Source organism: Strongylocentrotus purpuratus, unplaced genomic scaffold, assembly GCF_000002235.5.
Source record: "Strongylocentrotus purpuratus isolate Spur 01 unplaced genomic scaffold, Spur_5.0 spur5_scaffold_12, whole genome shotgun sequence".
In the NCBI taxonomy this organism is placed as follows: domain Eukaryota; kingdom Metazoa; phylum Echinodermata; class Echinoidea; order Camarodonta; family Strongylocentrotidae; genus Strongylocentrotus; species Strongylocentrotus purpuratus.
Window position 1 is genome coordinate 15,580,618 of NW_022145597.1, and position 144,179 is coordinate 15,724,796.

General features: G+C 37.2%; 3 protein-coding genes and 2 long non-coding RNA genes across 9 annotated transcripts; 1 reads left to right on the top strand and 4 right to left on the bottom strand.

Moving 5' to 3' along the window:
* Positions 1 to 32,644: 32,644 nt before the first annotated feature.
* On the bottom strand, positions 32,645 to 40,368 carry LOC115922650. Its single transcript, XR_004063528.1, has 3 exons — positions 40,228 to 40,368; positions 33,528 to 33,652; positions 32,645 to 33,010 (listed from the first exon to the last, which is right to left on the bottom strand). It is a non-coding gene; the product is annotated as an uncharacterized LOC115922650 (long non-coding RNA).
* LOC115922648 lies at positions 36,283 to 39,864 on the bottom strand. The gene is made up of 3 exons (XR_004063527.1): positions 39,510 to 39,864; positions 37,194 to 37,455; positions 36,283 to 36,866 (listed from the first exon to the last, which is right to left on the bottom strand). It is a non-coding gene; the product is annotated as an uncharacterized LOC115922648 (long non-coding RNA).
* Positions 40,369 to 70,121: 29,753 nt separating the features above from the next.
* On the bottom strand, positions 70,122 to 75,370 carry LOC590327 (RING-box protein 2). Its single transcript, XM_030981922.1, has 3 exons — positions 74,967 to 75,370; positions 72,460 to 72,507; positions 70,122 to 71,423 (listed from the first exon to the last, which is right to left on the bottom strand). The coding sequence occupies exons 1-3, from the start codon at positions 75,196 to 75,198 to the stop codon at positions 71,305 to 71,307; spliced, it is 399 nt and encodes a 132-aa protein (XP_030837782.1). The 5' UTR covers positions 75,199 to 75,370; the 3' UTR covers positions 70,122 to 71,304.
* Positions 75,371 to 75,578: 208 nt separating this feature from the next.
* LOC590350 (nucleoside diphosphate kinase 7) lies at positions 75,579 to 85,622 on the top strand. The gene is made up of 9 exons (XM_030981923.1): positions 75,579 to 75,711; positions 77,703 to 77,819; positions 78,160 to 78,326; positions 79,358 to 79,398; positions 81,430 to 81,550; positions 82,326 to 82,480; positions 83,040 to 83,192; positions 84,234 to 84,367; positions 85,152 to 85,622. The coding sequence occupies exons 1-9, from the start codon at positions 75,709 to 75,711 to the stop codon at positions 85,401 to 85,403; spliced, it is 1,143 nt and encodes a 380-aa protein (XP_030837783.1). The 5' UTR covers positions 75,579 to 75,708; the 3' UTR covers positions 85,404 to 85,622.
* Positions 85,623 to 88,311: 2,689 nt separating this feature from the next.
* LOC579951 lies at positions 88,312 to 131,099 on the bottom strand. Of its 5 annotated transcripts, XM_030981924.1 has the most exons (21): positions 130,733 to 131,095; positions 124,262 to 125,920; positions 122,591 to 122,717; positions 114,757 to 114,861; positions 111,530 to 111,730; positions 108,540 to 108,691; positions 107,497 to 107,710; positions 105,398 to 105,465; positions 104,746 to 104,928; positions 104,176 to 104,391; positions 102,517 to 102,696; positions 101,175 to 101,279; positions 100,070 to 100,327; positions 99,367 to 99,501; positions 97,758 to 97,844; positions 96,840 to 96,924; positions 95,961 to 96,122; positions 94,943 to 94,990; positions 93,059 to 93,142; positions 92,252 to 92,427; positions 88,312 to 92,024 (listed from the first exon to the last, which is right to left on the bottom strand). In XM_030981924.1, exons 1-20 carry the CDS (start codon positions 130,796 to 130,798, stop codon positions 92,252 to 92,254), a joined length of 4,311 nt encoding a protein of 1,436 aa, XP_030837784.1. In that variant the 5' UTR covers positions 130,799 to 131,095; the 3' UTR covers positions 88,312 to 92,024. The 5 variants fall into 5 exon arrangements, with proteins under 5 accessions (XP_030837784.1, XP_011671598.2, XP_030837787.1 ...); XM_011673296.2 differs by having other exon boundaries at positions 88,312 to 92,427; XM_030981927.1 differs by lacking the exon at positions 104,746 to 104,928 and having other exon boundaries at positions 88,312 to 92,427; positions 130,733 to 131,099.
* Between the last annotated feature and the right edge of the window lie 13,080 nt (positions 131,100 to 144,179).

The following is a 144,179-nucleotide window of genomic DNA, read 5'->3' on the forward strand; positions in this document are numbered from 1 at the left end:
ACAAAGAACATGACTGTAAACGGAAGGGATAATTAATACAATATGCCGAGGACTGCTTTAGTACATTTTGAAACCAAAATTGGATGTAGTACTTTTTGGAACCTAAAATTTTGCATACTGTATGCAAATTACAATGCAAAACTTGAAACTCAGTTGAAAGGATATAGTACCTTTTGGAACCTAACTGATTTTTAAATGCCATTTTTTCCTCTTTTTTGAGGGAAAATAAAGCTTTTTGGAAGTGTCAGTGTATGAGGCTAATGGAAATGTGTACACTAATGCACAAAAAACAATTTCGATAAAAATGGATGTAGTACCGTTTGGAATCGAGCTCTTCAATTTTGACAGAGGGTTTCCAGGATGACACCTTATGGACAGTCACAAATTAATGAGTCAAGGTAATCATGATTATAGAATATTGTGATCAGGCATTAGGCCATACACACAGCTAAAATTCATCGTATCTAGAGATGATTAGTATAAACGTGTTTAACTCAACAATTTTAAACATGTTTATAGAAAATTTTCCCTGTGTGATCATCGTTTATACGATGTTGGGATACATACGAAGTCGCGATTCATACGACCCTAAAAGCAGGCTGTAGATACGAAGTTCGTATCTAGAGAGCTTGACATTTTGTGTGTGAAAGGTTATTCGCGTTTAAATGTGTTTCAGACGTGTTTAAAATGGATGGAGCGTGCGCTTTGATTGATATGACATGACCTTCAATGCGCAATGGCACTACTGCGCATTTTACGAGCAGTAGTTAATCACGAAACGATTAACGATCGCACCGAAATGTCTGTGTGTGAATGATGTCGTATGTTCAGGTGATTAGTTTAGAGCCCTTTAAACTAATGTTTAAACATGTTTATAGCATTTTGGCTGTATGTGAAAAGGCTGCAAGTTAAATTGACTCCTAGTATCCAATCCAGGGCATCATTTCACAAAACAGTCATAAGTATAAGTTCACTGATATCCCATTAGAGCACGTGCAATAAAGTTAGCACGCGTTTTGATGGGGTGTCGGTGAACGTGTACTTATGACGGTTTTGTGAAACGCTGCCAAGATTTTTCGAAAATGAGGGGGGGGGGAATGAAACAGACCATTAATAATGATAAAAAGTGGGTAAACTAGTCTGATCATCTCCTTAATTCTCTCAACTATATCATTGTAATTTAATTTATTTGAAGTGAATTTAAATCGTCACAAAACAATGAATCGGCTCTATATACCATTCCAAGCATTTAAAGAAAAGGTTGAGTTCTGGGAAGAGGTAAAAAAATTATTTGTGAGCGTTATCATTGATATTATGCAAGGGTGGAAGAACATCAGATTAAACATGTTCCCTGAAAAGCATGGCTCTTCAAATGCCTTCATATTCTAAATATGACATGAAACATCGTTAACATCCGGGGTAGGAATTTTTCGCCTTGTGTGTTCGTGTAGTCCCATATACATCATTCTGTGTACAGTGCTTTTTACTTTGCCAAGATTTGGCCAAATTTCTTATCATTTTGATGATTCCAGAACCTTGCAATACACACGAATACTTATATACTAGATGATCAACCTTTTCTGATAGATTCCACACCGTTTCTTTCACAATGCAATCACATGACCAGAACTCAACTTTATCTTTAAGTGTTAACAGATTTTAAAAGCCTGTTTTATCTCTTATTTTCATGGAAAAACGGTTGGGGAAATTTAAAGACGGTTGGGATAATTAACTTTTAGAGGGTGTCGTTGAAGACGCCTTCAAAGAAAACCATAAATATTTTTTGTGGTTTGAGAACTTTTTTCAAGAGGTTGTGCATGTTTGAGGGTTAGTATGGTAAAAGAAATATAACTGTAACATTTCATACAAAAAATACGCAGCCTTTTTATCAACCTTCAAATATGTTATCGAGTCACTTTAACTCATATCCTTGTTGGAGTCCTCCTCGACCCCAAATTTATAGGGGTCTGCAGCACAACGTTTATGAGAAATATTAAAGAAGAATAAAACCCTCATTATGAAGAAGAAAATTCAAGCGTCACATAAATCAAGGGGCATTTGGTGCCATAAATTTACCAACAACTGTCATCATAAATAAAATCATTTCAAAACATTTATTTTTATCATAACACCATCTTCATCTTCCTATTGAATTCCCCCGCTTTTTCTCGTTTTTCATCCTGACACTACTATAATTGTTCCGTGATATCTGAGTTTACGATTCATCAGGATGACATCTAAAAATCCTCGTTTTGATATTGTGTGGTAAACCGCGGCCATTTTTTAATAGTTTTTTGTGTGTGCGCGTGTCGTTTGTTTGGTTGGTTTTGGGATTTTGGTTGTTTTGTTTTGGTTTGGTGTATGTTTTTTTATGGCACAATATTGTAATACGCTTTACATTTCTGTATCGCATTACATAATCTCAGTGAACATCCGGTTGACCATCGTTGCGCATGCTCAGTTGCACGGTTAAAAACAAACGCTGCGGTTAACCTCTTCATATCTGAACGAGCCATTTGAGACAAAAGAAAAATCATCTGTGTGCCCATGCCTTGAGCCGTAATGCATGGCCGTCCAGAGGATTTTTTAATGTTGGGGACCGGGATAAAATGCAATAAATTATTGAAACTTTATTGCATTTTCTGGGGTTTCTTTTATTTATGGAAACTGCCCCCTACCCTAGCCCCCGCTGCGTAAAGTCATGGTTCAGTGACAAAGCAATGGCCTCGTAACTGTGAGGCTCCAGGATCAAAACCGTGTCGATGTGCTACATTAGTGCCCTTTTGTGGGGCATTAATCTTCATTACTGTCATTTATGACTTGAGAGCGTAGGTCCCCTAGTTGATACGCATAGTAGCATACACATGCTTTAGCAGTCACGCAAAACACACATTGGCAAATTATGATTCAATAAAATCTGAGAATGTATACTATTATCTAGATCTATTATTTTTAAATTATTTTTAAAATAATTCCATAAATTGGGGTAAAACAAAAATATTCCAACTATATGAGCGACAGTGTAGAATACATGTGCGACTTACCAATCATGGTAATCAAGTTTATTTTACGCTATCGAGACCTAATGTTAATTTCATAGGGTGTCTGATCGCGCATCACTCGAGTTTTAGTGCTAAAATCCTTCCGATTGAGATTGCACGCATATACGTTAAATGCCAAAACCGGTCAATAGTCTTTTAAAAAGTGCCCTAGGGCGTTTTTCAAAAGACTATTGACCGGTTTTGGCATTTTACGTTTCTTTACGGGAATGGCTAAAATCACGACTCCAATTTCGACCAATCAGATGGCTGTATTTCTAAAGTGAGGTATATAATAAAAACTAATGGCGGCTGTAGATGAGCCGCCATTATAAGATTCAAAAGCATTCAAGGATTGTATTCGGATTCATTTAAGGATTGTACCGGTACCCTTTTAACTAGTTTTATATTCCCAAAGAACTAATCTTCCTCACAAAGACGATTCCGATCATCGATTTACATTTGGCACATGATTTACTGGTGGAAACCTCGTGCATTGACAGAAAATTCTCCAAATCAAATTTATCAGGATTAGAGTATCAGATTATTTAAGAGTCAAAGGATGTTTTTAATCTTTAAGTTAACAACCGCAGATCCAATATGTAATTTTTATCAGAGCGAATTCGTAGTCACATCAAATTTCGTTGACCCAAATAGTTTCATTCAGAATGACGTTATCAGCGACCCGTTTCACAAAGCCTTTTTTTACAATGAAAAATGACATATGAACTTCTGTCGATAACCAATCAGAAGCAAGGATTTTAGTAGCTTTAAAAAAAAGTTGTCATTTGTCACTGATGACAAGTGTTGTGAAACGTTCCCCTAGTATTTCAGACCAGTGAGATGAGCGGCAGTAATCCAGTAATGGTCCCTTTGGGAGCGCGGCATTGAGAAGGGTTCAAAGGACCCTGATCCATATTTTGCTCATTATTGTCTTACCTCCTTGTTCAGACTGATTTTCTTCTTCTTCTTTAATCAATCATGGTCATCTTCCTTGAAGTGAAAGCCCATCATCCTTTAATGTTTGAGAGAAGACATGCAGCCCAGGTCATCAAAGAGAGCAGAATTTAGGAGCCACGTTGATCACGAATAGAATAGATGAGTCACGTCGTTTAAAGAGTTTGTTCATCTCATCTCATCTTCTTATCATAGAAAAGAAATTTGTAAACGAAATGTAACTCAAGGTTCCCTTTTGGGCCCACTTCTTTTTATGTTATACATCAATGATTTCCCACTAAAAGCCATTTGTAAGCCCTTTTGTTCTGAGGGAAGTTATAAACTAGTATTGTCTTTTAAATTCCGTTGGGCTTTCACCTTTTCATTTGTTTGACCAAAATGCAAATGGGACATATCACCATTAAGGTGATGAATTTAGGAGCTACATTTATCACTGATAGCATAAATTAATCACGTAGTTTGGAGGGTTTTTTCTTCTCTTTAACCAATTAAACAAGCTCATCTTTTTATCATTGAATCAAGAATGACTAATCTAATAGTAAAAACTAAACATAGGCTGTTTATTTTATATTAATCAATAGCAATCGTTATCTTATTTCATATATCATAAGTTCGTTCGCGAAATTCTAGATTTTGTTACTCATATCAATTGACAACACGGCTTGCAAAGTTTGATCGTTATAGATCACATGTAATTAACCTGCTAAATTCCTCTGTAATTACCGCATCGTTTTGTAATGGCTCATGCCTGGTAAAGAAACAACAGTTAAAGGGAAATCCAACTCAAATAGACAACTACTCTGAAAGAAGCAGAACAGTCAGAGAAGCAAACTGATGGAAGTTTCAATTAAATCTGACTAAAAATATAAGAAAGTTTTAAATTTTGAAAGTCCTAATCACTATATGTATGGGCACTTAAAATTGGCTGAAGAGGTAATGTCAATTTGATGTAGTGCCGGACTACTTCCCATCTGTTCAAACATATAAAATGACTTTAAGCATTTTTTTTGTGTAATTCATTGCTTAGGAGGGTCTATTCTTTTAGAGGACCTATAATGATATGCTATCTATGATATATTTTGAGTAGTGCCCCAAGGGAGAAGGATCTTACAATAAAAGCAGAAATTAATGATATTTTTTACACGGCTAATGGGAGAGTTATCCAAGTCCTACGTCACAATCCACTGACCTAACTACCAACGTGAGATTCGCATGGACTTGGTGATCTCATAACATTGAGAAGGGTTCAAAGGACCCTGATCCATATTTTGCTCATTATGGTCTTACCTCCTTGTTCAGACTGATTTTCTTCTTCTTCTTTAATCAATCATGGTCATCTTCCTTGAAGTGAAAGCCCATCATCCTTTGATGTTTGAGAGAAGACATGCAGCCCAGGTCATCAAAGAGAGCAGAATTTAGGAGCCACGTTGATCACGAATAGAATAGATGAGTCACGTCGTTTAGAGAGTTAGTTCATCTCATCTCATCTTCTTATCATAGAAAAGAAATTTGTAAACGAAATGTAACTCAAGGTTCCCTTTTGGGCCCACTTCTTTTTATGTTATACATCAATGATTTCCCACTAAAAGCCATTTTTAAGCCCTTTTGTTCTGAGGGAAGTTATAAACTTGTATTGTCTTTTAAATTCCGTTGGGATTTCACCTTTTCATTTGTTTGACCAAAATGCAAATGGGACATACTACCATTAAGGAGGTGAATTTAGGAGCTACATTTATCACTGATAGCATAAATTAATCACGTAGTTTGGAGGGTTTTTTCTTGTCTTTAACCAATTAAACAAGCTCATATTTTTATCATTGAATCAAGAATGACTAATCTAATAGTAAAAACTAAACATAGGCTGTTTATTTTATATTAATCAATCGCAATCGTTATCTTATTTCACATATCATAAGTTCGTTCGCGAAATTCTAGATTGTGTTACTCATATCAATTGACAACACGGCTTGCAAAGTTTGATCGTTATAGATCACATGTAATTAACCTGCTAAATTCCTCTGTAATTACCGCATCGTTTTGTAATGGCTTATGCCTGGTAAAGAAACAACAGTTAAAGGGAAATCCAACTCAAATAGACAACTACTCTAAAAGAAAGCAGAACACTCAAAGAAGCAAACTGATGAAAGTATATCTGACTAAATATAAGAAAGTTTTAAATTTTGAAAGTTCTTATCACTATATGTATGGGCACTTCAAATTGGCTGAAGAGGTAATGTCAATGTGATGTAGTGCCGGACTACTTCCCATCTGTTCAAACATGACTTTAAGCATTTTTTTTGTGTAATTCATTGCTCAGGAGGGTCTATTCTTTTAGAGGACATATAATGATATGCTTTCTATAATATATTTTGAGTAGTGCCCCAAGGGAGAAGGATCTTACAATAAAAACAGAAATTAATGATATTTTTACACGGCTAATGGGAGAGTTATCCAAGTCCTACGTCACAATCCACTGACCTAACTACCAACTTGAGATTCGCATGGACTTGGTTTTTTTTTTTTTTGAAATAAATCTTTATTCAGGTAAAATCATGGATAACATCATAGTACATAAATATTCATAACAAATCACTGAATCACATGTCTAAATGAGGTCAAATCAAATTATATTTCTATTTACTTAATAGCAGATTTTAAATTAGTTATAGTTTCCTTCCACTTAATAATATTCAGATTCGTTGTTTTAGTTCTGTTTTCCTCAACTTCTGTTTTGTATTCTAACATAAACATGGACTTGGTGATCTCATAACATTTATAACTTCTAAACTATTGGTCCGATTCATTTTTAAAGTTTTGCCATTTTGTTTTCTGTTATTTTTCTGCTTTCATACAACTTATTACAAGGGTTGGATTGCCATTTAATGAAGTTTTAAAAAAACGTGGGTGAATCGATACAAGTCTGCTCGGTTACGTGTTTCATTAATTTATTGATTCGGACAAGGATCGGAAAGGTAACAAGGGCATCGGAAACTGTCAAAAGTACAAGGTCACCAAAATCCTTTGAAACGCTTGTTAGTTGGAACACACGTTTTCCAAAGGGATGCTAGCGACGCCTAGAAGCATGAGAATACATTGACGATGCCCACCGTTAACTATACCATCCCCATGTGATCCGATTTTCAAAGAAAATGGCAAGTACATGTTTGTTTGTTCGTTTGTTCATTTTTATTTCCGTCATATAGAAATAACATACCATGAAAAGAAAATTCACCAAAAAACAAAATGTATAAACCTATACTTTCGCATACAACGGGGTACTCTTTCAACACCCGGTGGAAAGCGGTAAAAGTTGATTAATGTCTTGCCAACCTACGTTGGTGCCGGGCTGGGATTCGAACCCTCAACCCTTGTATTGAGAGTCATGTGAAAGATCCACTATACCAGTACAATTCCTTATTGTGGGGTGGGTTTTAGATACCCAAGACATTGCAAGAGGAGGTCAATTGAAATATAACTTGCCCGTCATGGACGGTACTTCAGTTTATGAAATGTCTTGACAGAACCCATCTGATTGACAACACGGCCTGCAAAGTCTAATCGTTATAGATCACATCAAATTAACCTTGTTAATTCCTCTGTAATTACCGCATCGTTTTGTAATGGCTTATGCCTGGTAAAGAAATAACAATTGATGAAGGAAATTGCCTTGAGATGGAGATGTTTGGAGTCGCGACGATCTCTTGTCGTCACTAATCTTGACAAGGACAGTTTTGTGAAACACTGGGCGAACAAATCGAGCGACATTGTCGAGAACGACCTCCAGCGGCATAACATCACACACGGATGTCTAAATAGTATACAAAGCATCTTTAAGCTGGTGTACAATCTCAGAAGAAGAACAAATCAAATCGAAAGACCCTTGTAAAATATAGGGTCACGTCGTTCTCCTTGTACGATATCGTTTGGTATTCTATCCATGATTTCCTGTGAATTGTAATATAGATATTATCTTCATATGGCGGCGCATCATTCGCAGCGCTCCGCTTATGTTTGAAGACAAATATTGATGATAGAATACATAATTTGGGTTTTCTATTGTACGCAGAAACCTAAACTTTGTATTGTTTCATCAATATTCCACTTCAAACACATTTGTTTCAAAAATCCTGGCAGAAATATGTCTCAAATGACATCCACTTTGACATTATGATACAATTAAAGTGAAATTTTTCCATCAAATTTCTGGGGCTCCTAAAACTGAGAAGGGCTTTAATATATTATGTAGGCCAACTTAAGTTGGAATTGATGTGTTTTTTTCCCTCTTCAATCATTTCTCAACATGAAAGCCCTGTCAACATAATATGCCATAATGTAGGTTTACCCTTCTAGTTTTTCTAGTTCGAATATTTATTCCAAATTTTGGTTGTCAATCTTCATTTTAGACATTTTAAAGGGATCCGGTAACTTTGTCTCAGATTCTGAAACAAAATTCTGGATTTAGCTCATGATGCAATGATAATTATAAACTTTTAGGTCAGTCAGGAACCCCATGACTTTTACAAGCCGATCGCCTGTCTGATTATCAAGATATTCATGATTGGAATTATACCCGGGAATTATACATTTTGAAAACCGTTCGCCTGACGGTTTTCATAACACTACAGTCTTTTGGGGGAAAACGAGTATGGTAAAACCGGTCACTCAAAGATTTTTCACTTTTTGGGGGCACTTCTTGATCATTTTGAAGCGCAATTTTTGTAGGGCTTTAATATTACACCATATCACAGACACTGGTAACACGTAGGGCCGTGTATCTCAGATTTAACATTGTTAAACGATCCCTTTAAGTATGGACATTCCTCATTTTTGTTATTTTGTATGCATGTAAGGATCATGACATTACGACAACTGTATATATCTCATTTATATCCCCAGTAAAAAATGATAAATCAGGTAATTTATAATGCAACTTTTAGATATACAGCGTAATAAAATACAATATAATTTATTACTGTAAAAATGCCAAATCAGTCATTGGGTGAACATTATTGTTGAAATAAAGCCATGAACTGAAATGGGACATCTTTGAGTAGATCCCATACAATTTTTGTTTTTCAAACCTCCAATAAATAAATCATCATAACTATGTACAATCGTACGGTAGGGTAGTGATTTGACATTTTCTTTCAATGTCGCTTTTCAATTCACTTAAATGAGTTTGAAAACTCGAGTTTGGTTTGTGATATCTCTCGTGCTTTATGTACTATTATCTTAAAACTATTCTAATCATTTATCATTTCAAATGTACCATATTGATAATGACTATGTGATTTGGAGGTACAACTGTACTTGTTTATTCATTTTAATTGCTTACTCATTATTTATTTCAAATCTGTAACCAGAGTTACAAAAATATATATCTATGTTTACTAATTAATGTACAATAAAAAAAATATATTAAAAAATAGAACGTTAACAATATTCTTTAAAAAACAGACAATGATTACTAAAAAAAATGTTATAAAATGAAACAAATAAGCAACTGCTTTCCCGTGCTTTTTGTCCCTGTTGATGAAAGAATTTATCTCGCCTCTAGGAAATACGGTCCCCATGTGTGTTACAATAAACCTTTGCTTGAAAAAAACAACATTCCAAAATTCATTTTTGAACTTGTCTACTCTTAAGAAAAAAGAGAGAGAGAAAGTTGTTAGGTTGTATATATTGGAAAGTTGTTGGAATGTTTGGCATGCCAGCCACCTGGGATTCGTTTCTCAAAGCCTTTTCTCAATGAAAAACGACAAAAATCAGTAATAAATCTGCTGATAACCAATCAGAAGCAAGTATTTCACTAGCTAATAAAAAAACTGTCAATTTATCACTGATGACAAGTTTCGTGAAACGCACCCCTGATCTCAAGTAATAAATCACAAATATAAGACGTTTGTTACGACTATATAACTTGACCTTTCATCTGTTTATATAAGACTTGGCATTCTGGGAGGAGAGTAGGAGGTTATAATAATAATAATAGTTTTAATTTATAGCGCCTTTTCGTTGGATACAAAGTGCTTCGAGATGCTATCCCTAGGTCAGCGTACGACTGGTAGTAAGTTTATACACGTTACCAAACAGTCACAGTGTGACCTGAATGGATGTATTCATTACTTGTTGTTAGGTAGATTGACAAGCATTATGGCTTGCCCTACCTAACAACACGAAATATATGCAATGCGCATTCTCACTATCGAAATACATGTACAATTATTCGTAGCAGGTGAATGAAATAGCTTGTAACGAGGCATTGAACAAAGATTTGAGCATGAAATCTATTACGAAAATGGCCTATTACATTACAAAAAAACTCTCCTCGTTAGGTTTTTCTTTTGATACTACAACTTCAAAAATCAACCTCAAGCTAATATCTTGATACAATAACGTTGGGTTACAATGATGTATTGTGCGTGCGTATATATGCCTGGTGAAAGGAGGTAATGTATGAAATGAATTTGATAAAAACTCGTTTACCTTCACACAAAACGTCTATTCAAACCAAAGTTTCATATGTATGGAAAAAAGCTAGCAGCATCCCAGTGGATCAATAAACAATTTATTACAGAGAATCAAATACGTCAGTCTGATGCAATGATATACCAATACATCATAGCAGGAGTTTGCATAAATCTTAACAATCTGACAGTGCAGAAAATCTATGCTGACATTCAATTGAACTGCCATCGTAAACGGTTTATCACGTTCCATCGGGTATTCACGTCTTCGGGAAGCACGGTCTGTTGGGAATAACCAAGCCCGAATTCAAGAATGGTCGGGGGTAACGCTTGTGAAATACACCCCTTTTATCGCATAAGTGTCTGGTCCAGGTCACATTTCCCGCGATCTAAAATATCTACGGCCAATAGCAATTATAGGACCGCCGCATCCTTCCCACGGTCACATACCGTAACGGTCACATATGTTAGGGTAGCCGCATGGCGTATTTTGAATTTTTCGAAGCAGAAAATCTGTGACTGCCGTACGGCCTTTGAAGTGATGACGCACGGTCGCCGTAGGTTTTTGACAAATACTAAGGCAGACGCAAGGTAGCCGTAAGGTGCCCGCAAGGCAGCTGAACCATACGGTAACTGTGCGGCCAGACTCGATGCTACCACTTCACCCCTGGAGTATATAAAACGCAAGGTTACAGTACGCCCGACGTACGGTCGCCGTGGAAACGCTCTACGGCATTACGGCGTGTCTAATCGCTACAGCGAACCTATAAATGAAAACAGTTATATCTCCGCGTTGTTATCCCACGGCGACCCGTACGGCCTGACAAGATAGGGATACGCAGATTCTCTGCGGCCGCCGCAAGTATCTCTCGATTTTGGGGGCGTACGGCCGCCTTATCCTAGCCGTATAGAGCAAATGTGACCTAGGCATTACAAACAACAGGAAATCTACGAAAAAACACGACTCGACCCAATACCTTTCATTACAAAATAAATCATCACAAGAGTTCGTAAAAAAAAAAAGGCGAGCAGTGTATCCCTCGTCCCTGTCTGATTGTATAGGCATGTTTTCACAAATGTAGGTCTACTGTTAAAAAAGTAGCCTTATCTCAATTAGGATCATCTACGAAAGAAAGGCGACTATTTGCATTCGGGACCTGGGGATTGAACCGCGAGCCATGTCATTCAAGTTCCGGTGACGTATCCACTAGGCCATGACACGTGCAGGTCTGCGAACATAAATTCCTGAATGGTATCGAACTCTAAACATTTTTGATCAAGTGCCAAGTAAATGCAGCAGGTTGTGATGCGACACAAGGACAACTAGTGTCAATATTGAATACATTTCACCGGAAATGTTAGACTACATTCCGCCCAGTTATAAACCGTGGAACACCGGAAATGAAATGCAATTCCAGCCTCATTACAATCTGTATAAGGTTAATTCGACACTGATACAAGTTGGTTTTAATAGAAGCAGAAAAATGAGAAAAATAGGTCTTTGAAAGTTTGAGCAAAAAAAAAAACGATTTAAATAAGTAAGATATGGTTTATTGAAGGTGCGATCAATCAAGCACAAATTAGCAACTCTGTGTCGTATATTGCGAGCTTTCCCCCCCCCCCCCCCCACCCCCTCTCTCTCTCTCTCTCTCTCTCTCTCTTTCTCTCCCTCACTCTCCTCTCCTCTCTCTTTCTCCCCTCTCTCGATCTCTCTCTCCCTCCCTCCCTGTCACGATCACAATGTTCATATAACAACCTTGGCATCAGAAAGTACAGCGAACATTCATGTGCGCGTGACAGAATCCGGAGATCATGATGAAATCCACCTATAGTTTGAAGGATTAACAGGCTTCATTCAAGAAAAAGGGAAATTGTCCAGTTGATGATGACGGAAACTAGTTTATCGTGGCTTCAATCAAACGATATTTACATTGAATATACAAGATTAAAAATAAAATTGTTTTAAGCATATTTTCCTTTAGAAAATGTTCAATCACACATTCACTTTAAGTATAACTATAATAAACAACGCCTGTTTGAAACACAATTATCCGTCATAGAAAACTGTGAAGATGAAATTTACGAAATTTTCTGTACAGAGCAAATCTGAGAGGAGCTCGTTAAATACGTCAGAGTGTTGCCAAGTTTGTGCTCCAATGATGAACACTTCAATAATTAATAACTTTCCTATTTTTAATTGGATATTGCTCACATTTTTACTTAATTTCTTTCTCTCATTGTTCTGTTTCTATGTAAAACTAAAATAGTATTAGAATGGACTTCCCCTTTTCGTTCCCGCGAACTCGTTTGGCAGGGATTAGTTTTGGGGAAAAGATAATCATTTTTTCTGGCACAGTTAATTGAGGGAGCTAGTGAGCAATCATAACAGTTAGTTCGATCAGAGATAGAAGCAGGATACACTCTCTATAATGGGATTTTTAAAGGGACAAGTGAACTTCATACATGGGCTGACTTCAAATCGTCGGGTCATCGCATCGGGTCGAGTGCCGCGTTATATACCCGACCTTCTGTGAAAACATGCCCCTTTATTCCCGAAATGTCGGGGGTAATGTTTGTGAAATAAACTTCTCTCAACTACAAACGATCTGGTTTAAATTTCCCGACACTTTATGAAAAATCTACGGCAAATCTACGAAAGGTCGCGTGATCTTCCGCTTTCGTCTCACGAGAGGTCGTGTAACGCGACCACCCGACCGGACGCGATGATCCGATGATTCGAAGTAAGCCACATAATTATGTGTGTTTTGGTTCGGTTTTGATATGATTAGTTTATTTCAGTTTGATTCCTTTTTTTTTTTTTCTTTCTTTCGCATGTTCACATTTTGTTTCACTACAGAGGGTGGTCAAATAGCATGCTTCTTTCTCTCTTTATGTTCATTAATTTCAATCCTTCTCTCTCTCCTGCCCCCCCCCCCTCTTCTCTCTCTCTCTCTCTCTCTCTCTCTTTCTCTCCCACTCTCTCCCCTCCTCTCTCTCTCTCTCTCTATCTCCCCCTCCATGTCACGATCACAATGTTCATTCAAGCTTGGCATTAGAAAGTACAGCGAACTTGCATGTGCGCATGGCAGAATCCGGAGATCATTATGAAATCCACCTGCAGTTTGAATACTTAACAGGATTTGTTCAGGTAATAGGGAAAATGTCTAGTTGGTGTTGACGGAAAAAAGCCCATCGCGGCTTCAATCAAACGATATTTACACTGAACGTTCGAGATTACAAATATGATGATACTTTCAAAATGATTTAATGATAACAATAACAATAACAAAATTCTACATTTTTATAGCACACATATCGACCAATGTCAGTGCTTGTGGGAATCGTTCCTACCGGCATCCATTTAACACCTGGATGGAGAGTGCCGAATATAGATCAATGCCTTGACAAAGGACACTAGTGCCGCATCTAGATTAGAACCCAAGACCTTCGCATCTCTAACGATGTCCTTATTTTTTGCTCGCTCGGTTCGCTCGCTCACAAGAATTAGAAAGAAATATACCCGTAGGTGTGTACATGGCACATTTCGAGATGCTCAATAAATATTCTGTGACGAATTTGGGATGGATTGACGCGAAACCGTTTTTTTTTTTCTGACAAGGGTCCGTGACTGGAAAAAATGGTCGAAAGACGTTAAACTAAAAGACAGTTTCTTTTGAATATTTTTGAAATGCAGTTTTATTATCACTAGATCCTATTAAAGATTAGGCTTAAAGTGTTAATGTATTTTTGGTAGTGATCTACAAAAAGCGAGACGCCAAGCCACCAATAAGATTGAACGATTAGATTTGGATGACTGGTAGCTATTAATGTGTGACATAAGCACATTAAAAGGTAGGAATCGCTTGAATAGCAAAATGTTTAATGATTACTAAAGCATGATCACAATTTGTATCTAAGACACATGCATGAATGGACTCCATAATACTTTGGCAGTGTTGAAGGACTAACATTTTGACAGCTATGAAAGTATTTCAAACTTTTAGGCCTAGAATGTGTGTTAACAATATATACAACTATATAAAACAAAAGAACTCCGAAAAGGCCTGAACAATTAGAAATGGAAAATTTCAAAAGTTTAGAAGTGGCATCGAAAAGCCATTCATTAAAGACATATTGATTCATTTCGCTGAATACGCTTATCATGTTCCAGGATTGAGAGATAAAATAATTACCGTTTTGAAATTGCACAATATCACCAAATGCAATCAGCCCTTTCGCTCCGCGTGTTCACTTTCTCTTCCCGTCTCTCTCTCTCTCTCTCTCTCTCTATCTCTCTCAATAACAGTACTAATTGGACATTTACGGGATCGCCATACAGATCGTTCGCCGATGAATATCCGGTTTACTTCGAATCCAATTTCCAAACGGTTAATGCATTCTTTTCTTGTTTTAATCATGTTCATCCTGGGAGATAATCGTGATAATAGGCGCCATGAACTAGGGGATTGGCGCCTAAACAAAGTACAATCACCCTAACACCACACCAGCATATGACTAAAAGTAATACGCGGTTTTTAAAAAAATGCCTGCTCGCACAAATATGAGAGATATTATTGCAAACTTTGGAGAATGTCATGCAACCTTTCCAACTGCATAATACTGGTAATATTTTACATGATCGTTCCCCAAAACTGCGCAAAGCGTTTCAAAAAGAAAAGCTGAGACACACACAAAACCTTATGTACTCAAACTGTCGGTTCTTATATTTGTGAGGCGTAAATAAGCGGTATTTTTAGCGATGCAAGCCCAGGAGCACTCTCTTTCCCGAGGCACTGATGTGGATATTAGTGACTTTTAGATTTGCACTACGACATAGTGGACTGCTACGTGTGACGTCCTTTTAAGGCGCTTAAAAGGACGTCACACGTAGCAGTCCACGATGTCGACGTGTAAATCTAGTCCCTAATATAGTCGAGAAAGGTTCTATGGTCAAGAGGTTTGCATAATGACTACAGATAGGGTTCAAACCGAGGTAGGTGTAAGTTTTGTTAGGACTGCAGGGAAGCATTTCATGTACATTGCTTCTCTCTACACAGGAGTATAAATGGGTATGTATTCTTAGCAGGGTGGGGTACATTGTCTGGGCGTTGTGGCGTGCGCCTGTAATCCAGCAAACAATAGAAGTTACAAACTGATTCAGCCGAAGACGCAGGTTCGAAACTGAGTCACGTCTTTCGGATGGTGACGTGAAAGGTCGGTCCCCAGACGTAAATATCTGATATGATACACATCTGTACAAACTAATTACACGTGCACACACATGCAGAATATGGGAAACATTGTCTGCGCGTCTGGCATCACTATGGTCATGTTAATCATTCGATTAATGTGGCAGCAACTACCTGGAATGTTTCCCAGAATCAGAATAGCGAACATGACAGCTTTTCACAAGATCGTCAAGTTCACGCTCGTCTTCTCCAACGACCCATTGAAATGTGTTCATTAAAGGAAAATCCAGCCACTATAATCAGTTAATTTGCATGAGCGCAGAAAATATTAGACAAACAGAATGGCGAAAGTGTGAACAAAAACCCCGTACAAGTTACGAATGTTCACTAAAGCTATGTGAATCCCACATTGGCAATTTTGTTAGTGAATTGTGACTTAGTCGTGGAAAACTCTCCCGTTTGTCATGTACAAAAGTATCATTAGCTTATATTTTTCTACCAAGTGCCTTATTTCTTCATTGGGGCACTACTCAACTTTTATTATGGATACCGATTATTACAGGTCTTCTAAAAAGAATGTAGCCCATTGTATCTGGAGCACGATTTATATCCAAGTTATATTGTTCCCTCATTATCTCCCTGTCCCAATTCTCTCTCTCTCTCTCTCTCTCTCTCACTCTCTGTCACACACACACACACTCTCTCTCTCTCTCTCTCTCTATTCTCTCTCTATCTATCTCTTTCGCTCTCTCTCTCTCTCTCTCTCTCTCTCTCACTCTTTAAATCCCCTTTCTCTCCCTCTCTTTAAACTCCCCTTTCTCTGTCTCTCTCTCTCTCTGTTTTTGTTTCATAAACATACTGAATGATTCAGCAGGAAGAATACATACGTGTTCGAATTACCCAGTTTAACAATTAAAAAAACACATCTTTCCCGATGAAGGTTCAAGGTTCAACGATAAAGCTCATTGGCTGGTTAATGTTCTATGGCGTAGAGCTAGTTTAGAAATCACACGACACAAAAGGTATTGGGTATAATAAATATTACTTGTACTGTTAAAGGTATTACAAAGTTTTGGGAAATTTTGAAAAATGGGTGGATAGTGTTCTTTACAATTTTGATATATTTGGATGCCTCTGGGGATGAATTAAAAGGACTAGAAATTTTAGCCCCTAAAACACTTCTGCTTTCGAGAAAAATTAAATATAAAGATTTACCGGTGCTCCCGGTAAATTTTGAAAATTTTCAAATAGCTCCTACGGCCGTACAATGGTAGCTGTGACCATGAAAATCTCAGAATATGTAGTTGTGGTATATAATTTCCGAACGGGAATAGCTAATCGGTCGATTTTAGTCAAGAAACATTGTTTTACAGCTTAATGAATATTTGACCTTGAGAGGGAGCTATACAACATAAAGTGTTTATTATTTACAATTTCATAACTTAAGAGTCGATTTCGACCGCGACAACGATCAGTGAATATTGTAGGATCGCATATGCTTCCAATATGTTCATTTGAACCAAATTCACGACCCCATACCAAAACTTTGTATTACCTTTAACTGGTATTGGACCTTGCAGAATAATGACTTGTCTTTTTTTCGCTTGAGTAAGAGCGGACCAATTCATATCCAAGTTATGTCTAGACGCCAATGTTTAACATTCTCGGTGGGGAGCCATCCTTGTAGTTGTCAGTATAATTTCGTGTCTGAATCATAGACGCCGGAAGTGGGGGAGAGGGGCAAAGTGGAGTGATGCCTCCCAGAAATTTTCATGGAGAAGCAAAGTCGATTTTTTTTTTCCTGACCGTCCCCCCCCCTCCCCCATATCCCCCCCCCCCCCCCCCGCCAGGGAACCCCTGGTAAGAAACACACTTAAATGTAATTATTTTGCATAACAACGATGTACAATAAGCTTTCGAGTGCTCTAAAATTAAACATTTCAGCTTCCAATTAACAAAAGTTTCTCGCCTCAGTCGCTACGCTCCCTCAAATAAAATAATGATAACGAATGTTAAATTTGAAAGGGGACATTTTGTTGGCTTCATGGTTTAGGGATATCATGTGAAAGTAGTAGTAAGCGTAGCTACATTTCATAGCTTAATCTATAGAAAATGCATTCGAGATGGGGCCCCAGAGTTTTTACCACCCATCCCCCCCCCCCCCCCCCCCTCAAAAAAAAGACAGACAGATAGAAATGAAAGGAAAAAAGCTGGAACAATTCCGGCGCACCTGCATGGTCTGAATTTCGATTTGTAAGTTCACAAGGTAGTCAATCCGAAGTCTGACTGGTTTTTACCTGATTAGTTTCCCTTTATCTTGAATTGGAGCAACATTAGTATAAATAATACCTGTTCGTGCAATTTAGCTCTATTCATGATGGGTATATCATGGTAAGAATAAAAAGGCAAGCCTTCATGATTTGATTGTGTAGAGACATGCACGGCTGAACATTCCTTTCAAATCTATGATTTTGCTTCAATACAGCTGTACAAAAATGAAAATTAAATGTAAACACGGGATGATCACACGTGAGTAAAGTCTATATGCAGTAGAGAGTTCAAATGGGCTGCGGCGGATATGGGGTTCTCGGGTCCGGGGCAAGAGTCTGAAAGTTTCGGACAATTAAGCATCGGGGAAAAACAAGGTAACTACAATCATGTTCAAGTGCCTATTTGGCCTTAATGTCCTATTGTGTTCAGTATCCATGCTCTCTATACGCATTTAAATATGCAAGATGTGCTTTGACCGGGGGCACGTGGCCCCATGACCTCCCCCCCCCCCCCCCCCCCCCCCCCCCCCCCCCCCCCCTCCTCCCGCCTCCCCCGATCCCGAATCAGCTGCTACTGGGCATGGCAAGTCAGACGTGGTGGTGTTTGAAATGAAAAGCAAATATTCACGAATAAAGAAGAAGAAAAAAAAAGGCCAGCAGACACCTTAAGACAGACTTGGATAAATAAAGGAGAGATAGTGAAAAGGTGAAGGAGGTAAAAATGAGTGACTTGCTCGGCTAATTTGTGAGTAAGACAAACAGACTCTGACGGAGACGGGGTAATAGAGATATTTTTGCTAGAAGGGAATGGGAAGAGGCAAAGAGGAGGTGCAGTGGAATGAGGAAGAGAAGGAGAAGAAGAAGAAGAGGTAGAGAAAGCAGAAGAAGAAGAAGAAGAAGAAGAAGAAGAAGAAGAAGAAGAAGAAGAAGAAGAAAAAGAAAAAGAAAAAGACGAAAAAGAAGAAGAAGAAGAAGGAGAAGAAGAAGAAGAAGAAGAAGAAGAAGAAGGATAAGAAGAAGAAGAAGAGAAGAAGAAAAAGATGAGTAGGAGAAGAAGAAGAAGAAGAAGAAGAAGAAGAAAGAAAGAAAGAGTTGCAATAAAGAAAGAAGACGAAGAAGACGAAGAAGACGAAGAAGACGAACATATTAAACGAGATGAACGAGTCTCATACAAGGAGAAAAGAGAGGAAAGGGAAAATAGGCGGGGTGAACAACCCGTCTACTAATTTATTCAAATATATGCATGTTTCTCTCCCGAGTCCGTGATTATCAACTATTTGATTCAAAATAGCATCTGTATTGATGTAATTCAATTCTCTTCTTCTTCTTCTTCTTCTTCTTCTTTCTTCTTCTTCTTCTTCTTCTTCTTCTTCTTCTTCTTTCTTCTTCTTCTTCTTCTTCTTCTTCTTCTTCTTCTTCTTCTTCTTCTTCTTCTTCTTCTTCTTCTTCTTCTTCTTCTTCTTCTTCTTCTTTCTTCTTCTTCTTCTTCTTCTTCTTCAAGATAATCTGCCTCCTTCAATACTGAACATTCTTGCAGATGCCGTATACTCGGCCTGATTGGCTTACATTATACGTTGCTTTGTCGGACAAGCCTCTGGCAAACTTTTCAATCGTCAAAGAAAGTTTCGTTCAAAATAGGTTGTATGAAATTAGTAAACTGTTTAAGATGCAGCTACCATAAATTTTGTTTAATGGGGTTAGGGGTCAGATACCTGTACTTCCTGTTCGTTCTCCTCAGCGGTGTTGACGATGTCCTCCTTGGCGATGCCCTCTTCGGCAACATTCTCTCTGGTTGTGTTCTCAATGTCAATATCATCCTTGACCTTGGTGACACCCTCTTTGACCCTTCCCTTGAGTTCCATATGAGATACCGTAGTAAACAAATCCGTCATCGTGAAAGTATTCAAGTATTCAATTTTATTTCACATCTCTTTAAAACACATCAAACAAATCATTATAAATTAAAACAATATAAATATAAAAACATTCATTGACATGGTACTGTGAAAAGGGGAAGAAGGGTGGTGGATGTGAGGGATCAACAAAGGCCATTGGCCTGCCAAGGTTGATCCCCTATATTACCCCCCTTCAAGAGAAATACATTATACAAAATATAAAAAAATAAGAACAATCAAACAAACAGATACTATAACATAGCATAATCACATAAAAACACAACATAACTATTAACATAAATCACATAAAAGGCAATAAGATCAAATAAAACTACTCACAATTAAGAAGATAACATTTGTATTTTTTCCTGAATGTAAGAACAGTGGATATTTCTTTTAATACGTTTGGTAACTCATTCCAAAGCTGTAGGCCTTTAAAACTTACTGTGGTTCTTGAATAAATGGATATTCCCAAATCCACAACTTCGAAACCAGGGGCGTATATAGATTCCCAGGGCACTGTATGAACTATGATTATGCACCAACACAAGGTCGTTTATATGTAGTCAGTAGTCTCAGAAAAGTGATCGATTAAACACACTTCAAACATCCTGGACGGATTGAACAAGGTGCCCCACATTCCCATTGACTTTGACAGAGTCATAATGTAGGCTAACCTCTATGAATCTTCAAAGACCAAGTTGTATTCAAACGTTCATGACCTCGATGTCTGTATCGATGAGGTCAAAAAACGTAAATTGCATGGGACTGAAGAGAGCTCGACAGAGCTTCATTTATTTTCTCTTAGTAAAACCAGGGATATGTGAGTTTAATATCCCTGGTAAAACCCACTGTCAACAACTGCGTGACCGTGATCACTCAGCTGTGATACGCATCTATACAATAAAGGCATCAATAATCGGTGTTTCCATCACTATTTATCCGATTGTATATTCAAAGTTGTCAAAATAGAGCTTGGTTGTTGACCTAGACGAGTTAATATGATAATGCTGAGATTTATCGTGTAAAGTAGAATCAAAATCTTACTACATGCAGGGGCGTACGCAGGGGGTGGGGGTTTGGGGGTTCAAACCCCCCCCCCCCCCCCCCTTTGGTTTTTTTTTTTTAATTTTTTTTTTAGTTATTAAAAAAAAAAAAAAAAAAAAAAATTATACCCACGGCTAACGTAAAAAAGTGTCCGCTTACCCCCCCCCCCCCCCCTTGAAAAAATCCTGCGTACGCCCCTGACTACATGCATAACGTTTTCCGACCCAAAAGGGTTGGTGACCATTCGTAAACCTACTTCTCAATGTTACGTACACAAACGACTTCGATAGAGGGAAATGGTATTATTGACTGCTATGATGGGCATCGCTGTTTATTTAGGTTCAAGGGAACGTTACATCCTGTTATGACCCCGAGGCGCGCCGCCGTCCCCGAGAGCCAGTATAGAAACAAGCAGCTATGATTCAATTTTAAAGCAGTCCATATATCTTTTATATACCGAATTCACAAACAAATCTACACAAAATTCTTACCTTATCCTTTTCTTGAGTAAAGACTGGTTAAAACGTCACAGAAAATCTGTAATACTGTCTGTAAATCTTCGCTGGGAAGTTGCCTGAATGTTACGATCATTCGGGAAACGCAGACAAAAAACAAAGAAACTTTTTACACGTAAACAAATGGGGATCTCAGCAAAATGTATTCATGCGGCCCGTTACATGCAACGGGCATCCTAAAAAAAAACTATTGACCGGTAGGCGGGCATGCAGGCATCTTTTAAAAAAACTATTGTCCGATAGGCGGGCATGGCTAAAATCACGACTCCCATTTCGACCAATCAGATCACTAGATTTATTCAACATACTAAAGAGAGGTTTGTAATGTCACTTATTTGTAAATCGGTGCCTCAAGTGCCAACATTTTAGCTGAAATTGTTCCTTTTGGTGTAGAAAACCCCGCTATGAACTATACAGTGAAATATGGTATAATTTAAGACTCACAGAAGAACACAGGGGCCGCCCAAAAGGGCCCAAAGGACTAGCAAGGCTAGAAAAACAAGAGGACTGCTTTAAATTATTTTCCGGGGTAACAGGGTCACACTAAATCTTTATTTCGGTATCAATATACAATGATACATCGTGAGTATGAGGCTTTGATAACCAATACGTCTCACAGTGGTGGATCTAGGAAAAATCGTGTATTAAGCTGATTAGAATATCACAATGTATGCTATATGATGTGTTAAACACATTGAAGAAATGTGTGGATATCAAATTATACTCCATGGGCATCTACACGCCTTACATCACAATGCTTAAGGTCCATTTTCTTGATTAAATCGTAAATATGGACCCATCGATGGACACATTGTCTCGCTAAAGCTATGGTCACAAATCAGAGCAGCGACCGACCGATCAGTAGCCTGCTCGGTCGGTGCCCGGGCGGCAACCACCCAGGCACCGAGCGTATTTTGGGCGGCGAGTGAAAAATGAGCAGGCGCCGCCCAAATTTTAACTCCGCGCTAAAACTTCAGCGGCGACCGAGCGATGCCCTAAAAACGAGCGGTGCCTGGGCGGCCGCCGCTCGGTGGCCGGCCGGGCAGCCGCCGGGCAGAATTGGTTAAAAACTCGCCGCTCGGCCGCCAAGCAGGCTACTTTTGGGTAATGTGACCATAGCATTAGATAACGTATAGATTATTAATAGTAGTGCATGTTTCATTGATTTCATATTTAAAAAAGTATGTATAAACAACTTAATTTCGAAAGTCCAATTTTCCTGGCGAAATTCTGAATGCTAAAATCAATGTTTGAGAACACTTCGCTGGAGTATAAAATATTTCGCAGAACAGTCTCATGTGTTGCTTTATGTGTGCTTCGAATAATAAAAAAACCTGAACGAACAATATTTTTAAAAAAACTTGATAAGGTACTTATGAACAAGGCTTTCAGTGGTATGTATTCAATGAACACCTGGGCCTCGTTAAAAAAATATATTTTTGTCTCGATAAAACCATAGAAATCATGTAGAACAAGGCAGACACCTAATGTTTCCCTTTTAAGAGTGATTTGTTGTAGTTGTTATCATGGGTGTCGATCCCGGGGGGATGGGGGATATATCCCCCCCCCCCCCCCAATATTTCAGGTGGGGGGGTGCCTGTACAATCACCCCCCCCCCCCCAATAATTTACCATCAAAAAAAAAAATGAAGAGAAAAATTAATGATGATAGCCCGATGAGAGTAGTCAATAGTTATTACTCGCAAGATGACCATCAATATACACATTTTGCTATCTCATTTTCATAATACATATGTAAATGAGACAACCGTATATGAGACAAGAATGTAATTGTCGCTCATACGGCTTCATCAGGAATTGATGATTTATTCAATTTATTCAATCAACAGCATTATAGAAATGCAGTGCGTCAAATGCAAAGCCGCAGTGTTAAAGAGCAACGAGCTAATGTTAAGCACGAAGCGCAAAAGTGCAAAAAAGAAGTAGAGAGTGGGAGAGAGAGATAATGAGAGACAGAGAGGATACAGGCGCGTAGCCAGGGGGCGTTAAGGGCAGTCGCCCCCCCCCCCCCAAAAAAAAAAAAAAAAAACCGCCGGCCAAAAAAGAGAGAGAGAGAGAAAGAAAGAGAACGTAGGAAGAAAAAAGATTAAGAGTCGAGAAAGGTACAACGAATCGTCATCTTTCTCTAATAATGTAATGAAACGTCAAAGCTTCTGCGCTTCGCGCGGGAGGGGGGGGGGGGGACTGAATTCAGACAAGGATTAAGAGTGGAGAATGGTAGAACGAATGGTCTTCTTTCTTTAGTAATTTAATGAAACGTCAAAAGAAACTGAATTTTTGACTAGGATTAAGAGTCGAGAATGGTACAACGAATCGTCTTCTTTCTTTAATAACTTAATGAAACGTCAAAAGAAACTGAATTTAGACAAGGGTTAATAGTCGAGAACGGTACAACGAATCGTCTTCTTTCCCTAATAATTTATTCGCGCGGGAGGGGGGGGGGGGAAACTGAATTCAGACAAGGATTAAAAGTCGAGAATGGTACAACGAATCGTGTTCTTTCTTTATCAATTTAATGAATTGTCAGAGCTTCCGCGCTACGCGCGTAGGAAGGGAAACTTCATTCAAACAAGGATTAAGAGTCGAGAATGGTACAATGAATCGTCTTCTTTCTCTAATAATTTAATGAAACATCAAAGCTTCCGCGCTTCGCGTGGGACGGGGAATCCCCTCCCTGCAGCCACCCCCCTAGGGAGCGCGCTTCGCGTGCTTACTACCGCCCCCTAACATAAAATCCTTGCTACGCGCTTGAGAGGATAATAACCCAAGTTGCAAGCCCATGTGGGACCCACATGGTTCCCATATTCTCTGAAATGTTACCTTTTTGAGGGTGACTTGAAAAAGTTAATAACTTGTAAGGGAGGGGGTGCAACTTGCCACACGCTTCTACCTCTTGGTTGCTTTGATCCATTGACGAAAATATTTTGGCACCTTTCATCACCCCCCCCCCCCCCCCCCCCAACCACGGATACAAATCGTCACCGTTGGTTGTTATTCATGTAGTACTGCGGAATTCGCATAGAAAAATAGGTGAAAATCCCCTGTTGGAGGAGCAGTCTCTTTTGTACATAATAACTAATATATAATAATAAAAAAGGGGACAAGGTCGTGAAGGGCAAACTGAACACCTCGGTTGCTTTCTTTTCTCCGCACGGTCGCCCGTGTGCACATTTTTTGTTTGGTGCATAACACATTAGGCACTATTGACAGTTCATTCTTTGTTGTGTTTTTGCCAAATTACCCATTTTCGATCTCGAATAACTCCACGTCAATCCTATTAACACCTGTATAAATTTTGCAGTGGTAACAGTTCAATAATAACCTTGACATGCGTTTGGCATATAATACATTGATGCCATGGTAAATATGTACACTGTCTGTAGCAGATCGAGATTGTTTGTGTGGCATGAAAAGAATCAAGGCATGATGATATAGACAGTGACGGACTGAGTGGTGCAGGAGGAAGGAAATGTGGGGGTTGGGGTTAGAGCGGGAGGTCGGGGCGGTCTCAACATTTCACCATTTGCTCATATTTTTTTCTTCACAAAACAAAAGGCACCGTCGACGGAAGGGGCTCTTTGTGCAACACAAAGATTTTGTCAAAGCACCCTTTTTCGGTCTTGATATATAGCTCCACGTTAATTTAAAGTTATTCAGTTTGTGCCGCCAAGGGGCGAATGCTTGCAAACAGTTTTCATCTTCGCAAATAGAACTTTTTGCGAATTTATTTTTCCGCAAATAGTTGCAAGCGTTTGGTAAACAGTCGTAAGCCTTTGCAAACGGCTGTAAGACGGTGTCGCTGAAGTTCTTTTTGATTCGCCAATGCTACCGACCACATTATCATATGGTTCCTAATTATAAAATCGACCCATTGAGTACCAGGAGTTAGCAAAAGGTCCCATACATTCACAAATAGTGGCAAAGGATGTGCAAAAAGTTGTTAATCTTGGCAAAATCGGTCACTAATATTTGCTTACAGTCGCTCATAGTCGCAAACTGCCTTTCGCAAACACTTTCGCAAAATTCGCTCAAATGTGGTTGTCGCTAAACATCCCTGATTTTCGCCAACATTCGTCAGAAAAGTTGGCGGATCCAAAATCGAAAAGTTCGAAAGCATCTCAGTGAGATATAGAGGGTGACAGATTCAGTGGGCCACGGGAGGAAGAGGAGGGGTTAGTGTTGCTTGTTTAGGTTTTGTATGTATTATTATTTTGTTTGCAGGTCTTCTAATGTAACGCAGGCGCGGATCCAGGATTTCTTAGGGGAGGGGGCCCAACCTTTTTTTTTGCTCCCGAAAATTTGAAAATCGCGCCGGCCGAAAAGGGGGGGGGGGAAGTGAGCACTTTTTTTTTTTTTCTTTTTTTGGCCCTCATGCACCCCCCCCCCCCTTGGGCGAGGTAAAATCATGTATTTTTACACGTTTTTTTTCCCGGGGGGGGCGGGCCTACCGGGTCCCCATCCCCCTAGATCCGCCATTGACAGCCCGTGCCCCTCGCCCCACCCGCCATAGAATCCAGTTGCTGCCATTGATAATCCACCCCCCCCCCCCCCCCTCCAATTTGTGATATGACCGCCTGTGTGACCTATAGAAGGCAGGCCATTCAATGTCATCCAGATTTAAGTTCTTTGATTCGCATGGAAACCGTTTGTGTAAAGATTAATTTGTTGATGACTAATTTCAGGGTAACATTGAGCTCTGCATACCTATGCCAATTTACTTGAGCTCAGCATAATAGAAGCGATCGAACTGGGCAAATGCGGTGCTGATCACAAGTTTGTTCATGATGCTGGCTCTGAACTTAAAGGCCCACTGCACTACTTGTAGCTAATTGCGCCCTCTATATAACAAACAATGCCTAATCGGTGACCATTGGTCCCCCATGATCCTCTTTTTCTTATGTTAACTGAGAGCTGAGTTAATGAGATAACCACCTGTCCAGTGACCTTGCAGGGCAGTCAAATCCCTCCTGCAAACTACGGCAGATAAGCTTTAAACCATTTGTAACTGTGAGCCAAGAGATTTATGCCACTTTTAAAGGTATTTATCACGAATATTACGCCCATGTCGTTCTTTAAAATCAAAAAATAAAATAAATACAATCAAATAAAAAACTAGGCGGGTCTATTCAGAGAAAAGACATTCCTTATCTATTTTTTAAATAATAATAATGGTAAGATGTGTACATGTAGTTCAGACACCTGAAACTAAAAGTTAAATATAATAAATTTTATCAGTGAAAGGTCCCGGGGGTTCGAAGTCAAGTTCATTACCAAGTTCCTCGGATAGTACTTGAAGCCGCCATTGGTTCCCTGGTTGTTTACTTCTAATGACTTACCTATGCTTTTTTTTTTTTTTTTTTTTTTCACCCTCTCAAACAACAATATAATACTGTTAATACTTTATTACTGTTTTGGTGGCAGCACCAATAAAGCCTTTGGCTTTTCTAGCTGTCTCCACATTCATATATATTTTTGTTGTTGTATTTGTATTGTAAATGTTTCTCTTTAATATGTACGCTATGTTTTGTATTTTATATGTTTGTTATGATGTTTTTATGATGAATGAAATAAAGTTCAATTCAATTCAATTCATGCTTTCTCAGCTGTAGGTTAAAATAAACCACTTATTTTTAAACCATCATCGACTAAAAGAGCATTTCAAATTTGCAAACATTTTAACAATGGCTCTGCCCCACACGTCCCTAGATTTATGTGACATATTCATGACGCTGTTAAATTTACATTAAAATGGATGAATCTTAGCACTCGCATATTATTCTATAGTAACAAAAAATGAGCTTGAGAAACAATTCTTCAGGTTACGTTCTGAAAAAAAGTATCCACTTTAGAGGGTGTATTCTTGTCATTTCTACGCCACTTTGAAATCTTTGATCAAACTTGCATAAAGGACACTTAAAGGCATCGTTTAACAATGTTAAATATGAGATGCATGACCATATGTGTTCTCAGTGTCTGTGATATGGTGTAATATTGAAGCCCTAAAACAAATTGCGCTTCAAAATGATCATGAAGTGCCTTAAAAAAGTAAAAAAATCTTTGAGTGACCGGTTTTACCATACTCATTTCCCCAATAGACTGTAGAAATTTCGATTTCCAGTCATAAATATCTTGATAATCAGACAGGCGATCGGCTTGTAAAAGTCATGGGGTTCCTGAATAAACTAAAGTTCTAAATCTAGGAATTTCTTTCAGAATCTCAGACAAAGATACACAATCCCTTTAATAGCCCAGGAAAAACCAAACTACTGGTAGGCGCGGAGCAAAGATGGGATGTTCCCTAATTGTCCAGGGTTATAAAGACAAACTCCCTTATCTCCAATTATATCCAACTTCAGTCTAATATGAACACAAAATATAGAAGTTCATTGGTAGACACCCTTTAAAGCTTATCTGCCGTAGTTTACCAGAGGGATTAGACCGCTCTGCAAGGTCACTGGACAGGTGGTTATCTCATCAACTCAGCTCTCAGTTAGCATAAGAAAAAGAGGATCATGGGGGACTAATGGTCACCGATTAGGCATTGTTTGTTATATAGAGGGCGCAAGTAGCTACCAGTAGTGCAGTTGGCCTTTAAAAAGATGTCATAAATCTTTCGAAGCCCCGATATCGCCTTGGATGCGGATTTGAACTGTTTGGGGTGATTTGTCATTGAGCAGGGTGCCAAGTTTTCCCGCCTGTCAGGGTCTTTTGAAGAGCAAACAGCAGTGGAATTCAGCCGTAAACTTATCTCACCACAAATCTCAGAAGAAAAAAAAGCTCTCCTTCAACTTCAAGGATGTGTTCAATGATCCAATGCTCGTAAATGCCGGTATGTAGATGATCCTTCAAAAGAATAATCCTCAGCCGTCACGCATTTTATGACTTTCTTGATTAATTCATATCGTCTTTCTCACCACAACCAGAACCATTAGAAGGGAAAAAAATGCTCTCCTTCAAGGCATTGTTAAATGAAGCAATGCGCATGAATGCCGTTATAAAGATGAACCCTCAAAAGAATAATCCGCAGTTGTCACATTTTATGATTTTCCTGATTAATTCAAAACTTTTTTCAGACTGCACTTCCCCCTAATAAAGGAACAACATTCTATACGAACCGCAATCCAAATAGCCACAAGGCAGGGGCATACAAGCTCCTTTTGAGAAGGCTAATTTCGATTGAACATGTGATTACTTATTTGTCATTAAATATTGGCCTATATTTTTAAGTCAACACTTATATAATTATATACCCTTTAGAAAAAAGAGGAACATTAAAGGTAATACGTAGTTTTGGAAATTTTGAAAATTGGCCTGGATAGTGATTCTTTACCATTTTGATATATTGGGATGCCCCTGTGGATGTAGTATAAGCACTAGAAATTTGGCCCCTAAAACAATTCTGCTTTCGAGAAAAATTGAATATAAAAATTTAACGGTGCTCCCGGTAAAAGTTGATAAATACATTATAGCGCCTACGGCCTTACAATAGCAGCTGCGACCATGAAAATCTCAGAATATGTAGCTGTCATATATGATTTCCAAACGGGAACAGCTAATTGGTCAATTTTAGTCAAGAAACATTGTTTTATAGCTTGATTAATATCTTGACCTATCTTGAGTTTATTATTTACAATTTCATAACTTTAGACTCGATTTCAACCGCGACAACGATCACTGAATATTGTAGGATCGCATAATTATGCTTCCAATATGTTCATTTGAACCAAATTCATGACCCCATACCAGAACTTTGTATTACCTTTAACGTGAATACAGATATATGGAATGTTCAGAATGATGGGGAAATGACGATGAAGGGATATTGTTAGATTATCACAATGGTTTGGATTCCTAGCATGCTCTAGAAATCTTGTATTTACTTGATAATCATGATCGTTTTTCACCTCCTTCTGTGATAAATCCTTATTGTGGGAAAGGAAAAGAATTGATGTCGAGCCCTGTTCGGGCCTGTTGGAGACTCCACAGCTACTGCATTGAATTTCTTCGTCTGATTTCTTTTCGATCAACGGTCCATTGACTTCATTTAAATTGATTTGTATGGGTGTATTGAAACCAATGGCTTCTCTATGGCATGTGTGTGTGCGTGTGTTCAGGATATATGTTTTGGTGGGGTTTTTTTTCTACAATTTAGTTTTTTTTAATGATTCCAAAAGAATACAAATCAATCCTAGAAAAACACTTGTTTTTTATCTTGACATGATTCAATACATTTTCAATACATAGATTGTACGATTGATGAAAAAAAATGAAATCAGTTATAACATAAAACAAGTAACCCCATCCAACCAAACACCCTCCTACCCCATACCCCCCCCCCCCCCCCCACAATGCGACACACGACACACCGTCACACACAAACATGCCCACCACCCGACCACACTTCCACACACATACCACACACTGTTCCCAGCCTCCTCAGAATGCCCCAAATTGGTAAAGATGGAAACATGAGACCATTACCGGTTGATTAATGTTCTTATTTTTGTTTGTTTTACATATTACTGCCAAGAAAGCATGTGGGCCAGGGAGGAACCAAAGTGCGCCAAAACTAATTTTGGGTGATTTATTTTTTTCAATTTTTTTCTTGCCCAGTAATACATAGAGGAATACCTCAGTGAAATATTTCATTTTCTGTATGCACAATAAGGGTATAAATTTACTACTTCAAACAGCAAAATCCTACATATTCACAGTTTTAGTGCAAAAGTGACTTATTTTATAAATCTTTCAATTGAACATAAAGTTTTTAAGTTATTGATATGAAATTTCTCTCACATCATTCCTGATACTTCATTTCGTTGAATGAATGGGTTAAAATTAATAGAAACACAATATTCATGATATATTATAGGGTAATTCACTGAAAAATGGACTAATCATCCATGTTTTTTATAAATCCAGAAGAAATGTTTAGATCTCCGCGGTGTACCGCTTAAATTTTAATACCACCATTTTTTTTTATGTCTAAGCTTCACGTTGATACCAAATTTGGCTGCCCGATCTTGCCCGTTGTTATGTTAGAGCCGATTTCCCTTGCCACATTGCCCCGAAAAATGTGGGTTTTTGGGGTCCGCGGCTGAATCATGAAGGATTCGTGATCACGGCGCGAGGGGGCGCGTGACACTTGTTCTCAGGGGGGTTCAACTCCGCTTCTGCATCCGTCTAGCCATGGGGAAATTTTGGAGGGTCAAAAGTGCACACTGCTTCCACTTTTCATGTATTAGCCTATGAAGACGACAAATGTTTAGTGCACCAGCGAAATGGGGATTTTGGACTGCGCGCAGCGCGTAAAATATGTAAATTAAAATTTGGAATATTCATGAGCTCATTTCCACTTATTAGCATATTATCGTAATGAAAAAAGGCAATGCGCATGCGTTACTCTCGACAGAATCCTTGGGCCGAATAAATGTAGAACAAAGGTCAGAGTTGGGGAGGTGTGTGTGTTGGGGGGGGGGGGGGGGGGGTGGGGGGGGGGTAAATAAACTTTTAAATGGTTGACTTAGTTGGGGCCACAAACTTCACTGTCACCAGGATGGAAAGTACATTTTTTTAAATTCAGTTCAGTTAAAAGGCAAAAATAATGACCCCATTTCACTGTGGTACCTCAATTCATGTTTTACCTCTTTTTTGTTTTGTTCGTTTATTAACTTAAATATTTTTTTAATCAGAAAAATTGCACTGATCATTTAGCCCACTCAACAAGTGATATATTCATATTTTTAGTGTCCAAATAATGAATCATTCTCACCTCGACTTCAATGATCTTCATATTGTGCCCCATATCCCCAATGAAATTTCTATATTGTCTCGTTCTTTTCATTCTTGCATTCGTCGCCACTGATTTTTTTAAAATTTGCCCCCCCCCCCCCTCCCCCCCATCAGTAACATTTTCAATACAGGGACCCCTTCCAATATTGACATTTCCATAGGCTCTATTGCCCTCCCTCCCCCATCCACACCCCAATTACCTATGCTTTCATCATTTTGGCATTGACCTATTCTTTATTTAACCCCCCCCCCCCCCTCATCTTTATTGTAAACCATTTTTTATACTATATTTATACATTAGTCTTGCCCACTCTCTTGTTACATTTCCGCTTTCTCTCTCATTAGGAAAGATGGTTAAATCTATCTCGCTGATGCCAGATATAAACAAACATCAAAAGGTCGAACACCATACTCAATTCTACACAAGACTGCATCAGCCCCCATCTCACCTCAGTCATAGAGCATCATCATTACAGAGTGCCTACATCATCATAATCACCAGCATCATCACATATATTTCACAAAATAAGAAAATGAAAAGAACAGAATTAAGTAGTATTAACTAATTTATTAACATCTATGAACTCATTTATCAACATATTTTGTTTCTATAAAGATCTTTTTGAATCCAACATGACATCAACAAAAGGATGACAAAAGGATGGGGGAGGGGGGGGGGGGTGCTGTCTCTTGAATTCAAATTTTTCAGTTGTAAACGTTTACTGTAGATTTTGAGGAAAAAAATTCAATAATATCAACATGCTATTTTATTATGTAAAGCACAGGTATATACTGAGTTTTATGAGTACTTTATCTTACATTTGACATTATTGTTGTTTTTACTACTACCTGTATTATCATTATTATTACTGCTATTATCATGATCATTGTCATTATTGTTACTATTTGTAATATTGTTATTATTATTAATGTTATTAATTATATTACTACAGTATTACTATTGAACTACATCATTTTATTCCCCCCCTTCAATTTACTATCCAGTTCAGCATCCCTAATATATTTGTCAGAACTTGACTTAAGATTAAATATCAAACAACTATGTTACATGTACACGCATTTAAAAGAACAAATGATTACTTTCATGACCCTCGATATACCTTCTTCTTCTTCTTCTGGTAATCTTCAAAAGGCGTTGTAGCCTATCACGGAGATGAATTAATACTAAAGATTACAAGTGGTGTGAGGAAGATAGATTGTTTCTAAGTGGGATAAATGGGATAAGGAGAGTAGATGCCTCAGAAGTAGTCCCTGGCAGTTCTCTGGACTGTCAGCATGCACTATATTTGCTGGAAGTAAGTTCCATTAACTTTGGGACAGAGTGTTGGGCACATACAAACTTTTCTGTACTAGTTTGGTCAGGGGGATTAGACCACCCTGCAAGGTCACTTACAGGTGGTTATCTCATCAAATCAGCTCTCAATTAATATAAGAAGAAGAGGATCATGGGGGACCAACAGGCACCGATTAGGCATTGTTTGCTATATAGAGGGCACAAGTAGCTATAAGTAGTACAGTGGGAAAATTTTCAAGGGAGAGCGGAGAGACCATTGACTATCTTGTGCACCATTCCCAGTCCTCTTGCAGGGTGCCTTGTAGTTGTAGATATAGTAGGCAACTAAAGGTGCTGATCATCTCAGTCAAACTGCTGCTTCTCTTGTGGTCCCCATTGTGAAGTAGCGTCCTGGACATCTGAGATGTTGTAGGGATCCCAGACACCGGAGCAGTTCTCAAGATGAGGGTGGACTAGGGACTTGTACAAAAGAAGCCTGGGTATCAAACCTTCTGCAAGGGACAACCTGCATAATAAAAACAAAAAGAGAGGAGAAATCAAATAAGATTAAAACTGCTGCATTATATTGGATTTTCAAAAATAGATCTAGTACCTCCCCACTTTTTTTAGGTCTTGCATTTAAATTTATTAAAAAATGATAAACTTATGTCTATCTGATAGGGCCTTTTTTGAAAAGAAGAGTAAAGGTTTAGATGTATTTCCAATTATTTTAAAAGTAATTTCCAATTTATTTTAAGTTATTATTTGCTAGACTTTTGTGAACAAAAGTTTGTTAGATATAATGTAATATTTAGGGGAAAATGCCTCTGAGTACGTCTTTTAATATGCTGAGAGAATAAACTGTAGCAACACCATAGTTTGTCACCTAAATAAAAAGCTAGAGAATAAATGAGAATTACAAGATATAATGCAACACAAGATGACAGTTCCCCAAATCTTTGTATATAGTCCAAGTCGAGTGCGGTGTTCGCATGGGCTTAGATTATACAGCCTGAATATTTTCGAACTTCATACAAACATACCTTGCCAGAGTTCAACTTAGGTGTCCTGTTCCTGATTAAATCTACACCATAACATTTGATGATCAGGTCCTGGTGCTCTTTGTTGCACTTCTGTGATCATTATCTGCTTCTTTGTTCCATAGGATCTACAATTTAAAGAAAAAATAAACTTAGTAAGGTTCCTGCTAATATCAAATGCATTAGTTATCAGTTTATAACTTTGTTCATGTCCTTTAATAGAGAAAGAAATATCCATATCATATGTAGGGTTGGATCCAGAATTCTCACCAACATAAAACTAAAAGGGGTGGCATAAAATCTAGACTCTAGATCTAGATCTAGACCCGTCCCTATGCCACATCTGAAAAAGGGGGCACAGAATGATTGTGCACCCCCCCCCCCCCCCCCCCTCTCCATAACTTCCACATCATTTATTTGATCCACCTACACCAGGCATTTAGTCTTTCTTTATTAGAATGCATTAGGCCTAGAATCTAGCCCTAGATCTAGGCCTATACTAGATGTGGGGTTAAATGCTGTTTATATTTAAGTGCTAGATCTAGACTAGTCTAGATCTAGACCTAGGCTCTGCTCACTGCTTAGGCTCTGCTTAGCCCGAATGTTTCTGGTCTCTTTCGTTCGTTAGCCTCTGATTTGGGTAGGGTCGGCTGAAGAGAGGAGCCGACCCTACCCAAATCAGAGGCTAACGAACAAAAGAGACAGAAAATTCAGGCCAGACTATGCTATGAATACTAGCCTAGCCCTAGGCTTTACAGTAACACACTGTAAGTTATAGCCGCGCCAGCTCAGGAAACGCAGTCGCTTCTTGGTGGAGTGTTACAGCCGGCTAGAACCGGCGGATTGAAGATCATAAGAGACACATAGGCCCGAATTCACAAAGGAGGTTTAGATTTAACCCAGGCTAAATCTAACCCTGGGTTATTTAGCCCAGGCTAAATCTAACCCACGGTTTAAACCTCGCTCGGTATTCACAAAGCGTGGGTTAAATAACCCATGGTCTAAATCTAACCCACGGTTTAACCCACGGTTTAAGCATGCCTAAGAGAGCAAAAAAATAAACTGAGCATGCGCAGAATTGAAGCATTGAACTGAGCATGCGCGCTCAGAACACTTGGTTACTCCACCTAGTTCACCGTCGTCTGCTAAGTCCAGATTCAGTTGTATTTGGGCTATTACTCTTCGCCTACAAGTAGAGACTGAAAACCGACCGATTCTAAGTTGAGATAAGACTTTAAACCACTATTCACATACTAAAACAGTTCTCTGACAGATGTCCTCAAAATATTACCGAATTTCGCATAAATTACCTCAATAATTCCTCACTCTCGTTGTTAATTTATGGCCTATAATCGTCCGACATAAATATGATCAGCTGGGCATCACAACACACTAAACATCGACAGTTTTCGTGGAAGAGTCCACAAAAAACTTCTGTAAACGATCCTTATACCAGAGTGAAAATTTTCTATGATGTAGTGTTCATTTTAGAGCTATATGATCACATTTTCGTTGATTGTTATGATGATTTTAGAGAGTAGGTCACACTTTAGTTTAGCAATTAATCAATCCGAAGTAAGAGTAGACTCGTGTTATATATAGCGTAGACTCCGTAGAGGCAGCGAAAACGATCGATGACGTTTAGTCCAGAATGTGTTGATGATGTAGAAAGAAAGGGCTGAAAGGTTATACGATAAATACTATCTGATAGAAAATACTGGCATTAATGCATGAAATGCATAGATGTATTGAGAAAAAAAACGGGCTTACTGGTCATATAAAATAGGACAGCAAAAACAAGGCAGTCTTGACATGTGATAAAAAATTATTAGGCCTAATTCGGGGGGGGGGGGGGGACATCAATTGTTTTCTTAGGGGATGGTTTGTTTTTTTAGGGGGGGGGTTAATGTTGTTCTTAATTTTTCATAGGGGGGAGGGGGCATTAATTGTTTTCTTAGGGGGTGGGGGTAATTTTGTTTTTAATTTTTCTTAGGGGGGAGGGGGCATTAATTGTTTTTTTAGGGGGGGGGCATTAATTTTTTCTGAATTTGTTTATTTGCTGTTACAGTATTAATTCTTTTCTTAGGGGGGCGTTCATTTTTTTTTTCTTAATTTTTCTGCTTTATTGAATTTCTCAAGGGAATAGTGATTTAAACAAAAAGAAAAGAACTTTTTTGTAAATTTCGTCTCTATTTCTCACTCTTTCACCTTCCTTGTTTTTGTTTGTTGTCTCTCTTTTTTCACCAGCTCTCCACCCCACCTCTCTCAAATATCTTTTCATTTCGTTAGAACTCCATTTTTTTAAATCCCTCTCGTACCCCTTTTCTTTCTCTTTTCTCTCCACCTCTCTCTCTCACACATACCCTTTCTCCTTCTTTCTTCATCTCTCTCTTTATCTTTTGCTCTCTCTCTCTCCTCTCTCTTAATGTTGTACTGCACAGGTGTTTGGATTTAGCGAAACATACCGAATCCATTTTAATTCATGGTGTGTACTGGGTAATTATAAGTAATAGATAACAGCAAATGGTATATTAATAATTAAACAAGATAAACAAAGTAGGTCATTCCCTTGTAAAACGTTTACCTCCTAACTTAATGATTTCACGAGAAAAACCACACGATCAAACAAGAGAAATTTATATTTAAATATTGACGATTTAATATGGATAATCAAAACAAGTATTCAAGGTTATTGATGAAGGAAATGTTGAAGTCGATGATGATGTCAGTGATGATAATGATGACAGCAATCATGTTGTCGGTGGCGATGGTGATGAAGCAGTCAAATAACGATTTCAGTGATGATGTTGATGATGATGAAGATGATGACGATTTCCCTTTCAAAGTGGTTGGTACTTTTTGCAAAAATGTTTTTTGGAGGAACTATATCAACCATTAGATTTCAAATCATCCGGTCTAATTGTTTCAGACCACAGTACTGCATGGGTGTACGTTTCGTTCAGAGAAACTAAAGGGTGAACCAATTCCATATCGGTCATTTAATTAATTGGATTAAAAGTAAATGGGGAGCATCTCCAAAAAAAGGGAAAATTTTCATTTCATTAATAGAGTATCTGTTCTTCCTATTAATAAAATACAGGGCTTGATCTCCACCAGGACTCTTGATGTAGACATGAGTCCTATCAATTGCACCTAGAAAACCTGGCAACCTGCAGTATTGGTAGAACTGCTGCTGTGTTGCTTCTACTTCTTCTCTTGATGTTGGGAACTTCATGAATTGTTTCTTTCTTCTTGCAAACGCTTCTGACACGTCTTTGATGACTCTGCATACAGAAGACTGTGAAAGTTGTGCCTCATCACCATGCATCTTTTGGAATGACCCTGTAAAAAAAAAAATCCTTTTAGTGAAATATCAACTAGTACAATTTCTTACAAGTTACATGGCCAGATCAAATTCTCAAACTGAGAAATGTTTAATGTCCTTAAAATTGTAGAATAGATTTTTTATTAAATCAGGGCTGTCAACCCTCTTGCATTTAGAGGGAGTCTCAGGCCACCACGCCCTTCCTCCCGCTTTGATGTAGAATCTCCCGATTTATGAAAAAACCTCCCGCAAAACATGGTAACCGCAATTTTACCCTTTTACTTTTTCGCTCAGCCCAAATTAAATAGAAATTTACTAAATACTAAATAAGGTAAATTACTCACCAACAGCATAGAATCGAAGTGCTGTCACTACCTGTATAGGTATTGGGTCGTTTCTGTCTGTCGTCCTCCTCAGCTCTTCATCCACCAAGTTGATGAGGTAGAGCGCTGTCTCTTTGGAAAACCAGTACCTGGTCCAAAATGACTCATCATCATACACTTCAAAAGGGTTCATGGGTCACGAAGGCCTCTCTGAGGTCTGCCTATCAACTCTCTGTTCCGATCAAGCTGGCGGAGATGGTGAATATATTCAGCCATGCTGTCTCTGTCACAACAAAATAGAAAAAAGTGAATTAAAATTAGAACATGAAATGAAAAAATATCATTCATTGTTTATCAAATAAATCCTATGATATTACATGTTTTGCATTCTTTGTATTGTAGACAATCTGATTTTGAATAGCTTTTGCAAACTCTAAAAAAAATATTAACAATACTTTGATTGCATTAAAGAAATGAGTGCTATTGATTCATACTATTGGGTAATTAGGAAAGATGATGTCACTGAACCTCCATAAGAACGTAGGGGCCAGTTCGTGTAATGTTTTGTTCAAAATCTACTCATGCTTGATAAAATGTGAAATTAGATACATGTAGATCTACATGTAAATTAGCATTAGATGTCCCATGTGAAAGGTTGAATTTGACTAAGATTACATGTAGATTAGGAAGAACGCACATTGATTTATTGGCTATTTGCTTGCACAGATTTTAAACTTGCTTCAAAATTCAAGTACAACAATGTATTGATGTAGACTCTAGGCCTAGACATGATCATGATGAAGTATAAATTTGTAGGAGTTGAGTGTAGACTCTAGAGACATTCGACAGTCAGTAGTCTACTAGAGTCTAGTCTAGATGGGCCTAAAGACAAAGTACCTCTCATTCAGCTCAGACTTGTGCTCGAACTCAGTGACGGTGAGACACACAAACACTCAACTTCTCAAGACACAACACAACAAACCATCGGCGCGGGCTTGGCATGAATTTATGAAAAGTAGGTCTAGAGTCTAGGTTTAGAAAGGTCTAGACCACATAGGCCTAGACTAGATTCTAGATCTAGAGCCTGAGGTCTAGACCGGTAGACCCTACGGCCTAGGTCTACTACGATCTAGACCGAATTTTCCGTCTCTTTCGTTCGTTAGCCTAGCCTCTTATTGGGGTAGGGTCGGCCGGCTCTCTCTAAAGAGAGAGCCGGCCGACCCTACCCCAATAAGAGGCTAGGCTAACGAACGAAAGAGACGGAAAATTCGGTCTAACTACGATCTAGTTCTAGATAGATTCTAGAAAGTCTAGAGTACTAGATCTAGACTAGATCTAGGTCTAACTTAGATCTAGTCTAGGTCTATTTTGAAAAACATTTTATTCCATTTCAATTTCTAAATCTAGATTCTAGAATAGACTAGATCTAGGGTCTAGCCTAGATCTAGACTAGGGTCTAGATCTAGGTCTAACAGTTAGATTCTACACCTCTAGATCTAGATCTAGACCTAGATCTAGATCTAGATTCTGCATCTTTTACAATAATTTACAAAATACTTTTTATTAATTCATGCCATGGTTTGGCGTGCTTTGACTAATTTCTTGAGACTGAGGACTAGATCTAGATAGATCTAACGTTAGGCCTAGACCTAGATCTATCAAGTATCATCTAGCCTAGGCCCACGTCGTGTTTGCGTTTCTCACTGCCACCGATCGACTTCGAGCTCAAGCTCAAGTCTTATTCAGTCAGTAGATATACTGAGTGTCAGTGTAGGACTAGTAGTATACTAGAGACTAGTCTAGATCTAGGTCTAGACCAGGCCTCTGTATATAGTAGGCCTAGACTAGACTAGACTCTAGTGAAATCCATCAGCGTGGAAGAATTTTCATTTTCATTTCGACATTTTTCGTTCTCCTCCGTTAGATGAGAAGCAGCATCAGCAGAGCAGAAAATACAAATGAAACTGTCGCTACCCCCCCCCCCCCCCCCCCCCCCCGGCCAGGAATGTCTCAAATGTCATGATTATCATATTTTTCTTCCCGAATCACACAATTGTGTGAAGTTATAACTAATTTCGTATTGTTAGCTGGCACATTCGCAGTTATTGCGAAATTGCCTTGCCTCGCAGGATTACATAAACAACACAACACAAATACACACGCATGGGTCCGAGCTGCGTTAGGTTCTGCGACAATGTTCGCAAAGGCTGTGCAACTTACGATGAAGATTATTATTCGTGCACTTTTTACGCACATAAATCATGTTCGATTGGGCTTCCATTGTAGCAGAACTGAGAATATGGTACAAATATGTTGTGAATAACTAAAAATACTTACAATGTAGGCTATCAAAGTTGAAAAAACAGCAACTTTGTGAAGGTCTCTTCACTATGTTTCACCACAAATTTGTCAACAAAATTTGTACGATCGTCTGCGCTAAAAAGCCAAAGCTCGCTGGTATGACGTCATATGACGCGTTAAACCGTGGGTTAGATTTAGTCCGCTGTTTTAAACCACCCTTCTGAGCAGGTTAAAAATATGACGTAATATGACGCGATTTAGCCTGGGTTAAATCTAAACTTCCTTTGTGAATACCAAAATAATGACCCATGGTCTAAAGCTCGGGGTTATGACGTATTATGACGCGATTTAGCCTGGGTTAAATCTAAACCTCCTTTGTGAATTCGGGCCATAGGCTCGACGAGATCTCATCGGCTTGGACTAGCAATGAGCCATTTGCGCAGTCTCCAACAGGTCCACATCTACGACCGATTACTATCGGTAATCAAGCTATGAACTGAACTTAAAATTATGAGATGTGCTCATTGAAATAACCTACGGTAAAATCCTGATATTTTCTAAAAATACTACCGTCGATGACTTAAATCAGAGTTCATTCAATCAGTTAATATGCTTTGGTCAGAAGAAAGAAAAGAGGATGGGGTAGGGGGTTAACCGGGTAATACGTTGTGACAATGCGGAGATCCCCTCACTGCAATGACGAACACATCACAATCATTTCAGAGATCTTCACACAAAATTGATCTTTACTTACTTTTTTGGTATCCGTATGGTATCACTTTGATGTCGATGTTTGCCTGAAGATTTTCTGCTTCACTGAGATGTACTTGACAAACTTCTATTATAATAGAAATTCACTTAAAAGAAAAATGTTTCATTGTTCGTAATTGAATAACTTGAAAGTTGCAGTTCATACAACCGCCATTTTCGTGCTCAAATCGTAGGGAATTCTGGGAATGAAAAAAATGTTTTATGCATGACCTAATACATAAAACATTTTGTCGATGGCCAATTAACAAACAGTAGTTGGCGTATTTTTTACGTCATTGCTCATGAATATTCATTGACCCTCCAAAACCGTCGTTCAAATCGGACAAAACCCCCATAATGCATCCAATGCAAAACCTATGAAATGTCAAAGGTCACGATTTTAGTTGGCCCTCTAGTCCTCCTACGGAGGACATACTGTGTATGATCGAATCTCTTTGCTTGTTCTGACACCGCGGACCAAAATAAACACATTTTTCAGGGCAATGTTGCAAGGAAAACGGCTCTAACCTAAAAACGGGCAGAATCGGGCAGCCAAATCTGGTATCAACTTAAAGCTTAGACATCAGAGAAAATGTTGGTAATAAAATTGAAGTGAAAATCCCTGGAAATCCAAACATTTCTTCTGGATTTATAAAAAATAAATCCCCAAACATGAGTTTTGGCGCACTTTGGTTCCTCCCTGGCCCTCTGTGCGACGGCATTAAGTCCTCTCCGAGGAACTTGATAATGAGGAAAAAATCCTTACCAAAGGGCACTTGCGCAGCGAGTTCAAACCCGGGACCTTCCGGTTACGAGACCACTGCTCTCCCACCGTCGCGCCTCTCTCTGAGTAAATAGACCTAACTTAATTGTACTCTCGAATCTTTTATTCTCTCTTATTTACTCAATACATGTACATACATTTGCAATACAAAGGAAACGAAATGTGAGTTTAAACGGGTGAAGTATGACATCTATTCTGGTGAAACAACACCATGGCTTATGCCAGCACTACCGGCAATGCATTTTTTTTTTTGGGGGGGGGGTGTGCATGACATTGGTGATGGTGTAGAAAGAGCCAAGCTCAAAGGTCATATGAAAGAAAGGCATTTCAACTTGATATATCGGTCGGGAATCAAAGGTCATATAATATTCTGAAGATTTCAAGCTCTATTTGAACTTCAGCCGCCTGCGATTGTCCATGGGGGCTTTGCTTCATTATGCATGACTATAACATGGATTGTCGCACGCACACAGTTATGTTTGATATATATTTAAGTCATGTGAGAGAGGGAATCTGGGGTTTACATTTGTTACGTGTGGGGCTTTATAATATTCATCTCTAAGCCACAATTGATTTCGGTTTGAAATGGCATAAAACTGATAATTCTGAACACGTTCTCTTCAAATTGTAGATATGAATTCGGTTAAATCTTTCGTCACAGCTATAGGGCAGCCCCCCCCCCCCCCCCCACAAACATTTTTGCAGGCCATCGTATCTGTTCACATAGACACACAATAACTCAGTTATTAACTTAGTCTAATGTTAAGTAAAACAGCGATAGTATTAGCATTAGTAGTAAGCTAAAGCAGTAGTAGGAGTGGTAAGAGCAGTAGTAGTAGTAGTAATAGAAGTAATACGGTATGGTTGCAGTAGTAGAAGCAAAATTAGTATAGTAGTGATAGTATAAGTAGTAATATTATTATAGGAGTAGTAACAGGAGTAGGAGTAGTAGCCTTGATAGTGGTAGTGGTAGTAGTGGTAGTGGTAGTAGTAGTAGTAGAAGTAATATAGTAGTAGTAGTAGTAGTAGTAGTAGTAGTAGTAGTAGTAGTAGTAATAGTAGTAGTGGCAGTAGTAGTATAAGGAGATGTAGTAAGAGTAGTAGTAGTAGTAGTAGTAGTAGTAGTAGTAGTAGTAGTAGTAGTAGTAGTAGTAGTAGTAGTGGTAATAGTAGTAGTAATAGTAGTAGTAGTAGTAGTAGTAGTAGTAGTAGTAGTAGTAGTAGTAGTAGTAGTAGTGGTAGTGGTAATAGTAGTAGTAATAGTAGTAGCAATAGTAGTTGTAGTTGTAGTAGTAGCAGTAGTAGTAGTAGTAGTAGTGGTAGAAGTAGTAGTAGAAGTAGTAGTAGTAGTAGTAGTAGTAATAGTAGTAGTAGAAGTAGTAGAAGTAGTAGCAGTAGTAGTAGTAGCAGTTGTAGTAATAGTAGTAATATCATTAATACTTATTCTGCTTTAGAAAACATCAAATTTCGATTGATAATGAGATTCAGGCTGATTCATTTTATTTTCTCGAGTAAAATTTAATCATAAATAATATAACAAAAATACATTTATCACACTGATAAGATTTATATTTTACGTAAGCCTCAGTAGGAAAAGTTGACATTTTGAGATGACTCGGTAAAGACAATGTTTGTGTTAAAAATGAATACAGTTTTGTTAAGATTTAGCAGTTTTCCAGTAGCAAACTAATTTTAGAAAGAGGTTGAGCAATATGTCACATACCACACAACCAAACTGGTCGATACTGATGCCGTGGAATTCAGGATATTTTTAAATCAAATGTCTTTGTTTTGGTGAGGATATCCGCTAACAGCGTGGTGATGATTATCCGCTAATACTAGCATGGTGAGGATATCCGCCGATAACATGGATGTGGAAAACTATAAAAGGAGATTACGTCATTTTTTAAAAGGGCTTGTGAACTCCCGTTTCTCACATTTATTCATCTGTCTGTCTTGTTTAGTTTTTGTCTGTGTTTCAGTCCTGTTGTTCGTAGTATATTCCTGTTCCTGTTGTTTATAGCCATTATTTAGTAGTCAGTAGATTTTATTGTACTTATTTATGTTTAATACTTTCTCAGTTGTTTAGTTAGTTTACATTTTGTAAGCATTTAAATGTACGCATTATTCTTATCTGACGAGTTTGTTCTTTTAGGACATACATCATAAACTACTCATGAGGGACCTTAAATCCACAAACCTTGCTTTCAACCAAGGTCACCTCATCTTTCTATTGTAACGCCATATTCTGTTCACTCTTATATATTCATGTCATAAATGTTGTAATGTGTGTTATGAAAGAAAGATAAATTAACTTGAAACTTGAAACAAGAGGCGAATCAATGGCGCAGCCGTGTTGTTTTTTTATGTTGGGAGGGGGCGGCCGAAGGTAGTGGGCAGTGAATCAGTCGAACAAAAAAATTATTTGCAGACACAAGGTTCTATAAACTGAAATGTGGCTTTGTATCTCCAATTCATCGTCGGTTAGCATTCGGTGAGGATATCCGCGAAAAGCGTGGTGAGGAAAACTACTACAGGAGATCACGTCATTTTGGGGGTGTTAATTGCTTTGCATTTTTTTAAAATCTACCGTGGAGGGGGGGGGGGGGAGGGGGCATTTGACCGCCAAGTTACTATGATATTTATCAGGACACGGGACAACGAGAGAGAGAGACACACAGACACAGACACAGAGAGACAAAGAGAGAGAGAGAGGGAGAGAGAGAGGGGGGGGAGAGAGAGAGAGGACAGCATTTTTGTTTTCATTTTTCCTTTTTTCTTTAAAATATACCTCATTGGTACATGCTGTTTGATCAAACATATTGGCTCGAATTCACAAAGGAGGTTTGCCGACAAACCTAGGTTTATGTGCGTCATCTGACGCGTTTTGACGTGTTTTGACAAATACAAACCTAGGTTTGTAAAAACGCGTCATATCATAATGAAGCACATAAACATAGGTTTTGTCGACAAACCTCCTTTGTGAATTCGGGCCAATTTGTATGAGAGAGAACCAAATAATATGAATCTTTGCTTGATCGGATAACGCTTAGGGCATATTGAAGAGGAAAGGAATCTCACGAAGAAAATGTATGTTATCTATCAAAGGATCAAGAGATGGTTATCAATCAATCTGCAAAGTAGCATTGAGCCATTAAATAACGGATACAATGTAAAAGTTCATCGTTTAGTTATAAATACACTCGCAAACTTTGACATCTATTCACAATTCGTGAAAAGGATTTAGGACCTACATGTCAAAATTCATAGTTTAGTAATACACTCGCAAACCTTGATATCTACTGACAATTCGTGAAAAGGATTTAGGGCTTACTTATTGTATAAAACAGCATGGGAGAGGGGCGAATGAACCCCTTCTGCAAAGAACCAGGAAGCTGCGGTGTTATTTTTATTTCGATATTACATTATTGCTTTGATTCTATGTTGATTCTATTAATTTTTTTCACGCACACGTTCGAGGTTACATTGACGTACAGCAAGAAATGACGCATATATCCGATGAATAAAGCCAAGAAATAGCAAAAGTAAGTCAAGTTTGGCCCCGTTCACATCATAATTTGTGACAATAAATTAATTTGTATTAATCATAAACAAGTTTTTTGTTTTGTTTAGCACTAACAATGAAACATTTCTCTAGTAAGCAATATTTACACAATACACCTTAGAATTATTCACACAATCTGATATCTAGGACAGTGGCTGGTTGGTTTGGTTTGGTTTACCTGACTGCTAAGAACACAAATGTATGCTTGTAAGTAAGTAACCAGGGGACCGACGGCTTTGAGTCCCCTCGAAGGAACCCGGCAATGGGGACAAATGCCTTACCAAAGGGCACGAGCGCATGTGATTGGTTTCGAACCCGGGACCTGTAGGTTACGAGACCACTGCACTATACCACTGAGCCATCGCGCAGCCCTGATTGAACCTGGAGGTCAAGCGAGTCAGCTGACCCCGTTCGACACTCCTAGGTCAGTAGAAAATAAAGACCCGACCCTCCATGATAGCACGTACGGTGTATTAAGAATTCAATCAACAGGTCTGGCTGTACTGTTTGTATATAAACATTACATATAGGGGTGAAATACCGGCACGACACATCTTCAATCATCTCAATTTATTTCAAGAACAAGCAACGCGCGAAAGTTTTCGTCAGGACAAAGGAGGTTTACTTTTATTAATAGATTCGAGGTCAGAAAATGGTAGCTTTGCCTTTGACGATTATAGTTTGGACTATCCATTACCCCCCCCCCCCCCCCTCTCTCTCTCTCTCTCACTCTCTCTCTCTCTCTCTCTCTCTTTCTCTCTCTCTCTCTCTCTCTTTGTCTCACTCACTCTAATAAATTAAATTCTTTGTATCTCTTCCTCCTTTCATTCCTCATGATCCCGTGTCTGTCTTCATCCACCCCTCTCTATCTATTCCCTCCCCCTCTATCTCTCCCCTCTCTATCTCCCCCTTCTCTATACCCCCTCCTCCCCCCCCCCCCCCCCCCTCTTCTGATTTCCAAAGAATTTTACAGAGGTGTTTTATCGTGTTGTATCGGCTGTTGTATTTCTTAACTGAAAGGATAAATCTTTTTGTTTTGTTCACCTTGCCACTGTCTGTGTTTGCTCATTTTTAAATTAAAAGGATATCTTCTTGTTATTTAGTTTCACCTTGGTACCTGTCTGTGTTTATTCTCTTTTAAATTGGAAGGATGTTGTCTTTTTATCTTGTTCACCTTGCCACTGTCTGTTTTTTCACCCATTTTCAAATTGGAAGGATATTGTCTTCTTTTTTTTTCACCTTGCCACCGGCTTTATTTTTTTTACTCGTTTATCCATGTACTTTACCTAGCCTCTTTTTTAATTATTTTGCTATCTCTCACTCCCTTCCTACCTATCTCTATTCATTCTTATCACAATCTGAGAAATACTCCAGAGTCGGCCTCAAGCGATATTAAAAGGGGAAATTTCACGTTGTCCTCGACCTGTGTGCCGTCTGGGTAACCATATGATTCAGGGGTTTTTCAGTTTAGTTTCATATTTCAAATTTGACATTCACATTCATTACATAAATCGTAAGCAATACGATTAATCTTTCAATAGGTGTGAAAATACATAAAATTCAATGAAAGTAATAGGTAATACTGTCAAAACAACGTACGGATGTATACATACAACTGCATGGCATTTAATCTGAAATTTGACAAGTGTATTTGTTGTGACAAATTGTGAAACCTAGTAAAAATCTCAGCTTGTCAATTTTGTTTAAAGATTTCCTTGTGTAAAATAAGAGCAGTCTACTGAGTATGAAGATTATGTAATTATAAGATCAGCAAATGGCCAAAATTTGTTTCACAGTGATAATAATATTAACCTGGAGTGAGTGGATTTCAGGCAAAATTAATACAATGCCTAATTATTGAACTTAAGATGTTTATTGACTAAATGAACCACTTTTCTTTTTTCCCCTGTAATCACAAATCGATTTTTCGGAAGATTAAGGTCGTTAGAACTTAATTAATAGTTACTTTTAGATTTGCACGACGAGAACGTGGACTGCACGTGTGACATCCTTTTAAGGCAATGTGACGTCCTTTTAAAGGTACTATGTCTCATTTGCAGGCCAAAAAATGAACAGGTTAAATTCCAACGGCATTTGAAAGATAATACTAATTTAGAACTTCCGTTAAAAAAAGGGGGTTTGAAAATGTCTTTAAGTGGGAAAATAACGACTACTAGTTGTCGAATCGACTTAGAAGCTATAGAGCCAATAAGTGAAAGTCTTGATTTTCACACCATTGTACTGAATGGTTGTACGTTTTATGCTGCGCATAGATTCAATCAGCTTAATTTTGGCCATTACAAGAAGTAGGTTATCGATGTAGACAAATGCTCATGTACCCTTTACAGCTCATTTTATGTATGGTATTACCAAAGAAGAAAAAAGCCAGTCAGTCACTCAATAGTGTCTGACAGTGAAGTCTAGCAAGTAAACGGGTTTCCTTGGATAATTTGAATATTAGGACACTGCTAACGTTTAAATTTCACAGATAGGACATACATGACATATTCATAATTCCTGCAAATTTCTACAGAATTTGAGGTTGTCTACAAAAGGGACATTAGGGACTGGCAGTGACGTCACATTCCCTTAAACGGATGTCACACGAGAAGTCCACGTTCTCGTCGTGCAAATCTAAAAGTCCCTGTAAGCTCTGCGTCGTGTTGCTAAGTTACGTCATTAGTGTAGATATTTGATGAAGGCAATATAAAAGAGCTTTCTTTTGCATGTGTCAGTAAAATGGGTCCTGTTATGGTTCATAGCCAAGGGGCTGTTGATTAATAGCATTCTTTTATCAAATATCGGAGCCACGCAATTCAATACTGACCAATTCCACACAATGCCTTTAAAAAAATGGCGTGTGAAGATTTACTACGTCAAAGAACTTATCGGTGCCGATTTTAACAAAAGGCATAATAATCTATTGAGTGTATTGATATGTCTAAAGAAGGAATATAGTGGAGCAAGGTAACCCCCCCCCCCCCCCCATAAGTTACAGCGCATATTGCAACCATCCGAGTAGCCAGCATTTCAATTTGGGAGGGGCGGTTGCAGTAAAGACTCTCTAGAACTCTTTAAAACACCCATTGGAATATAATGCATGCCCAAGCAATTTTGTATCCACATTAATTTAATCTTCTTAAGTTTTAAAGTTTACTATGCGGTTTCAAATTTAAAGTATATCATGGGTATCAAAATACTGACAAATCAGCCATTTCGATATCTCAAAAGACGTAATGTTATAAAATTATGTTGGCTGACTCTAAACATATTTTGAAATGATTGATATAGTAGACAGCAAGGTGCAACGTCATGGGGGTCGGTTCCGCTAAAGGTCATATGTAGCCACATAAAGAAAGGTGGCCTATAACTTAAACCAAATTCTTGTTTCATTGCTGATTCTTGTCCGCATGAAGAGCGGCCTTACACTATCTTCCTGTCCATCCTTCTGTTTTTCCGTCCTTTTCTATTTCCCTTTTCTGCTTCTCTCCTCATTGTTTGGGGTGTTTTGGAGGGGACTACCCCATTTCACTGCGCGCCCGATTGCAACACTCGCTTCGCCTGTTTCCAGATGGCGGTATAATAGGCTCGACCCGCCCTCCATTTTGCTCCCAGACTACCACGATCCCCCGCCCCCTGCTCTCTCTCTTTCTCTCTATCTCTTTCCCCGTCCCTTCTAGTCCACTGCCGGAACTGTTTCCCTATTGCGCACCCAAATAGCTGAGGAAATTTCACAACCTCAACGCCCTTGCCCTTGCCTTTCATTCACTCCCTCGTTTTTTCGACGGGTGTATTTTCGCGGGTCGCGCAATCTGTGTGGGAAGCGTGTAATAGGAAGGAATCCATAGATGATTAAAGAGTAAAACAATATTTAAAAACGGACAGAATCGGTACCTCCCTCTCTCCCTCTCTCTCTAAATCGTTCTCTCTCTCCCTCTCCCTCTCTCTCTCTCTCCCCCTCTCTCTCTCTCTCTCTTTCCCCCCTCTCTCTCTCTCGCTCTCTCCCTCTCTTTCTCTCTTATGTTGTTCCCTCCAACTTTTAATCTGTCCTATAAGTCTGTCATGAACTTCGCTCGAGGGGTAAATAGCATTCTCGCCATACTCATATTTCAAATTGCTAACTTCTCACTATCAAAGCCTTTGTCATCAAGTCCACAAATTGATGACCCTTCCCCTAGTCTAAGTTATTCTATTCTGCCCTTTTCTATTATTAGAACAGAAAAAAAAGTAAATAACATCATCAGCAACAATTTATATATCAAGGACCGAGCACTCTTGCTTAGTCTAATATCTTACTATATATAATGATAAACCTTTAGGTCAGTCAGGAATTCCATGACTTTTACAAGCCGATCGCCTGTCTGATTATCTAGATATTTATTATTGGAAATCGAAATTTCATTTTTCGTTTTCCTAACCGTACAGTCTATTGGGGAAAATGATTACGGTAAAACCGGTCACCCACAGATTTTTACTTTATGAGGCTCTTCATGATCATTTTGAAGCGCAATTGTTAAGAGATTCAATGTTACACCATAATACGACACTGATAACACGTAGGGCCATGCATCTCAGATTTGACATTGTTAAACGATGCCTTTAATACACTCAGGTCTTTGTGACCTTCGGAAGGTACTCGGTTTTCCGAAATTTCGTCAATCTGAAACTTAAATGTCCTATACCTGTGAGGCTCATAATTCCGAAAAATGGCAAATAGGTTTATAATTCCGATATTTGTTGCATTTTTCCGAAAGTTTGTTTACCCGAGGGTTCATAGTTCCGAAAGTGAAGTAGGGTTCATTATTCCGAAGTTTCGATATTCCAAAAAAAAAATAGGGTTGATAATTCCAAAGGGTTGTAATTCAAAATAAAAAACACAATACAGGGTTTTATTTCATTTTGGGAAATACGAACGGTCGTAATATTTATTATGCACCTACGGGGAAACAACACGTTACCATTTTCCTCGCATTTCGATGTAAATTATCACACTACGGTGTATTAGATGATAATGTACCATGCCTCTTTATTTTATATATTTATACTACCACCATCGTTACGTCATCATGATGACGTCATGCCCGCCAACCAATCACAGCAAATAAAATCAGGGACCCGTTTCACAAAGCCTTTTTTCAACGACAAAATTAATGACAAAAATCGGTGAAAAATCTGCTGATGAACAATCAGAAGCAAGGATTTCAATAGCTTATAACAAAAACTGTCAATTGTGACTGATGACAAGTTTTGTGAAATGGGGCCCAGGACTCTTTTCTGTTTCTTCTTTATTCTGTTTAATGTGCAGGGGAGTTTCAGTTTCAGTTTCCTGAATGCATCACACTTTGAAGAAAGAGTAAAACAGGAAGAACAAAAAATAACGACGCACCCGACTTAAAGATGAAGTTGAGTTCTGGTCATGCGATTGCATTGTGAAAGAAACGTGTGGAATCGACCAGAAAAGGTTGATCATCTAGCATATAAGAATTTGTGTGTATTGCAAGGTTCTAGAATCATCAAAATGATAAGAAGTCTTGGTAAAGTTACAAACACTGTACACAGAAAGATGTATATGGGACTACACGAACACGTGGCGTAAAAATCCTACCCCCGAGTTTTACGATGTTACTGACATATTTAGAATATAAAGGCATTTGAAGAGCCATGCTTTTCAGGGAACATGTCTCATCTGATGATCTTCCGCACTTGCATAATAAGAATTATTACGCTCACAAATTATTTTTCACCTCTTTCCAGAACTCAACCTCCTCTTTAAATCCGTCCTAGATTTGATTTCAAAGTTATTGACCCTGTTTTTATGTATAAGATGAGTGATGAGAAAAACGGACTGGGTGAAAACTTGTTTTATTGCAAACAGGTATATTTTTGTTTTGATTGCAGTGGTCAACATGTGAAGAAAAATAGAGCGATATAAGTTTACGTTTCAGGACTCTCAGATTGAAATCTAAATAGTTTTTAGGTTTGTATGACATAAAAGATAACAAATCATTATGAGTATTATTGATGGTATTGATTTTTTTATCGCACACGACTTCAAAGTAAATTCGCGCTCTCTTAAATAATATGGGGGGGGGGGGCAAATAGTCTAAAGCCTACTATATAGGTGAAGGTCGTCGAATAGGGAATATACTTTTTAGCTCTTTTATTTGGGGCACGTGTATTACTAGATAAGAAAAATCACCGAAGAGGAAATATCAAAGTTCACTCTATAAAGGAAAAGCCAGCCTTTAATAGCAAACTACTCGAACAGAACGACGAAAAAACAAGAAAAACAGTCTGGTGCTTGAGGTTTGAACGATATTGAACAGAAATAAGACAGTACCAATTGGTATTTCAAATTGGCTGAATCGGTAATGTCGCTGTGACGTAGTGTCGGACAATTTTCCCATTTGTTTCAAAACACAAAATGCCTAAAAATTCAAACTCAAAATGTATGACTCAGGAATGGCCTTTTCTAATAGTATGCTATCCATTAAAAGATATTTTGAGTAGCGTTCCAAGAGAGGAAGCGCTGAAGAGGAAAAACAGAAATAAATGATAATTTTGTATGTAGCGACGGGAGAGTTGTCCGTGCACACGAAAAACTTCCGCTGACCAAATTGCCAATTTGAGCATCGCATAGATTTAGTCATCTCATCTTTCAAACACCGTCATTACTTTCCTCTTATTGATTCGATTTATTTCAAAACTTTGCGATTCTATTCCTCGTATTTTGTCACCGTTCATACAAATCAACTCAATAAAAATGTTCGATTGCCCCTTAACTAATATGAACATTAGAGAGTGAGCAACTCCATGGAGAGAGAGAGAGAGGGGGGAGAGAGAGAGAGAGTGAAAGAGAGGAAGAGAGAGAGAGAGTGAGAGTGAAAAAGAGGGAGAGAGAGAGAGAGATAGAGAGGGGGGGGGGGGCTAATAGTGCCCCCGGGTATTAAAAGAGGCCCTCTCATAAATCTGTGCTCAATGCTCACCAGGAAAACAGGCCATCACCTTATAGCCAGAAAGAGCCTCTAACAAGACGAAGAAAATTGTTTGTTGGGCCCCTTTCCATAGATAACATCGAGCAATATGATTTATGAGGAGACATATTTAACAAAGGGGTCTCTTTCTCTCTCCCTCTCTCTCTCTTTATTCCACTGTCCCTTTCTTTCTTTCTTTGCTCTCTCTCTCTCTCTCTCTCTCTCTCTCTCTCTTTCTCTCTCTGTCTTTCTTTCTTCCGTTGTCTCTTTCCCTCTCTCTCGCTCTCTCTCTCTCTCTCTCTCTCTCTCTCTCTCTCTCTCTCTCTCATACTATACCAACAACAACAAAAATCTTTATCCTTGCTTTCAGTTTCATAGTAGATTTCCTGATACCGGTAGACGGAAAGCTGATAAGCGGGCTTTACTTTTTAAGTGTGTCTTTTTGGTATTTTTTGTGTTTTAACTTAATTTAGTAAATGACGACATCAAAGTTTAGGGATTTTGTAACAAAATTTAGCATTGCCAATGATCGCCGCAATATTATATACCTTTTCTTGTACATACGGATGCGCGGTCATGGCGCCTATAGGCTCTATGACCCAAACCATCAAATATGAACCATAGGTTACTTGGAAAATATTCAACTAATACTGTCCATAGACCTAAACAAAAATGATCTATGACTGCCAAAGTTGAATAACCGATCTAACTGAATGAATCCCAGTGTTCTTACGTCATGGGATAGTATACAAGTATACAAAGTGTAGGGCAGATTTTGTTCATTATTGTCTATCTTTATAGTTCTTTATAGTCATACTACTTACGCCGGTTTTATCACTCATTTTGCAAACTATGATTTGCCACCCAAATTTAATACTTAAGTCTTTTTGAAGTACCACTATAAAAATTATTTCACTCACCTGATAAGAATAATAGTATTTCAATAGTCATAATGCAAACTGCATATATTAAGTGTTGCTAAGTAGGTCAAGCCATAATGTTTGTCCTACCTGGCAACAACTAATGACGTATGCAGTTCAGATTCTGTCTATTGAAATAATATTATTCTTTTCAGGTGAATGAAATGATTTGTATTGAGGCACTTCACAAAGACTTATGCATTCAATTAGGTTACATTACGAAAATGGCCTATTGCAACCCTAACCTTTGTATCATCATAAAGCTACATCTGCCCTATATCTTTTGAAGAAACAGAGCCTGGGGCGATCGTCGCTGGCGTCCAGATTCTGTCCATTTTTCATACATCTTGTATTCTTCCATCATCTGTGTCCCCCTCCCTAACACGCATGTCATACAGCGCTGTCTCCACTAAATCGCGCGACCCCCGAAAATACACCCGTTGAAGAATGAAAGGATTGTTTCGGTTTTAGCAAGGTGTTTAGCGGGTGTTATTTTTCTCAGCTGATTATTAATATTAGGCGGGCGACACGGACACAGTCCAGGCACTAGACTATCGTCTCCGGTGCCCCAGTATTTTTTTTTTCAATAGTTTTTTTTTTTTTTTTTATTGATTCCAAACAATACAAATCAATCTTAGAAATAAAATACAGTTGTTTTTTTATCTTGACATGAATACAAATCAATCTTAGAAATAAAATACAGTTGTTTTTCACCTTGACATGAATTCAAAACTTTTCCATTACATCAAAAAGATACTGGTATCTCTTTGAGTACATAGATTGTACGATTGATGAACACAAAAATGAAATCAGTATTATGGGTGGTCCAGTCGCCGGGTGGGGGCGGAGGGGAGGGGGATGGGGTATCCATTTGATTTGTTGCCAGAAAATTCTGTGTCATGATCGAACGTCAACTGAGAAGCTCCGAAGATATTTACAAATTTTAAAAGACAAACCCAACAATGATGATAAAAGGTTATATCCATCAATCGTAGAAGACCTGCGGTTAAAGTTCAACTCAACGGTCACTTTGCCTGCGAAAAATAGGTCATGATGTCATGGGGTCATGGGTCATCAGCATCAGTGAATCGGTCCAATAGGATAATAACTTTTCTAATGTCATAAATATGAGTGAATATATGAGAACCCATAGTATGGTTGAGATTAGGTTAAGTCAAGAAGTTACTAACCTTCTTGGTTAAGTCGAGTTTAAGGCTGTGGTTAAGATTTGCCACGCGCATGCGCATGTGTCGTATATACAACCTAGTCGGCAAGAACAGACTCTAAGTTAACACTTTTCCACAATTCCCAAAGCCTTGAGCAGAGCCTAGATATGGTAGTCTCAGAATTATTGCACTGTTACGCATTTATGATTTAACCGCTGTCACAAAATAAATGAGATCTGGAGCATTGTTTTAGGGTGGAGCTTAGCAGGTCTGAGACATTAGTTTTTAAAATATTTAAAAATCTATGAAAAATATTTAGATATTTGAAAAACAAAATATTAGTTGTATGCAGCCCTGAACATCAAAACAGGAATCGACTTAAATTTGGATGTCACCCGACCTTTAAATTCTGTTTTGAAGAAGAAAAAATTAAGTAAATCATCCGTTCTTGTATAGAGCCTATCAGGCGCGAACGCACGGGGGGGGGGACCCCCCCCCCCCCTCAAAAAGTGCTCTTATGAATGTTCGGTAGAAAACTCCACTGTTGTGAAGGTATAACTCATATTAGTTTAGGCCAACATGTTTTTTCTGATCATTCATTTGTATATTTCTATTGAAATGTCTCTAATATTTTTGTTTTCCAACAAACAAAAATTCTGGAAACGCTCCATCTTCTAGGGTTATTATGATAATTAAGTTGTTCATAATACTCGTTGTTGTTGATAAAATCATTTCAATTAAAAAACAATACTGTTATACTTAATTCATTTTGAGTAGAATGTCAACTGGAAATGGGGATACACTGTAAAAAGTTGGGCAAATGTAACTGGGTAAATCGAAGTTGGGCAAATTTTGTCCGATAATTGGGTTATTTTCTCCCAACCGTTTACTATATAAAGTTACCCAATGACACGTAAAAAATAGGGTGGGTAATGTCATTGGGCAAATTAGAATTGGGCCATTTTTGTCCAACATTTGGGTTATTTTCTCCCAACCATTTACTACATGTATTTACCCAATTAAATGTTCAAATTAAGTTGGGCAGATGTAACTTGGCAAACGTAAGTCGGGTAACATTATTATCCAACAATAGTGTTAAACCCTTTTCGTAGAGATTTCGTGGTCGATTGGAAATGGCACAGAACTACCGTGTGAGTCAAAAAAAAGTTTACACCTAAAAAATAGCTAATTATTTTTAAAATCATCTATGAACAGTAAATTATTATACATCTTATGAAAGAGTGTTTTACCCCAAATCATTTGGTATCATTTTTGTATGGTATGTGTTCACGCTTGGATGAACATGAGGCATTGTTTGCGAGAGTGCAAAAATCGACTTGCGCCAAAGTGATGCCTACAGTATGTATTATGTTGGGATTAGCGGGGTGACAGAATGAATTGAATGTATCAAATGAAATGCATTGCATATGCTTTTTGCAAAGGGCAAAGTCACAAACACCCACACACGTGCACAAAATGTTCGTTGATATTTTACATTCGATTGTTGATATGTGTGGCATGATTAATTTTGTTAGGGATTTTATTTGTCTCTGCAAAAACCGAATTAATACCCAAATCCCAATTGTTTTATTCAAACATCACATAAGCAACACTGGCGCAAGTCGATTTTGGCACTCTCGCAAACAATGCATCGTGTTCATTCAATCATGAACACATACCACACAAAAATGGTACCAAATGATTCGGGATAAAACACCCTTTCATAAGATGAATCATAATTTACTGTTCATAGATGACTTTTTAAATAATTAGCAATTTTCTAGGTGTAAACTTTTTTCTGACTCACACTGTAAGTGTAACTAGGTCCGCGGTTCGAGTCCCGCCGCGGCACTAATCTCCTTTTGCATAAAATATTTTATACAACTTATTTGCCCAACTAGTGTGTAACTTATGCTACACATTATGGTGAGAAATGGGTGAATTTCAGATTGGGTAATTTTTGTTGGTTAAAAGTTGGGTATTTTCTTTTTATCCAACACTATGGGTAAATCATGCAAAATCTTTAATTTACCCAACAGTTGGTTGGACACATAATCGCCCTAATGTTGGGTAAAAATTGGCCAATTTTTTTAGAGTGTAGTAGGAGGGAGGGGAAAAGAAGGGAAGGTGTGTGAGAGGGAGAAAGAGGGAGAGAGAAAGAGGGAGAGAAGGAGAGGGGGAGAGAGAAGGAAGGGGAGAGGGGGATGAAGACAGAATGTGAGAATGCGAATGGGAGAGGGAATAAGGGGAGGGGACAATGCAGCTCAACAGATAAACAGAGGTTGAGGAACTGCTGATAAAATTTATATACATTTCTAGGAATTTTCCCCGATATTCCTTAAAGGCCCACTGCACTACTTGTAGCTACTTGCGCCCTCTATGTAACAAACCATGCCTAATCGGTGACCATTGGTCCCCCATGATCCTCTTTTTCTTATGTTAATTGAGAGCTGAGTTGATGAGATAACCACCTGTCCAGTGACCTTGCAGGGCAGTCTAATCCCTCCTGTAAACTACGGCAGATAAGCTGTAAAGCATTTAATCCTGACTCCTGTCTGATGATCAATAGGCTATTGTTCCATAAGTCGATCTAAGGATTAATGAGAGATTTCGATATCATCAATCTAGACTTATAAGTCACGCGTACCATACGTTTTTACGCAAAGACTTTTTTTTTTAAAGAAATAATTCCACGATTCAATGCTTTTTAATCACCGTCAATTCACGAATTGACTGCCGGATCATTCTGTTAAAATAAACTTCTCGTAAGTAGGCTGTAGCTCAAGAAAGACAACAACAACAACAAAAAAATGGCCCCAAAAAAGGGAAAAAGCAAGAATAGAGAGAAAGTGAATAAATAGAAGGGGGAAATTCGGTCAAAGTATAAAGAAATTAGGTGAAATCAACCATTGATATGAGTTTCAACATTGTTAGTTATTCTAATTCACAAACTTGTTAAAGAGTTAAGATGAAACTTTACGACGAACGATACTGTTGGAAAAGTGAATCATCGTATTGCTAATATATAAGGTATGAAATATGTCATGGTTTTACTTTATTCTTCAAATCTGAGTTATATGAATCACTCTTGGAACAAAATGTTTCCAAAAAGATTCTTGGAACTGTGTAGTGGTTCGTCAAGAAGTATCACTAAAGGTTCTTTTGTGTAAAATGCGAGTGGGTTTTTATCAAAAATATTCTTGGAACTGTATATAGTGGTTTTTCTATATAAAAGTATCAAAACGATTCTTTTATGTAAAGTGCGATTGGGTTCTTACCAATACAGTGCCACAGTTGTTATATGAACCACAAGATTTGTGGAAAAGGGATTCTTTTTTGTGTAGCCCATGCCATAGACATGGAAACAGTATACATCAAGAAAATAATGAATGGAGACTGAAATACTCTTGTACCTTGACGTATTGCTTAGATTAACATTGTTTTCTTTATTTCCCATCATCAATAACAGCGTTTCTCATTACTTCTGTTGGAATTTTTAAAAAAGCTGACTCTAAACTCTCGTGGTTATTACAAAGTTTTTTAAATATATATTTCATTTCAATTCATTTATTTTCATTTTCAACCATAACATAAAACAATATAACATGTTGATATGTGCAGGGCATGCAATCAAACTTACAATACATAAATGTACAACACGACTTGGATCACAAAGTACTAACAATTACATGTACGAAAATTGTCCATAATGTACGAAAAAATTGCATGATTCGATTAAAAAAATCAAAAATTACTTAATACCTAATCAAGACAATTTTTAAATACCCTTTCCGCTGCAAATATAAATTTGACCACCTTCTCAAATTGTTTTGAAATTAACTAAATGTAAAAAGGGACGAACATTAGATAGCTCACATTTAATATTGATCTCAGAGTCAAACTTGCATTGAGTGTCGTACTTAATAATAAATAAAGATAGAAACGTTTTCTATAGGTCACCACTGTCTGGAAACGTCTTTTTAAAGAATTGCAAATGATAATTTATTTGATTAATTAGAGTAATATTATTGTCGAATTCCTGTACTGCCTTTTATAACAAGGGAAATTGATTTTGACAGCAGAAAGTAAAAAAAATAGTCAGGGAAGAATTCAGTGGCGTTCCAAAAAAAAATCACGTGAATGTTCAGTTAACTCATTCAAAAATGCCGCACAATATACCGCATAGAGCATCTTATTCTTCGCGCTCGCAATATCATACATTTCATGCCCCCCCCCCCTTTGAAAATGCTGGATCCGCCCCTGATTGTTCTACATGTCAGAACCATAGTTCATAATGTCCCAATGGGGTGTTAGACTGTATTTACCCCCCTGCAGAGTGCACTTAAAGTTCTCTTAGAATAATAGCACATACATGATGAAAATGTGCGAGAGAAAACACCTCTAAAGTAGCTTATTATAATCCGATTTAATCGAAAACCAACAGACACACAGTACAGGTGCACAGGATGAGCTCTGGGGAGTGTTTCACGAACATCCTAAGTTGAACTTATCTCTAAGTTGGACTTAACAATTATGGAAAGCCGTTGGCATCTTTGAAAACATTTTGTAAAATCATTCATATTTTCTATTATCAAGGAGATTTCATGTTCTTGATGTGGAATTTATAAAAAGTCTAAAATACTTCAATTTTGCTGTTGAATGTATTTCATTATAAGGCTACAAATGGCTCTCCATATTTTTTAAGTCCAACTTTTTGTTCTACTTAGGATTTTTGTGAAACACCCCCAGGTATAAGGAGGGAATGTTCTTAGACCAACTCCTGTCAATCATGTGAGAGACATACGTGTTTGTTTCCCCCCGAAGGCTCATAATTCCGAAGGTTCGTAGTAGGCCACTTTCGTAATGTGCCTCGTTGCAAATTATTTCATTCACCAGTTTACGAATAATTGTATTTCGATTGTCAGACTGCGATATCATGTTGTTAGTTACTTACACTATGAATATGACAGACAAAGAAAGCGGACAAAATATACAGTTCCTCAGGTAGACAAAGGAACATCCCTTCACTGCTATTATGTAAAAATGTGTAGAACAGGTGTCACATGCATATTCACTTTTTACATAATAGCAGTGAAGGGATGTTCCTTTGTCTACCTGAGGAACTGTATATTTTGTCCGCTTCCTTTGTCTGTAATGTTCATAGTGTTAGGCAAGTCATATGTTGACATACCCTGTCAACAATTAATGCATGCAATTCGCATGCTGACTATTGAAACCCAATTATTTGTAAAAGGTGAATGAAGCGATTTGTAACGAAGTACTCATATTAACAAAGATTTGGGCATTAAACTTGATTACATTACATAAATGGTCTATCGCCAAGCACAAGTTTCATAGCTTTACCAAGTGGTTCATAATCCCGAAAAGATAGCCTTCCTACTTTCGAACATTCGCTGTGTTATTCCGATGGTTCGTCCATCCGAAGACTCATGTTCATGATTGACCGGGCATGGTGGCTCAGTGGTTAGAGCGCCCGCCTCATGAATGGGAGGTCGTGGGTTCGAACCCCGGCCGAGTCATACCAAAGACCTAGAACAATGGGACCATCTGCCTTCTAGCTAGGCGCTCAGCATATTAGATTGGAGAAGGGTAGTAATAACATATTATGTTATGCAGGGCCCGCTGGAAGAGCAGTTTCATAACTGAAGTGGCTACCCTGGGTAAATAAAACGTTATTATTATTATTATTAAAGTAAAATAGTGGGGTTCATTATTCCGAGGGTTAAAGGGAGAAGCAATCTGATGAATTGTTCAATTAAATCTGACTAAATGTAAGAAAGTTATGAATTTGTTAAAGTTGTAATCACTATACGTGTAAGGGCACTTCAAGTTAGGTGAAGCGGTAATGTCAATTCGATGTAGTGCCGGACTACTTTCCATCTGTTCCCCCGTCTGTTCCAACATGTATAGCTCAGGATGGTCTATTCTTTTTAGAGGACCTATAATAATATGATATCTATAAAATATTTTGAGTAGTGCTTCAAGGGAGAAGGAAATTACGATAAAACAGAAATTAATTATATTTGTGTATACACGGCAAATGGGAGAGAGAGTTATCCACGTCCTACGTCACAATCTACTGACCGAACTACCGATTTGAGATTTGCATATAGACTAAGTGATCTAATATTTCAAACATTCATTATTTCCTTATTATTGTCCGATTCATTTCAAACTTTTGCCATTCTGTTATTTGTTTGCTTTCATACATATCAACTTATTACAAGGGTTGGATTGCCCTCTAATTTAGAAAATGAAGTAGGGTTCGTATATAGGCCTACTTCGAGGGTTCGTACTTTTCTCCCGAAAAAAAAACAAGCAAAAAGATAGGTCTACAGGGTTCTACGTCATTTTCGGATTTACGAACCCTTTTCCATTTTCGGAATTATGATCTCAATTTCAGTTTTGGTGAGTGGAACCTTCGGAATGGTGAAAGTTCGGGGGAAAACGAGTGCCTCCCGAAGATTTGACACGAGTTGAACCATGGACCTACTTAGTAGAGAACATTCCCTCCTTATACCAGATCCCATTCTCTGCACCTGTCTGTACTGTGTGGATGTTGGTGGTCGATCATCGGCTTATCATAAGCTACTTTTAGAGGTGTTTTCTTTCCTCCATTTTCTCCATTAATATGGTATTAGGCTAAGAGAAGTGAAAGTACATTCGTGGGGTAAATACAGACAGTCTATATATAACATCCCGTCGGGACATTATGAACTATGGTTCTGCCGTGTCGAAATATTTTATTACCTCCTGCTGTCAAAACCAATTCCCTGTTTTTGTTAAAGGCATTACAGGAATTAGACAAAAATACTAAATTAAGGTATTATTTGCAATTATTAAAAAAGACATTTCCAGAAGAACGAACTTTCGGAATTTTGAAATTTCAGAAATATGACTGATATTTATCAATTTCATAACTATTTTTATCACTACTAGTCTATCTCCGCTTTAGGTTTTACAATGCAACACAATCATCAGTATTTTATTGAAGATGAATAGCATACCGATCATTTAAGAGACATTCTGTTTTGATAACGTTAAGTTTGGTGCTCATAATTTTCAATATCTTTATTGTAACATTATCTACAAGACTTGTATCATATTTTTGTTGTTGATAAAAACCAAACTGAATTCTACGTTTGCTCAATATACACTTCTCATTGCGGACAGCGGTTCCTGAATACTTGTGGTTTAAAGGTAAAGACCAGTATTGGAAACGCCCCCAATTTCAAAAAATGAAATGGAAGCTGTCATTACCAATCATGTGAAAGAATATGTTTTGACTAATACATGATAATAAAAAATTTGCCGGGAAACCGCCTACTAATTCATATATTTGGTAAATTTGTTTCTCTCATGGTCTGTGAGAGATATAGGGTAGTCCCATATACATCTTTCTGTGTATAGTGCTTGTAACTTTACGGAGAATGGGCCAAATTTCTTATCATTTTGATGATTCCAGAACCTTGCAGATGCTAGATGCTAGATGATAGATGATCAACCTTTTCTGATCGATTCCACAACGTTTCTTTCACAATGCAATCGCATGACCCTAACTGGTCTTTACCTTTAATACCTACACTTCCTTCCAGGTCCATGTATTTGTATCTTCACCCTCGTCCTTTCTCTCTAAAACATATTGAACCTTTCCCTTTCTGCTCTCGTTCTTTCTTTCATTCTCTTTAATCGGTCTCGTTTTTTGTATTCCCTGTTGGCGTCTTAAACAATAACCTGCATGCAAGTGACCTAGAACTTAAAATTATACGACCGTCTGACCTACAAAATCTTACTCGCCTGACTCAATCACGTGTATTCGCACTATAAAACACCCTCACTCACATCCGTTATGTTCATGCATGGACAACTAATAAATCCATGGTTCATGTACCCTTTCTCTGCGCCCCTGGATTCGTCGCTCTCTCCTCTCTTTCTATCTCTCTCTTACCATCCCTCCCTTCCACCCCTCCCCTTTCTCTACCCCTCTCTTACCATCCCTCCCTTCCACCCCTCCCCCTATCCCTATGCCTCTTCTTCGCTAGCACTCTCCCTCCATTACTGTCTGTTACGTACGTGAAATGCAAAATCGCTCAAAACTTAATTGCACCAGCTCTACTATTTCATCTTCCCAGAAAAGGGTAAAGAGTAAATCTGGGATTTACACTGGTACTAACTACCTAATTAAGCATAATGCAGCATAATGCACTTTTCTCACCGATGCGCGTAAGAGAACCACTTTATTATAGTGGAAACCAGAACTGCAATTTCACTGATTGATTTTCCCCTAACTATGAACAAGTACGCTTATTGTATGGAGATGTATGTGATACCGAGAAGGGGCCCTGGTGGGGCGATCAAGTTTAACCTTGTATTTCAATGTCAGGAATTTACCAAGTTAAGGATATCAAGGATTGAATTGTACTGTAAGATGCGGCTAAATGCATTACATGCAATAGGGCTGGCCTTGATCAAAGCTATATGAATAAAACAGAAACGATGGCCTACATTTACAGTCACATTCACAGAACCCCCTCCCCCCCCCCCATCCCCACCGAAAATATCCCTTAAATGAACTTGGACAAAAAATTGTTTCCTTATTAACATGTCTGAGAATTTCTGACTGAAAAGTGGTAACTGTAAGTGGGGGTTGTCAGAAAATCTCCAAAATCGGATGACTTTTCTTCCTACCCCCCCCCCCCCCCCTTGCATGATAGTGACTAGTGACACAAGAGTACACAATTTGGGTTTTCTGTTCTGCGCAGAATACTCAAATTTTGCATTCTTTCGTTAATATTTGTCTTTAAACACATCTGTTTTAAAAACCCTTGCACAAGACAATAGTGAGTGTTAAATGACATCATCTTTCAAGTCATTATAACTTTGAAGTCAAATTTCGAGGTAAGATTTTGGGGAAAATTTAGGGCTCCCAACACTTTAGGGGAACTTCAAGCTGTACAAGCCTGTATATAATGTTAAGCTTTACGATCCTAGTAATCATCATGAAGTCAGAAGGCCATGTTAAATAAATTAAAGGAGACAAGAGGCATCCTTGTCAGTTGGTTGGGCCAGGGAGGTGACATAAGTCCTTGGTTGGGCTAAACATCATAACTTCAGAGATGACTAGAGTAAAATGACATAATATGTGGCCTACATTAAAGATAAACTTGAGTTCTGGTAAAAAAAAGAAAATGAATTCTCACAGAATCTAACGAAACTTACACTGAATGTTCAAGATTACAAATAAATGTCATGTGCCAAACAATTTTGGAAGAAAATGTATACTGGCTGAGTAATGAGCATATAGAAAGATAAGGAAATCAAGGTAGTACTAGCCCCGACACCATGTGTGTTGTCCCATATACATCTTTCTGTGTAAGTGATTGTTACTTTACCAAGACTCTGCTAAATTTATGATGATTTTGATGACTCCAGAACCTTGCATTACACACCATTACTTGCATGCTATATGATCAACTTTTCTGATCCATTCCACACCTTTTCTTTCACAATGCAATCGCATTACCAGAACTCAAGTTATATCTTTGCATTGAACTCACAGTACAGCGTGTAAAGTGATGAAAAGGGTAAAAGATGGGTTTTCCCTGTTTCTTTTTTGATTTTGTCTCACATAAATTTTGTGTTTTCATTAGCGGGTAGTCAAGATACCATCTGGTGGTCCCATATCATTTTGGCTAACATCCAAGAGCCAAATTGTCAGATTTCATGGTTTCAGGGGTTAGATGAATTCGTTCTCACTGGATTAAAGTACGTAATCTCACGTAAATTCAATTTTTATTTCAGTTTCCAACGAAACATCACAAATCAATTATAATCATTTACAAAATTTATGAAATACATATTGGAAACAGAAGGGTCCACTAAAAAGCAAAGCTTGTACAATTATTGTGGACACCTCAAATAGTAGTTCAGAATAATGATTAATCAAATTAACAAATTCGTAGTTACAACTTGGAACTAGAAATATTAAAAAGGGGGATGCCAACAGAGACGAGAACGGGACAAGAGAGTACTTTAAATGACAAAGATAGGAGAACACCGTCACAATACAAAAAGTAGACAATGCCGAAAAAGAAGTGAGAGATCGGGGGTACAGAAAATAATACAAAAGGATGAGTTGCATGTAGGGTTAAGAAGAAGATGAGGAAGGGGATTTGCGCATTTCTGAGAAATGAGATACATAAGAGGGCACAGGTTAAGTCTGATAAGTTTATTTCTCCTTGAGTAGCAGTATTATCCTGATATTAAGCAAGATTACACTATTCACTATAACACATATGAGTCCATTTGGATGTTGGTTGGGGCTGACAAAATGCATTCATTATAGCGCAAGAATACATAGTACATGTGGAGAACTCAGTCGAAGGATTAAAGCCCCTCTAAAGTGTTGGGAGCCCTAACAATTTGATGGCAAAATTTCACTTCAACTGTCTCATCATGTGAAAGAGGATGTCATTAAGACACATTTCTGCAAGGACTTTTAAAAACAAATGTGTTTGGAGTCGAATATTCATGAAAGAATACAAAATTTAGGTTTTCTGCATATATACAACAGAAAACCCCAATTTAATATTTGTCTACAAAAACATTTTTTGAGGGGAAATCTTTGCAAAAGTGTGTCTTAAATGACATCCTCTTTCACATTACGATATAATTTGCCATAAATTTGTTGGCGACTTTGGGGCTCCGAACATTTTAGAGGAATGAAGCGAATCCTTTCAAATCCTAAGATAAAGTACCACCTATAAACATTCAGACATGTTTATTTTCATGACAATTGATAAGTAGCCTATGTTATCACCGAGTGGCTAAATATATTCTCATTTTTCACTTTCACTTTTCACTTTTAATCTACTTTGGAGTAGTGTCTTCCATCCTAAGATACAAATCCTTAGATAAAAAAAACCACATCTATAAACATTTAGGTATGTTTATGTACATGACAATTGATAAGTGTGTTATTACCAAGTGGCAATATATTCTCTTTTTTCACTTTCAATTTTCACCTTATCACTTTATTCTTCTTCTTTTGTTCTTAAATGCTATGCAATGTCGTGACAATTGATAACTATGTTTTTACCGAGTGGCAATATATTTTCGTTTTTTTTTTTCATTTCACTTTTCACATTATCACTTTTTTTAAATAATTTCATGCAAATGCAATCTACTTTATAATGAGTCAATGGCAGGAATAACTTGTCAAACGTTCCAAATTTATGGAGTTTTGTCTTTCATCCTAAGATAAAGAACCACTTATAAACATTTAGACATGTTTATGTACATGACAATGATAAGTATGTTATTACCGAGTGGCAATATATTCTCATTTTTCACTATCACTTTTCCCCCTTTTTATTTTTTTTTAAATTTCATGCAGATGCAACCTATTTTATAATGATTTAATGACAGGAATAACCTGTCAATTGTTCCAAATTTATATACAACTGCATATATACAACAGAAAACCCAAGTTTAATATTTGTCTTTTTGGAGGGAAATCTTTGCAGGAGTGTGTCTCAAATGATATTCATGATACAATTTAAGTGAAAATTTGCCATCAAATTTTTGGCGAATTTGGGGCTCCCAACATTTTAGAGGGGTTTTAAGTTTAAACAGGGTCAAGTGATCATCATGAATGAAAGGAATCCATTCAAATGCTAAGATAAAGAACCACAAATTATAAACATTTAGACACTTTTATGTATATGACAATTGATAAGTATGTTATTACAGAGTACCAATATATTCTCATTTTTCACTTTCTCTTTTCACCATATCACTTTTTTATTTTTATTTCATGCAAATGCAATCTATAGTTAAAGGTAAAGACCAGTAATGGTCATGCGATTGCATTGTGAAAGAAACGTTGTGGAATCGATCAGAAAAGGTCGATCATCTAGCATCTAGCATCTGCAAGGTTCTGGAATCATCAAAATGATAAGAAATTTGGCTCATTCTTCGTAAAATTACAAGCACTATACACAGAAAGATGTATATGGGACTACCCTATCTCTCTCACCAGACCATGAGAGAAATAAATTTACCAAATATATGAATTAGTAGGCGGTTTCCCGGCAAATTTTTTATCATCATGTATTAGTCAAAACATATTTTTTCACATGATTGGTAATGACAGCTTCCATTTCATTTTTTGAAATTTGGGCGTTGCCAATACTGGTCTTTACCTTTAATAATGAGTCAATGCCAGGAATAACTTGTCAAACGTTCCAAATTTATGGAGTTTTGTCTTTCATCCTAAGATAAAGAACCACTTATAAACAGTTAGACATGTTTATGTACATGACAATGATAAGTATGTTATTACCGAGTGGCAATATATTCTCATTTTTCACTATCACTTTTCCCCCTTTTTATTTTTTTTAAATTTCATGCAGATGCAACCTATTTTATAATGACTTAATGACAGGAATAACTTGTCAATTGTTCCAAATTTATGGAGCATTGTCTTACAAAACTGCATCCAAGATTTGCGATGTAAAGCCGAGCAGGAACAAGATTTTCCTACGATTATTGCTGGAAAATATCTTGAAGGATTAAGATAATTACTCTGCTTAAACATAAAAGTTAATCTACACAATAAAGCAATAGTGAAAGATGGAAACCGTGTAATCTTCATCTCAACAGTTTGGTTAAAATGTTGACTTTAATCACATAATTCGTAAACCAAGAAGACTTAACCAAGAAAGGTAAGCCTTTTCTCCATCTTCTCCTCCTCTTTCTCCTTCTTTATCTTCATCACATGGGCGTAAATCCTTACTTAATACCTATTGTTCAGGGGGGATGATCTATTGATTCATCCCCCTTGAACAATAGGTATTATGTAAGGATTTACGCCCATGCTTCATCATCATCATAATCTTCTTCTTCTTCTCCCTCTTTCTCTCCTCCTCCTCCTCCTTCTCTTCTCTTCTCCTTTCCAAAACCATGAGAAGGTTTCCAATATTTATGTACAGCATTATGTACAAGTTCCCCAAATAAAGGGCGTTTCCATTTACTGTACCACTTCTTTCTGACCTACCTGACACACTTTAATTTGACACACTTTTTTCCTATTCATTTTCTACACAGAGACATTTTCAAGAGCCATGATCTGTGATTGGCTTTTTTGCTAGTAAATATTCATGATAATGCAAATTATTAAGATCGCGCGCAGAGTTCTTATCCTTTGTTTCGGTCTTGGGAAAGTACGGTCAACTTTTCAAAAAGTTCCTGAAAATAACACTGTGAGCGAGAAAATTTGATGATGAGTCAGCTTTGTAATTTCTGAGTTATGCATGTTGATTTGGTAATATTGAAATGTTATGAAACGGACGTATATTGTTCTCAGGACCATGTTTTGAGGAGGAAACGGGGTAGATTATCCCCCTAGCCACGGTTGTGGAGCCGCAGCCGCTCCGCGCCCCGCCGGTCAGCTGATCGACCTGCTGGGGCCTAATCAAACATGATTGTGTCTGCATAGGACTTGTTTGTAGCATCAGAATTAGAAGTTCAGCCGTAGGTCTAGGCCTACATAACCATGTGCAGAAACACTGTACAACTTCTACTAATGTAGGCCTAGACCTAGACCCTAGGCTACGGCTGAACTTCTAATTCTGACGCTACAAACGAGTCCTTTGGCTATGCAGACACATGTTGCATGATTAGGCCCCAGAAGGTCGATCAGCCGACCGGCGGGGCGCGGAGCGGCTGCGGCCTCACAGCCGTGGCTAGCAGTCGTGCAGTAACATAATGGCTGCGATCACCTTCATTGGGGGAAAAAAAATCAACCCTATTACCCCCTCAAAACATGGTCCTGAGAACGAATATACGTCTGTTTCATAACATTTCAATATTACCAAATCAACATGCATACCTCAGAAATTACAAAGCTGACTCGTTATAAAATTTTCTCGCTCAAAGTGTTATAGAAAATGAATAGGAAAAAAGTGTGTTAGGTAAGTCAGAAAGAAGTGGTACAGTAAATGGAAACACCCCCAAATAAATGACCTCTATAATACACAAACATGACTGCTACCTGGCTAACATCGAAACATTCTTCTGATTCTAATCTTCCTGTATTCCTTGCAGTCGAGGCCAAAGCCATTGTCCCTGGGAAGCAGGTACAAGGGAATCGACTTGAACGTTTGCCAAGAAACTTCCCCCCAAACCAGACTGACTTATGCAAGATAAACAGATGTCAAAAGAATTATGAAGGTGGTTTCAAGTATGGGAATTATGAAACCGGATTCTGCTTTACTGTAACCTAGCATGCAGTGTCTGACTTTGCACTTAAGAATAACCTTGACATTGAACAAAACATAATGAACACAAGGTACTGTCATTAGTAGTAATATGATTTTAATATGATGAGTACATGTATTTTAACAAAGAAATAAACTTTTACACACAAAAACATGTAATATAAACAGTGAGACAAATATATTTCATTTCGTGTACATTTACATGAATATAGTATCAACACGTTGCAGTTCCTAAATCTAAGCATGGAAAAACATCATAAAGTGTTGATTCTGAAGGTGCACATTTTTGTCATATATTTGCAGAACTTTTTTCCGGATGGAAATGGTGAAATTGGTGAAAATGGAAGGAGTTAAATTTCGACAGGATTCTCCCTAGATCGATTTCGAATGAAGGGCAAATATATCAGTTATTAAAATCTAAACAAACATCATCTTCCTGGTTTTGGATCTAAATAATGAGTATAATACTAATAACCGGAATTTCAGTGCATTCAACTCTTCTAGTCAAAATAAAAAGCAGAATCAGCTTTAAACCGTAGAAAATCACACTAAAGGGACCCGTTTCACAAAGCCTTTTTTTAATGAAAAATGACAAAAATCAGCGACAAATTTGCTGATAACCAATCAGAAGCAAAGATTTTAGTAGCTTATATAAACAAAATATGCTTTAAACCGTACACAATCACACTACAGGGACCCGTTTCACCAAAGATTCACAAAGACTTTTTTCAATGACAAATGATAAAAATCAGTGACAAATTTGCTGATAACCAATTAGAAGCAAAGATTTTAGTAGCTTATAACAAAAGCTGTTGTTTGTCCCTGATGACAAGTTTTGTGAAACAGGTCCCTGGTCTCAGACTGACATCACTATGATTTTGAGTCGTTATATAGCTTTCCTTCCTTCCAGGAAACATGAAATCCATTAAAAACATTGATTTTATCGATCATATGACTATTCAGATTATGATTTTACATGTTTTAATGTTTGTATCAAATGTTACTGCAAATTCTTCCAGAATCTGATCATAGTCAAATTGGGTTTGGTTTTACATATCTCCTGCTCTCAACGAGCCTATCACTACAGGTACATATGCATGTGTATGATATGGTGGGGCGGGGGCGGGTGTCTCCGGACGCCTAACAAGAACAAAGCCTTCTATTTTGCCTATGGATTGAAAGAAAAATATGCAATACATAGCAATAACCAAAACAAAAAACTTATCCTTTACTCCTTTATAACAAAGTCCAACTCAACAGCTCATTTATATATGTTATTACCAAAGAAAAAAAATATGTCAGTCAGTCACTCAATAGTGTCTGACAGTGAAGTCTAGAAGGTAAACGGGTTTCCTTGCATAATTTGAATACTAGGACACTGCTAATGTTTAAATTTCACAGATAGAACATACATGACATATTCATGATTCCTGCAAAGTTCTACATAATTTTATGTTGGCTGCAAAAGGGACATAGTATCTTTAAATGTAAACTTTGAAATAAACTGTCTAAACACTGAACAACCAACCTGTCCCGGACACATGGGCATATGACGAGTGAGTATAAAGCATTACAACAGGTGATTATGACCCAGGGGAGTTGATCCAGCGACTTGCTCATTAGAATATTGTTTATATGTGACTGGAGCAAACAGTTGAAGGATAAACTGCTGTTAATCTCATAATTTTAGAGAAGAAACAAATTTTCAAACGCTAGGATTGAAAACTGTTATGAAATTAAATTCACACATTACTTGGCTTCTACATCTGTTGCCAGGGCGGATCTGGGATTTCTTAGGGGGGGGGGGCCCAAATTTGAAATTCAGTATGCTGATATTTAAATCGCGCCGTCCGATTTTTCCCCAGGGGGGGGGGGGGAGTTCGGGGCCCCCGAGCCCCCCCCCCCCCCCCCTGGATCCGCCACTGTCTGTTGCATACAAGTGTAGGTAACATGTACTTTATGGCTACAATTCGTTCACATATGCTGAGCTTTTTACTTTTTATTTGTACAAGAAAGTAAAGTGCTGAACGCAGTAAGCACAGTTTATTTGGCATATAATATGTGAACAAGCCTTAATACACATTGAAATATTTTCCTCTCTAATTCCCCAAGGGTGCTTAATTCAAAATTTCCCCTTCATATTTACACAGTGTAAATATTTTTGGTAAAAAGCACAAGATTTCTTCAGAAAATAAACTTCATCATTCTGTTTCAAATCAAATATCGGTTAGACTCCTGCCCCTTCGAAATAACCTCTGGATGAACTTAGGTTTTAAGCTTTAGCCCCATGGACCTTACTGTTTACATTTAGACAAGTTTGAACCAAGTTGGCAAAATAGGGCATTTTCTTGAACTTTTAAAGGATTATTTCTCTAAACAAATGGCCAACCTTGATAATAATGATAAATTATTAAGACAGATTAATTACACAAGCAATAAAAAAAAATCCCCATTAGTTTTCACTCCAGAGCGATGTCCAGTTTTAGAACTTCTTGACCTCACTAGGTGATCCAAAAGGTCAATTTTCTAGGTCAAAGTAAAGGTCAGCACTCTCAGGAGGTCACTGAACGCTTTAGTGCTCAGAGTATTTTAAAAATAATGGCAAACTTGATCACCTGGGTAATTACCCTTTACAGATGTAATAAATTAACATCAAACAATTTGGTGCAGCAGTTAGAGATGGTTACTTGAAAGTTGAAGTAAGTGCCCTAAATTTTAGCCAAACTGGATAAGAAGGGCATTATAAACTGAAAACTATCAGCATAATGTACACATAAAAGGATCCATTTGTTGAAGCCCAAATTAAACTCATACTTCAATTTTGTGCAGAATTAAAGGGGAGGTTTTTTATTTCAAAATGTAGATGATGTGACACAAAAAGACCCTTTTCATATTTTACACACATTAATTTCAAATAGATTTTCAGAGCTACATGTAGTTTCTTTTACTGTATGTTTCAATGCCTATCAGTCAATCATGTTATTATCTGTGCTCTTTTGGGACACGTTTATGGCCAAAGTTATACAGTTTTTAATAAATCTTCAACAACTGACTTCAAGTCACCCGTAGAGATAATCATGGCCTGCAAGCACCGATGAGCAAACTCCTGCTGACATACAGGGAGTGGATGGCCACTGAACCAAGATATGAGATTGTAGTACAGCTACAGAACTTGCTTTTACTGTCTATTTCAATGATTAATAGTCAATCATATTTCTGTGCTCTTTTAGGACACGTTTATGTCCAAAGTTATACAGTTTCATCAAATATGTATGGTGATACCACTTTCCAATGCCTGAAACCATCCATTGTCGCTGACATAGAGGGCAGCATTGATCTGACGCACACCTTCCAAGGGCTTGATTGGTCGTATCACTTTCCGATGCGTTGGACCATCCACTCCTGCTGACAAAGAGGGCAGCGGTTGTTCTGCTTGACCCATAGTGACATACAGCAGTTATGAAAGGAATGATTGCAGTCTCCCCATACAACTGTATCAGAGAGATAAGAGAAGAGCAGAATAATAGATAACAAGAGAACACAAACAGAGAAAATAAACAAATAGTTATTTAAAAATATCAATAATACAGTCAAATCTGTCTATAGCGACCACCCAAGGGAAACACCAAAAGTGGTCTTTGTAGACAGGTTTCTTTATTACATGTTTAAATGATAAGCCATTTTCAAGGGATTTAAAAAAAGGTCTTTGTAGACAGGTGGTCTTTATAGACATGTGTTCACTAAAGCAGGTTTGACTATATTAGTATTCTTTAAATTCTTTTTAAATATTGTAATTATGTTAGTTTCAATAAAACATGAATATCAAAAAATAATACATCATGTATTCAAAGCACAAAACAGAGATTGTAAAAGTGACCAAAGAGAAGCTAGATCCATAGAGGGCGAGAAAAGATAGACAGAATTAAGAAAAGTGAAGGGTAGAGAATGAAAGTATGGTACAGAAGGGTGAAAAGAAACAACACATAGAGATATAAAAGCAAGAAAGAGAGACATACAAGAAAGTAAAAGAAGGAACCTCAATGTATCATCCTACCTTACAACTACAAAAATTGTAGAGGGCGACATTGCACTTCCCAGTACAATAGATCGAATGTTGCAATTAAACTATGAGTTTACTAAATAAATTTACACAAGAGATGCTACACTGTATTTCACTACATGTTTGAAAATTGTAGACAGTACTATTTTTAGCTTGGTTTTTAGCTTGATTTTTAGCTTGGTTTTTAGCAGCACTCCTCATAGAGCAAATGACGTTGGACTTATCGATTTTCCTTGTCCTGTATCTATGTTAGTAATTTTCAGGGAGTTTTCAAAAAAGGTTTGTTCATTGAATACTTCATTTAAAAAAAATAGTAGTCTGTAACCCCAAATGCCATTTGCAGCTTAATCAACAACTTAGTATAACACATTTGCTGTTGATATGAAGGTTACTAATGTAATACCTAATATGAGGGGAAAAGGAGTACCAGTTAGGCAAAATTAAAAGATGAACTGAAGATTACTCACCGACACATTCTTCTTGTTTGTTCTCTGTTTGACATCTCAGACAGGCATCTGAAGAAGAAAAAAGAAAGAAAAAAAAAACAATCAGTCATAATGCATGTACATGTACATGTAATACAACTTTTCATTCCACTCTACACTTAACACAACATTAAATTTGTCAAGAATGATGAATGACAGATCAAGTTGTGTTACTTCCTGGTTATAAGATCTTGATACGAGTGCCTGCTGTTACATGTAGAAGAAGGACTGACTAGATTAACTTCATTTACTTTCTTCAAAGCTCATGAAGGGATACCTCTCAACTCAGTGTGACATCTGCTTCGCCATGTAACCAATCCAACCGGGATATCACACAGTTGGCTCATATGAAATGAGTTCAAACAAAGATTCTTTCAAATATTCATTCCTTCTGAAAACACTTTTTAAAACAAAATGGAACTCTTTACAACCATTCATGATCCATAGTTAACATTCAACTGATTCAAGACCCTGACGATATGACATATCCAATGCTCATGTCCAACAGCATTTTCGATAGCATTATATCATTTTGTTTCATGCAGCCCGACTTGTTTTACTCAACCAGGACTCCAGGAGAGATGAGCCTTTTGAGATTCAGATTCACAAATGAACAAGACATATCCACCTACACAAAGCTACTGTACCTGGGATTTGACAAAGTGAGTTCAAATCCTTATGTAGCGGTAACTAAGAAGTGTGACTTAGCAAGGATAGGTGCAGGTCAGTCATCAAAAATGATCATGGGGTAAAATGAGTGTTTAAATAATTCACTTTCATCTTGTACTATTATCAATAGTGGAGAACAATGAAGTAATTCAGTAAATGTACCGGGGTACACGTAATTCGTTTTTCCCCTCTTTTTTTACTACAGAAGGAGTGAATGTTTGTCATATAATTCATAGGAATTACAAGATGCATTTTTGTATTTAATAGGAAAAACACATGATTAAATTGTGATACACCAACTACACAATCTACAGTTCTTCTCATAGACAGCAAACAAGCATGTTATCTTTTTGTCATTTTTAAGTCATTACAAATTGTGTGAGATAGGAATTTACTGAATTTGAATTGAAAATTCCTTGATCCAAAAGGTCACATTAATTTTTGTTAAAGGTACAGTCAACTACTGTATGCACAAGTTAAAACATTGGCTAGATCAATGCCCAAAAAAAAGTCAAAATTTTGTTCATAATATAATCAATATTTCATTTTAACTCTTTGCTCAAGTCAAATTTTGCAAGTTATAAGTCAGATAAGTCAACAAAGAGAATTTACAGCACAGACAATTGATCACCTGCAGTAGCACACCCTTGTACATGTAGATCGACAATCAGCATTGTCATCCGCAATTGCTAAAATGCTGAGAATCTGACTGCCCTAAATTCTGCCTTTTTACATCTCTTGAGTCTTCCTAAACTGTGAACCTGAAACACGCACAACTACGTGTAGACACAGCTGACATACCCAGGCATACCCACAAATCAAATTCAGAACAAACAGACAAAGGGATAGTACAATTCCATATTTCATCAGACTACTAATTACTAAATGAAAATAAATGAAGAAAAAAAAGAAGGCATAAAACTTCTGTTTACTATTACAATACATGTACAAATTAAGTTTTAACACTTTTATCTTTAAGTCGAGGATTATTTTATTTCTTGCATCTTGTTCATTCTGTTGCATGTCACTCCTTTAAATTTTCCTTTTTCCTTCCCTTTTTATTGTTTCTATCCTTCTCAGTCTTATCAATCTATCTCCATCTCTCTCCTGACACACACACATCTCTTTTCGTCTCTTCATATGTCTCCTTTCTAAAAAGTAACATCTCTTTTCTTCCCTTTTTGTTTCTCATCGCTCTCTCCTTCATCATTGTTGGATATTTCATTTTCTCTCTAAATTGTCATATTTTATCTTACTTAACTCAACATGTTATTGATTTTAATGGCCATTTACTTGATCATTCAATGCACGTTGCAGTTGCTTTTATTTAGCCAAGGGTAACTATAAGGAGGGAATTTGTTGGCATATTGAATGCCCTTTTACAACAACACTAGTAATGCCTTTTTATTGTCAATGTTTTTAATATAGAGGCTTTTTAGAGCTACATGACTACATCAGGCTAGAGGCTAGAGGCTTTTTAGGGCTACATGACTACATGTACATCTTGAAATGGCATTATATTTGTAAACTTTCGCAATTCGGCTTTCCGCGCACGGGAGGAAAGTATTTCTGTTTAAACCATTTTGAATGAACAAATGAATATAGACCTAGTCATAAGAATGGCAAAAAAATAAGACTCAGCTCAGTCTCAAGAATCCTTCTGTTCTGAGAATAAAAATTCAAATGAACTGTCATCTTTCATATTCTTTGATTTTGAAAATTGAAGTCCATATTTTCAAGGGAAAACAGGTCAAGAAAACAAATAGACTACCTATCTAGAGATAGATCTGCATAAAAACTGGAGATTTAGAGCTACATACCCATGACTTGAACCCTGCAAATTGCACAAGTATCACATTCTACATCCCAACTCCACATCGCCACAATGTTCCATTTCTTCAACGAAAAGAGTCTCTGGTCTGAAGGTTTAGCATTCGTCGCCGTCCCCGGCCCGCTTCCTGCGGGGCTAGTGCCCGTGGAAGTACCGCTGCCAACTTCCGGATTCGCTGCTGCTTGAGGCATCGACATCGTACTCGTCTTTGTCGTGGACATGTATGCCACTAAACTCTTTTACACAGAATATATATGATCTAGACTCTATAGATTTATTTGATGGAATTTTAATTCATTTCTTCGAATGAGAGAGTAAAATGATGCTCGATAAGTCTACTTTGTGTTCTTTTGCCTATGTTTTGCAAATCTGAACTAATCAATATTCACCGTTGAGGGCGGGCCTGAAATTGCGTTGCCAATAAGCTACAAATTTTTAAATATAATCTTGATATTATGGCTCCATATATTTTTTAACGACAAAACCACACCTCAAAAAAACCCATGTAGTTTCAAAAAATAATTTTAAAGATTAATTTATGGTACCTATAAAATACATTTTAGAAAAAATCTGCTTAATGTTTACTCACCTTCGCTTCGATACTCGACTTTTCCTAAATTGTTGCTTGACAACCTGAAACGAAATTTGTAGCAGACACCTCGGATTAGCTTGGAAAATATCGAATTTTACTGGTTTTTTAAGGTGAATCTGTTCGAAAGGCAAACTTAATAATGGTGAGTGTCTATCCTCTTTAAAACCACTTTAAATTCCTTTCTTTCGATATCCGTTTCTTATTTTTCTACTGTCATGTTTCAGGTGTTTGTCTCTTGATTTGAAAGTTGAATTGATGATGGTTAGGAACTTAAGGGCCTAGATAGTCATTACACTAGACTAGGGCTGTCTAGGCTAGTGATATCTCCAGTCCAGGGAGCTTCGGCGTCGGAGCCCCAGTGCAGAGCCTGCATGCTGTAGACCTAGATCTAGGCTAAAGTCTAGCCATAGGAAAACGATTCAAAGACACAGCAGGTTTGGTCACATTTTTTCGAAATGTAAAGAAGTGGTACTGGTAGGTCTAGGTCTAGTTTTCTTACAATGTTTTTTGACACCTCTGGAATATTTGGGCATCCGTTCAACCACTTGAAATTATAAATTTGAAGAAGACTTTGGCCCGAATTCACAAAGGAGGTTTGTCGACAAACCTTGGTTTTTGTACGTCATATGACGCGTTTTTACGCGTTTTTTACGCGTTTTTTACAAACCTGGTTTGTAAAGAACAAATACTGAAATGGAGGTTTGGCGAAACAAAAGGAGGTTTGTCAACAAACCTCCTTTGATTGTGAATTCGGGCCTTTAAGTTTGATTTTGAATTGAAAAATGATGCCCGGGAATTGGACCAATGGAAGGATGATTTTTTGGCGCTAGTGTACTTTCGTATCCAGTTTTGGAGATACCCTGCCTAGACCCTACTCTAGACCAAATTTTCTGTCTCTTTCGTTCGCTAAGCCTCTTATTTGGGTAGGGTCGGCAAAGACGCGCTCATCCCGTGCAGGGCTCCAGTTTCCAGTGGGACGTGTTCATCGGAGCCGACCCTACCCAAATAAGAGGCTTAACGAACGAAAGAGAAGGAAAATTAGGTCTGAGACCCTACTAAAAGTAAAACATTCGTTCGAAATATGGTCATGATATAAAGTTGTTATATTTCACCCCTTTTGTGTCAATAATGATAAAAATGATCTTATCTTTTTTGGAGTATTTTTCCTACAAACGAAGACGGGTGTCTGATCGCGCACTTGGTTAAAATCCTTCCCATAGAGATTGCACACATCCCTATATGCAGTCCATGAGCATTGCGCTCTCATGCAAAATTGGTCAATGGTTTTATTACCAATAGGGTCTAGATCTACTGCTCGTGATCCTGAAGGTGATACTCAAAGTGAGGTGTCATATGAAAGAGCAGGTTTTTCTCCATATTCCCTAAAGCCTAAGGGGCTGGACTCTGAACTCTACAAATATCTGACCAAAACAGCGATTTAAACATTGTTTCCATGGTAACTCAGAGATTTACCAATTTCATGAAGTGAGCCCCCAATGGATAATTTGGGCCAGCTGCATATCGTGCTGTGCAGCTGTTGAGCAAAAATTATAACTCGGCGTGTACCACTTTTTAGTCCATTCTGGACAAAAATTGGATGAATATTGCCTAGATTTTGGGGGGCTGTATCTTTTGATAGAAACATCGGTGAGCCTTGAGATTTGAAATGCATTCTTCTGAGTAGTTGATTTTTTCAATTACCCAACCATGACAACAACAACAGAGAGAGAGATGGGGGAAAACAATCCAAAAGGGAAAATTGAAAAATCGTTCAGACACCCTATTTATAATATTCATTTTCTCACAGGTTTCACAGCAAACCGCTGCACAATTACAATACAATTGCATACCATACCGACGAAGGGGTGCAAACTGGCGAGCGTGCAAGAAGTTATTGACTGTATTAGTCGATTTCACGGCTTCACACGCGCCCGCATCCTAGCCCTTTGTCGGTATGTTACAGTATGCAATTGTATTGTAACTGTGCAGCGGTTTGTCGTGAAACCTTTGAGAAGGTGAATATTATACTGTCTTTGCTTCTAGAAAAAAAGATAAGAAAATTGACGCGGAAGGGGTAAGAAATATATATTGTCCATTCATTGCTTATATTCATAACTTGATTCTTTTATCCAGGCAAGTTCAGCGCAAGATGGACGTTATTCTTTCATCTGTGAGTGGTATGATCCTAACGCAGGACTTACGAGACGATATCAGTTCCTCTTCTATCCTAAGGATAACACTATTGAAATGGTAAGCTAGTACTTATCATTTGTGAACCCTTTGAAAATTGTTGCCTTGTATAGTATAGGTATGTAGGTAGATAATTGTGGCAATTGATTACTTCAATACTGGATTAGTAGAGAAACTAGGCCTATATTGAATTCCGATCAAGATCTTGATAGGTTCTTGCAATTATCTGCTTGTGATTTGGTTCTTTAAACAGACTTGTAATAGTGATTTGTGCTACACAAGCAACGTTTATTATCATTAAACTTGTAACATTAAATCTAATGAAAAATGATGTGAAAGAATGTTACATACATGTACATGTATAAATGCATTTCCTTTTATTTATTTAATTTTCTGTCAGTTTGACCTGAAGAACAGACGTATGTTCTTGAAGAGATCCGCTTGTGATTCGGTTCATCTAGCAGACCTGTATGTCGGGAGCACGGTGAACGTTCACTCACGTCAATTGAACCTTGTAGAATATTCTGATGATTTCACAAGGAGAGCCCTAACTACTGTCAAAGAGAAGTGAGTCAAACAAAATTAGATTTTCTGAAATTATTATGTTTTATTATGTTTATCAGGGTTGTATTAAATAAACTCCTTGCAGCCTCAGTGTACATCTGTTAGGTGTTGAAGAATATACCCACATTGTTGGTTTATTTATGTGGATAATTTTCAATATGCCAAATAAATAGGTAATTCTTCTGATTTCATTTGATCACATTCTTCGGTTTTGATATTGTTTGATGGCTTTGAAATGGAAAGTAGTGACATGTATAGAGTTCTTTAAGTGATGGTAGCATACATAACCTTCAAGTTTCAGCTCCTGTTCAAATAATGGTCTTTTGAAGGAGAATTTTTTTTTGTCATTTCATTAAATCCCATGTGATGTGTTGCCTGCTGTGGGATTAAATGTTGACTTTCCATCACAAGCCAGTTTCTGGCATCCACATTAGCAAATATTGACGGTCTCAGATTTACTGTAAGAGTATCGTCCAGGACAAACATTCATGTTAATTAATTTCTTTGTAAAATTGTCCGTCCCCCCAACGTTGAATTTCCATCGCATGCCTATCTTGACATACTAGTCTCTCTCATCCACATTAGCAAATATTGACAGTCTTAGATTTTCTGTCAGGGTCTCGTCCAGTACAATCATTAATGTTAATTAATTTCTTTATTGTCTGTTGTGGGATTAGATGTTGACTTTCCATCACATGCCCATCTCTTGCATCCACAACAGCAAATATTGACAATCTCAGATTTTCTATTAGAATCTTGATTGTCTAGTACAATTGCATTAATTGATTTCTTTGTAAGTTGTATGTCCCCCTCCATGTTGAATTTCCATCACATGCCTACAGGTTGTACGTACCTTGACAGACCAGTCTCTCGCATCCACATTAACAAATATTGACATTCTCAGATTTTTTTGTCAGAGTCTCGTCTAGTACAATTTTGTTAATTAATTTCTTTGTAAATCATAGTTTTACCCCCTTCACCTCGTAATGACATGTATGTTATAATGAATGACATCTTATGTCATTAAATTTCAGGACTCTGGGTCTGATCAAACCAGATGCTATTTCCAAATTTGGTATGTATGCAGACCTTTATTGATTCAATGCATACAAGTAGATGTTGTTGTAAAACACATATGCTGAAAGTTTGATTTGTTTGTATTGAGTTGTTTGAAGGTTTTATCATTTTTTGATTGTTTGTAGATCGCTACAAACTTTGCCAGTTACATTACTTTACACTGTTATAATGCAATGCATCAAATGACAAACATCTCCAAGGCTTGTTCACTGGTAAACAGTGGCAGTTTACCACAGGTTTTTTTTTAAGGCATGGCTGCGCTTTAATCTTCTTGATCTTGCAACAGACAGATTATAAATGAGTATGCACATACACATACTTAAATGTAAAAAAACATCATGGACTAAGAAAATAAAAGTGCCCAATCCCCAATCCCTTCTCGTCCAGTTCCTGATGGGATGTAAAGAAGTACCATCACCACCAAGAAGAAGAACCATAGAAAACTGAGTAAAGTTTTTTTGAAGATAGTTTTATACATTCTAACTGTGCACAAATGATTTATTATTTAAAGTTGATACTCTAAGCAAATAAATGTCCCTTAATTTGTTACCTACGGCAAGTATATGTTATTTTTAAGTTTTTCAATTACTTAGTATATCACAAAAAAATTCTGTCTACTCGAAATCCTCAATTGAAATGTCTAAAATATCCGCCTCTCTTTGCATAGAAAATCAGTCACGACGCTGGTCTACTATTTATGACCTCACGTCCGGGAGAGAGTATATTCACGTACCCGGATGTTCCATAGCAAACATGTGCAGAGTGATACGATTTTCTGCATATTTTTGTTTCAAAGGCTGAAAAGTCTAATAAATCATAATTCTATGTACAATTCTTTACCTTCCCCTAGTACTTCATAGTATTAATATCAATTCCCCTTTTAAAAATGATGACATATACATGCCAACGATGTGCTATTAGTCGATATTTTCACCATGTAATTTTTGTTTTGGTGTTGAAATCGGCCCAGGCACGGAGTGAACAGTAGTCTACCCATGCACAGTTCATTACCATACACTACAGCGATCTCCCGATGGTTTCTTCTTCCTTTTTCCCATTTTCCCATGTCTTTCGCCTTCCTTGGCCCTGAACATCCTTCATCTACCAATTCTGACACCGGTAGTCAGGAGCAAGTCTTTGTTAGTTGTTTTTCTTAGCTGACAACGTCGCTTTCATTCTCTTGCAATTGCCGATAAACATACGTAACTAGCGCACGTACGTTCCATCACAAGCAAGCAGCGCCTAGAGCAGCGGCTTGGTCTTACCTCCCGATTCTGCTCGCTCCACGAACGTTCATGCAAGAGCCGCATCACTCGCCAAAATATTATAGAGGAAGCGCGCTTGCATGATCTCATTCAAGTTTGATATTTTACAACATAAAATGTTTAACTGGTACTGTATCCTTTTTTGAGGCAGTCACACACATCTATGATAAGTACTATCATAGTTCTAGACCTATTCGTTTTACAAAACTGCTCATGCATGTACATCTGATGACAATATAATGCATCCGCCTATTCATAAGTGCACGATTTAACTTTAATTCCTAAGCAGTGAACTCGTCTTAAATCTCTACCAAATAGGTGAATATGAGGATATAAAAAGAAATCAGCGACTGGAAAATGTTGCTTCGTTATTCTTCATTCAAATGAAAACAGAAAATCCATCAAATATACTCCTTAACAACAACAAATCTAAGCTCTGACAGGATAGCATTTACGTAGGGATATCACTGCCATTCATTCTCACTGAGCCCATGACTCCCGTTCGTGACGTCACGGATAGAGGCCCGACTCTACGTGCACTTCTGGGTTTCAGACTTAGATATTTTGGTAGAGTTTACTCGAATAAATTTATTATTCTAAACTTGTTTTGTCGGGTGGACACCATTTGGTGTTATTATGGGGGTTAAAAGCTTTCTATTTATGTAATTATCTCAGTATTTGGGATTGTCTTAGAGTATCAACTTTAAAGGTGATTGGTACACTTTAAGTACAGGTACCCATCCTTACTTTCTCCTTGTGTGTAGGTCCCATATTTGATATGACGTACGAGGCAGGATTCCTGGTTACCAACGCTAAGATGACTCGCTTGTCAAGAAACGCAGCTGAGGAGTTCTATGCTGAGCATGTCGGCAAACCATTCTACAAGTAAGTGTGCTCTGTACTGAAATGATCTCTTGATTGTATAATAATAATAATAATTCTCAGCTTTTATATAGCACGAATTACAAGTAAGTCTCTAAGCGCTTCCAAACTTAGAGATTATTACCTCGGCTTTAGCTGTGCTGCTATTACGGCGTTCTAGCATTTCAAGGAATTAATTCCTGGAAGGTATCCATTTTTATCACCTGGGTTGAGTGAGGCAAATTTTATGTACCGGTAGATTAATGTCTTGCCAAAGGACGTTAGTGCCGAGGTGGGACTCAAACCGCATTTGTAGTAGATTGTAGTAGATATTTGACAAATTATTTTCTCTCAGGTCATATTGTGGTGCTCGATCCATTATTATTAGCTCAGCTTTAGCACGGCTGCCATTACAGAAATCAACATTTCCACTATGTAATGATGTGTATGTGAAAAGTTATATGTTAAATATTTGTTGTACAATAATCATTCCAAAGTCTGCTGGCTCAGAATTAAGACTACCCATTGTATTCAAATTGCAGTCTTGTAACTTCTTTTTTTTATGCAGGTAATCTTTCCCTGGTTTAGAGTTAGTTTTCCTGATATATATAATTTCTATTATTGTTGTTTGTGATTAATTATTTTCATGTAACAGGCATAAATGTTCATTTCTATTCTGCCATCTCTATTTTCTTCTTTCCTAAGCGCAAAGGGACTTTCTTTGTGCTAGTGATATGCACTATACAAGTAACGTTCATAATTATTATTATTATTATTATATCATTTATTTCTCTTTCAGCAACCTGGTGAGTTTCATGTGCAGTGGTCCGATCATAGCCCTGGAGTTGATGGCTAATAATGGTATTGGAGAATGGCGACGTCTGCTGGGACCTACAGACAGCAGCACAGCGCGCAGTGAAGCTCCTAACAGCATCAGGGCTAGGTTTGGAACAGGTGAGGAAAATTTTTCACTCAAATTCATTAGTATCCAGGGGAGTGTTTCACAAAGACTAACATCGACTTTAGGTTAGACTTAACTATGACATGTCATTCATGCCACTAGTTCCTCTAACCATTTGTTTCTTGTAATAACCTTTACTACTTACAATGTGTTACAGTATTATTGTTGCGCACAATTCACTGCACATTATCCACTCCCTGGGGAATATTCCAGCTACTGGTAGTCACCATTTTACTGGCATGTCCAATCACCAATCACATTGACTTTAGCATCCTACCAGATGCCATTTATAAACCTGGATGGAGAGGAGCAATGTAGAAAGAATACCTTTCTCTAGGACATATGATAAGGCCATGCTGGAGCTTGAACCCACGACCTTTGCATCCCAGTCAATTAATGACACCACTTGATTATGACACCTCTACATTGTATCTAGGTAGAAGTGTGTGGTGTTATTTATTAACCCATTGTTTACTGAAACCGGGTGTCCCATGTATTAAGAAAATGTATTTTCTAAAAAAATTACATTTGTTGTATCTTTCTCATCTATAGATAACACAAGGAATGCATGTCATGGTTCAGACTCTGTCGATTCATCGAACAGAGAAACAAACTTCTTCTTCGGACCGTCGGCAAGGATGCGCAATACCTCTACACTTGATAACTGCACATGCTGTATCATCAAACCAACAGCAGTCAAAGAAGGTATGTAAAGCACCTACATCTCTTTACTTGTATGAGATATTTGAGAGGATATCGCTTTAAAGGCACCAGCATTGGTATATAGTTCTCAAGAATGGTAGATCCCTGACAATATTAGATATTGAGACAATTATTGCTGTAAATTGCAATTAAAGAGAAGGTTGAGTTCTGGGAAGAGGTGAAAAATAATTTGTGAGCATTACTCATTCTTATTATGCAAGCGTGGAAGAACATCAGTTAAGACATGTTCCCTGAAAAGCATGGCTCTTCAAATGCCTTCGTATTCTAAATATGCATGTAAAATCGTAAAAATTGGGGGGCCGGTTTTTTACGCCACGTGTTCGTGTAGTCCCATATACATCTTTCTGTGCAAGTGTTTGTAACTTTACCAAAACTTGGCCAAATTTCTTATCATTTTGATGATTCCAGAACCTTGCAATACACACAAATTCTTATATGCTAGATGATCAACCTTTTCTGGTCGGTTCCACACCGTTTCTTTCACAATGCAATCGCATGACCATAACTCAACTTCATCTTTAATTGATACGCTTTTTAAATTTATTTCAGTCTAAAGAACAAAGTGCAATATTGCAGGTGCCTCAACTTCATATATAAAAGAGTTTTCCTCTTGTTTGTTTGAATTTTTTTATTGGTGGTGCTTCATTTGTAATTTCAATTTTTATTAATTTGTATCATTTGTTATGATTATGTTGTAATTTTACCATTGTATTTTGTCCAATCGACTGGTCCATGTCACAGAGGGGTCTAAGATAATGGCGGTATATAGGCTTGATTAGATATGAAGAAGTAAAAGCACTGTAATTTTCTAATGAAAGGCAACAACACGTAACAAATTAAAAGTTCCATTCGTGTATTCACTGAGCTCTGATTTATAAGGCACAGAAATATTAACCGCATTGAATTTACATGATGAACAAAATTTACTGTGTCATGTCTGAACTAGGCTTAAGGAAGATAGGTGAGAGATATATCATAGTAGACTTAGTATGAATACAATGTTGTTTATGTTTGACTCTACAGGTAAAGCAGGTCAGATCATGTCAGCTATCTGCAACGAAGGTTTTGAAGTGGTTGCCTTGGAAATGTTTCACATGGAGAAAGCCAACTCTGAAGAGTTCTTTGAGGTGTACAAGGGTGTCGTCGCAGAGTATATGGTGAGATCTGAATCTTTGTTGTAAATCTTTTTTCTCTCCTGTTAATCCATCTCTCATAATCTCTACTTTGTATAGATGTTGTAGTCTTGGGTTCGATCCCTGACATGGCACTATTGTCCTCTGGCAAGGCATTAGTCTACATTTTGTCTGAGTGATAGGATCATATTTGATATAGGTTGACACACTTGAATAGATTTTAAGGTTAGAGTCAAGTTTGGGTAGTGCAATTACTTTGTGAAGCCATTTGAATTAGTGAATCCTGTGAGGTTTTAGTGTTATCAGAATGATGAGAAATTGACTCAATTCGCTGAAAGTCACATCATAGTCATGGGTATATGGAACTACACTCATTTGCGGTAGGAGTTGGGTCCAAAATTTTCTGCATTTTAACATCATATTATTATTTCAAATATGAGGGAATTTGAAAAACAATCCTTTTTGGTGAATATAATTTTATATGATATTCTTCCAAACCGACATACAAAAGAATGAGAAAGTTTGCGATTTTTTTTCTTCTCACTCTTACCAGAACTCGACCTTCCCTTTAAATCCTGGCCCTGATTCATAAAACTTTTTATCAATAACAAGTTCCACAGATCTATGACAAATCTGCTCACAGCCAATCAAATGCAAGGGTTTCAGTAGCTTATAACAATGATTGTAATTTATCATTTATAAAGTTTTACGAAGCAGGGCCGAGAACAACAATGTCTCTAAGATTATAAGTCCACGAAACAATAAAGAGAGTGTCTAACAATATACCTGTTTATCTGTTCTATGATAGGACATGGTAACTGAGCTGACATCGGGGCCGTGCTATGCTCTTGAGATCAGGTGCTCCAAGTCCGACGACGTCACCAAGGCTTTCCGAGACTTTGTCGGACCGGCCGATCCCGAGATAGCTCGTCAGCTGCGACCTCGCACCCTGAGGGCTAGGTTCGGCAACGACAAGGTCCACAATGCTGTCCACTGCACCGATCTACCCACCGATGCTCTGCTGGAAGTGGAGTACTTTTTCAAGATCTTGTCCGAATAAGACGTACCGGCGTCTTCCAAGTCATTTTCCCGTCCTACTCATCGTTTACCGTCGTTCATACCCCCATGCGTGTGTGAATGAAACAACTGGATACTCTGTGATATAAAGGCACATGTTATCTGCCTGGAGCCAGAAGGGCATTGTCTCTGTGTTAAAGCATTTGAGTTAAAGCCTGTTCGGTTCCAAACAGACGATGTTATCCTTTGAAATGTTATGACATTATAGTTTTGACATACATGTATATATATGTCGTTGCCTTATTAGAACACTTTTTCAATTGACCCTGCGCCTTCAAGGGTGCATATAGCTCACCTCATTTGGAGCATGTAAAAGGAGTTTGTGAGACTGCCATGTTTAGCATACGTTTTATAGAATGATGACTTATGACCGGGAGAATTTTAAGAAGCAAAGCCTTTTCAGTTTATCGGAATATCAAAGACAAAACTTTAGTTTTGATTTCGAACCTACCCACTTCAAAAGAAAATTGACTTGTATAAATCAAATGATGCATGCTTTCATCTGTTCATTGCAGGATCCATCCACTCTCGTTGAGTATGTTTATCCATCCATCGTACTCAGTCTGACAGTTTTGTACGATAAATGTATGCAGCCTCAACTTGCATGTAGACAGATAGTATAATGAACTCATTCGCATGCATCATTTGTATAATATTCAAATTCACTTTTCCAGTTTCAATAATGGGAATTCTAACATTCCTAAAAGCATAATTATTACTGCTGGGTTGCATATATCTAATAGTATATTATTTCCAATTTTGATTTGTATAGATGAGGTATTTATGTCTTTTTGTAGGAGGAATTTCATTCTAATCTCCTTTTTTTTCTTCATAGAATGGTATACTGTAACACAAATTTTTCTTCATTATGACCAGCCTAGTCTCTGCCTTGCTGTGATAATGCTATAAGCCTTAGAGATTTTATAAAAAGAGGTTTAGTACTCAACTAGTGGCCCTTTATATTATTCTATATCCTAATCAATCTACTGCAGAATTAAATCTGATTTGTCAGTATGTAATAATTTACATACAGATAAACTTGAGTGCTGGGAAATTTTCTTCAGCAAATATTTGATCAGAAGAGAGTTTTGAAAGTCCATTTAACCATTTATTCAATTTGAGATGTAGATATGTGTACAGTTGGCATTGCCATATTCTAATGAAATTGTATCTTGTGAATAAATATTTTTCATATTGTCTGAATATCGATATCGCTATGGATCTGTTTATTCTGTGTCTGTGTGTGACTGTAATGTTGTATGTGAAAGTAAGGTTGTAATTATTTTTACCGTCCATCATAACCATCATCATTATCATCGCCATAATTATCACAACCAATAGTTGTCATCATCACCACCATCATCACAACCAATAGATGTCATCATAACCATCATTATCACAACCTATATATGTCATCATAACCATCATCATCATCATCACCACCATCATTATCACAACCAATAGTTGTCGTCATCATCACCACCATCATTATCACAACCAATAGGTGTGATCATAACCATCATCATCATCATCATCACCACTAACATCATGACCATCACTACCAATATCATCATCATCATCACCACTAACATGACCATCACTACCAATATCATCATCATCACCACTAACATCAAAACCAATAGATGTCATCATCATCATCATCACCACTAACATCATGACCATCACTACCAATATCATCATCATCATCACCACTAACATGACCATCACTACCAATATCATCATCATCACCACTAACATCAAAACCAATAGATGTCATCATCATCATCATCACCACTAACATCATGACCATCACTACCAATATCATCATCATCATCACCACTAACATGACCATCACTACCAATATCATCATCATCACCACTAACATCAAAACCAATAGATGTCATCATCATCATCATCACCACTAACATCATGACCATCACTACCAATATCATCATCATCACCACTAACATCAAAACCAATAGATGTCATCATCATCATCACCACCACCAACATCATGACCATCACTACCACTTTCGCCAGCATCAGTTTCCACTATGAGCATCCATCAACCCATAACAGTTCAGAGTTTTCTGTAGGTCTATTAAAATGAATTAGCCTTTCCTCCTCAAATTGGAAACAATTTTCAATATTTTCCACTTTTTAAAAATTAAAAAAATAAAATTATGTTAAAGGTAAAGACCAGTAATGGTCATGCGATTGCATTGTGAAAGAAATGTTGTGGAATCGATCAGAAAAGGTTGATCATCTAGCATCTAGCATCTGCAAGGTTCTGGAATCATCAAAATGATAAGAAATTTGGCCCATTCTTTGTAAAGTTACAAGCACTATACACAGAAAGATGTATATGGGACTAACCTATATCTCTCACAGACCATGAGAGAAACAAATTTACCAAATATATGAATTAGTATAGGCGGTTTCCCGGCAAATTTTTTATCATCATGTATTAGTCAAAACATATTCTTTCACATGATTGGTAATGAGAGCTTCCATTTCATTTTTTGAAATTGGCGCGTTTCCAATACTGGTCTTTACCTTTAAATGAAAAAGTGTGAATGAAAATAACAAAAAGTCAACAAGTAATTGCCAATTTGTAAAAATTGTAAAATAGTGATTATAAATTCCACTCCTAATTGCCAATTTCGAGACTTGAATGATTGCGTTCAATTAAAACGCTCCTCTTCATGAATGGAACAATGCATTGCAACGGAAATGGACTAACAAAAATTCCAGCAATTTTGTTTACCCCGCTCATGTACAATGTGTGATTCAGAGCATTTCAAATCAAAAGTTAAAACCAGAACATTAAAAAGGTGACACTCAAATGATATGGGCTAATCAATAAGAAAACGATTTTGTGAACAACATGATACATTAAGAAACAGACAAGCTTCTATCCTTGATTTTTATTAATACAAGGCAACATGGAATAATACATGAATTCATGCTACTCGGATCTCGAGCAGGAGGCATAAAACAACTACATAATAACCATACAATCACTGTTACAATGATAAACATTTTCAAAAACGATCAAAAATCTTTATCAAAAATATTCTGATATAAATGTATCAATTTTGGCCCTATTAATCAATGGAAGACCTGATTGAGCAAGAATGGTTGATATCAAACAAAGACTATCATTATTTACAGAAATATATATTTACAATAAAAGAAATCATCGATCGGCCATTGTAAAAATGAGAAATCTCACTATTAAAACAGTTTAATGCACCAGATATATTAACATGTCTGTTTGGAGCTAAAAGGGCATTTATTTTGTAAAATGATTAATAAATCAATGCCCTTCTGCGTCCAAACAGACAATGTATACTCTCGTAATTTATTAAAGCACTCATTCATAAATCAAAACAGATTTTTGCTCCACATGGGAACGGGTGAAAAAATATGAAATATATATATTTTTTCTACCTACAAGAGATATTGAGTTGTTACATTGTAAAATAAAATACATTATGCCATTTTATCTACATCTTTACATATATTCTTAATTACTATGTAGATATAAGCATATCTACATGTAAAATCATACTTGATATCATCTATATTTCTAAAACAAAATGTGCTAAAAAAATTCTACGCACAATATGTGCTAAAGATTTTTTACACAATTTGCTTGCTATACAATTTATAGAAAAACTCTATCGTAATTTAGTTGTTGATACATGTACATACCGGTAAAAAGTTTGAACAATAGACCCTAAAAAACAATTTTGTTTTCATTTTCACCTTTTCTCAAACATAATTTTTCTCCTTTTTCTTTGTATCTCTTGTTTATACATGAGAACTTCAAATAAAAATCTGCTAAAAAATCATTAGAATAATTTTCATTTTGATGAAACCTCTAGCATCTAAATGACATTTAGCAGCACAACATAAACATGTTCTCACAGAGCAATAAGAAAAATCAGTTTAAGAGCGAGAGATTGAAGAAGGAGGAGTAAAATAATTGTGCTTCTTTGACATTTTCTTTGAATTGGACTGAAGTTTTTTGTTTTTTGTTTAAAGTTTTGAATGGTCATTTTGAGGGTTATAGCATTTGAAAGTTCCTTACGGATAAATGACCAATATTTTTAGTCACACCTTTTCTGAGGACATTTCAACTCGCTCTAACCACATGCCAAATACAAACCAGGAAACGATTACTTAATTGACTTTAAAACGATCTCTCTAAAGTTCATCAAAGTCAGTTTGTTTTCTCCTTGGCATTTAACTCCTGAATAAACAAACAATGCATGGCAGTTTAGACCCCCCCCCCCCCCCAAAAAAAAAACTCTTAGAAACAGGCAAACTGAAATACTGTTTTATATTGGCATAATGGTATATGAAAACAAAAATCACATATAAGTACAATACACACAAAAATGACTGCTTTTAGCTAACAAGTATGAAAACACACAAGTTACTCCTATATTAGAATTTTACATCTACTTAAAAAATTCAATAAATAACAAGATATAAGGGGAGACAGAAGAGTGATGAGAAGAAGGTTAGAAAACCCAGGAAAAAAACAAAATACACATTAAGCAATACCATAAATACATTACTAAAATGATATGTCGTATATCTAACAACTTGAACGTGAGCACTTCATTCTGTCTTTGGTAAATGCCTACAATTTAATAGCTATAAACACATGCATACAGCAAAGTAATGACACTCCTATTTTATTGATGAACAAAATAAAATGCCATTCCTCTATAAATGAGTTGTTATTTCTGTCATTAAAAACAAACTTCCCGGGATTTATTAAACTCTTTGATTGCTGTCTTTGTCTCTCTGCACAGCAACTCGTTTGCCACACATGCATATTTGCACAAAGCAATAGGCAACCAATGGACAGAGGTATCACTTTATGCAACACAATGTCTCTGCAAAATTAAATAGTCATTTGTATGGTTTTGATTAGCTCCATGACAACCCTTTCAACAGTGGTATATTTATATTAATCTTGACTGGAAACGGTCAAATTAGCTTGGAAGCCTTTGGTATATCTATCCCGGGATAAATACAATGTGGCACAGGAAGATTATTTGGGGTATGTAAAGAGTTAAGTAAAGTAATGAGCCATTGAAAATTCTGATTTCAAAATATATGTGTGAATAAAGATAAATACTGTAAAGCAGTTCTTGAGGAAGAACTGAAGGTGTACGGTCAACTGTAAGAAAATACACCAAGATCAAAAGTTCAGGAATTTACTCCAGGTTGGATTGGGGGTAAACCAGACTTCTATATTAATAATAGTGTATCATGATTGAGGTCAATGCTGTTCAAATATCCACCAAATACACAGAAGACTGTATTTTAATACCGTTAGACACAATTTGGTATCCTATGTATTCTAAATGCTTCTTCGATTGTATGCAATGAGAAAACAAACAAGACTGAGAAGACAAAGAGACATTGCAAGGCAAAGAGACAACACGAGCATAGGATACATGGCACCAGGTCAAGAGGTCGCGGTTGGTCAGTCTAAACTACAAACATCAAAATGAGACAAATGGCTCTGGGTCCTGTTTCATAAAACTTGTTATCTATAACAAATGCTAAATTTCTTTTGACAAATTTGCTCTCAGCCAATCAGATGCCATGATTTCAGTAGCTTATAACAGTAGCTTGTAACTTGTTATTGATATCAAGTTTTATGAAACAAGGTCCTGCACCACTTATTTGGACTCTCCTGGAGGACCAGGTATCGCAGGAATACAGATGACAGTCTTGAAGCTTGTTCACACGTCAAACTTTAGCTGTTTACTGCGAGCGTTTTAGGCACAATAAGTTTTACGTTTCTGTTTCTTACAACAAATGGATGAGTGAGTATGAATGGGACCTTTGTTGTGCACAGCTACGTCTTATTTGTTCATCCCAACCTGCCATTCATTTACTTGTTAAAAAACAAACAAAAAAACAAAAAACGCACTTTCAAACGTCATACAATTTATATGTGAACAAAGCCTTTACTATGTCATTCATTATATAGCACACGTGTGTGTGTCATATAAAAAAAAATACTGTAAATAGATGCACCCAGGATACACCAAGAAGTGCATGTTTAGACCCGTTGACTACTGAATTCTGTCATTTCCATAGGCTTAATACAGATATAATCTGCTTTCTATAGGTAAAGGGTTAAAGCACTCAAGAATAGGCAATGCAACTTTTTTTTTCCATCGATGATACACATACATGTTAATGTCAATGACATAAATAAGTCATGAATTCAATGCTTCAAGCATTATCACATCATGATCAAAAGTTGACTTACAAAATGCGAACCTTTAACAGTTATCACCTATGCTCCATGCGATGAAGAAAGAAAATGTACCATTTCACAAATCTCTTTCTTGGCGGTTCATGTTGTTTTGATGTAATGGGTCTTGGTAGTCTTTATCTTATTGAAATCATGAATGGTTTAACCATTTTCAAATCATGATCAAATGTCTCCTACAAAATGGTGAACTTTTAAATGTCTCCTCAAACTTTCTTGTCTTCTTAGCCAAACAAAAGAATGTAGAAATCTCTTTGTATTCGGTGGTCCCTTCATGTCGATATAACAGAGATCGGAGTGTTCAATCTCATTTCTTTCCTAACTGAACACCGAACAATGAGAGTCCTTTCCACCATTTTCAAATCATGATCAAAAGTCTACTACAAAATGGTGGGCTCTGAAATGTCTCCTAAATCTTTCTTGTCTTCTCATCTAAACAAAAGGATGCAGAATTCCACACATCTTTCTTTGTATTCGATGGTCCCTTCATGTTGATTATACTGAGACGGGATTGTTCAATCTCATTTCTTTCCAAACTGAACACCGAACAATGAGAGTCCTTTCTTCTTCGGGGTACCGGTACTCGCATCAAGCTCCACTTCCGGAGAGGGGGCCCCTGGAAGCTGTAAGGCCGGTTCTTTAGCGCTCGGATCTCTCACTTTCCGATGAGGCATCGATAGTGCTCGCCTCACTGTCACTGTGAAAACAGAGTAAACAAATCAGTTTACAAACATGAAATTACTTGACACAAATTCATAATTCTTGTTACAATTGGCAATGTCAGTGTTCATCTAGAAACAAATGTTATTCTACAGTCAATTCTGTACAATTTCACCAAAGGCACCCTTTTCTTAGAAGAATTAATTTTAGATTCACCATTTAAAGTTAAAATTGCCCAAGACACTTAAGTTGGCACCACGATGCATGATTAAAAAATCATTGATTTCAATAAAAATTTCAACAACAATCTTGTCTATGTATATACGTTTCAGAGCCATTTCATTTCATTTTGATAATGTAGCCATGTAAAAAAATATTTCTGTTGTCAATTCAAAGAACGATATGTGACCAATTTAGTCCTAAAAATACATCAATCCTGTCATGAAAGGGTTTAAAGCAGGACTGCACTACTTGTAGCTACTTGTGCCCTCTATATAGCCAACAGTGCCTTAGTGGTCCCCTTTGTCTTATGTTAATTGAGAGTTAATTTTGATGAGATATCCACCTGCCAGTGACCACGCAGGGAGATTTAATCCCTCCTGGCCAAACTAGTGTAGATAGGCTTTAAAAAAATTGTGTACTGATGTAAAAATAGATGATATCCTTACCTCCTCTGTCTGATGGTTTGCTTGGCTTGTCTCTACTAGATGTGGTTTTCAATGCTGCTTCCTTAGCAGCCATGAAGCTGCTGCCTGTATACAACAAAAAGGAGCATCAAAAATAGAAATTTAGTCATATTACAAGAATTGCTGAACACTAACTTTCCCAGATTATTTTTCTTATTATTGAAATGGCACCAGTATCATTTTGATGGATTCATTTATAGCAGTGTAGATGCTTCAAAACAATGCTCAATCAGTGATGACCTTGTGCACTGTAACCATTCCATTTCAATTCCATTAGCATGCTATTATCGTTGCTATGGCAGGCAAGTCTCAAGCAGGTTTTGGAATAGTCACAAGATACCTTTGGAATATGGACAAAAGTCAAGTTCACTTCATGCAGGCTCTCTCTCTCTCTCTGGGAATACCCCACAATAATATGATCGTGATTAAATTAATTAAAATCAGATAGATATAGGTATAGATATGTAGGTGTACCGTAATTGCCAATAGTGCAAACTGTATTTTATACTACGGTACTACTACTAGGTCGAGCAAATTCGCAATGATTAGGCAAGCTTTTTCCATTCAGTTCTATTCTCCATGATCTTTAAGAGTTCCTGCCTTGGTAGACAGGTGTCTTTAGAATGTACTTTTTTTGGTGGACAGTTGCTAAAATCGATTTTGATTTATCATTATTGATTTACCAACTGTTCTATGCAAGTCATTTTTTTCCAGTGATCATACAAGGCATGTTCAGATATGACACGGTTAACCACTAGAAGCCACCGCTATTTTTTAAACATGTAAATGAATGGCAACTGTGCGCAACAAAGGACATTTTCACTAAGCTCTGTGTTCTTTGATACAGAAATGTGAAGCGTATTACACTTTACGTCATCATTTTTAAAAAAATGCTGGGCTTCTGCTGCGTGCCTGCGTCATATCTAAACAAGCCTCTAGGGTAAATGATCAATGGTATGTTAAGTAGAATGTTACATATCAGTAAATAGCTTTTAAAATAGTTTGCAAACCATATTTGGTAAAAATTTAGCAAGGAAAAAAAATATATATAAATATATACCCTATATGAAAATATTGCTTGCTTTTCTAGCATTTTTTTTTACCTTTCTTCTTATAAAAATACTCAATGTGAATCAGTTGATAGAGCAATACCAATATGTCATGAACAATGATGGGAGTTTAATTCATTGAACATGTTTGTTCTCATCAATACACATTTCTTCAAACATTATAGTATATGACAATCAGTCCCTTATTGAAGTTTGTTGGTTGGTCAAGATTTAATATTTGGCAATTTCAATCTGGATCATATGTGACCATCTTCCCTAGTCAATTTTAGTTTGTGTTTATATGTGAGATACGTGTATGAGTACATCAATTTGATCTGTAGATTACACTTCATCCTTTCATATGAATAATAAATATAACATACACATGCCTTGTTTTGTGTTCATGAGGTTAGAAATAATAATGACTGTACAAAATATAAAATCTGAAAATTAACAATTGTTTGTAAGATTTACATATTTATAAATTGTATATGTATCATAAAGTTTAGGATCAAAATGAGAACAATCATATTAACATTTTTCCACTATGATATTATTTGTGATTGTGTGTTTATCACTATTATGTGAATGAATAATATAATATACACATGCCTAGTTTTGTGTTCATAAGATAAAAATAATAATAATGACTGCAAAAAAATATCATGCAACATGCAAACTTATATCAAAATAAATCATAGAAAATAGAGAGTATCGTATATGTAAGACAAATCAAATAAATGCAGAAATTAATCATGAACCAGTTTGCGTAGAAAAGCATTCTGTGATATGCATTCCAATAATAAGACTTGCTTACTCTTAATTCTTCTCTTGGGTCGATTTTTATGAAGAGTACCTTGGCTTACTACAATACAAAGCCATTAATAAGGAAATAAAGTTAAAAGAAATATACTTCATCAAAAGTTGAATTCTCTTGACTCTACAATGTAATGGGTAGCAAAAGGCATTAACTTTAATTGTAATTGAATCTTTTCAATAAAAATATGATTATAGAGAGTCATATTTCAATGAAGAAGATGAAAGTAACAAAAAACTATGATAGCTTTAATAGCACAATGTTGTGACACAAATAGATGCGTCCAGAATGCAAAGAGGCCTAACAATCAATACAAAGTTGTAATTTGACATATCTAAATGATTTTTTAGAGAATATTACGTCTGACGAGGGTAGTAGAGATATTTAGTAGTCCGTGATCTACAAATATGGTTCTATCACAATGCCATAACATCATTTTCAAAAATTATGTTCTTTGCGTTTGAGATGGGCACTACTCAAAATACATATAAATATCCATATTATTATTATTATTATTATGGATAGCATATTATTATAGGTGTTCTAAAGAGAAAAGACCCTCCTGAGTCATACATTTTCAAGAACAAATTTTTGTTAGTCATTTTGTGTGTTTGGAACAGATGGGAAAGTTGGCCGCCACTACATCATTGGTACATTACTGATTCAGCCAATTTGAAGAGCCCATACCTATAGTGATTTAATATTAAAAACTTCATAACTTTCTCATATTTGTCTGATTTCATTCAAACTTTCTCTGATTTCCTCTTGAGTAGTTTGCTTTCAAGGTTGGTTTTCCCTTTAAATCCCGTCTCCACTAGTTTGGCCAGGGGGGATTAGACCTCCCTGCATGGTCACTGACAGGTGGTTATCTCATCAAATCAGCTCTCAATGAACATAAGAAAAAGAGGATCATGGGGGACCAACAGGCACCGATTGGGGAAGTTTTCTATATAGAGGGAGCAAGTAGCTATAAGTAGTACAGTGGGGCTTTAAAAAATGAAGAAGAGTTTTAACCTACCTCTAGTGAGGCCTTCGTGGACGATCTTCCTCTCTTTGGCAAAGTGTCTGAGCCATCTCTTCTTCTCTTTCCTACTCCTGCACATGAAGAGGTACACCTTGGACTGGTCTTCAAAGTTCTGTATCTTCCAGGCGTACCGAAGCGTTACGTTCCATTCATTCTCTGTTAATATAATGAGATACATGTATTTGATTTATTGTGCTATAGATTGACACATACTAAATCTATCATCGGTTGACTTGAAGTTTTGTTGACTGTATGTTTGTCATATTGCAAATTAATAAATGATTGAATAAAACACTCAAATAGTGGAATAAAATCTGAATTGAAAGAGATTCTTTGCCTCAGAAGCAATATCATACAGTTTAGCAGATTCCTACAATCTTACATGTACTAATTCTTCTGTGTGTGTGTACTTTAACAACTTAAAGTCTTTTGTGTTTTAATTGTTGATTCTAATTCATGACGATTTTTACATTGTAAACATTGTGCAATTAGCTCTTGGACTACTACTTTGCATTTTGAATAAACCAAATTGAATTTGAATTTGATAAGTCTTGCACTCATTTCAAACAAAATGATGCAATAAGTGGCATCTATCATTAAATCAAAATCCAAAAAAAGTTCAAGTTGAAAGTCCTTTTTTTCTACAAGAAGCACTAAGTATTGCAACTATACATGTTTAAGAGGTACAATATTTTGCACAAAGTAAATATGCAGATTCAATTTAGATTATAGAAGAACTTTCAAACCAATTTCATTCCAGGTTTAAATTATGATTCCTCCATACACACATGCATGTATATAGAGCAAATGCATGTTTTCCTATAATGCTCATGTAGGATTTTATATGATAAACTTTTGAGAAAATTGTCTTACCTTTCCCATCTGGTAGATCCTCTATCTGACAATCATCCAGATCTATCCTGTCCTTGTACACATACAGATCCCGTCTTAGTATGTCCTGCAATAATAAAATAAAAATAAATCATCATCTTTATGAAGAAATAATTTCAAAACTACTATGTCACTGGGTGTTTGACACATAATAGGTTGTACAAAATTAATATCATCCCTTTTACAAATATGTCTTTTGTGGGAAGAGCTAGTTGTTCATTTTTCCTTGGACAAAAAAAAACCCCATTTTAATATTAAGTGTGAAATGTTTTCCCATAGAAGATCTTTTATACCTAATATATGCTTCGAAATGGATGTTAATGCTTGTATATAAATTAAGTGGCACTCAAAATGTAGGATTAATATTCACAAATAAAACTTTTAAAAAATGATGACAGAACAAACATTATTTTTGTCTTCCAATTACAGTATATCATGTAACAGAACATAGATTATTGTGCAACAGAAACTAGACATACCACTTACGAAAAAACAAAGGAACATAACAAACAACATAAACTTATATACAAATTGGACAAACTTATAATGCAATTATTATTACATTGTGTGCAGGCAAGCCTGAATCCGACGACCAGGTTAATAATATATCTGTAAGTGCTTAGGCACATCGATGATGTATTAAGCGCTATATAAACACAGAATATTATCATGATTATTATCAAAATTGATGGATGAAGTTACAGTGCTTAATGTTAATTAAACTGGAAGTATAGACATAGATTATGAAAGTACAAAGTTAAGGCAGCCATCACCATAAACCATCACTAAAATACGAGTATCATTTGTGCATATAGATCTACCATCTTTCCTTGATTATACCCCCACACCGAGTGCTATATATATATAGATGGGACTATTATGACGACATTGAATCCTTACGCGCCACATGTAGACGGATGCAGTCAGGTATTCCTTGCCACTCATTTCTCCTTTCCTTGTTTTATCAATCCATTCATCTATCCATAACTACAATATTCAGCATTAAATGACACGTAAAGACAAGGGGAAAACAAAAGGAAGGGATGTCACATAGAAATTTGTCATTTTTAAAGTTTTGAAGAAAAAAGTGTGTACCACAGTAATTTATTATATACCGGTAGATAGCTGACAGTGAAGAGCCAACCACATGATAAAAAGGATTAATCCTACATTGGAGAGAGACTCTCGCTATTCATTTTCGTCTTTCTTTGCTCCAGTGATCTCGAGGCAGCAGACAGCAAAGAAAATGTGTGAATAATCACTTAGCGTGAGAAAGTCCACATGAGTGGATGAAAGCTTGCCTCCTACAGGTTCAGGTTGGTAGAAGCTTAAACTACATACTACTAGCTTTTTTTGTTCGGCAGAAACTAATACAATCTAAGTCCATCTGAGTTCTCCTTCTGTTCATGTTATCATCCTAGCATGCAACCCCATACAGTTAACAACATAATTATTCATACATACCCCTTGTATTAAAATTTGATGTTTTGTGAGTTTTTCGTAACTCCAGAATGAAAGGTGGACTGGTTAAATTGAGGCCTTGTTGAATACTTTCAGATTGAAGTTTTATTATGTCACATTCTCAAGAAACATAAATTGGGATAAATCAATTTTCCACATACTCAAATATTCACCAAACTAAAAGCCTGTTTGTACTAGTTTGGCCAGGATAGATTAGACCACCCAGCATGGTCACTGACAGGTGGTTATCTCATCAAATCAGCTCTCACTTCACATCATAAGAAAACGGGGACCATGGGACACTAAAGTTCACAGATTAGGCATTATTTTCTATATAGAGGGAGCAAGTAGCTACAAGTAGTACAGTCCCACTTTAAATAATTACCAAACTTAAAGGGTATGAATAATTGAGTTGTTAAATGTAAATATTGAAGAAACACACAGAAAGTAAATAGACTTCCAGGAGCAGGGTGCAAGTGTTTTGTAGGAAGAGAGTCATACTTCCAGAGCCCATCTATATATCAAGAGATGTCTATATCTATAGGATGCGTTCAAGCAATTTTTTGAAGCTAGAATCACAAACATGAATCACAAATCAAAACGCCGTTAAAAAACACTGTTACTGTGGGAGAGCGTTCAAGCGATATTTCATCAACGCTGATTCTCACTCATTTCAAGCCAAGCCACTGCTCATCACACTGTGCAATTTGACCCAGGAAGTATAGGTCAACTTCGCCGCGTGCTTTCTGTCCGGTCAAACCGGAAGCAGGCCGTGATAATGGCGTTATAGAATCATGATTGAAATCTCCGTTCCTTCAAGCGATTTTTAGCGACTCTGCAGAATTAGTTAACAAAAACTTATCTTTTTCAGCGTTTCATGTGTGCGTTTTTAAAGACGTTCATTTTTACAACAAAAAAACAAAATCGCTTGAACGCAACCATGTTTTAAACTAAACGTCTTTGAAAACTGTGTTTCTAGGGTGAAAAAGTATCGATTGAACGCATCCTTAGATTAAACTGAGAAGATAATATCTATAGATCAACCTACCTTTCTGCAGATGATGAGCTGATGATCGAAGAGGAACAGTTGCCGTGGTGACGTACGATGTCTACCGGCCAGGCTCACACGATTCACTTCGTTGGAGTAGATCAGCATGGAGCTACGATCTAATACATCATCACCCTGCAAAAACAAACAAAAAAGTTTCTAAAATAAACTGTTCTGACAATGTATATATCATTTAAATGACATAAATATATCATTTTATATCAAAGGCTCACAGCAGATGATAGAAATGTTTTACTGTGATCTCTATCTCTTCACCCACTCTGTGCGAAGTGACTAGCAGCTCCCAGTGGAGAAGCAAGCACCATGTCGGTCCTGATTATATCATTCCACTGGGGGACTGCCATCCCGCTGAAGACGGCAGAGAAAAAGTTGACGTGCCTTACAAAAGGTGATAGGCACGGAAGAATATTAAACCCGGAGAGAAAATCATAGAGACGTCTTGACTCGACTGTGGTGGTAGCAGGAGTGATGAAAAACCTTGTGGTGTTGAAAATACGCGGAGTAAACGTTGCGCGGAACCATGATGCATGATTGAAAGAATAAAAACATGTGGTCCGAATAATGAATATAAATAAGTAGCGTGATGAAAAATTACTGGAAATTACAACTCTCAACAAAGAAAAGCCAGACAGAATCTCCCAACTGTGATGGATGGGACTATCAAACTATCAACTATCCTCACCTCCCAATCTCCTATTGTCTTCTGCCACAGCGCAATGTTCTCAATATGCTCTATCCTCCGTTTCCTCTCGTTGATGCTCTGCGCTACCTCCCGCATGGCCTCAAGGGCGCTCTTCAAGGGCTGGTAGTCGGGGTGCTGCGGCCGCGTGTACTTGAGAAGCTCATTGAGTTGGAGAGGGTATTTGCAGATCTTCTGGACCGGTGTTAAGAGGAAGCCGTCAAGTTGTATCTTGATCATGGACTGAAGCAGACGACAGGCCTGCAGCATCAAGGATAGACAAAAAATATAGTTAAATAAATAATGTTCTACAGTGGCTGCATTAATAACGTGTAACAACATACCACTTTGCACTGGAGAGTTATTACTTGTCTTGCCACCTTCAAATTAAATACAGTACATTCTCTAGTAATCGAATGTTATCTATCGTCTGTGTATTAATTCCTGTTTTGACTTCAAATCTGTGATTTAAAAACGCTATGGTAATATGTGCTTTCAGTGCCCCTAAAAACTTGTTTTTTGTTGTCGTTATCATTGGTATAATATTATTCAGGGTTATGCAAAAGAAAATGCCATAGTAATCGACATGTGATATGATTCCTTCACTGCACTCATTACTAACCCTAACTTTAAAGGCCCACTGCACTACTTGTAGCTACTTGCGCCCTCTATATAACAAACAATGCCTAATCGGTGACCATTGGTCCCCCATGATCCTCTTTTTCTTATGTTAACTGAGAGCTGAGTTGATGAGATAACCACCTGTCCAGTGACCTTGCAGGGCGGTGTAATCCCTCCTGTAAACTACGGCAGATAAGCTTTAAAGAATCATACGTTAAGATCAACCTCCTTTTACATCCAGAGTATGTAATTAGGCATCAAAATAGAAAATTACAACACATTTGCATTAGAAATGAATAATCATAATCAATATAAGTGCGCACATTATTTCACATTTCAATTACTTCAAAAAATAAATACAATAATCGGAAATCAAAATCATACTTACAAATACTAGTGCATACATTATTTTAAAGTTCAATCACTAAAAAAATGATAATGAAATAATAACGAGAATTACTAGCAAATACTAGAATGGTCACGTTACCTCAAAGAATTGCACATATTTGTTGTCTCTCATGAGTGTTTGGAACTCATTCATTGCATGAGGATAGTTGTTGCAGTATTCACCGTAGATGTCAAAGGTCGATTTCTAGAGGGGAAAAAAAACAGGGTCAGGATGTCAATAGGTGGACTAGCAATACTTCATATGTTTTATGGTGGGTGTTTCACAAAGATCCTAAATCGAACTGAACTCTAAGTTGGACTTAACAATTATGGTTAGCATCTTTGAAAATATTTTGTAAAAGTTATTTTAAAAGGCATAAAATCATTCATATTTTCAATTATAAAGGGGATTTCATGTTCTTGATGTGGAATTTATGAAAAGTCTAAGATACTTCAATTTCTGCTTTTGAATATATTTCATTTTAAGGCTACAAATGGCTCTCCATAATTTTCAATTCTACTTTGGATCTTTGTGAAACACCCCCCAGGACTGATGGCTACTGGATATCAACAATGCACTAAACACAATTGTTGGTTGTTACTGGATTTCATGTTCAAACATACTATACAGTGTATGTAATCCTCCTGCCTAAGGAAAGACATTCAACTGTCATCCCATAACCAACAGCATGATACCAGTGAAACCTGTCTATAAAGACCGCACAAGGGAGACAAGAAAAGTGGTCTTTATAGGCTGGTGGTCTTTTTGTACAGCTTCCTTTAGTTAATTTTTCAATGAGAAACCACTTCCAAGGGAAACAAAAATATGTGGTCTCTGTAGACAGGTGGTCTTTGTATACAGGTGGTCACTAAAGCAGGTATGACTGTACTACAAATTGCATGGATATTTCTTACAGTACATATGCATCATCAAGTGTCATGAGACTGCAAGCTATTCAAAGTTACAAAATTATCATTTAACATAAATCTTTTCAAGGAGAAATAATAGAAGGATCAATCCTGGGATTTACAGATATGAGTAAAAGATATGAAAGGATTGAAAGTGTGATAAATCCAAAAGGTCATGACTAGATAAGCAGACTTGACTTTCACAGAGTATGGAAACAGTGTGTACTCAACTGGTCTTGAATGATACATACAGGTTCATTCATATATCATGTCTCGGTCAACTGCAGGTTATTATAAAGGGAGCTGCAATTCACAATTTTTTTTATTTTTTTATTTTTTAAAGCACACAGTGATCCTATTTTTTGACCCATTTTACATTATAAATTGTATGCAATTAGTCCCCAGACAAATATTCCTTTTTATTTTTTAATAAACCACATTGAATTGAATTGAAAATTCTCTGAAAAATTCATTTCAAACGCTTGGAATCGACCAAAGGCATATATGTGAACAAGACTTCACTAGAGACTTACGTATTTGAGGAAGCAATCTCCAATGGCACTCAGATTAGGCATCTCCTTATCGATACACGTCTCAAGGTCGGCCAGGAAGCGCTGCTGGAAACAGTAGATTTCCTCAATGTTACAGAAGAGTTTGGACATGAGAGTCTGGTTGAACATGTCGGGTCTACTTCGAGCCTGCTCAATGTAGCCCTGATGAGTAAAAAGCCAAAGAACGATTATTAGTTCAAGTTTAAGTTTAAGTTCACTTTATTCAATAATTTCATTAAAAATATACAAAGGTAAACAAAGATATAAAAGTTTTATAATAATATCAATATATAACGTTAGAATGTCAGAAGTGGAGAAGACAAGAAGAACAAGGAAAAAAATCTAGAAAAGAAACTATTTCATATTCAGAGATGAGTTAACAAGTGAAGCCACATAGATGTAGGCTCTATGTACTGATGCGTCATGACTGGTTTATTGCCATTTGGTCTACAACCAGTTAGTCTACTACCCAATTAGTCTATCTCCACGTAGTCTACACACAGCCTGTCTACTATCCATATGGTCTAATGATCATTCTGTCTACTTATCATTTGGTCTAATCTCCATTTTTTCTGTTCTCCAATAAGGCTAAAAACCAATTCGGTCTATTGTTCATTTAGTCTAATTTCCAGTCGGTCTAATTCCCAGTTTGTCTAATGCCCATTTCATCTACTATCCATAAGGTCTGTTAATCATATGAAGATCATCATCATTTATAATTAAAAAATTAAACCATCATGACATGTATGAGTCTTCACTTGTTACAGGCAAACCTGCTTTAGTGAAACCTATATATAAAGAACCCTCAAGAAAAACATGAAAATTGGTCTTTACAGGCAGGTGGTCTTTATATACAGGTTCCTTTAGTACATGTTTCAATGAGAAACCATCTTCTAGGGAAACAAAAAATGTTGTCTTTATAGACAGATGGGCTTTCTATACAGGTGGTCTAAGGCTGCGACGGGTAGTCGAATGCTCGAGTACCCGCACGGTTGACAACTACTCGGGTACGATTTCTCGTACCCGAATATTCGGCCGCAAAAAAAAATTTAAAATTTTTTAAAAATTTATTAAAAAAAAAAAAATGTCCAGGCCCACGCTTACCCGTGCCAGGGAGAGCGGCGTCTGCTGGCATGGTACCGTCGGTAAAAATGTTTCCCAACTCAAGCACTGTCAAACTCACCTTTCAGAAACTGGGACCAAATGTCCAGATTTCTGTTTGGACTTGGAGGAAAATGGATTATTCTGCCATCTTTGGTTTTTAAAACAGCATTGTTTACTGTTATTATTCTTATTAAATCGGCGCCTTCAACTGCAACTCAAAGTAAAGTTGCATGCGTTTTCAGCGAGGGACCTGAGAAACTGCCGAGTGGTATGGTAGTGGCAAAAAAAGAAAAAAAAGAAAAAAAATCAAAAAATCAAAAAAATTCCAAAAAATTCAAATAAATTCAAAAAAATTCCAAAAAAAAAAATCAAAAAAATTATAAAAAAACATGGCGTCCGAATATTCGAGTATTCGCCTGTGAGCCTGGGAGTGTACTCGGGTACCTCATTACACTGTTGTGCACAGCCCTAAGGTGGTCGCTAAAGCAGGTTTGACTGTAACAAGTGAAGCCACATACATGTAGGCTCATGTCTTACCTCATAGATATCAGCCAGATTCTTGACATAGTCCCTCTCCGTGGTGATAATCTCTCTGATGACATTGGCCCTGACCTGGTCGTTGCTAAGGAAGCTGAGACTGACCTTGCGGATGAGAGGCTGGTGGGAAGGGCTGAGGCCTTGCTGATGCAACGATGTGTTGTCTTGGAGACGGGACATGCATTCTTCGACTGTTTCTCCTTGACTAACCTTCAACTAATCAGACAAACAAAACATTAAACATTAAAAGGTAATATATTGTAAAATGAAATATCAGAAAGTATTACATAGCGCTAGACCTTATCTCTATCTGCTACCTTACTACTTCTACTACTCACTCTAACAAAGGGTGCTGGTAGCCACCCTTCTTGTTCATCAATGCACCCCCACCACCAGTACGCATCCGTCATGTCTGTTATCTCTATCTGCTACCTTACTACTTCTACTACTTACTCTAACAAAGGGTGCTGGTAGCCACCCTTCTTGTTTGTCTATGCAACCCCACAACCAGTACGCATCTGCCAAGTCTGTTATATTATCATCTGCTACCTTACTACTTCTACTACTCACTCTAACAAAGGGCGCTGGTAGCCACCCTTCTTGTTTGTCTATGCACCCCCACCACCAGTACGCATCCGTCATGTCTGTTATCTCTATCATGTCTCCTGCTTGGAAGGTAAGCTCGTGACCATCCATGGTCACATGATCAAAGAGAGCCTCGGCTAACGTCGCCGCACAGAATTGCTCAAATGTCTAAAAAGAAAAACAATACCAATTCATAAAACAATCGATTCAAAACAACCTCCAGATCTCCCTCCAAACCTCCTTCCCCCTACCTCATTCCATATTCCCTCTCTCCCCCTCACTCCCCCCTCTTCTCCTGCTTCCCTGCTCCTTCCTTTTCATTCCCCTTCTCTCTCCCTATCAATCTGTTGTTCTCCCCCCTCCCTCCCTCCCTCCTCCTCCTCCTCCTCCCTCCCCCTCCTCCCTCCCTCCCTCCCTCCCTCCCTCCCTCCCTCCCTCCCTCCCTCCCTCCCTCCCTCCCTCCCTCCCTCCCTCCCTCCTCCTCTCCTCCCCTCCCTCCCTCCCTCCCTCCCTCTCCCCCTCCCTCCTCCTCTCTCCTCCTCTCTCTTAATTTCTCCCACCCACCCACCCACCCTCCCTCTTTCTACCCCCTCCCTCCCTCCCTTCTCCTCCCCTCCCTTACAGTATATCCACTAACCTCAGACATTCTTGCATTGATCTTACTAAGATCAGGATCTGACATCATGAGCTCATCATCTCCCAGTCCTAAAAAAAAAAATTAAAAAAATACATTATCAAACTGGTCAAAATGATTTTCTAATCCTCAATAGAATGCTGTCACAAAACTAATGAACAAATAAATCACTATTGTGCATGTCACTTCTTGTTTTAAATTGGAAAAGGAAGCATCCTGGGCAAAGTGTTTAGATTTGGAAGTTATTTGTATACTTGTGCATGCCTCTCCCTTACAACAACAATAATAATCCCCTCTGGGATAGGGAAGAAGATTTATTGTTCCTTTGTCGATTTTTGACACAAGTTTAATAATATCTGTCGAGTAGGACGGTATTTTGATCTAATGCTTTAGAAACTGAGGCAGTGTTCATGATAAAAACATTCATAAACTTCAAGTGGCAGATGATAGTATTTACACTCAGGCCTACAAATATATAACAAATAAACCACACAGATTACTGCTCAGAGAATCAATTCAATTCGCAAGGTTTTGCAAACTTAAAGATAAAGTTGGGTTCTGGTCATGCGATTGCATTGTGAAAGAAAAGGTGTGGAATCGATCAGAAAAAGTTGATCATGTAGCATATACCGTACTGCAAGGGTCTGGAGTCATCAAAATGATAAGAAAAATGACACAGTCTTGGTAAAGTAACAAGCACTGTACACAGAAAGATGCATATGGGGCTACACAAAAATGTGGCATAAAAATCGGGCCTCATGTTTAAGCTGTCATCTGTCATAATTAAGAATGTATAAAGGCATTTGAAGAGGCAAGCTTTTCAGTGGACATTTTTACACACTTGCATAATAACAATGATAAAGCTTGGCACAAATTATTTTCACCTTTCCCAAGAATTCAACCTTCTCTTTAAAGGTTCAACCTACATTTCAAATCAGAGTGAGAGCAAATAATACCAAACGAGAAGTTTGCCATAAAAGAGATTTTCTGCCTGCTCACCTTCTAATCTCGAAGGTAAAGCGAGTTTGAATGGAATCGCTTGAAAAGACACAATAGGCAACTGAAGATTCTGGTTTAGAATTCCATCCATTTGTTATGCCATTCTAGACAGCCTGAAGGCAACATAGTTTGTTTTCTTTGTAAACATTTCACGGCAAGCTTTATGCCCGATTCTAGCCTTACTTCTCTCAAGAACAAACATCAAATGTTATGCCCCATGTCTCACTTTTTTAGCATAGGCTGGAAAATGTTCTAAATATCACATTTTCTGCATAAATTGTACTGGGGTAATGATGTTGAGGAGTGAGAACTATTATGATTCTCACGAGTCCCTCTTCTTACTGTAGAATTACTATTTTCTCAAAATTTCATTAAAGGGGAAGTCCATCCTGATATTAAGTTGGTTTTAATACAAGCGGGAAAATGAGAGGAACAAGTCAGTGAAAATTTGAGCAGAATCCAAAGGAAGTTACGAATTTGTGTGACTTGTGATCAACCAATCACACATAAGCAACTCTGAGACATATCTTGCAAGGTACCCTCCCATATTTGAATGTACTATGCAGGCGTTCCCAAATAAAGCTGTGCTTTTCAGACCAAGCCTTCTTCTATGGATTAATTACTAGGGAGGTTCACACGACAGTCCAACAAGTTTAAGTTTAGCTCATGGTTTTAAACTTTGAAGTTATCTTAGTTAGGGACTGTGCAGACACACTCATGGTTATAAAACTGTAAGTTCACTCAAAGATACAAACCATGAACAATCTTAATGTTTAATGGCATATGAACTGCTATGTTTCATAGCTATTGATGATTCTGTGTACCGGTATACAATGCTTATACAAATTAAATGAATGTAACTTCTAAATATTTCTTTTAAAAAGTTTGTTTGACTGACCTGCTGGAAGTGAGTGCTTCACATGATGAAATTTTTACTCAAAGTTATAAAATATGAGCTATCTAAATGTTAACATGTTAACTGCTATTTTCCTGTGTGTACATGGCTACCGGTATTGATAATTCTGTGTATACATTGATTTGAAGAAGTAAATGAATGTAACACTTAAATATTTCTTTAAAAATTCTTTATCTTTTTAACTGACCTGCTGGAAGTGAATGCGCCCTCTTCATCAGCGTCATGTCAGGGATTTCAAAGGTACCCAGAGATCCGAGAGATCTCGACCTAGGCTTCGGAGTGAGCGGGGTGAGCGGGAGATCGTTCATGGTTTTATCGTTTTGCTCCGCATCGCCGTCGACGACCAGGGACAAGGGGTCGGGGGCCGGCTGACGTTGAGATCGTTGAAGTCGTGGCGATGGCTGCAAAAGAAATAAATTGTTTGTGTCAGTAGGGTTCCATCTTTCGCACACATTTCCATGCTAGTGGCTTAATGATTATACGGTCAAACCTGTCTATAGCGACCACCTAAGGGAAACACAAAAAGTGGTCTTTGTAGACAGGTTCCTTTAGTACATGTTTCAATGAGAAACCATTTTCAAGGGAAATAAAAAATGTGGTCTTTGTAGACAGGTGGTCACTAAAGCAGGTTTGACTATATCAGGAGGAGAGACCCCGAAGCTCAGATTGATTCCGTTTGCTGCCACCATCCCCCCCCCCCCCCCCCCTCCAAGGCACATGTGACGCAAACTACTTAATGATAAGAATGTATGGAGATTTACATTCTAAAGAGTTTATGACAAATTGAACAAATCATTTGATTTCCTCTGAAATGTTGCGAAGGCTAGATGCAGTAACTATCAAGAGTTGAAACATTATATTTCATGTTATCTATCGGTTAAAAACTTAACAACATATGACAATTGCAATACACTGAATTACAGTGAAACCTGTCTATAAAGACCACCCAAGGGAGACAAAAATGGTCTTTATAGAACCTGTACATAAAGAACAACCTGCCTATAAAGATCACTTTTCTTGTCTCCCTTTGGTGGTCGTTATACATGTAGGCAGGTTGTTCTTTATGTACAGGTTCTTTAAGTACAAGTTTAAATGAGAAATCATATTCAAGGTAAACAAAAAATGTATTTTTTGTAGACAGGTGGTCACTGAAGCAGGTTGGACTGTATATGATTGAATCTGACATTGGGAGAGTATGGGAGAGAAAACTGGGTGAGAATGACAACCAACCTTTCCGTCTGACTGAGTAAGTTGTCTGATGGGAGACTCTCGGCCGCTGCTACTATTCAATATTCCCATGATGCCGAGCGCAGACGTCGGCCTCTTTCTCACGACTGCCAACGGTTTAGATGTTCCCTCGACTACCTTAGGTGCTTCATCGCCTAAAACACAAAGACATAACGTAAGTCATGATGATAATAACAGAGGGTTTTGTAACATGCAATGTTATATAAAAATTCAAGCATATTTAAAGATGAAGTTGAGTTCTGGTCATGCGATTGCATTGTGAAAGAAACGGTGTGTAATCGACCAGAAAAGATTGATCATCTAGCATATAAGAATTTGTGTGTATTGCAAGGTGCTGGAATCATCAAAATGATAAGAAATTTGGCCAAGTCTTGGTAAAGTTACAAACACTGTACACAGAAAGATGTATATGGGACTACGCGAACACGTGGCGTAAAAATCCTACCCCTGAGTTTTACGATGTTACATGACATATTTAGAATATAAAGGCATTTGAAGAGTCATGCTTTTCAGGAAACATGTCTTATCTGATGTTCTTTCACACTTGCATAATAAGAATGATAAACGCTCACAAATTACTTTTCACCTCTTCCCAGAACTCAACCTTCTCTTTAAACATAAAGGGTATGCTTTACACTGGGAAATAAATGTTATATTATTACCCTATTCAATTAAGGCCTACAGACCACACTGTGAAAAAAAATCCTGAGGGAAAAATAAACCCATCAAAACCACATTGACAATTATTGACAGAGCTATTTCCATGTTGCATTGCTTGTTGGTCTACAACCAGTTTGTCTACTACACTATCGGTCTATTCCCATTTGGTCTACACCAAGCCTGTCCACTATCCACATTGTATACTATCCCCATGGTCTAATAATCATTTGGTCTAATCTCCAATTAGTCTATTACCCATTTGGTATATTGTTCGTTAGGTCTCATACCCATTTATTCTTACACCCAGTTTGTCTAATGCCCATCTATAAGGTCTGAAAATCATTTAATGATTGTTAATATTTGTGATTAAATGATTATTAGACCATATGTATAGTAGACAAAAGAGGCATTAGACCAACTGGGAATTTGATCAACTGAAAATTAAAGTGTATCTGCCATAGTTTACAGGAGGGATTAGACTGCCCTGCAAGGTCACTGGACAGGTGGTTATCTCATCAACTCAGCTCTCAGTTAACATAAGAAAAAGAGGATCATGGGGGACCAATGGTCACCGATTAGGTATGGTTTGTTATATAGAGGGCGCAAGTAGCTACAAGTAGTGTAGTGGGCCTTTAAACTAAATGACCCAGTTGGGTCGTAGACGAGCTGGTTGTAGACCAAATGGCAATATAAAACCTTTAAAAAAAATATCTGATCTCGGTGACCTTTCTCCAACGGGGAATCAAATCCCAACACGCAACAAAATAGTGAAAATAGTACAACAAATATAGATAGAAAGGCTGCATAACAATGAGAAAGTATTTCCCCTCTATTGTCTGTGATCGACCAATCCTCCAGGTTTGTTTACCCTATTCTTAAACAGCCCTGGTCGCCACAGAGTGGCATTCCAACAGAGATCATGGAATGCATTGGGCATGCTTGATGCAGCCTGGTTTAAATACAAAATTGGCAGACGCAGAGATGAAAGAAGACATAGAAAATGATGAGAGAGAGTGATAGAGAGAGTGATAGAGATAGAGAGAGACAGGGAGAGAGGGAGAGAGAAAGAGAGTGAAAGAGAGAGAGACATAAAAACAGAGGGAGAGAGACAGAGAGACAGAGACAGAGAGAGAGAGAGACAGAAAGACAGAAAGACAGCTAGAGATAGAGAGACAGAGAGACATAGATAAAGACAGAGAGAGAGACAGGGAGAGAGAGAGACAGGGAGAGACAGAGAGAGAGAGTGACAGACAGTCAGACAGAAAGAGAGAGAGAGAGAGTAATGAAAATGGAGGGAATAAAGAAGAATAAATGAGACACAGACACACAAGGTAGGAACAATTTAAAAGGAAATAATTTGTTTTGAAGTTTTCTGATTGTTCAACTATTGTATGAGAAAGGTCTTTATAAAAAATATGTTAATCTAGCCCATTGCCCTCGAAAGTAGATGGCCCCTGTATTAAGCCTATGGCATTGAATGAATTCAGTAGTCAACAGGTTAAAGTAATTGATTTTGTTGGTACTTAGAATATACTTCAGTGCATGGTTCTTCATGTCTAGTCCCGTTATCTCCTTCAATCAAAACTAGTACTTCAAGAAGTTTCAGAATGTAGTTGCAAAATAAATATATCAATTTCTGACAAATTCGTCTTTCTGTTCCTTTATATAAAAAACAATAAATAGCACTTTAAAAAGTTTCAGAATGTAGTTGCACAATAAATTCATCATCATCTGACAATTGTTTTCTTTCTTTTGCTTTATATAAAAAAAAAACTAGCAGTTTAAACAGTTTCAGAATGTGGTTGCACAATAAATTTATTCTCATCTGACAATTTTGTTTCTTTCTATTCCTTTACATGTATATAGTTTCCTGTCTGTAAATACATATAATCTATTCATTTGAAGATGCAATGGAAAAAGAAAGACAGATAGAAAATGGTCTCTGACCCATCTAACTTTTGACTGGTTAGCAATTTGAATGAGATGGTTGATGGCATTGCAGATACATGTACATGTACATGTTAAACTAAAATGACAATTTATCAAAAATAATGTTGACTGAGAGAGTGCATATATATACATGTATAATATGGCTACTTTTCTCTACAATGAATAACATTAAGAGATGGTTTTGTCTGGAGAAAGGGCATTAAGTTTGTGTTAAGTATTCAAGTCAAAGCCTCAAAGATGATATGATTTGCACTTTCGAAAAAGAAATAAGCTCTGAAATCCTTAAATTGGTAACAATTTAAGATATTTAAATTCACTGGATTTTTTAAATAAAAAATTGTCCTGAAAAGTTCAATACATACCTTGCATCTTTGCTAGAGTCAAAGCAGCCTTGATGATCGATGGGTCACCTAGATCAGTCTTGGATCTTCTCAGAGGTTTATGCCTTGGTTTGGGCGGTTTGATCCCAGACTGCATTGCAGCGTGGCTGATACTGCTACCCTGACTGCTTCCGGAGGCGCGCATCCCGTTGCCACGGCTACCGAGCAGGTCCTCCTGGCTCTCTGAGGGGAGATAGGAATGAGTGGAGATGTTGGGAGAAGGAGCATGAAATTGAGAGGACCATCTTTTAGACGGGGTGGGGAGAGGGGTGGACCATCTTTTAGATAGGGTGGGGAGAGGGGTGGGGAGAGGGGTGGAGCCAGTGGTGGAGCCAGTGGTGGAGCGAAAGGTGACATTGATAACTGGTGATGGAGGTTCAGAGGTTGGGATGTTCCTAGCTGACAAGGGTTCAAATGATGTCTTCTGGGTGTCGTTGTCAACCCGAGATGAAATCTTGGGGGCGCTGGCCACCACGACCTGTACATCACCTTCAAGATGTAGAAGACTACTGTCAACGGAGTCTCTAGAATATCTCTTTGATGGGGTAGAGTTTGAATCTAAATGTACGTCTGTCTTTGAAGATGGTCCACCGGAGTCCAAGTCCGATTCCTTGACCTTCGATGTCTTCCTCAATCTTGGACATGTTAGTAGCCTCCTTGGAGATGGTAACGATGACGATAAAGCAGTAGAACTGGATGTTGCTCCCATGGTTACACGTGACCCACAACATGGACTCAAAGATGATGACGAGAGAACATCAGGTTCTCCTAGATAAGATGCCGATGATGGTGATGAGTATATGACATCCGAACCTGACAATACCGTTACAGCTCCGGTTAACATGGTAGAAGACATCTCTGAAATCATATCATCCACAGACGATGCAAGAGAAACTGATTGGGGTATCGCTGCATTAGCTGACAAAGATGTTGGGACATCGTTCACGACAGGCCCCATTATATAATCGTCACCTCCAACTCATTCTGATAACACGCTGTCGACATGGAAATAAGTTGAAATTCTTTCTGAGAATATCAAGTCTCCAGCTCTCTGTATATCTGTTACACTGCTACATGTATGTCCATCATATAACCCAGTAGTATGTCCAATACAGTGCAACCTCATACTCCAATAAGTACCACTAATCACTGCTCCGAGCGGGAATACACAAAAATGCGTCAAAAGTGACAGAAGCAGGCTTCTGGGGGACATAGGGGATGGGCACTGACAATGCCCGGGCGCCACGCTCCACTGCAGCTCTACAGACTTTCTATACAAATCACTCCCTCCATACATTCGGTCAAGAGGGCTACCAACGAACCCCCACAATCTGTATGGAAATTAGTTGGGGCCTGAGAGAAGGTATATATAGAGGGGGGATAGTGACACTCCCGATGTTATGTAACACACATTTTACACTGAAAAACAAGCAAATAGAAATGGTAGCCAGACTCACTCAAGTATATAAAACAAGGCGTTGCAAAGTCCTTAAAAAACACTTCATTAGGTTAAATCGCTGTGACTAAATGACCATTAGGAATTGCAACAATACTTGAAAGTGAATTGAGTCTTTGATTCATGCCGGCTCTATTAAGAGTTCTTATTTTAATTTTCTATTCATTTTGACCTAAAAAAAAATTATTTATCAGAAACAATTGGTAGAAATTCGGAAGTTCTCTTACAATGGCTTCCCATATGTACACACTTGATACCAAAACCCCTTGAATGAAAAGGTTTTCCATCTCTCTGTGTACATGTAAGGTGATGAACCGAGGCTGGTATCTAGCGACGACATGGCATCTTTATACTAGTACCAAACATGTGAATATAATCTACAATACTTCCAGTGTTTAATACAAGAAGTAGACTGACTACTGAAACTATATAGGATTAGCCATTGATCTACAAAGAACATGACAGAAAAAGAAAAGTTTCTAAAGAGTTGCAAAGTTTTCTTTTCAGGTTTTTTAGGAACAAGAGGAGTCGGCTAAGTCTGTAAATATACATGGACCTGCATGTACTATGGGGGGTCTGATGAGAGTTTGACTTTTTAACAGCAGACCGTGGGTTTCAATCTAGCTCAAATGTCAGTCTGTGTTTTGTGGAAAAGGGTTCTCATTTACCATGTTAAAGACGAAAAAAGAAAGTACCGGTAAATGATTGGAGTACTGTACGATGATGGTCTGATAAGTAAGCCTTACACTGTGGCAGTACACGCACCTCTACGAATCCCTTCCATTGAAACAGCTTTAACCTAAACAATATACAATATAACAGCATCACTCTAAACCAGTAACATTATTGTCTCTTCAGGACTACTTTATACAAGACTTGAATATATTTTCATTATTGTGTTTATGCATCACAAGCTACTGACAGAAAGTATTTCAAGGAAAGCTTTATTTTTCAAAGGGGGTAGCATACTGGGCAAAGCATAAACACATAGTGTGATTGTATATGGGTTTTTTGCTGTATCACAACAGTCTGAGAGTTACGATGCTATTCTTTTGTTATATAATGTCCCAGGGGAAATTCCATTATTACTGTTTTTCTCTAACAGAAGAGTAGTTAAATATTTTCCAAAGGTTAATCTACAAATAAGAGGTAACTATAAGTAAGGTGAGGTTGGCACTTAATTGACAGGAATTTTAGGGCTGTTTTAAAATCGTTATCAATTAGTGTTAGCCTGTTGTTTGGTTTTACATACATTTATTTCTGTTGGACTGTTTGAGGACCTTGCTAGTGAGATTCATGCAAAGTCATTCCTTTTTGTATGTAAAAATGTTTCTAAAAAAAAGTTCAGCCATCATGAAATCATTGCCACATGTACACATCCAGTCAATAAATGTTGTTAATTCAAAATTACAATGATTTGTGCAGGATGGAGACATTCACATCTGGCACTCCCTACACAAGTGGACTAATTTAAGCCAGATTTAATTTAGTTCTCTTTATTATTATATGAAATAGTGTATAGCAGGATTCAACAGTGTAAGGGGTCCAGTATATTTCAAACATATTAATGAAGGCCTAATACACTTTGATAAGCACCTAGAACTTCAACCCCCCCCCCCCACCCATCCACACACACAAAGAAACAAGAAAAACAAAATGTTTTCTCTAGAGAGCCAGAAGGGTGTTAACTCTCTGTTACAGTATATGAGTTATTGCCTTTCTTGCTTCAAACAAACTATGTTTGGAATCGTACCTGGTCTAGAAAATTGACCATCCAAGAGGTCTTCTCGACTGCCGGTGGTTGGAGTAAGGAGATTAGGGCTATGTGGTGTAGAGCTAGACAGGTAGCCAGGTATACCTAGGATAGAAGAAATGATGATATAAATAATGTATTAAAGTAAGACAGCATTGGAAAGAACTTCAATTTCAAATTCATATCCATTTCTTTCACTCAATAAAAAAAACAATGAACAAGTACAGTGAAATCAAACAAAACATAACAATACGAAACAAAGCATTTACATTATATAAAATATGTAAATACCAAATAGAGGGCCAGCGTTGAAGATTAAAAATCTTAGTTGTGCCAACCCTAGCACGAAGAAGAAGGAGAAGGATAAGAATGAAGATTCTATGTAAAAGCTAGTTCAAAATGGGTAGAAAATATGACTGGTTAGTTATAGTACAGTCCATCAAAAGACTACTTCAAGATGTCACAAAATTTAGATAATCCACTTTGTATCATTTAAAATAAACTTCACCTGATTTTAAAGTATTTTTAATAGTGATAAGTTATTGATAACATCATATTTACAAGCACTTTATTTGAACCAAACAAAAACATCAACTCTTTCCAAATGAACATCATACAGTTGAAACTCATTGTCATATCCAAAACAATACACCATTTTCAACTTTGAGTTTAATCATCTACATGTTGCAGATAGTATAGTGTGAGAAGCAGTAATAATAATAATAATAATAATAATAATAATAATAATAATAATAACAAAAACGGTGCTTATAAAGCACTTACCACCGAAGTCTCTAAGCACTATAACAAACAAAATACAATTTCATGTAGATCTAGATCTACAGCTGAACAATAGCCGAGTAAAGAATAAAACTAAAGGGATTCCTAATGAACAGCACACCGCTTTCATTACGTTAAAAAGGAAGTCTTTCTAATGACTCCACAATCTATGGCATCCTGATTGAGTCTTAATACAGGAAAGAAGAATTATACTGAAGACCAGTAGCTGCTACACAGCTGACAACCATTATACATATGTGGGTCTTGACTATATAGCTTCTGAATGCTGTGCTGTTTGGAGGGTATACCTTATGCATGGTCTTACGTAACCCTCCCTGCATTATGGCATGGTTAATCATTTCTATCATGATGATATGGTTCTATCCTTTTTTTTTAAATTGCAGACATAGTTGAACTAACTGAAGTGGTAACTTTAAAATAAATTTTATAGTGCTTTAAAAGCACATAATCATACAAAGTTTGTTTGTAAACAGAAACCGCGTTAAATGCCCATAATGATAGTGCTGCTATTATGTTTGAAATGGGATCCTCAGACTTGAATCTGTAGTTAAGGTGGTGCAGTTCCCATTACAATTACTCCCTCTTTACTTAAAACTTTACTTAAGTTTTACAATAACTCATACATACTAGCAGTACCCTTTAATTATATGCATCTTTTCTGATTTCATAAACAAAACTGTTATAGCTCAATGTGAATCATTTCAGTGGAAATAAAAGAAACAGAAGTTTTGGAAATTGGTTTAAAAAAAGTAATTTGATATTGCATTACTTTCAACACTAGAGGGCAGCACTTCACTATCATGCTAATGAACAGTGAAAGTTCACTTTCATACTAAAGAACTTATAGATCTAGAAGTGTCATTCCTTACTTCAAACCAAATAATTACTATAAAATGCAAATACCACTTAAAATACACACCCATAAAAATGTGAATAAAATTATCCTAATGAAATAACTTTCTACTGATATCCATACTGCTCATGTGTTTCATCACAGCTGTAATTAAGTATAAGCCACGACAAACCCAACTGTTGTTTCACTAATAAAATGCACAAATTCAAGTTATTTATCTGACTGCAAAATAGTTGTCCCCATTTAAGATATGAAGCTAAATGAGCGGATTAACTCAATATCACACAGAAGCGCTTTTATATTTCTTGTAAGATTATCAGGAAATAAATATTAATGACCTTAGTTTTAATATTTCATAAGCAAAATAGTTGTCCCCATTTAAAATATGAAGCTAAATTGGCTGATTATCTCAATGTCACACAGAAGCCCTTTTATATTTCTTGTAAGATTATCAGGAAATATGATATATTAATGACCTTAGTTTTCATATATCATAAGCATTAACATGGGGATTATAGGTCATTTTCATATCATTCCGCTATCAATTTAGGAGTTATAGTGAAAGAGAATATCAGAAATGATGATCCATGCAATATTCAATGTCATACAGACACAGCTAGGACAAGATAATAGCAACTAGTCTTCCCTGTCAGACCCAATTCACAATATTAATGTTTTGAAAATATGAAATCATAAAACAAAATTTCATATTGATTAATGAAATAAAACAGTTTTTTTATAAAATACAAATTTCAACATCAGTTCATATTGGTGACCATGAATCCATGATATGATCTATAAATGATAAATGTTTACCACAAATTCTAAATGTGATTTTTTTTCTTTCTGTCTTTCTTTTTTGGTCAAACACAACTGAGTGAGTGGTACAGTTATCTGATTTCTGTACTTGTATATTTCTTTGAAATGAAAATACAGATGTTTGCTTTCAAAATACTCAATGGAAGGCACTCTGTCTAGGGGTTAAATCATTCTTTAGAGGCCAATAATTTTTGACTGGGTTTTTAGTACCTGCTCGATACATATTTGTCGGATCCAATAATCAAATTACAGAGAGAATCACCTACCGGGGGAATTTCTTATATCTCAGAATCAAGGATATACATGCAGGTCTATCTGATATACACACAGTATTAGACGGTAGATTTATCAAGTTACTTGTATATTTCATTGAAATTAGGAAGAAGAACAAATTATTTGCATCCAAAAAGCGCAATTTTTCACTCGGTTTTTCCCTGTTTGATACACATCTGTCTGATCCAATATCGGTAGTCAAATTACAGAGAGGATAATGTATTTCTTATTTCCTAGATTCAAGAATATACTGGTCTACGTGATATACACACAGATCACATGTTTCTCAAAGAACTGTTTTTCAAACTTATTTTGAATTCTTTCGGTTTCAATCTTCTCACAAACACCCACTGGCACTCTTATTACAAGAATTCAAGGAGTATATTTTCTTTGTTTTCAGTGTAATTGAAACCACACACAAACATTAACATCAATCTAAGCTGTTTGTAGTTAAGAAAATGTAAAACAAGTAGTTTTGATTGGTTAAGAATTTTAAGATCCACTTCTTCCTGCCAGTAACATTATGAAATAAAAATGGTTTCTGTACATTAATAACAAATATTATGAAAATGTAAGGAAACACAGTATGATTCTATTATATTTTGGGTTTTATAATATGCTGCACATAGAGGATTTACCCCCATTTAAAATAAATAATATTGCAAAAATTGAGAAAAGTCTAGTTTGTGGCCTCACATTCGTATCTATTTGCTCTATCTTTGCAGTAAATTCTAAATGTGAGTATCTCAAACTATATGGCCAAACACGAAAGAAAGAGAATAAATCAATATTGGAGGCTCATCAGTCATTAAAGCAGTGAGATGGTATTAAACCAAATAAACTTTGTAAATGCAATTTAGAGCATCACAAACAGATGTAGAATATTGAAAATCCATATCATATAATTATATATTCACTCCCTTTTATGTCGTTAATGTTGAGCGTTTATTTTGTTCATGTTGAGCATTTATTTTTATCTTTTAGTATTTTTTTTAAATTGAATTTGCGAATATTTCCCCTACAGTGGAAAGAGGTGGCCTCATTCAGGACTTGGTTTGTTCCAATGTTATATCTTTTGAGCCCAATTCAAAAATTGAAACAAGAAATAAAGTCAAAGTTTTATCACTTGAAAGTTCTTGGATGAGAATTGATCAAAAACTTGGTTTCGTAGTAAAGGGTTACTAAGGCCTCTCCTTCACTTTCACAACATGCTATCAGACCTAGTCTAGCAGTCCCTGAGCGATAAGACTAGTCCCTGAGCGCCTGCATCCTGTTTACAAGTTCTAGAATTTGACCTGGCTCGGCAGGGGAAGGGGGGAACTCGGAGACCCTATAACCCCTGGGAAGGGGGCTACGAAGTTGCCCTGCCCTAGAGATGGGGGGCAAGGTTCTACAGAAATCAATCTTGCAGTTTATAGAAAGGCCTACATTTAGAAGAGATAAAAGAGGTGTTGTAGTAGCCTACATGATATACCTACAAAATGTGCCAAATATCATTCCTTTTTTTTTTCCCAAGTAATTCCTACTCATTCTACCCTAATATTTTGATTTAAATGTTATAATCTCAATTCACATGTTTGTAAAATATTTTTTTGAATAGCAAACTGTGCCAACCGCATAAAAATGGCAAAATTTTATGTGGTTTAAATCTAAAATTTTATATTTGAAAAGGAATAAAGTGTTGAATAACTTTTTAAGCGGATGGATTTAAATACAGAGCTTTATAAAATAGCTAGGTCATTTGTGGTTCAAACTGAAAAAAGAGCAAGCAAATTTTGTCCTAGCTTAAAGGACACAGGAAGATCAAAGACAACAAGTGACCTACAAATCAATGAACTGTAACTTAAAGAAAAATAAGATTTCAGAAGCCAGCTTGAAAGTCATCCTTGACACTTGTTGTAGTGTCCAAGTCCAAACACAATTCTGTTTGTAAACATTACAGTTGAATGCGTATTGATTGGCTTCTCTTTACACAAATTAATCTAATTACTAGCCAAGGTTGTGTGCACTTTGTGTGGGTCCCTGTTAAAGGGGAAGTCCACCCTGATAAAAAAGAAAGTCCACCCTGATAAAAAGGAAGTCCACCCTGATAAATGAAAAGAAAATCTTGGCAACACAGACTTCTTGATTGAGTCTTTTCCCATTTGAGATTAAGAATCGGCCAACAACGAACAACAGAGAAAGAAGAAATACGACCAACTGTGTTGAACATTGAACATTTCAAATTCCAAATTTCATATATAGATTGGTGCTAACTGCAAAACAAGAACCTTTTGAGCATTGTTGAAAAAATGTAAGGGACTACAAATTTACAACATGAAACATTCACAATGCACAAAGTTTAATATTGCATCAATAAAATTTGTGAATGAATTTAGGGGGGGGGGGGGTGTGGCAAGAGATTGTCATTATTATTGTCATTAGGATAGATACAGACAGGTTGAAGATATATGGGAGGGGGGTATCGTGTGGAGAAGGAGGGGGTATACTTGGGATTATTAAAGAAAAAGCGACACATAGATCCAGGCGCGGATCCACGGGCCCAATTCTATCGGCCCGGCTATGGCAAGCCCATTGTGTAAAAACTAGATATACTCAGTTTATCAGAAAAACTGTGTTTATCAATGATAAACTCAGTTTATCAACTGATAAACTGAGTTTTTCTGATAAACTGAGTTTATCAACTGATAAACTCTGTTTATCTGATAAACTCTGTTTATCTGTTGATAAACTGAGTTTATCATTGATACACTGAGTTTTTCTTGATAAATTGAGTTTATCAACTGATAAACTGAGTTTATCAACTGATAAACTGAGTTTTTCTGATAAACTGTGTTTATCTGTTGATAAACTGAGTTTATCTGAGAAAAACAGAGTTTATCTGAGAAAAACAGAGTTTATCTGAGAAAAATAGAGTTTATCTAGTTTTTACACAAAGGGCTTGCCATAGCCGGGCCGAAAGAATTGAGCCCGTGGATCCGCGCCTGCATAGATCTAAGGGTCATGATCATGGCAATTGATATACACCAATGCTAAGCCTTTAAAGACAGTGGGAGCAATGGATAAATTGCGTCATTAAAACAATGCACACAATTTTCATGCGATTCTGTTTAATTTGTTTTATTTATTTTCATTATATTCATTTTTTTAAGCTAAATGCATGTTAGTTATAAGCAGGGGGTGATCCGTGATAAACCTGTGTTTTTTGATCTGCCTACCCCTTTGCAGGTTCATCTTTGTTTTAATGCTTTGATATTTGATTGTAATTTATATTGCCTTTTTATGAACCTGTGGAATAAATGAAATTGAAAATTGAAATTAAAATTGAATTTATAATGACCTATAATGCTCCAATTTTGTGTTATTTTGCTGTTAACTACAGGGTTTATAAAAAGGGTAATAGATCCTATGAGGTAATGTAACTGTGTCCTTTACTATGTCTGTAAGGTACCTCATAAGCTGGCAATCATAAACATCCACTGATCCCTATCCTAGAGACCTAGACACATGACTCATCGAACCTTGCAAGATCAACTAGTTCCCATTTTTACACCACATGCAATGTGTTCATGTGCGATACATTACGTTCAAGCTCACGTTTTAAGGGCAAGATCAGCTAGTTCCCTTTCTTACACCACATGCAATGTGTTCATGTGCGATACATTACGTTCAAGCTCACGTTTTAAAGGTGGTGTGTCTCTTTTGCAGGCTGAAAATACAAACTTTTGTGAACCCTATGGTGAACAAGAGATAATGGCAACTAAAAACTCCTCTGAAAAGTTTAGAACTGGTAACTGACTTTATATCGAATTATATTGAATGCTAGGAATTTTCGCAACGCGTTTTTGAAAATTATGCATAGAAAATAGCCAGATTTTCAAATCCTTGTACTAGCTGTATGGTCGTACGTTTTGTTCAATCAGCATAATTTCGGCCATATTATAAGAAGTGGGTTATTGATGTGTACAAATGCTTATGTTTACTTTACAGCTATTTTATGTATATTATTACCAAAAAAACAGAAGCAAATTAGTCACTCAATAGTGTCTGACAGTGAAGTCTAACGGGTTTCCTTGCATAATTTGAATACTAGGACACCGCTAACGTCTAAAATTCACAAATAGGACATACATGTACGTGACATATTCATAATTCCTGCAAAGTTCTACAGAACTTGACGTTGGCTGCAAAAGGAATACACTACCTTTAAGGGCACTTCATATCAGTTGTGACGCAGTGAATGTTCCTCGGGCTAGCATGAGGTGATATTTGAAGTGGGTCCCTAATTAGACATGATTTAATCACATCTAATCATATCAGTGGAGGGTCGAATGACTTCCCAACAGCTGCAGTTACAAACGGAATAGAGAGGGCTTGGCACGGTAGCTATATTTAGGGAACTGAAAGTGTTGGAATCTAATTTAACCCAACTTATAATTAGATAATAGCACACCCCGTTCTTTATAGGACTCTGTGCATGTTGGTGGTCGTCAGCTCTACAGCATGTTGCAGCAATAGATATTCAAAATGATTTAAAGCTACTTTTATTGCTCAATGTGATTGCCATTGAGCATGGATTAAATTAATTTTTTTAAATACAAAATAAGTATACTTTCTAGCCGCCTCCATAGTTTATTATATCTAGCACATACTGATTGAAATGCAGCCCTATTTTATACAGTAAAAACTTAAACCGATTGTTCCATGATGATATGCTTTTGAATTTCGCCTTTTCCTTTGTGATATTCGGCCGAGACACAAACCAAAGTAAAGTCATTATTAATTGATTTTTGCTTGCCCTCTCCTTCAGTCTCTTTCACTGAATATATTCCATTATTACTCTTAAGGCTGGTTCATATATGATGGCAGGTTGTTTTATAGCGTATGTGTAAAATGTATGCAGGCAAATGCATGCATCAAAGGTCCTACGTGTTCTCACTGAGCTCTGCGATATAAGGTACAGAAACGTGAAGTGTTTTACAATTACGCCGTTGTGAAAATAACCATCGTGTTTTACCACGACACATCAGAGCGAGGCTTTACAACGAAACATTGATGCTATTTATTAAAACAATAATCATAACTTACCTCTAAACCTTGGTGGCAAGAGCTCGCGACCTTTCTCCCAGCTCAGGTCACCGATGTCGGAAGAGAGGGGTCTGGAAGGAGGATTGCTGTTACAGCTAGACGAGACTTGGCTGCTGACATGAAAGTCCTGAAAAGGGATGACAATATCATACAAGATGGATGGATGTTGTTACTATGGCAACACTGACATGAGACTAGACTACGACTACCAACATGAAAAGATAATATATTCATATATTTCTTTATCTTTGATTGATCATACATTAATCATTCAAGGAACATTTATCTTTCCATGCTATATATTTCCAAATATTCAGATCAGAAAATAATGTAACCCCAGTGTTTTCCTTTTATCTGATAACAGCTCAATCACACCGTGAAGGTGACTCAAGACCGACCCCAAACCGACAGATTCTTCTCCATTCCCAGGGTTTTGTTTGGTCCATTGTCAGGCTAGTGTCAGTCTCATCGGTGTGACTGAAGGATTAGTGATGTAATTTCTTTTTAAAATTTTACTCTGTTATTTGTACACACCATTCTGTGTGTGTGTGTGATTCCTGAATGATCGTAACATTCAGGCAATATTCCAGCAAAGATTTACAGACAGTGTCTCAGATTTTCTGTGATGGTTTATAAACCAGTCTGTACTCAAGAAAACGATAAGGTAAGAATTCTTTGTAGATTTTTTTTGTGTGATTTCAGTTTATGAAAGATATATGGAATGCTTCTAATATTTGAAGCATAGCTGTTTCTATACTAGCTCTCGGGGAGCAGGATGTAACGTCCCCTCGAGCCTATAGAAACAGCGATGCCTCTCATAGCAGTCATTATATCTATACTATATTTCAAATGTGATATGGGACAGACAGTGCCAGACACGCTGTTGCCTTCTTGCACAAGTGATTCATATCAATTAGTCATAGACATGACATATGAAATAAATCCAGTGTACATCAACACTCACACAAATCATCAAAACAAAACTAACTTGTAAACAAGGGATTTAGTTGCTTAATCCATGGCAGATTGAATTAGTCTTGTACACTAGGAAAACGTGTACATTTTATGAGCATGTATCCACTGCCATTAAAGGATTCCTCAAACACTTTGAACATTATCAGGACCTCCATGAAATCGTCAACATGTTAAAAATGTTCAAAGATATTTGAAGAAAAAAAATTGATTTAGTTGAAAGCACTAGATTCACCATCACTTTGAAACAAAGTAATAATCAAAATAAAATAGCATAACTTATGTTGATTTATTTTCTGAAATTAGAAATAAATTCTTTATGGCAAGATAGTCCTCAGCAGCCATTCATAATACATAATAGCAATAAATGGGTAAATTTCTTTGGTCCAAAGTCTGTATTTTTTCTCACATGGGACTAGATCTTTCACTGGGACTGGAAATGAGACTAGGAGATATTTATCTTTCTAGCAGCCTTATGTCAGGATGACTGTGAAAAATAACAAGTATTGGAAAACAAGTTCTATTTTGTAAATTTTGTTACTTCTAAAATATATCCAACCTTATTTTAACCCATTTCCTATACGGCAACCAGTTGGCTTCTTTACTGGAGCCTTTAAGATTATTAAGAATTCAAAAGTGAAAGGGTTTAAAGCCCCTTATCTTGACATCTTAGAAGTTAGAATGTATTATCTTTCTCACCTCTAGTAACGAGTCTGCACTTGACTTGGAATGCCTTTGATCCTTGCCCAGCCCACTATCAGTACTGCTACCTGGTGCGTTATGGTTTTGTTCTAGCATTGGGTTAGAGTCTGGAAGAAGAGGCTTTTTCCGTTGCCTTTCGACCGGTCCATCGGATTCACACCGTCTGTAAACGGGAGATGGTGACTTGTGGCTCTCTTCGTAACCCTCTGTACACGTAGATGCTTCAAGGTTTGGCCACGTCTTTCTTGATTCAGAGTCGTGTCTTAGAGATGCCGATCTCTTGAATGCTGTTCCAGGCTCGTTCTCTGGATTGTCTAGGTTTGGTCTCAAGATTTGGATCTCTATTTTACCTGCACTACTCCTCTGAGGTGATCCCCTGGTTAGTTTGGAGTTACTGAAACGCAACTTGATCCGAGAGATGACTTCACGAGGCGACACAGACTTGGACTCTTTGCTGTTCTCGACAATTGTCTTTTGTTCGGGGGATGATTTCTTACTGGAAACAACAGGACTTACGCTTTCGTCGGATTGTCTACGCCTTGGTGTCTCATGAGATGACTTCTTTTGCTTGGCTTCAACGGGACTTTTACCTCTCTTAGAGGATATTGGGCTGTACACGTCATTTCCTTGAGAATGTCTTGTTTGGGGAACTTGTAGAGAGATAGGGGACTGAGGTGAACTTGATAAGTTGTGCTTATCCTCACCATCGACTAGGATCTCACCATTGTTTTCTAGGAGAGAGAAGCTATGGTTGGCACCGACGCCAGGTGATGAAGGAGACGTGGAAGATCCGGACTTGGATAGATCCATTAATTCCCGATTGAGCTGATTCAGCTGAGCAATCAGATGAAAATCAAGGTCCACATCCAACGGTCTCATGCACACTTCCTTCATCTCAAGCCGGCCCTCGTTCATGGCAAGGGCCAGGCTCTTCTTGCGCTGCCTGTAACCGTTCATCTGGTGATCCTCGTTCTCTCCACTGGCCGCCTGAGACCCAGAGTGTCGCCTCCCGGAGGGATCAAGCCTCGACACATACTCCCTGGCCTGTGGGGAGAGCGATCTACGATTATTGTTAGTAGTTCTTGCATGCTTCTCTGTCCTTCCGCTGGATCCGCTCTGAGAGTCTACAAACACTTCCCTGTTCCTTGAGGGACCGTTGGACACACTACGCACAAATCTAGGAGGACTGTTTCCCGATTGCCCTAATGTTGTATCACCTTCTGGATCTCTGGAAACATCCTCTGTAGCATCCAAATTGGTAACAGATTCATTGATAGGCTCCTCCATAATGCTGTCTTGAGGCATCTTACAATCTTGATCACCACAAGAAACTTCCTTGCTGTCATCAAAGATATCCACAACGATGAGTTCCGGTTTCATCGGCTTCGCAGTCCCATTCCTTCGGTGGTCACTCCCACCTTGTTCGTCTTGGAGGGATTCGAGTTTCTGCCTCAGTTGTTGAGGCTGAAGGACCCAGGGGTTGAAGTACGATGTCGGAGGTGAGACTCTGCGCTTGAACGGAGGTTTACTGCGAATGTTCTTCTTGACCAAGAACTCCCCGGTCAGGAGCTGCGGATGCTTGGTGTCCAACGATCTTAGATGGTGGTCCTCATCAGGGTCAAGCTGAGGCTCCTCACTGCACAGTCCACTTGTGGCCTGAAAGAACAACATCAAAAAGAAGAAAACAAATGACATTAGTATAAGAATCAAGTAAGAGAAATAAAAATACAAAAGATATTTCAAATGATTGTGGATTTTAGATTTCTTTGTAGATGCAGCAATAGAACTTAAACATATAATTATCACGAAGATAGAAAATATATTCACATACATATCATTGAACAGTTAAAGACTCTAAGAACTTGAAATACAAATGACATGTACTTGCAGCGCTACAAACAAACTGAACAGTACAGAACTTGATCAGACACAGCTAGAATAAACCCAATTAGCATGCACTAACAACAATAAGCAATTCTAACAGTATGTATTTGAAGGAGTGCCACATTCCGCGTTATAATGCAATTCCCCTGACGTGAGAAGAAATTGTCTTTGCCAGCTAAACGGTTGACAGAAGAATGCAGAGATCGGGCAATGAACCGATACGGTGTGATCGACAACAACTTTTCTCTGTATCTAAAGAGGCATTTAGTATTGCATTCCTTTCAATGTTAAACCCTCGATTAAATGACTGTAAAGAACAATTCAAAAGCACAAAGTTGATCGCTATGCCAACAGTGACGGAATCTACCCATTTTCGGGGGCGGCATGCAGGCCAAGAACGATAGCTATCACATTTGTTTTTTTCCTGGCTCAAAAACCTAAGATAAGATCGGAACGAGCTGGGCCACATATGGAAAGGGTGTCAAGTTAATTAGGAGTATAGTGTGAACCAATTTTAGACATCTGGTGATTGATAATATTATTGTTCACGATATCAAACAAAGTTGGTGTTTCCATATATTGTAAGAAACTAGTGCTAGATGCTTGACCTCATCTGTACTATTTCAGGAATGACAGATTATGCCATTCATCAAAATATTAAAGAAACACATCCATGGTAGATCATTCAAGATTTAAAATCTTCAACAACAACAAAATCTTCAAAATCTTTACAATAACAGTTATAATAGCTTATAACAGTTGTTTTAACTTGTTATAAAATCATTATTTGTACCTACATGTAGCTATAAATTGTATTCCAAAAAATGATATTTTTATCATTAGGGATTGTCTATTTTTGTTGTAAATTGAAGGCTGAATGCACTACACAGATACTGTAACATATGGGATACTGCGATGAACCATTTGGGAATTCATGATTGTAGAGATCGTATAGATATCCTTATCCCTTTTGTAATCTGTCAGTCCAACCAAAAAATTCTATTCCACTTATTAACAAAGAAAATATTATCTATGATGATATGATCTGTAGTCAATGTTACAGCAAACATGCGCAACATATGTTTAATGAACAGATGGTCAATCAAATTGACATGAAAAAAACATTCTTTATTTACTCTCTGTATCTTTGTTCTCATCATTCATCAAAAATATAAATGTTTCATTTGAAAAAATCAGTGCCCTCCCCTATACAAATTTAAGTTCGTCGCGAACTCGTATTATGCTCGTGGTAAGCTTAATAAGATCGTTTTTTAGGCTTTAAGCTCGTAACACGCTTCCAGGACGCTAGTAACGATCTTACAAAATCTTCACGAGCTCGTGGCGAACTCGCGGGTAAACTGGGCAGCTCGTGGCGAGCTCGTGGGTAAAAGGGGGAGCTCGTGGCGAGCTCGTGACGAGCTCGTTGGTAAAAGGGGGAGCTCGTGGCGAGTTCGTGGGTAAAAGAAGGAGCTCGTGGCGAGCTCGTGGCGAGCTCGTTGACGAACTCGCCGACGAACTCGTTGACGAACTCGCCAACGAGCTTATCGGCCAGTGACGAGCGTGTATATTTCGAGCACGCCAACGAGCTCGCCAACGAGCACGCCAACGAGTTCGTAGCTAATTTGCATATTTGGAACGAAACGAGCTCGCTGGCGAGTTCGTCTGCTTGCTCGTCAACGAACTCGTTGGCGAGCACGCTGACGAGCTCGCGTGTAAGCGTACTGAAATTTGTATAGGGGCTGATTCATATAACTTCTTATCAATAACAAATGCTACATTTCTATGATAAATTTGCTCTCAGCCAATCAAATGCCATGTTTTCAGTAGCTTATAAAAGTTATTGTAACTTGTTTATTGATAACAAGTTTTATGAAACAGGCCCAGGCCTAGATCTCCCACGATAAAACTTTAAATGATTTACAACAGTACAAAAAGGCATATTCTGTTTTGTAAAGTGGATGTAACATAATTATAACAGCGATCTGACTACACTTTACATGAATTGCCACTGTCTCTTTTTGGATTCATGTATATCAAGCCTCAGAATCTACTACAGTGGCCTCATTAAAGTTATACATGCAAGAGAAAGAGGGAATAAGGGGATCTAGATTCAAGAATTTAACAAATTTCAATATCAAAAGCCTGTTGTATTGTTCTCTCCACACCATCCCCACCCCATCCCCTCCCTCTCCCCTCTTTCTCTCTCCCCCTCCCTCTCTGTCTCTCTCTCTCTCTAGAGCTCTCACTAACATTCAGTTATTAGGAAAATCTAGAACTGTGTAGAACGATAGACATAGCAGAATCAAACAAGATAGACATGTTTCAACTGAACAACATGATCAAACAAAAGTACTAATTTAAGTCTAGCCTATGTTACCAAGCCTGCGTGACAACATACAGTAGGAAACATACCTTAATTAATGAACCAAGATACGATATCAACTAAGGTACTTCACCGATCACATGGAAACACTCGAAATGATAATTCCAGATCACTGATATCTGCGATATGTGCTTGTGATGAGAGCCCGACGACTACTGTACAACTGTACTGCAGATAACACAGGGTATATAGTCCAATCAAGTCGCTCTATAAACACGACAATCTTGTTGTTGTTGAATGGACAGATATCCTAATCGAATTACCCCTATGCCCCAATTCTCTTTGGCATGAAGCTAGTCAAAGAGCTTCCTTCCTATACGATTACGCAAGAGTTCGACAGACATTTGCGATACACCGCGCTTGATCTGCAGCAGAAAATCTTCTAGAATACGTAGAAATCAATGTTTTGGTCATGTCAGCAAACCAAGGATGGAGTAAATTCAAGAATGCAAGCAAGATATATTATATCACGCTGTGTGGTATGAAGAGATGAGAAAAGAGAGAGCTGCAGTGGGTAGGGTTGAAGGAACAGATCGTATTTCAAAAGTACATGACCTGAATAAACAAACAAGGGACATTCTCATGGTGAATGTGAACCAAAGAATGTAAGTTTTATCAACATGGTATCACCATGACAACTGGTAACACCTTTATTCCTCAACACAGCAGAACACCTGGTAGTGCAGAATCATGTGCACTAAATACAAGTTTGCATCACAATTCACACTGTACAGTATTTGGCCTACAACATAATACCCTCATTCTGTTTTTATTTCATTTGCACAAAAATCAATTATAATTAAGCCGTTGTGTTTAATTATTTTGTACCTAGACTAATTAGGAATATATTGATAGATCAATAGGCATAACTGAACATTTATTCATACATGTTGCATGACTGCACTATAGATTGGCCTAGTACTGCACCATGTAAAATCAAGGTTCGTTCAGATATGCCTAGGTAAACCACTGTATATTTTTTTTTTAATGATGACGAAAAGTGTAATATGCTTCAGATTTCTGTTTCTTATAACTCAGAGCTCATTGGTTATGCATTGATCTATTGTTGCGCAATGATGCAATTCATTTAGGCATTAAAACATGAGTGGATTTTTCTTTAAATATTTTTTGATGGCGATCTCCCAAGTCATATCTGAACGAGCCTTTAGAATGCGCCATGAAATGGTAGAACTGTCAAAGCACTTCAGTTAATCTGCAGACACAAACAAGCTTATCATTGCCTCTTACCAAATATGTATTTCCAGGATGTATCAATTCAATGGCACAATACAAAAAAGTCAGAATAGAATATATCCAATAGAGGCAGTTGAAGCAGAATTCGCAAGAAAACTCTTGCTACCTAGCTCTTCCAGTCACAAACTGACGACACAACTGACATTTCTCTGTCCGTCCTACAGAAATACCTGGTTCATAGGGACAAAGTTCTTCAAATAGACCTGACTCCTGCCGGCACACACCCTTATCAAAAGGCACACATTGGCGATGATAAGTGATATAACCCCTCTACACAAACACTGCCCACGGACATGTCATGAAAGGTAAATACAGAGTGACTTCAGGCAATCACAAAACGTGTATTTATTTATACCTATAATTGAACAATCGTCCCATATTTTATTGGTGCAAACACACAGAGTCAGCCCGGCATCAAAGATATGTTTGCACTTTATAAAGTGATGGACAATCATTGTGTTATGGACAACCAATGTGCATCCATCCAAGGGACTGTCTCTGTAGCCAAGTGTCAGTGTTAGGAAAGTGTATTTTCACTGAAAACTTGAAAATTGATGGCAAGTCAGGTAATCAATGAAAACAAAATCAACCACAATACTTTCAACTGAAGGATACTATAGCTATTTTCTGCTTTATTCTTCATTCCTAAAAATATATTCAGTATTCATGAAAATACTTGGTCTGCCCAAAAAACAAAATTTCATTAGTTGATCTATAACTCCATAATTAAGGGTTTTAAATTTACACTTTTTTGTTATTACCCCAATACACTTTCAACCATCTGTAGACAGGGACATTTGAAATAGGCACAATCCAATGATTCCATTAAAACAAACAAATTTGGGAGATGCTATAAAATATTCAATAATTCATGAAGCATGGTAGCTTCAAAAGAATCAAAACAATCCACAAACAGCTTCCTCGACAATAACCTGTTTGTGATATACCTTTATGCTTCCCTCCGTGTAACATCCACATATCTTGATTCCACAGGTTTTGAGAGTACTATACATTGAGAACCGATGGCCTGCCACAAACACTGAACTAGCCACAGATCTTTCTGATTTAATCCAATTATAATATGTCCGTCTCCTGATCAGCGTTAGACATGGCTATCAGCACTTCATCAACGACGGAGGTATAAAGACAGGAATCCATCGCACCTTGGACTTGATTGAATTCAGCTCTTTTAGTTTTACCCCCTCAAATATTAACCTGATTGCGAGCAGACAGGCACGAGCGTGTACGACCCACCTAGTCTTACATCTCAACCCAAACACACACATTCAACTCTATTTTAAAGGTATACTCTATTCCTAATGCTATTCAACCTGTGTTTATGTGGTTAGTTATCATTGAAATATATTTTTATGGGTTTAAAAGGATACATATAATCAGTATTAAAAAATAAAAAATTTAAACAAAATTATAAATCCCTGCTCATTGTCAAATTGGCATCAGAACAATTTTTTTACAGTATTAAAGGGATAAAGCTTCTTTCCAGTTCTCATCAATTAACTTCTTTATACTTTTCATGAAACAAATTAAGGTTTGTATTGAAATATGCCTACAGACCCAGGCCCAGTCTTATGAAGACTTGCGATTGGTCCAAAATTTCAAATCAATCGCAAGTCCTCCAATCAATCGCAAGTTTGCAGTCTCCTATATCTTTTGTACATACCGGTAGTTGCGATTGATATAAACTCTTTGTGAGACAGGGCCCCTGGTGTACAGAATCATTTGTAATTTCTTCATTCAAGCCAACTTACTATCCTCCATCCAACCCCCACCCCCCCCCCCCCCCCCCTCCCCCCAAAAATACATAACCATTGTATGGTGTTTATCAGGTCTTTTTAATAAGACTAGATATAATTTCCCCCTGATAGAACAGTAGCAAACACACTCTCCCTGGATGGCAGAGGAAGGTGATTCAGGCTTTCTTAATCAGGTGTAATTAACCCACTAACGATCCTGGCTAACCTGCATATGTAGGTGCAAAATATGATAATATTTTCTACTACTACTACCATCATTATTTTTATAAGTAGCAACAGCAGCAGCAGCAGTAGTAGTATCAATATCATTGTTATTATAACTATTATTACGACTTCTAGTACTACTACACTACTACTTGTATTACTATTTTATTATTATCACATTATTGTTATTATGATCATTATCACGACTATTAATATTTGTATTAGTAGTGTCATTAGTAGAAGTAGTAGTATCATTATTATTACAGCTATAATTTTCATTATTATCAATATTATCATTATCATTATTATCATTAATATCATTATTATTATTATTATCATTATTATTATTATTACTCTCACAACTATTATTATTACTATCACGACTATTATTATTATTATTATTACTATTTTTATTATCATTATTTTTATTACTACTACTACTATCATTATCATTATTATTATGTGTGCAAGTTTCTAGATTTACAGTAGTCCATGGGCCTCCATACATACATGCATATCTCCACAATGAGCATCTAAGCAGACAGAGCATACACATTCTAACACGTAGCTGATAATTATGAGCAGATCACAGAGAGCATTCATACGAACCCACCTGACATGTGCCCATCTAATTGAGTAAGGAAGGAAGAGATAGCAGGATACAATTCATTACCAAACTATTTCAGCGATGGAATTACGGCTTGCAATCCTCGCTGTCTACCGTAGCATCAGGTCCTTTAAATCCTCAGGAAGCAGTGCATGTGCAACACGGATACAGTATGTATACAGGGCTTTACCATGTGCCAAGTTTTCCAGAGTCGCAACTGCTGTTGCCCCCATACTAGGCCTCATAAGGCCCTCAAATTTCTTTCTTGCAGATATGTTTTTTTTTTGTTAACAAACTTCAACACCTCAAAGAGAGGAAAACAAATGGGATTTAGCCAAGTGGCTGTTATTCATGCAAGTCACATTTCCGCTTGAAAGGGGGTTTCCCCCTCGAAATAAACCACATCATTCCTTTGCATGTTAATTAATATGTTTAAATATTTTAAATTCACAAGTCACACATTGCAAGACAGTGATCAGAGATAATGAGTCACATTACTAAGCTCTTGAAGTATACTGACCTTGTATGAGTGAGTATGGGTATCAAAATCCTGTACTGCAAAAGCAGGCAATATGTGAATTTAGACAAAATGAAGTTCCTGCACAATTAAGGCCCATTTACACACCCCAAGCACCATTTTGAACTGGAAAAACCCATTAAAAAATGGCACTGTACGCTTATTCCAATTTTTGTGAGTAGTGCACAAGCACGACTTGTCGCTGCTCTGCAAGAGAACCCACAGAAGCAAGGAGAGTCCAGTGACAACAAAACAATACTTATTTTCTGATGTTTGGAGAGAGAGCTAGGGCATTTACCTGCATGACATCAACTCAAGACATCTATCCCTATTAATCCCAGATCAGATCAGATCATCCCCTTAATAATGATCTGTTTCATGCATATTTCATGGTTCTAAAGAAGGTTATGTTGTTAAGCCTACGCAAAGATCCTTGGTATATGTGATAAATGGCCCCTTGATGAATTTAAAGGCAAGGTTTTCTTCTGACACTATATAGTTAGATTTATGCACACTGACATCTCCTGCTCACAATGTCCCAGCATCCTCCACAGTTGCTGCACCAGGGAGGAGCTAATAAATGTATTCCACATTAGGCCCGTCTTCATCAGCTCAAGTTTGCCAAATAACCCGCTATTTTAACTATCCCGATCTCAAATTATCCAGCTAATTGGCGTCTTCATCAGCCCGCAGTTGCAATTAGCGGGATATTTGGTCGAGAAATTATCCCAAGAAATCTTGGTCCTGTTTCCTAAATGTTCCGCTATTTTGGAAGTAGCGGGCTAATTTGCGCCCGTCCGAGCTAGCTTGTGATGAGCATATTTGTCTAGTGAAGACGAAATTTCGAGCTTCGGGATAACATCCCGAATCTGAAAATAGGTTGTTTGGCAAACTCGAGCTGATGAGGACAGGCCTATTGTCACATTCATATTCACTCAAACCAGAGAAAAAACATCAAGTCTGGAAGCCAGACTGCATGCAGGGAACAAGAAAATCTCACACTTTTTAAAAATAACATTATATCTATCATTGCTTAATCATTCATTACTCATGACGGATTTTCTGCAAGCTCATTTAAATTGAGTTAATTCATTTAAGTCACAGTAACTCTCATGTGCAAGTGGCAAGCAATAAATAAAGATGACTAAATCTAACATGGTCCTTACTTAGTCACAACCGCAAAGAAATGAATTAAAACATATGGACAATCATTAGATTTAAAGATCATGACTGTTAATAAACAACTGTTCTTCATTTGTGCCTATTGTAGACAAATCTTCCTGTGATTTGGAGATTTAATACAGAGGATTCAAAGGAAATTTCATAATTGTCACAACATGTTGTTAGAATGTACAGGTAGAAATTGTAATTCTGCAGCCCCCCCCCCCCCCCCCCCGCCCTTTCTTTCTCTCTCTCTCTCTCTCTCTCTCAATCAGTATTTTCAGCCTATTAGATGGGAGAAGATAGGGGTTGAACATATTCCCTTTGAACTGCCTTATATTTCATACAAGAGAGTACACATACAAAAGTAGTGCATACAAACATTTTTAGAGATCTGGGTCCAGTTTAAACACCCCTTTCCGACTATGATCTGAACCCCCCCACCCTGGCTGCCCGTCACACTACTGATGGAAGGGCAATTCAAGTGGTTATACTCCTCCCAGTAAGTACACACATTATACAAACATCATGTTTGATTTTCATGTGCTGGACAACCCTTGGTAACAGATACTCTCTAAGAAAAAATCGAGTTATCACGGACGTCACTCCTCTGGAGAGTGAAAATATAGTGAAAATAGAGTGAACGTTCACTCTTTTCTTCTTAGAGAGCACTCTAAAATCAATCGATTTTCACTCCTAAACAAGTGATCACGGACGTCACTCCCAAGAAAGTGAAAATCGAGTGAAAATTCACTCTTTTTTTAAGAGAGTAGCTACATGTATGTCACTTTGGTCTGCTTATAGAAGTGGTCATTTTGACCGATCAGAGCCAGAAGGGCATTAACCCTGTGTTAAAGTAAAGGAGTTACACCCTTCTGGCTCCTAACAGATGATTTCTGTTACTGATATTTTTTTAATAGCTACCGGTTTGTTGAATTATTTACCTTCCTAAATTTATCTCTTAACAATTAGCAAATCTGATTAGTCTCTGGTAATTTGAACTTTTAAAGCTTATCTGCCGTAGTTTACAGGAGGGATTAAACCGCTCTACAAGGTCGCTGGACAGGTGGTTATCTCATCAACTCAGCTCTCAGTTAACATAAGAAAAAGAGGATCATGGGGGACCAATGGTCACCGATTAGGCATTGTTTGTTATATACAGGGCGCAAGTAGCTACCAGTAGTGCAGTGGGCCTTTAAGTCCAATAAACCAGTGCCATATACCCCCTTTACTTGACCCATGACTAAATAGATGAATTTCACGAGAACAAAAGGCTTTCCACTTTGCTCAAGATACATTTTCTTACATCCACACGCCCCCTTTATTACTTGATATGAAAATACATTATTAGAGCACTTTGATCTACTTTCGCTGTCCGACATCACAATATCTTTGTCTAATCTGCCTTATTTTGACACTCCTTTGATTACAAATCTTTGAAAACTGGAACTATTGGACTCTTGATGACCTTGACTGTGTCTCTATTGTTCCTATAGTCTGTAATCCAGACAGTCAGACTTTTTCCACTAACATTTATATTCATATACAGTAAAATGAGAAAGAAGAAATTTTCACAAAATGTTATAACATTTTTTAAATGATACTACTTTTGAGGCAAGAAACTTTGGTGATTCAAAGAAACTCAGAGTGGCATTGAACTCGCGATTCTTAAATATTACAAAAAATTCACCAAAATTTCTATTGTGCAAAAGTTTTGAATTTTACGAGGACTGCATTTTACCCAAGCCTGATTATTTTCAATAAGCATTAGCTTTGTGGGTCTATGAAAGAGACTAGTCACAGTAGGATTGAAAAGATATCTACAGACAAATTCCGACTTCAATGTCCCATGACTTTGGACCAGAATAAATACAGCGTTTGGTTACTTTTTCATGAAGTAACAGTAGAAAGGATACAATTTGAAAACTAATATAGACAGACGGAACAAATTACTTGGAACTGATTCAAAAGAAAGCCAACCAGTCGGCTTCATGTGAGAAATTAATACCTTTGTATTATTAACCTCGTTCATACTATGATTAGCCTCGCTGTTGTATACATTTTATATCAACCACATTTACACTGTCGTCAAGTGACATCTATTTATTCAAGGATGATTAATGCTATCTTACATTTTAGTTAGATTTCTTACTTTTTGATTTGCTAAATAACGGCCTTGCGGCTGAAAGCAGGTTTTTGTTATCACTATATTGAAATGAATAAATCAAACAAACAAAACATCGTACAATTCAGTGGAGCTAAAACCTGACTTTCTTAAATTTCTTTGGTAAGACTCTACAGGTTTACAGTTTACAGAATTTCTTTTTTCTTTTTTTTTCATTTCCTATCAAGATGTCTGCCTTGAGAATTTGCCAACTTCCTTTAACATGCCAAGAGCAAAGTTATTACTCATTCCTGTTTATTTATAATACAAACATCATATATACAATGCCAAGAAAAATAATTACAATTTGCTAATGCCATTTTTCTAAGGGGGAAATTGGTTTTCATTTGCAACCTGCCATGTCCTCTGTTGATTTATGGATCAGATTTTATTGTATTACTCTGGGTGTTTTTATAAGGTAACAATCTTTGTCAGAGTCTTGTAGAACAGCAGCTAATCTAAATTGAATTTAAGATTGTGTTACCTAAAAAATGATTGCTTTCTTTGTTGGGTAGATGAAAAGGCGAAAGAGGGAGGGGGGGGGGAATCAGTTCATGAAAATTTTCTTGACGACAGCAACAATCTCATTCCCTATTATACAGTAGCCAGTGTGCCTTGAAGAACTGATTATAACTTTCAGAAAAAAAACAACCTTGTAGGACGAAAATCTTATGTATAAAAAGTGTGGGAACGAAAGTTGGACATTTCAGGCAAAATACTAACAATTGATGCATTAGAAGGAACAATGAACAGCTGATTTCACATGACTTCTTTTGCCTAGACAATGGTGTTTTGCAAATATCTAATTTCCTTCAATAACTCATAAAGAATGTTAGTATCAACGGCTCAAAAAAGCAGCCAAAAGCATCAACTGCTTCTCCCTCTTTAATAGGTGATAATCAACGAGGTAATCCTCACTGCTTATGGTCGTTATTCTCGCTAAAGAAAATTCAGTTTAAATTGTCTGTATGCTTGATGTTCTTATAAAATGTAAACAAAGATGATTTAGATTTTGTCCCTTTTCATCACGTAACAAAAGGAAATCAACAACAGGTGCCCTATAGATGGCAAAATACAATAGAAGTTACAAGAAGAAGAAGATGAATACAAATTGGTGCAGCTACAAGTATAGTCCCTGGGTATCATTGAAAACGATTGTTAGTATACACCCGGCTAATCCTATGATAATTCTTGTTGATAATCAATAATTAATCATCCCCCCCCCCCTGCAAACAATTCAATATAGCTTGATGCACCATTGGCGCATCCCCAATGACCATCTTAACACCCTTTCTAATACCCTTATCCATAACAAAGCTCTCACCAAAGGACAATAAGAGTTGTTTAAAAGCATGATTACACCACCCCTAACAACTATTAAGCCAAAGAATTTCTGATACAATACATGTATGACCTTTATTAAGAACACCACCAACAGATCTATATTGATTTCTGTTCTCAATTCTAATCCCCTTCTCTCTTTCTAGCTAATCTTGGAAGGGGGTCTTGGCTTCTTTTAAAGGAGTTATAAAAGAATATAAAGCAGGTTGATGCAATGTCTTGACGCGCATGTAAACAGAACAGCAGGATCTTTCCCTAACTAAAGAGAGTGTAACTATATTCAATCAAAAGAGTTCGCATAAAAAGGAATATAATACAATGCTGTGCTTTTCAAATATTCTTACACACCATATTATTCTTTAGTAACTCAAATAGTAATATTACACTTACTCTTTTTATTTACATGCCATTTCATTTTCAATTACAGCTTTGTAGCATAACAAATGAAACTGCGGTAGTAGCAGACTAATAGAAATAGCAAGAGTACTTAATATCGTAATAGCTGGAACTATAAAATTTCAGTCCATTTCACAGTTGAGGTAGTCGACATTACCAACCAATTCAATTCTTTTATTCATCCAAATTCACAAGAATACACAGACATTTGTTTTGGTCACAAATTCTAAAAATATGTAATATATATATCAGGAACTATATTGTTGTGATAATAATCATAAAAGAACCATCAAAATAAAAGGTACCTAGACAAAATATAAATATTCTTCTATTCTAGTATTACACATAAAAAATGATGAAAAGAAAACCACCCAAAACCGATATTGATACTTACTGATACTTATAACTGTGAGAAAATACTGACATTAAAAACCTGAAGTAAAAATATGTTGGAAAGTTAAGAATAGACTTTCAAACATATATGCATCAAGGACTTACCTCAAGATAATCAGTTTGATATAATCCAAGATCTACAAAATAACGGAGCGAGAGCTGAAGGGTAATCCTGTATCATTGATAATCCTCAACTGAGAAGCACATATATGAATGACAAACAATCTGAAGGGACACTGCATGTCACCAAATAGTTTGTACACATAGGATGTGCATGAGAACAAATTGAATGTATCTATTTACTCACAGAAATCCTACTTTATACAGGTGTCTGCCAGTGTCAATATTTGAATAAACCAAATCTGATTTTTACTCCATCGTTTCCAACCAGAACAAAATAGTTTGAAGTCCATTGATCAATTCCTTAACATTGAACCACAGCACGGTCCATCTCAAAGATCAGAAGAATATAAAGCGCAGTAAAAAGCTTCGACTTGGTTAGATGTTTTGGTGATCCTATGACGGTAGACTGAGCATCAAGAGTAGAAAACCTTCCTTGCCGATTAAACGTCCACCTACCAATTCAAATTTATCACAAACCAACCTCTTGACCAGATATTTTGGTGATCCAACAATGTGGGAATAGGCATTAGGAGTACAAACCTTGGCTTCCTCCCTGGTCAAACGTCCACCAATCAATTAAAACTCTATCCCGAACCAACCTCTTGACCAGGTATTTCGGTGATCTGGTGACAGTAGACTGAGCATTAAGAGTAGAAAACCTTCCTTGCTGTTCAAACATCTACCAATCAATTAAAAATTTATCACGAACCAACCTCCCTTGTCCAGATATTTTGGTGATCCAATGACGGTAGACTGAGCATCAAGAGTAGAAAACCTTCCTTGCTGTTCAAACATCTACTAATCAATTAAAACTGTATCACAAACCAACCTCTCTTGTCCAGATATTTTGGTGATCCTATGACAGTAGACTGAGCATCATGAGTAGCAAACCTTCCTTGCTGTTCAAACATCTACCAATCGATTAAAAGTTAAAACTTTATCCAAAAATTGACCTCTTGGCCAGATATTTTGGTGATCCAACGATGTGAGAATAGGCATTAGGATTACAAACCCTGGCTTCCTCCCTGGTCGAACGTCCAACAATCAATTAAAACTTTATCAAGCACCAACCTCTTCAGCGGACTCTGTTGCTGATCTTACTCCCCCCACGGAGCTCTATTCTTCAGACCCACTGGAGTCTGGAGTTCAGGTTGCTTGAAAGGAGATCTCAAACCTTTGATACACAAGATGAATAGTAGTCTACATGTAGGATACGATCCTTGGTCCGTTGGTCATGTAGAGCACGTCAAATTATCAATAGTACAACTACCAAGATGCATTTATGACTGCATCCATCACTCTTAAAAGGGAAATGGCAAATTTATAGTCACCTAATTATATCATGAGGTTAACTAGTTTTCAAAAGGTGTGCATCCCAGATTTGAAGAAAAAGAATCATCCTGTGCCCTTGTATATGTACATGTATGTATTTAGGAGAATTTCTTTCCTTTGCATGAAGTACTAAGAATAAGATGCTATCTACCTTATTTTCCCAACATTTAGAAACTATAAATGTCTAAACATTCTCAAATTGATCAATAGCATTAACATGTAATAGCATCAAAACAATATAACAGCCTTTCTGAAGACATTCACTATTTTCCCAAACTGGTCTGGTTTGATTGGGGTCTGAAAATGCAGACTATGCTGTAGCCTGGGATTGGGTCAAAGTTTGAACGGGTGAATACAGCACAGGCCATTAGGATTGGCTTATATGTCATTCCAGACACATTAAGCTTTGTTATAAATAGCTGTTTAGCTCGCTGTATAGCTTGATTGAAATCTATCATTGGGTTAACTAAAAACCATTTAAGGTGAGGTCTTTGAAAGGCAATTGCCCATGAAAACTAATCAAAGAAAGAGAGGTAACAAAGAAATATTTAATGGCCCTCATCACTTATAAGCTTGCTAATAATATCAAAGCAATAATAATAGTGCAATAATAATAGTGCAATAATAATAATAATGCAATAATAAGTAAGATATTGGCATTAAAATGTCCTTTATAACAAATTTAATGCTTTCATTAAACATAAAGAAAAAAGCTTAGACAGTACAATATTCCTTTAACTCATGTATAACAGTCCTTGAGAGTATGTTACGAACACTGGTTGATTTGCATTGTGGCAGAGAGTTAAACATTGACCCTACAGCTAATCTCATACAACAAATGACCACCATTCTCTGTCCTATGTATGGATACCAACTTTCAAGCCAGGTATGTAGTTGGGTCAATATATGTCTCCTGACCTCCTGATGTCAGAAAGCTCAACGAGATAACATTCAATTTTACCAAAATCTAGAAGAAAAAAGACCTCGGTAATCCATTTTAAACATTCAGAGACGCCTGGCGGACGGAGCAAAACAAAGTTTGAGATATTTCCAAAATAGTAGGCTGTATGTACAGTATATATATATAGTATACACTTTTGATACATTGATGATCAAAATTTCCAAGCAAACATTCAGCCTAGAATACCATATGGTGTACAGCCAATAATTTTAGAAATCGTTCTCCCCTTTTTACCTGCTTACTTCACAGATTAAAATATTACTGGTATATAGGGGAGGATAGGGGAGATAAGAAGTTCACAATACATTAATTTCTTCTTCTTCTTCGGATTAAGTCTGCCTTCTTCAATTGACTGAAGATTCTTGCAAACTATGTGCGCGTATGTGTGTGTGAACCCCAATTTACGTCCATTTTAGTGCTATTTACATTATGATACACTTTATTTACAAATATTTACAATCTCATGTATATAGCAAGATCTTCTCAGACTTTATTTTAGAAATTGTTCTCTCCCATTACAGTACCTTCATTCTTTGCAGATTAAAGTATCATACAGGGGAGGGTAGGGGCGGTAGGAAGGGCAGGACGGAGTGGAAATATTAATTATACGAGAGGCCAGTAAGACTCTAAATATAAACAGGACCATGTGTTGACCAGCCGGACCGTAGACAGACGACACCTAAGGATATCTAGGAAGAGTCTCTGTCCACTTCAGATATAAGTTTGAATCAACAACTTTCCTTTACCTCCAGCAATTTTACAAGCTACCGGTATTAATATTTGAAGGAAGGGTTTCAAGCCGAACAGATTTAATTACCCTTTGTGCAAAAGTACCCGATTGATCCTCCATTTTTAAACCATATCTGATGGCTTATGAAAAAGCATCTAGATGACCGAGCAGTACACCTCCATATCTAGTGGTGGGGGGTGCACAAACTCATAATATGCAAAGGCTGGATTTATGTGCGCAGCCCTTGCAAAATGCTTGAGTGAAGACAAAACCTTCTTTTCCCCTGTGTTTAATATTGAAATTGATTAATAACATAGGGATGTAATGAGGTCAATTGAGGTACTAGACATCGTACAATTAAAAATAATAATATTGAATGGCTTTTCTTTTTTGAAATACAAAGGGATGTGGTAGGCATATAAATTCTCAATCTTGACTGCAAAAAAAAAAGCTTACCTTATAATTGTAGATTGGTTGAACACTGACAATGTATCCACAATCAGGCATTTTAACTGACATCATGCTTTCAAAAGATCCTTCATAAATTCAGGAAGGAAGAAAATGTGTTGTGTTGAATCTATTTTCCAGTGCAATATCCTGATAAGTTTCCCTCCTTTATTATATGTTTTTAAAACTGAATTTTGAATGGTTTCACACACACAAATTGATTCTTCCTAGCTTGCTTTGCCTTTTACGATGAAATTTTCATCCCGATATTAACCAAGTCTAGACCTGGCTGCAGGTCACTGAATACACCATCAATGTACATCAAGACAGTGGCTATAACATCAGCAGACATAACTCCTGTATGGATCCAGGATTTTGCTGGAAAACGGTTTAAATGTCATGGTTACGCCCATGCTAATGTTACAATGAAACTTAATCCGGTGAAAACCTGACAAGCTGACATTATTGCGGTCATGCCTTGCACTGGATATTCCTCTTGCCAATGTATCAAGGAACTAGTGAGAAATATCACTCTCGTGCCATTAAAGTATTCCAATATAGATGCATCAAGAAATAGCACTGGAACATGAATAGATCAAAGATAAGCACAAGAATCCTCCTCATATCACACTTGGTTTGAATATGATGAATTGTCTTGGAAAGTTGGAATAAAGAGCAGCAACTCCCTAGTCTAAGTGAAGATAGTCAACGATCCTCAACTGGTATGCTTTCAAAACTCTATATCGTAAAGCTCCCTTGAAGATGATATACCATGAAACAAGGCATAAACTGTGATGCAATAATAAAAGTATTCCAAAAATAAATGCAGTGTAAACACGCATGGATCAACAATTGTCCAAGAATCGTCCCAATATTCTGGGCAGATTTAATACGATGAATTGTCTGGAGAGAGGCTTCCCAATCCAAGTGAAGATTAGATAGACAATGGTCCTCAACTGCATGGGATCTGTTTTTTAAGCCGTGAAAGGTGACTGTCCAGGACCAACCATTGATGATCTCATGTCCACGAGGGTCAAGGAACATTCATGAAACACAGCTGACCATAGATACAGGAAATCAATTATTACAGATCCGGGCCTTGTCTTGTAAAGAGTTGCGATTGATACCAATCAAAACTAAGTTGTGATTAAGCACAACTGTTTATAAGGCAGGACCCTGAAATCATATTAATTTTTATACATGTATGTATTTCATTGATTTGTTTTTCAAGAGTCAAAATGCTACAAGCTACAAAGTGATGATTCTTTCTGATCAGATCGTAATATCATTCACTTCATCATTATAATATATAGGCCATTTTCATAATGGGCTATTTCATTCATCTGCTTAAAAAAAAAACTGCATTTCAATAGTCAGAATTGCATACATTAGTTGTTGCCAGGTCAGACAAACAACATATCTAGGCCCGAATTCACAAAGGAGGTTTGTCAACAAACCTAGGTTTATGTGCGTCATATGACACGTTTTGACGTGTTTTTTACAAACCTGGTTTGTAAAAACGTGTCAAAACGCATCATATGACGCACATAAACCTATATTTGTCGACAAACCTCCTTTGTGAATTTGTGCCAATATGTGCAATTTATATTCAGACTATTGGAATACAATTATTAGTAACAGGTGAATGAAATAATTTGTAACAAGGTTACTTCTCAAAGACAAATGCATTAAATTTGAATATATTTCAAAAATGGTCTATAATATTCATGAATGTACCTCTGTCATAATGGATCATATGACTCACATGTACATTTATGCATCATTAAAACAAATGATTTATTCAGAAGTCAAAAAATATGTTGCGGCATGGACACAGACTCATGCACATCCTGCTAGTTATTCATCCCACGATTGGCCCATTTGTAATTTCCATAAAAACAAACAAACAAATATGAAAATAGCAGTGATTGTTATTTTCCTGCAATTTACCAACATGAATCATTACAACATAACATGAAACAATGCATGAATCAATCGTAAAACCACAAAATGAAAATAAACATGATAAAACCAGGAAACAGGAATCACTCCCATACTTAAAGGAAACCTCACCCCAAGAAATAACCTTAGTTATTCTGAGAGAACTATTATATTCTTGCCCGTTAATCATCAAGACTTCCCCACCAATAGGTATGAAGCAGAATATTCTTAGGAATATTAGCATAATGTTCAGTTTTTGTTCATAACTAAAAGGCATCACATTTTGGTAAGCCACTGCAATA

Excerpts from the sequence above, each read along its gene's own strand:
- LOC590327 (XM_030981922.1), bottom strand. The coding sequence starts at position 75,198 with ATGTCCACGACAAAGACGAGTACGATGTCGATGCCTCAAGCAGCAGCG. Across the intron at positions 72,508-74,966 it reads TTGCAGGGTTCAAGTCATGG|ATGCCTGTCTGAGATGTCAA; the intron begins GTATGTAGCTCT and ends TTTCTTCTTCAG. Across the intron at positions 71,424-72,459 it reads CAAACAAGAAGAATGTGTCG|TTGTATGGGGAGACTGCAAT; the intron begins GTGAGTAATCTT and ends TCTCTGATACAG.
- LOC590350 (XM_030981923.1), top strand. Across the intron at positions 79,399-81,429 it reads AGATGCTATTTCCAAATTTG|GTCCCATATTTGATATGACG; the intron begins GTATGTATGCAG and ends CCTTGTGTGTAG. Across the intron at positions 83,193-84,233 it reads ACCAACAGCAGTCAAAGAAG|GTAAAGCAGGTCAGATCATG; the intron begins GTATGTAAAGCA and ends TTGACTCTACAG.
- LOC579951 (XM_030981924.1), bottom strand. The coding sequence starts at position 130,798 with ATGTATAGTACTCTCAAAACCTGTGGAATCAAGATATGTGGATGTTAC. Across the intron at positions 122,718-124,261 it reads GTGCAGACTCGTTACTAGAG|GACTTTCATGTCAGCAGCCA; the intron begins GTGAGAAAGATA and ends ATCCCTTTTCAG. Across the intron at positions 111,731-114,756 it reads TGGTCAATTTTCTAGACCAG|AGAGCCAGGAGGACCTGCTC; the intron begins GTACGATTCCAA and ends ATCTCCCCTCAG.